General features: G+C 34.2%; 1 protein-coding gene across 1 annotated transcript; it reads left to right on the forward strand.

Annotated features, from left to right (window-relative positions):
- Positions 1-19,895: 19,895 nt before the first annotated feature.
- On the forward strand, positions 19,896-99,597 carry KLHL4 (kelch like family member 4; the record flags this gene model as incomplete). Its single annotated transcript, XM_080719416.1, has 11 exons — positions 19,896-20,317; positions 68,303-68,470; positions 68,856-68,992; positions 69,562-69,758; positions 76,556-76,768; positions 80,185-80,371; positions 84,005-84,229; positions 87,995-88,157; positions 90,015-90,227; positions 97,232-97,403; positions 99,538-99,597. The coding sequence occupies 11 exons, from the start codon at positions 19,896-19,898 to the stop codon at positions 99,595-99,597; spliced, it is 2,157 nt and encodes a 718-aa protein (XP_080575542.1).
- Positions 99,598-144,179: the final 44,582 nt, after the last annotated feature.

The raw sequence follows: 144,179 nt of genomic DNA on the forward strand, positions 1-144,179 counted from the left end.
TACACAGTCCTTACTAATTTTATGTACCAAATGGTATGGGGATATAGAAACTTTATTTTTGGTTTTTATTGTTTTTTTTTATTTTTTCATTTTGTCATGTATGATACTTATTTTTGAATTGTTTATTGTGAACTTAGAATTTTGCAGGATTAAAGAAGCAAGGGAAGAAAATGTTATATTTATTAAGAATACTCTCACAGGCTTTAAAATACTCAAATCACAGTTATAAAAACCACTGAAACTCTTATAAAGTTCTGTTTAATTGGATATTTTTTTCTGCAGTAGACTGGAGAAATATGCCTTCTTCAGATGGAATATATACCTTCTTCAACCTTTTAAAGTGTGGGAGCAAGGCTGTTGTGTGTGTGTCTATATGTGTAAAAAGTGACTTGGGGAAAATAAGAAACGTGTATTTAGTTGTATTTCTTTCTTTGTTTGGACTCAGGAAGAAATGTGTCTGTGTTCCTGAAATGAGGTACAGAGGTGAGCTCATGTAAACTGGGATATATGGAGCACATATTTTTGGATTTCTTCAAAATTGAATGTTTGTATGCAGACATTATTTCATGTTTTCATTACAGTCCCTTGTCTATTTCACCCCATTATTGCCTTGATGTTTCTGGCCCCATTATGGTAACCTGACCTTAATAAGTACTCTTGTTTTATGTTTGGCTTGACATTTTACTCAGTTGTAGTAGTTAGAATTTAGAATGTATTCACAGCCCTCATGGAGACAAGGTAGCCATGTTAGAAGTAGAACTGGGTTGCTAAGGAGTTGACCTGTGGGGTGTGGCCTTGGAGGTTATATATCCTTCCTCCTCCTCCTGCTCATCCACTGCTTCCAGAGCTTATGATGTGAGAGCAGACCCTTGATCTGACCCCTTCTGCTTCCTGCTGCCATCTCCAAGAAACTGTGAGAAAATAAGTAAGCCTTCCTTTCTCTAAATTGGATTATGGCAGTGAGGATATTGAATAAGACACCTGGCCATTTCACCAGAGCAATTAAGGCTGGGATGTTGTTTGGATACAAAGACTAAGTCTCTCCTTTCACAGTACAGTGGTTACACTGTTCAGTGGAACTGTCTTTTTACATTAAACATTCAAATAATTAATAATTTTCACACATATTTCCACTCCCATGGAAAGTAGACTATTATTGTGAAATGAGCACGGGGCTAGGCATTCTAGATTTGCCAATGGTAGGTGAAGTCAAGGTTTTCTGAGAGGTATATGTTATAAGCAAGAGCTACTTACTCCATAGACTATCAGTAGTCATCATAATAAGAGTCCTTGGAGGCAGTGGGGCAGAGCAGTTACTACCATGAGCTCTAGAGTCAGATTTCTTCATTAAAATCCTGTTTTTTCCCTGGAAGACTAACTTTTTTTAACTTCTTTTTCAAGTAAGTTAAATGGAGAGAATATTAAAATGGAGACAATATTAATACCTCATAGAAAACAAGATCTGCTGTATACAAAGTCCTTGCTCTGCCAGGATGCCATGCTGAGTTACCTCACGTGAAAGCTCATAGAAATGGACAAAGTAATAAATATTAAAAAAGCTACAAAACTAAAAAACACTTTCAATATTCTGATTAATAAATTAGTAAAGAAAAGTTTTCAAAATCTGCCACCTCTCTGAGGTAAGGTAAGTGTTTCAAGTGAGATATTGTTTTAAACTTCTTTTTAAGGCAAAAAACAAAAGCGAGTATCCATCAAACTATTGCAGGCAGGAAATGCCAAAGATGTTGACCTTCCCCTGGAAACACGTGACTTCTATTGTTGGCAGTGTAAATCTGGGAACCAGTATAGGAAGGACATGAGTGTATCTTAGTTATCAGGAGGCTCCATAAGTATCCAGGTTTAAATCATGTGAAATTTTATAGTGTACAGTCAGTTGCAGTGCTTCCAAATTAAATTATAGAGAGATTGAAATTTTCGTTTTAAAATTCTACCCACCTACCGAGGCCTATGTCTAAGGAAGTCTAAGCTAAAATAAACATTAAAAATATGTTCTTCCTATAATGGTAGAGCCTCAAAACTTCTGATTAATTCAATCAAATAAGAAAAGAGAATGTTAATTTAAAATTTGGAAACAAAACAAAAAAGAAAGCAAATTACTGGCATTGCACTTGAGAAATTGAGTCCTTCTCCTTTGTAACATATGTGGACAGACTGTTGATTAAACATTTCAGTGGTAACCTTTGGTTAATGTAGCAAAAAGTTAACCTATATGATAGCATGATCACCAAAATGCTACAGGTGACAGTTATTCCAAGCACACTTCCACAAAGACTGCTATAATTCCTAACTCAATTTCTTGCATGAGCTATATGCTAGGCAATCACATCCATTCTCACTATTACACATCAATATGCTAAAGAGATACTAATCTCTAAATCCATCCCTAATTTATCTGAGTATGATTTGTATATTCAGATGCCTACTTTTTCTAGGTTGATAATTCTCTTTATCTAAAATTGTTCAGCCGGGCGTGGTGGCGCACGCTTGTAATCCCCGCGCTTGGGAGGCAGAGACAGGAGGATCGCGCAGGTTTGGAGCCAGCCACGTGCGCTGGCTTAGGAGACCGTTTCCAAATAAAAATGTAAAAATAGGTCTGGGAGTGTAGCCCGGAGGTAGAAGGGCTTCCAGGAACCCCAGTGCCACCAAAAAAATAAAAAATAAAAATAAAATAAAATAGTTCAAAATAATTCTTCATTTCCTTCCCATTTTTGTTCTTTCTTATTTTAGTAAATAGGACCTCTACTAGAACTGTTGACCAACAAAGAATCTCTGAAGACTTTCTTGAGTCCTTTGATTCCTTAATTCTTTTTTTTTTTTTTTTTTTGCGGGTCTGGGGATGGAACCCAGGGGCATTTGACCTCCGAGCTACACCCCCTGCCCTATTTTTTATTCTTTATTTTGAAGCCGGGTCTCACTGAGTTGCAGAGGGCCTCACTAAGTAGCTGAGGCTGTCCGCGAACCGCGATCCTCCAGTTTCAGCCTCCCGAATGCTGGGATTACAAGCGTGCGCCACCACGCCCGGCTCCTGATTCCTTAATTCTTGTTGTTCAATTATAATTAATTGTCAAGTTATGTGGGCTTTGCCGGTGAAACATAATTTTATTCTGCCTACTACGTTTTTTGTCTATAGCTATCAGCATAATCTGACCAACTATCATTTCTAGACTAGCCTATCCCTATAGTATTTTACATGATTTCTTTGCTATCACATGACATTCTCTGACTCATTTTTCCAAATAGAAGATATATATTTTGAAAATGTAAAATCAAATAAGTTCACTCCTCGGATTCCAAATGATTTTAAACTGAAACCCAACTTGTAACCATGTTCTGCAAAGGCCTGATTAATTTGGTTACTTCCTCCTCCCTTCATTTCAAATCATTCATCCTTTTACTTTCAATATGCTAGCTTTCTTTCAGTTCTTTGAACATGTCAATACTATTCCTACTTAGGGCCTTTGGCATTGATCTCTTTTTTTCTGCTGCACGTGCTTTACAACGCATAACTGACTCTTTAAATTATTGATTCAGCTTAAAATTTACCTCTTTAGTGAGGCCTTTGCTAACTATCCCATCTCATGTTACCTCTAAGCATTATTTCTATAATGACATACTGTTTGTTTTCTTCACAGACTTACTAAAACCCATAACTTTTAAAATATATATTCACTATGAAACTTCTCCATTACACAAGAATTTAAGCTTATGAGGGCAGGGGATATATCTGAATATCAGTGAGTTCCTAATGCTTAGTACAATATTTGATATGAGTAGATAATAACCTGGGCACGAATTCACTCTGACTTTTGTTCGTGTAAGAAGAAGAAGTTTGGTCTCATAGATGACAGGAATTCAGGCATACAGAGAAAAGACTATGTGAATGCACAGTAAGAACATAGCCACCTTCGGTTGTTATAATTGTTGTTTTGTTTTAATACATTTTTGCCAAAGAGTTTCCCTTTGCTTATTTTTGTGAAAATCTACTACTTGGCACACAGTAGGTGTTCACTCACAAGTTACTGTCATTAGTAATGATCATAAAAAGAAAGTATCTGTAGTTTTATTTATTTTGCTGATTCATCAGTTGTGACCCCAACTGATGTTGGATAATTTTACCCTTTATCTGCAGAACAAAATTGTATAAACTAAGATAAAAGCACAGTTTGAGTCACAAGACCCTTTGCCATGCATCACATTGAACAACTAACTTTTCCCATTTGTGTTCAAACATCATCAAAATATATTGTTTTCAACTATCTTAGCTTCAACAAACCATTCAAGCCAAGAAAGCAGAACTAAATTTAACTCCTGATACCTCATCCCATATATATCTGGCAGTAGGAAATCACTCTAGAGCATACCTGTAATCATGCTATTGAATTAACAAAGGAGGCAGTTTCCTTGATGTTGTGTACATAGGTGAAATTATCAATTCCAGTCTCAATATCATGTTTAGGGAAGGGGATGGAGTGGGGAGGATGTTGAACTCAGTGGCATTCTAATGTTGAGCTACACCATCAGATTTTTTTTTACATTTTTTCTTTGAAACAGTATCTCTCTAGGCTTCCAGAGTCTCTCTATGCTGCTGAGGCTGTTCTCAAATCATTTCTCCTCTCTCAGCCTCCCAAGCACTGGTATTACAGTCAAATGCCCCCAACAACTACAACTCATTTTGAGTAGTTTCTTAAGCTGACTCTACAAACTCTACAAAGAAGCTTTATTCTAGAATTCTATATTAATTTAAAATAATTCAAACATTTTTTATATATGCATCATGTTTTCTAAGTCAGTTTGTAATTTGTAATTTTGATGTCTAATTTAAAGACTAGGTATTGTAATTCTATTGGGATATGTGGAATAGGTCTGTTGATTTCCTTAAGGAAATGTTAGGAGGAAAAGTCTTTTAATGGTGTCAGTCAAAGAAAAGATTCATCAAATAAATTACCTGTTAATAATCGTAATAAAAATAGAACTCTCTAAAGAGTTCTGTTATTAGTTAGAAGAATGATTGCATTATTGAATCAAATCTAATGAGTTGACCCAGAATGTTTCAAAGGCCAAATTTTGCATTACTTTTAGGTATCTCATTACTATAAAGAATGATATAATTCTAATGATCATATTCTTTACAATGGGATTTACTGAGTACTTAAGCTTATAGGGTCTTTGCTGCCACTTAATGCAAATTAGTCTAGAGATCAATAAACTACATACTAATTAGTTATTATGTATATTTGACTTTATGTTGTTCAGAAAATGTCTTACCTGAGTTAATTATGTGCTAGTTTAAGTATTGAGAATAACATAATTGAATAGAAAATTTTCAGTGAAAGTTTCAACTTTCAACTGTGCTAAGCAGAACTCCTTAGATGTGATTCTTGACCATTTTAACTTGTTTACATCTTTGAAAATGCCACAAAAAATGATAGACTCTCTCCTAATAAGAATAAAGGCAATGTTTCAGTGTTAATACAATCTCCTGAAACTCATTTATGAATCTTATAGAGACTAAAAACTTTTAATATAAGTAGGGATCATTCAATATGTAGTAGATAAGACCTAAAATTACCCTTGGAAGATAAGTAATATTTGAATAACCAGAGAAGTGTTGATTATATAATTCAAAGAGAATGTTATACATAGAGGCAAAAAGAAATAATGAATAATAACATATTCTTAAACAGTTTGGTGATAATAAAGCAGATAATTTGAGAAACTTTAAGCAATATAGGTGGATAACTAAGGTTGGAGTATAGATGTACTAATCCAGTAGAAAGTGAGATGATCAAAACTAACCTCTTCACACAGAACTTGTTCACATTCTTCCTTCATATATTGTATTCATTCTATCTCTCCCCTTATCAAAAAATACCTCTTTAAAAGTATAACTAGCATCATAAGTTCTAGAAACTGGAAAAGAACAATCCCAACTGGCTGCTGTTTCTTCATTACAAAAGACATTTTCTGCACATTTTTATCCAACTTAGGTCTAGCCTTTTATGAACATGACCTGAGGCATTATTCTACCCAAAGTGTGCTGCAAAAGATATGTACAGTAATAGATATGGCATTCACAAGACTGACTCTTTCAGAAGCACAGAAAATTGCTCACAGCTTTTAAGCATATCAGAATTTATTTTTTTATTTACTGTGTTTTGAGTTGATATTAGCGAGTTACATTTTAGTGTGTGTGCAAATGGACAATTTGTTCTCTAAAAGAAATGAGAATTATAAATATGCTGTGTCACTAGCACCTGGAAATCATAATGATACTCATTATACTACATCAAATAATTATGTTAGAAATAAATCATAATTTCTGTATTAATGGAGAGGAGATGTAGGGGAACATCTACAATACATAATTCCAGAAATCACTTTGACTTTTTATTTGGCTACAGACAGACATGGTTTTAGGATGATTCAATTCCATAAAGTCTCTTTCTTTCTCCAGTCTAAAATGTACAGTGTGTTTTTGAGGGGATTTAAAGATTCATATGAGTTTATATTTTGAATTACTTCTATTTTTCTATCTGAAATATCTATGCTGCCTTGATTCTTTTCCCCCAAACCTAGCCTCAAGCTATTCAAAGCCTTCATGCAAAATCAAGACATATCTATGTTCATAGCTGCACAATTCACAACTGTCAAATTATGGAACCAGCCAATATACTAATCAACAGATAAATTGATTACACAAATATGGGATATATACACAATGGAATTTTACTTAGCCATAAAGAAAAAACAACGTTATGTCATTTACAGGGAAATTGATGGAACTGGAGAACATTATGCTAAGTAATATTAATCAGTCACAAAACGTAAGAAATTGGATGTTCTCCCTAGAAACTAGGGAGAAAATGGGTCATAGGAGAAACTCTAGCTGAAGAAAGAGAAATTATAGAAGGGCAAATAAGGCAACCTAACTGAGGTAGATGGGAGGAAAAAGAGGGAAATTCCCTATTACACATGATGTACATTCACAAACATATTAAAGTCAATCACTAAGCCAAACATGAGAAGGAGGAAGGGGGACGAGAATGGAGTAGGAATTAGGTAAGAACTCATTGGGTGATGTATGCATGTATGCCTCTACCATCTTGTACTCCGTTAAGCTGTATGACTACAGTACACCAAAAAAACTTAAAAAAAATTAAGACCATATTGCAGCACTCAATATGGTAGCTACCTCTATAATAGAATTTCGATACCACCTGTCCATTGGCTATCACCTATATATTCTATGGAAACCCCCAATTCAACTATTTTTCATTAACCTTTCTTTTCCTTTTGTGACCACATCTTGGTTGGTGAAATAGCCAAGTTAAATAAAATAGAATAGAATTTATCAAGTTGTATATCTCTTCCCTCACATCTCATGTAAATCAAAACTTAATGACATTTCCTCAGAATGTTTTATACATTTTCTTTACCTTTGTACTCAGAATGCCACTGTTGAGAGTGGTGGCTTCTGGGTTCCTTGGAATTTGTCTTTTAAAGATTTCATTCAGGAGGCACAGACAGAATACGCATAAAATATTTATTTTTCATCACCTCCAATAGAGGAAATGTCATTCCTCCACTGGACTACATTTAAAATTGTCAAAAATCAAGTGAGTATATTTGTATAGTTAAACTTCTGGGTTCTCTATTGTATTCCATTGCTCTATGTACCTTAGTCAATATGACAGTGTCTTCATTTTACTCTATGTAGACTTACTATTAAATATCAGGCAGTGTGATTTCTCCCACTTCATTATTATTATTTTCAAAATTGTTTTACATATTCTAAGATGGTGCACACTTGTAATCCCCGCGCTTGGGAGGCGGAAACAGGAGGGTCGCGCTGGTTCAAAGTCAGCTGCGCTGGCTTAAGAGACCCTGTTTCCAAATAAAAATATAAAATAGGTCTTGGAGTGTATCCTGGAGGTAGAAGGGTTTCCAGGAACCCTAGTACCACCAAAAATTTTAAAAAAATTAAATTAAAAATAAAACAAATTTGATAGAATGTGTTGGTAGATCAAATAATTTTCTTTAATAAAAATTATTATTTAACAATAAATGTTAATTATTAGCATAAATACAATAAAGGATGAAAACAAGTCAGGATTTTAATAAAGCAATTTTATATTTATCAAAGGAAATTTATGTGGACTTCCAGACAAATACAACCCTTCTTCCCAGGAATAAAGACAAATGGACTACAATGATCTTAACAATAGTCAGAAAGTCCTCCTTTCAAACAGGCCTCTGCAGCGGATATTCATTAAGAAGGCAGAATAGAATCAGATGGCTGGAAAGAAGCCATTTTGCACACTGTATATTTTAAGAGAAAGAACTGATTGTATTACAGCATAAAAAAGTGCATATGGTTTTCTTCATAATTCCAAATTTAGATATATAATAGATTTTATCTCTGTTTTCTTCTTATTCACAATTATTACTGCCTTATTACATTTATAATTATCTTTGTGAAAAAAGTAGATTTGAAATTTGGAGTGGTTTCCTTCTATTAAGAGCTGCAAATTAGTTAAGATTCCACATCACTAACATAAGATTTATTTCATTTTTATGACCTCTTATTTGATGTAATATTCAAAATGATGTTGTATTAATGGTAATATAACATTTGGCTATCACAGAAATATCAATCTATTTCCATTCTAATATTTGTACATTTCACTGTCTAAAAGATAGGCCTGAAAGTGTAACAATATAACAAACATTTTTATTTAAAATGTGCATATGGATACCAATATGGCAGCGTATACCTAAAATCCTAGTATGTGGGAGGTTTAGACAGGAGTATCATAGGTTTGAGGTGAGCGTCAGCAACTTGGGATACTTTTAGGAATTTAGCAAGATCCTCTTAAAAATTCAATCAAGCTGGAGGCATAGTTCAGAGGTAGAATGTCCCTGGGTTCAATTTCCAAGTACCAAAATTTTTTTTTAAATATGCACACAGGACTGACTCCTGTTTGTATTTCAGAAAGTTTTACAGTGCTTCCATTCTCAATCTTTGGGCCTAGTTTAAGAATTCTACAAATCTGAATGACAAAAAATACTTTTATCAGTTCAGAGACGGAGTGGTTGTCAAGTGAAGAAGCCATGCTGGAATAAATATTCTTTCTGATGTTAAAACTCCAATCACTGATCACAGTTTGAAAAAAACATGGTATGTTTCTTTTATTTCTGACTGAAGACTAGCATTTTTTTTCTTTGACAGTACAAATTGTGTACTTCACTACACTCCTTGTTACCTTGCTTTGATCAATCTAAACTGACAGCCACGCTTATGAACCTACTTAGAAGAGATAAGTGGCATTATTAGATGAACTGTTAGCTCTAGGAAGGATATTTTTTAACCTTTTCATAACAGCTGCAGCCAGTTTTAACTCTTAACTATCCTTCCAATCATCCCAATAGGTGTGTCCCTCCCATTAAATAGCAATTTACTGAGCATTGAAGACTTTGGATTTTCTTGATTTTTTTTTATAACAATGCATGAGGCAGGGAAGCCTCTAAAGAAATCTTTCTAACAATAAAGCTACTCTGAAGGTTAGTTTTGTAATGTGCAATTTTATTTTTATATTGACTATTTCTAAACACCTTATAGATTAAATTGCCTTTGTTCACAGATCACAAGCTAGAAAAAGGCATATTGTTCTTTACTTGTTTTTATAAAAGGAAAAGCTGAAGCAAAAGACACCTTTATAAATCTTCTAAAATAAGTCAGTAAGGGAACTGAGAATAAGATCAGTTCAGAGATTTCCCTTTAGATGTCTCTGATTGTTCCAATTGATGGCATTAATTTATCTTTGAAATGCCCCTGAAGCCACATGCCCTCTACAAAACTAGGCTATTCTTTTCAAATGTAATTTTACTCAGAAAATCTTGACTACAAGTTATCATTTTGTGAAACTTGTCATTTCTCCATGGCCAAGTAGACTAATCAGATTTGAAAAAAATAAAATTGTAAAAATGTAGTTATTAAATTACTGTTAGATTTAATGTATATTTGTTCACTCAGTCTTGTTAGTAATTGAGATTTCAAATAACCTGTAGCAATTTTGAGGTAAGCATTTTACATTTCTATGGACAGTTTGATTTGTTGTCACGACTCATATCTTCAAGACAGCTAGAGATACTGATTATGAGTGCTTAACTTTTAATTTATTTTAGCTTTCACCTCAATATTTTTACAGATAATTAGTAAATATTATTCAAAATATACTCTACCTATTACTATTTTGGTAAAACAATGTGATATATATAAACAGATATTAAATAGAATTATCTTCAGAGCCTCTGACTGGTACTATAATCTCAGGGCTCTGTTATATATAGCACTATAATTTTAAATTATATTAAAATTCCTTTGAGTTTTATGCATATTTCATCTAGATTATTGTATAGTAGCTTTTATCTGCTGTTTTCTAATTTAAGACCTAAATTAAGAATTATGGGTTCTACTTGACAGCATTCTCTTAACTATCTCTTCTATACCTCAATATTTTTCTCTTTTCTTCTTCAGTGATTGCCAACTCTGTATGAGGTGATCAGCTCATAAATGTTTTTAAAATATGTATTTAATTTTAGTTGGTAAATAATTATATATATTTAAAGGGTGTACTGTAGAATGATCAGATTAGGCAAATTAGAATATTTATAACTTTATATATCATTTCTTTGTGATAAGGACACTTTAAATCCTCTTCTTAGCCATGAAGTGACATTTTCATTACAATTTATACTTCTCTTTTGATTAGAGATGTTGAGCATTTTTCATATATTTGTTGACGACATCATATTAAAATTTTCCAAATCTTCATTTCACAATTTTTTTGGGTGGTACCGGGGTTCTTGGAAGCCCTTCTACCTTTGGGCTACATTCCCAGACCCATTTTTATATTTTTATTTGGAAACAGGGTCTCCTAAACCAGTGACTCCGAAGCACAGGCTTCGAACCTGCACGATCCTCCTGTCTCCGCCTCCCAAGCACGGAGATTACAAGCGTGCGCCACCACGCCCGGCTACATTTCACAATCTCAGTATTGAGCCCCAGATTCAAATAACATCAACTGAAGATATCCATGTAGTATTTTCCTAAGATATCAAACTCAAACTATTTTAAATTCATCATTTCACAACCTTTACTCTCTCAAGGTACCAGCCAATGTGTTATTTTTCTGTTTCCCACTGCCTCATCAATCTCTCTGTTATTAGGGCTGGAAACCAAACAATTACTTGTGACTCATGTCTTCATATCAGAATTTGTGTTTAATCAGTCATCGGATTTTGTCCATGCTATCTCATAATTTCTTTCATGTTTTTCCCAACTTCCTATTTCCGTTAATGTGGTCCAGAATCCTGTCATCTCTTATCTATGTTATTTCAGCAGCCTCCTGATTTTGAGTTTTCCTCTCTTTCCTCACTAACCCATCCTTTATACAATTGCTGTTCTTATCTTGATAAATTTATATCTGAATTTTCCTAAAATGTTATTCAAGTTTCTATTATAGTTCTTATTGCCTTTCATGGTAGTTATTTCATGGTAGCTATACATGTTTTCACCTACTGATCATAAGCCTTCAAAAATTTGATGTTTAATATCTCCCATTACCTAACAATACTTTGTTAATAATAGGTAGCTAATATTTCCTGACTTGAATTGTCTTTGTTTTTTAAGTTCTCAAAAATTATGGAATATAAATATCTATATAATGAATAGATTCATAAAAGTTTTGCATAAATTTACCTGCAAAACTTTTCTGAGGCTGTTTTTAGCAAATTATATGCTTAATTTACCTGCCAAGTCTAAACCAAGTCTTTATATCCAGCATAGATATATATTATATATATGTATATATATGTGATATATATATGTGCTATATATCATATATATGATATACAGAGAGAGAGAGAGAGAGAGAGAGAGAGAGAGAGAGAGAGAGAGAGAACTTAATAACAAAAGACAGGTTACCAAAGTAAAGTAGAATATTAATGCAGATTGATTATGTATGCAAATGACTATGTGAATTTAATTTATGTATGGAGTTATACATTTTGAATAAATTCCTGAATTAGAACCAAAATATGTTAGTAAACAGATTACTGTGATTTTATGAGCCTAATACTCATGTTCATGCAAATGAAATAGACTTTAGTAAAAACTGTAGTTTTTTAATTTTTAAATTTCTAACTACTTGAAATATGGGTATGCATTTGTATATATTTGTGTGCTTGTCTGCATAGGAATGTGTTCATGTGCTTGTTCCAGAATTTATATGCTTATTTGTGTACTTTTGTAGTGACAGGAAATGAACAAATCATGTTATTAACGATTTAATAGAGAATTAATTGTTTGAGTTATTTTTTAATGTATTAATTATGTTTTGGTTGATGTCATATGTACATATGTCTTCCTCTCTACCTTTTAACAAACACACACATGCACAATTCACATTGTAGCTTTATATTTATAAAGTACTATGCTTTGCTTTACTCAGTTTTGGGATTGCAATTTTTGTTATGATAAAATTTCTAGCCGGGCGTGGTGGCGCACGCTTGTAATCCCCGTGCTTGGGAGGCGGAGACAGGAGGATCGCGCAGGTTCGAAGCCAGCCGCGCGCGCTGGCTTAGGAGACCCTGTTTCCAAATAAAAAAGTATAAAAAAAAAATAGGTCTGGGAGGTAGAAGGGCTTCCAGGAACCCCAGTACCACCAAAAAAAAAAAAAAAAAAAAATCTAAATTCCCCCCTTTTTTGGTGGTACTGGGGTTCCTGGAAGCCCTTCTACCTCTTGGCTACACTCCCAGACCTATTTTATACTTTTTAATTTGGAAACAGGGTCTCTTAAGCCAGCGAGGCTGGCTTTGAACCTGCGCGATCCTCCTGTCCTCTGCCTCCCAAGCGTGGGGATTACAAGCGTGCGCCACCATGCCCGGTATCTAAATTCCCTTTTAATTTTCACTATTCTCTTCTTATTTTACAAATTTTTAGGAATTAAATTTAATTAAAATGCTAATGAGAATAAGACTTTGACCTATATGTAAATATTGACATATTAATCCAAATAATTACAAGGAATTCAAATCCAACCTTTTCCTGCTTCTGTTCAATCATATGGAGTTTCTTTACCATATATGAGCTATCTTATATTTGAAAGGAAGCTATTCAAAGGCCAAAGACCAGATTCCAAAAAAAGGGTTCTATTGAAAACACAGTATAACACACACACACACACACACACACACACACACACACACACACACTCAGTTCTACCATTGTGTGCTATATTCCTCTTTTCAAATTTCAATTGTGAAGTGAGGATATTTTTAAATGAGCTCAAAATAATGAAACTTATCTCAGTTTTATTATTTGTTATTAAGCATAACTTTCATAATTAACTAGTTTTAGTGAATTCAATCATGATGATAGCCACTATTGCATTATTTGTATATTTTTCCTCCATAGCACGTTTGAAAGGTCTGATATTTTTGTATTATGTACTTAGTTTTCAATGTCATTTGGTATTTGAACTGAATTTGGATGACATATTTTGAATTTTTATCTCATCAAATCAAGAATATTTTACTTTTTGGTGATACTGGGCATTGATTTCAGGGATGTTCTACTCTGTGCTACACCCCCAGCCCTTTATTCTTTTTTTGAAGTGGAGTCTTGCAAAGTTGCTGAGGGCCTAAATAAATTACTAAGTTGCTGAGGCTCTTTTCCAACCTGTGATCCTCCTGTCTCAGCCTACCAAATGTTGGGATTAGAGATGTGTGCCAACATGCCTACCTCTAATCAAGATTTTATGTCCCATTTCATCATGATTCAATAAAATTTTGAGAAAACACTAAAATTACTAATGTAAAATTAAACAAAAAACAGAGGCATATTTTGGGAATACATCATTTATTAAAATAAATGGGGAAATTTTTTCAACTACACTCAAATAATGTTAACTGCTCTGCAATCCTATGAGCTTACTAATTAAACTTACCAGTCAAGTTTATGCCCAGGGTATAAAAAGAGATCTCATAGCTTTTAAATTGCCCAGAATATTTAACTGGCTTGCACTCTTGTTTTTTTTACCTGTATAATTCGTAATTATTTAGACAGTATTTTAGCTCCATAGCTATTTTGAATTTTTATTAAAATATGTTAGCTTACATTGAGAAAGTAAATTTGTGTGATTAATGAATTCAATTAGAATGTCCTAAAATATATATGGAACCACAAAAACAAAAGACCCAGAATAGCCAAAATAGTTCTTAGCAATAAGAACTATGCAGGAAACATCACAATACCTGACTTCAAACTATACTGCAGAGCCATAGTAATAAAAACAGCATGGTATTGGCACAAAACTAGATACATAGATCAATGGAACAGAATAGAAGATACAGAAACAAATCCACACACAGCCAATTTATTTTTGACAAAAGGGTCAAAAACACACACTGGAAAAAATATAGCCTTTACAACAAATAGTGTTGGTAAAACTGGCTATCCACATGTAGAAAAATGAAAATAAATTCCACATTTTCATCCTTCATAAGAGTCAACTCATGATGGTTTGAAGATCTGGAAATTAGACTACAGACTTTTTAGTTACTTGAAGAGGGCATAGGACCAATACTTCAGCATATAGATACTGGAAAATCTTTGTCAATAAGACCCCAAAAGTACAAGAAATTAAAATGAGGATTAGCAAATGAGATGGATTAAAATGAAGAGCTTCTATGAGCAAAGAAAAATATCGAAACTCTCAAGAGAAGCCCTACAAAATGGGAGCTCATTGCCAGCTATTAATTTGATAGAGAACTAATATATAGACTATACAAAGAACTCAAGAAATTAACTGCCAAAAAACCTCTTAAATGAGCACATGAACTAATAGATACTTCACAAAAGAAATACAAATGGTTAGTAAATGTATGAAAAATGTTCAATATCATTAGAAATCCAAGACATGCCAATCAAAACAACCCTGAGATTTCACCTAACCCCTATTAGAATGGCAGCCATTACAAACACAAATAATAATAAATGCTGGAGAGGATTTTCACAAGTAGGAACTCTGATACATTATTGGTGAGATTTAAAATTAGAACAACCACCTTGGTAAACAGTATGGAAGATTTTCAGAAGGATAATAATTAACCTATCATATGACCTAGCTATACCACTCCTGGTATCTACTCAAAACAATTGTAACCAGACTACCATAGTAATTCATGCATATCTATATTTATAGCTGCATAATTCATAATCACCAAACTATGGAACCATTTGAGATGTCTATCTATAGATGAATGGATTACAAAGTTATGAGATATATATACAACAGAATTCTAATCATCCATAAAGAAGAACACATAACTCCAACTAGAATGGCAATCATTCAAAACACAACAACAAATGCTGGCAAGGATATGGAGAAGTGGAAACTCTAATATATTGTTGATGGGATTACAAATTAATGCAACTGCTCTGGAAAATAGTATGGAGGATCCTCATAAGAATGAGAATGAACCTACTATATGATGCAATGATACCATTTCTAGATATCTACTCAAAAGAATGAAAACCAAAGCACCAAAATAATTATTGTGTATCTATGTTCATAGCTGCACAATTCACTGTTGACTGAATTATGAAATTATGGTATATTTAATTTCCATCCCCAGACCCGCAAAAAAAAAAAAAAAGTCAGTCACAAAAAGTGAAAGGGTGGATGTTTTTCCTCATATGGGGAAGCTAGGGAGAAATTGGAAGAAAGGAATGACTTTAGCCAAAGGAGGAGAAACCTTAGGGGAGTGATGGAGTAGATCTAAATAAGTGAGGGAAGAAGGGAGAGGAAGACTTGAAGAGGGAAACACTTCAGTAGACATGATGTACATACACCAGTTTATGAATGTCATTCACAGTGGAGTTCACAGGAAGGTGGAGAGGGAGAGGAAATGGGGTGCGAGCTGGAGGCGGGTTCATTGAATGCTGTGCATGTATGCTTCTATCACTCTGAAAATCATTGTGATGTATGATTACAATGCATTAATAAAAAAGTAGACAATAAGCTAATTGGGATAAAGTGATGAACATTTTCTTACCCTCACATATATTTTATTCATTTTCTGGAATACTCTTAAATCTTTTATTACAAAATTCTTAAAATGAACTCTCATGTTTCATAAAATATTATTTTCTTTAATGTTTTTTCTAAAAGATCAATATATTTTCTTAGTCATTCTGTTTCCAATATCCAGGAAGTGGTAATAATTGTATACATTTACAGATCACATTTTCAGTAAATTCACATAGAATTTTGTGCCATCAAAGGTTAGATTTTGACAGGTATTATTATTCATCTTATTGTAAAGAATACACAGATGCATCATTATATCAAAATCATAACAAACACAAGGAACACGTTAATAAAATCTTCTTACTACCCAAGAAGGTTGTGTTAGCTCGTTTTCTTTTACTATAATGAGATACCTAAGACAAGACATGGATTTTATTTAGCTTTTGTTTTAGCAGACTCAAGGGCATGGCATCTGTAGTGGCTTGTCCCTGTTGAGAGCCTTATGGAGGATGGCATCACAATGGCAGAAGCACAGAGAGTGAAAGATCACATACTGAGACAGGAAGCCAGAGAGTGACTCAGAGGTCATGCTTAATCTTTTATAATGACTCATTTTCTTGAGGACTAACTTGGGTTCCTTGTATAAATACTTTAATTCCTCTAAAAGCAGGGCCACTGATGATTTAAATGACTCCCATTAGTCCCTAGCTCTTAAAAGTCCGACCATCACCCTTCAACATCACTACAAAGGACCAAGCATCCAAGATACAAACCGCTGAGGAACAAATCACATTTGCGGCACAGGCATTATTTATCATATTCAGAGCTGTTTTGATGGCAGATTCTATATTTCTTCCAAATCTTGCCAGGTATGAGTTACACATCTACTATGACATTCATTCATTTTGCCTTGCATTTACAATCTATTCACTCTATGTGAAGTACTGTGGTTCATATGTAGTGGATCTAAAACACGGATACTAACCCAAGGTGTACTTGAAATGCTACGTATCTAAAATAATAGGAGTTAATTCATGTGTATTTGAGACTTTTTTCAATTATTTGCATGCTGAATTCTGGCAACACATCACCAAAGAGACATGATTATAGATGTTAACGCTAGAGTTAAAGAATCTGCTGAAAAACGAATTGGGAATGTGGAGATGAGAATAATATGTTCATATCTCACAAAATAATTAACTATATATTATCAGTTTAATTTGTGTGTGTGGTACTGGTGATTAAACTCAAATCATCCTACCTCTGAGATACAAGCTCAGTCCTATTTTATTACTATTTGATTTTATTTTGAAAAAGTGTCTCCCTGAGTCGCAGAGGACCTCAATGAGTTCTTGAGGCTGGGTGTGAATCTGTCTCAAGTCTCCCAAGTACATGGATTACAAGCATATCTACACCTACTTTATCAACTTATATTTAGCAACTTCTAATTATGTAAAAACACTATAGTAGTAAAGGTTCTCTACAGGTTAGGACCAATAAGAGGGTGTGTGTGTGTGGGTGTGTGGAGAGAGAGAGAGAGAGAGAGAGAGAGAGAGAGAGAGAGAGAGAGAGAGAGAGAGAGAGAGACAATGATTTATTATAAGGAATTAACTCACTATGGAGGCCAACAAGTTCCAAGATCTGCAACTGGCAAGCTGGAAACTCAGGTAAGCCAATGGGATAGTTCCAGCTTGACTGCCATCAGAGATGAAACTCAAGAAAAGCCAAAGTTTCAGTTCAGGTCTGAAACAGTAAAAATTCATGTTCCAACTCAAAAGCATCAGGCAGGAGGGATGTTCTTTTATTCAATGGAAGGTCAGCATTCTGTTCTGTTCAAGTCTTTACTGACTGGATGAGTCCCCACATGAGAGAGGACATTCTGCTTTTCTCAGTGTGCTAATTTTTTTTAAATTTAAATGCTAAACTCACCCACAAACATTCTCATAGAAATAGCTCAATCAATGTTTAGTAAAATATATGTGCATCCAAGATAGACCAGAAAATATTGGCACATATACATTAACCATCAAATGTACAAAAACAAGAGGGGAAAGAGAAAGATTTAGGAGGATTTAAAGAAAACTAGAGATAAAATGCTTACCCAAACTTAGAGGAGTTCATTACATCCTCTGAATTCTTCATTTTATTTATTTATTTATTTATTTATTTATTTATTTATTTTTGTGGTACTAGGGGTGGAACCCAGAGGCTTTCTACCTCCGTGATACACTCCAAGACCTATTTTATACTTTATTTGGAAACAGTGTCTCACTACGTTGCTGAGAGCCTCACTAAGTAGCTGAGGCTGGCTTTGAACCTGTGTGATCCTACTGTCTCAGCCTCCCAAGCGGGGGGATTACAAGTGTGCACCACCACACCTGGCTTTCTGAGTTCTTTTTAAACCTGTTGCGTGGTGGTGCTCATACAAACATGGAAATCCACTCAGCCTCTCCATCTCATATATGAAGAAATATAAGTAAAGTGACTTGACAAGGCCCACACAGGTGGCTAAAAGCGAACTATAAGCGAAACCTTACAAATTCAATATTCTTAGGACATGCTAGTACAATTTCCCCCTTATCACCTTTATGCATGATATATAAGAGATAAATAAAGTTTAAATTTCATTAAGGCATTGTGATAGACACACTCCTGATACTTGATGGTCTGTTGCAGAAATATTTCCCTCTGCACAAAATAGCGATCCTAATTCAGATCTGAGTACTTATCTATATGTTATTAAACAGTGTGGTGATCTTCAATTAATTGAAAACATGCCCCTCACATCCTTTCAGAAGGACTTCTGAACAAAGAAAATAAACACTTAACATTGACTGTGAAAGTGAAGGACATGATAAGGAGGAGTTTATGTAGGCATGGAGCCAGAATAGTCTAAGCATTTTTAAACTTTGGTAACTGACAGAAGATATCTCTTTTAATCTAGTCAACTTAGAAAAGTATATGTAAGCTTAAAATATCAATTTTACATCCCCTAGTGGGGCATGTACGTGTGTTTGGGTGAGTATCTGTGCGTGTGTGTAGTCATGAGTAAAGAATACTTCCTTATGTTCTGTAATTATTCAGGTTTTCAAGTAAATGTTTATCTAGAGGCATTCACATTTTCAGATAAGCTTTGGATATAATTACTACAAATCTGCACGAAGAAGCTGATGACAAGTTGTTTCCCTTAATGAACTACTTTCAAATTTTCCATAAAAAGAAACTCAAAATAGATCATAATGAATCCCCTGTCACAGATTCTTCTGGGACAAAGTGGCACATTTTTAGAAGTGGGCTACCAAGAAATGAATCTGGTGGGGGAGGGCTGAGGAAATCCACAAGGAAGTGAGTTTAAGCACTTTGCTTTTTTACTCAATTGCTTAGGCTTCAGCCGCAGCTACTGCACTTGGCTTCGGTGGGGTAGAAGCTCAGTTAGATATCTGCAAGTCCGGGCTGGAGGGCTGTGAGCATGAAAATCTAGCAGCTGGAGTGTGTTGTGGTAGCTGCTTTCCTGTGCTAAGCTGATTTACTTGTTTAAGGTCTGACCTCATCATCCTGCCAGTATGGGTTCCCACCTACACTGTTAGCGGCAGCTTTCAGCTTCAGCTTGGAGGCTGAAGTATTCACAGTGTACCAAAGGCAGCGGGGGAGGGGAGCGAGAGCAAGAAAGACTGCTCTCTTGTGCTTTTGTTAGTTCTACAGAAGAGGCAGAGAAACAAGAGATAACAAAGGCTCCGTTTCCTTTCTGTTAGAGAAGGCTTTGTCTTTCCTTTTGCAACAATGTCAGTGTCCGGCAAGAAAGAGTTTGATGTGAAACAGATCTTAAGGCTACGCTGGAGGTGGTTTAGTCATCCTTCTCAAGGTTCGCCTAACGCTGGAAGCTGCCTTCAGCAGGAAGGATATGAGCATAGAGGGACCCCGGTTCAGGGCAGGTTGAAGAACCACTCTCGGGACAGAAACGGACTGAAGAAAGGCAGCAGTCCGGTCCACTACAACATACTGACACCAGTGCCCGGACCAGCCCCTGACCACCAGAGAGCCCTTCAGAACTGGCACCAACAAAACCTGATAGACCATCTTCAAGCAAATGAAGATACCCCTAAAGCAGTTCCACAGGGGAATTTGTTCAAAGAAGCTCGTGAAAAACACTCACAAGATTTGGAGATGATGGCAAATGACAACACAGAAGATTCTAGAGCACGGTAAGACTTTTTGGTTATATAAGTGAAAGCAAGAACCTAGGTTCATTTATTCTCTAAAACTTTCATTTAGAGTTAAATAAAAAGTGTTAAAAATAAGCTCCGAATTTATACGCAGCCAATCAGGGTCTCCAGGAAACCCTCCTCTAAGTTTTCTAAAAGAAAACTGATTATATATACATTTTGATGACTAGTGAAAACTTTTGAGAGTCCTGAGTTTACTTCTATTTCATGCCAACTCCGTTGAAAATTTGTTATCCTTTCTAAGCAATTTTTTATAATTTTTAATTTTCTGTAAATATCCATTGTGACTTAGATGTTCAAATACTTGTGATTCTCTGTACAAGTGTAATAAATGGCAGGGACACTTTCTGACTTTATGAGTTAAGCCAACTTTGGCAAAATCAAAGCTCTAACTGCTGAGCACACCCTGACCTATTGCTTACTCCATAATTATAATGGATACTCTTAAAATTATGCTATTTTTATGACAGAATGTGGAACTTCCTTTGCCGTTAATGATTCATTTCAAATGTCTTACTTTCTCAGCTAGTTTGCAATCATAAAAATTATTCTGCATAAAGCAACTAATACTGTTTATAGCAAAAAGAACTCAAAGAAGGAAAGAGAACATTTCTACTATTTCAAGCACTAAAATAGAATATTTAATCTACTGGATGTTTACTTCTTTATTTTTTCTTTTTTCATGAACAGAAATGATTATATTCTCAGCATGTTTTAGACACAGTTGATGATCTTTGAGATACAATTAAATTTTGGAATTGCTACAGAGAAATATTCCTCATGTACTTTAACTCATATAGCAGTTTGGAATAAAAATACATTAACTGATTTGGAAATCTGGATATTTGGCATATTGTGTCTTCACGAAGGACTGGCAAATTTACCTCTTGATTCAAATTTTTATTGATTTATGTCTTCCATAAATTCAAAAGTAAATGTCTAAAGATACAGCATAAGAAAAATTATTTGTGCAAAATGATACCTTTATAGGAACTCAATATGCAAAATATTTATTGAAATGACTTTTATTAGTTTGTCTGTGATACTGACTTCTTAAAAAATGAAGTGTGTGTGTGAGTGTGCCTGTGTGTGCCTGCCTGCGTGTCTGTAGTGTGTGTCTGTGTGTGTGTCTGATTTTCTATGCATTTCATGTTTACTCAAGTAAATGTAACTATTTTGATTAGAAGTTGAATTTGGTATAACTTGTAGAATTTTCAAAATAACAATGTCTTTTTTTAGATATAGCAGGTTTTCACATTATCTCTTCTTAGTATAAATGTTTTAAAACCTGATGAATTTGGAAGTTAATAAGTGAATTTAACTCTGCTGTAGACAAATTCATATTACTCACCATGCTCTTCTAAAAAATATTCTATGAGGATCTGTGAATAGATTTTCATACATGGAAATGTTTACAATAAATTAGAGAAGAAATGTGTGGCAAAATTATAAAATGCAAATTGTCACCAAGTGATATTTTTGAAAGTTACATTTCCCTTTTAGTTGCATTCTTGATATTTTGCGTGTTCTTAAGAAATTTTCTGTTACTATACTCTGGTTTCAGAGAAAAGTTAATATTTTCTTAAAACAGGAAGTAGTTTCAAACCTGTGCCAAGAGTATTTTAGACAGAAGAGAAGGACTAAATTGAGGACTTTATTAATTGAAATATAATTGTTTATTACTCTCTCACTACTCATTCCAAATCTATATGCCTTGGTTCAAGAGGGATCAAGAAGGAACTTTCTGATGTTCTGTTTCTCTAACGTCTCTCTTTTTCAGTGAGATTGCGGAACAGAAGGAAAATATTGTTGTAATTTGGCAGCAGCCTGCCATCCCTTCAATGTAACTGAATGCTTTCTCTTAAATGTGGAAGCTAGAGAGAAAATAGGAAACAAAAGAGACTTTAGATAATTGAGAAGAGTGGCCAGCAGAATAGTGGAAGAGGATGGGGAGGAGGTGGGGTGCAGAAAGGGAGGAACTGATGAAACAGTTCAAATTATGATGTGCCCATGTACTAACTACCAATTTATCTGTAATGAATGAGGAGGGGTAGGTAGCCAGATGGGACCCGAAAGGAATTACGGCAAGACTTGTGTGCATATCTGTTTGTATGAATTTGAACCTCACTAAGATATATAATCACAATGTACCAGCAAAATATAAAAAGACAGTAATCAGTGCGAGGAATTATCACATTAGTACAAGATGCACTCTAACACTTATGCAAAAGATGGATCTTTAAAGTTTCCCAACTTTTTAAAAATATTGTAGAAAATGAATCAAAAGTGGGATAAATTTTAAATATTCAATACAACAACCTGCGATTACTCCTCAAAAAATATTAAGGCCCACATACTAAGGCTCTATTAATATGCTGGTTTGGGTATTTAAAAGCCAAATTTATTTCTATATAGTTGAGTTATAAATATGTAGCATCATTAGAAAGAGCCCTAAATCATGATTAAACACTTTGCAAGTGTGTATACCAATGTTTGTCATCAGAGACCTGGGTTCAGTTATTATTTTATTTCTATCCTTGTTATCTATAAGTTCTGTATCTTTGTTCTCCACAATACCTTGCTTAAGTGTCATTTTTTTTATTTCGACCATGGCATTCCAGCATAAAACATATATTAGGCTGAGAAAGAGGATTAAATGTTTGAAGACAGACTCAGCAGCTTAGTGAGGCTCTCAGGAACTTAGTGAGACTTTGTTTCCAAATAAAATATAAAATAGGTCTGGGGGTATAGCCAAAGGTATATAGCCCCAGGTTCCATCCCCAGTTCCACAAAAAGAACAAATATATATGCATTATGATCATGTATCCTGTGACACAATACTTAGTTATGAAATCACACACGCACACACACACGCGCACACACACGCGCACACACACATCCATATCCTTATAAAGTTACATAGAAATTCACAGATGGACGTTATAACGTTAGCATTAGGCAACATTATACTAAGCTGCATTTATTAAAACAAATGGAATTTTCCTCTTATGGTGTCTGATAATATTGAATAAGACATACATACATGACTTGTTTATGGGCCTAGAATATGTCTAAGTACAGAAGTGGATATTTACAGAGATTCTTTTTCTTTAAAGAAATTGACAGGAATATGGAACATGCCCTCATTCTACCTGTTGGAGATTTTACATTTTACTCCACCTGTTTGCCAGACAGGACTCCAAATACCTTTCCAATTTTCATGTGAAATTTGCTTAGAAAAAAAACCCTAGAAAAAAAAGCAGCTATCATTCCCTATATTGATATCCCAAGGAAAGAATGATTGAATGACCAAGATATAGAATTCATTAATAATTCATACCACGAATATTTAGCACCCATTGTATTCCAGATACACTTCTAGGCACTAGGAATAAAGTAAAATAGAAAATGTTTTTAGGGAATATACATTCTGATATACAAAGGAAGACAATAAAATAAATTAAAAAGTAGAGTTTAAGTGGTTATACATAGCAAGAAGAAAAATTTATTAGTGGAAAGAGAAAAGAGCATGCTGGTACAGATAAGACAGGGTTTTTCTAATGAGGTGGCATTGAAACAGAGATTTTAATGAAGTGAAGGAAGAAGCCAAAATATTTGACTCAAGAATTTGAATGGTTGCCATTCTAATTGGAGTTAGGTAAAAATTCAGGGTGGTTTTGATTTGCATCTCTCTGATTGCTAAAGATGTTAAACTTTTTTTCATGCATTTATTGGCCATTTTAATTCCTTTTTTTGTGAAGTGTCTACTTAGTTCACTTGCCCATTTTTTGATTGGGTTATTTATTTTCTTAGTAATGAGTTTCTTGAGTTCTCTGTATATTGTAGATATTAGTCCTCTATCAGAGGAATAGTTGGCAAAAAATTTCTTCCATTCTGTACACTCACTGTTGAGATTCTTGCTAATTTCCCTTTTTGTACAGTTTAATGCAATCCAATATATTAATTCTCCTTTTAAATCCTTGCCTTTGGGGGTCTATGTTGTATCTATGTGTTCTTCAAGGAGCTTCAAGGTCTCTGGTTTGATTTACAAGTCTTTGATCCATCTTTAATTGACTCTTGTGCGGGGAGAGAAAGTGGGGTTTGTCTCCATTTTGCTGCATATGGTTAACCAGTTTTGCCAACAACATTTGTTTAAGAGGTTTTCTTTTCTAGTGTGTGTTTTAATTCCTTTATCAAAAAACGATTGGCTCTATGTGTGGGGATTTTTTTTTTTTTAGTCTTCTACCCTGCTCCATTGATTTATGTGGGTTTTTTTGGAGTGTGTCAGTACCATGCTGTTTTTATTACTATGGCTTTGTAGTATACTTTAAAGTCAGGTTTTGTGTTGCTTTCTGCATGGTTCTTTTTGCTGAGAACTACTTTGGCTATTCTGTTTCTTTGTCATTGTTGTTGTTCCCAATAAATTTAAGGATTGAATTTTCTATGTTCTTAAATGGGTATTGCACTGAATCTGTATATCACTTTTAGAAGAATGAAGAATGTCTTTTTAAAGGCCGATCTGGATTAATGAGGTTCTACACCTGAACATGTGTAAAATTATGAATAAGACATGGTTAACCTGGACAACCATTGGTGGGGGGGGAAGGGGGCGGGGGGAGAGGGCACCAAATATAGTATAAATGTATACTACTTATGTTCAATAAAAAATTGTTAAAATAAATAAATAAATAAATAAAGCTCGAAAAAAAATAAATGGGTATTGTATTGAATATGTATATAATTTTTAGAAGAATGGCTATTTGGATGATATTTATTCTGCCTATCCAAGGACAAGGTAAATCCATCTCCTAAGGTCTTCTTCGATTTTTTTTCAATGATTTATAATTTTATTTGTTGAGATCTTTCACCTCCTTGATTAGATTTATTTTTCACTATTCTAATTTTTTGTGGGATGTTCTGAGTGAAAGTTTTTTCTTAATTTCTTTTTCAGTAAATTTATGGTCAGTATAGAAGAAAGCTTCTGATTTTTAAAGATTGATTTTGTATCCAGACACTTTGCTGAATTTGTTGATCAGTTCTATAAACCTTTGGGTTGAGTTTGTTGGGTCTTCTTAGTATCATGTCTTCTGCAAATAGGGATAGTTTTAGCTCATTTTTTCCTATTTTTACTCCTTTGATTTTCTTCTCTTGCCTTATTATTTTGGCTAGAGTCTCAAGTACTATATTGAAAAGAAGTGATAAGGAACATCCTTGTTTTTGTTCCTCTTTTTAGGAGGAATACTTTAGGTTTTTCCCCTTTACTGTGGGCCTATCCATATTGCCTTTATGACGCTGAGTTACATTGCTTCTGTTCTGATTCTCTGCAGTGCTTTTAGCATAATTGGTTATTGGATTTTGTTGTATGCTTTTTTAGTATCTATTGAAATGATCCTGTGATTTTTATCTTTGGTTCTGTTTATGCGAAGGATTACATGGATTGTTTTTTGTATGTTGAACCAGCCTTGCATCCATCAGATGAACCCTACTTGGTCATGGTGTATGATTTTCTTGATGTGGTTTTGAATGAGTGTTGCTAGAATTTTGTTTAGCTTTTTTCTAAGTTCATTAAAGACACAGACCTATACTTTTTTTCTTAGCCTATAGTTTTCTTTTATTGTGCTGTTTCTATTTGGTTTTGGTATTAATGTATTGCTGGCTTTGCAGAATGTATTTAGGATACTCCAGTTTTTTTCTATTTTATAAATAGATTGAGGAGTATTGGGATTAGCTCCTCTATAAATGTTTTCTAAAATTCACTTGGGAAACCATTTGGTTCTGAGTTTTTGTATGATGGTAGGCTCTTTATTGCTGCTTCAGTATCTTTGATTGCTATTGCTATTGGTTTGTTTAAATCTTATTAACTCAATTTAAAAAGATTGCAGTATTGATTTAGAAATTTGTCAATTTCTTCTAGATTTTTCATTTTGTTGAAGCATAGCTATTCTAAGTAGTTTCTGATAATCCTGTACATTTTCATGCTGTCAGTAATAATATCTTCATTTTCAACTGTTATCTCAGTAATATGGGTTGATACTGTCTTTCTTTTGGTTAGGTTGGATAGTAGATTATGTATCTTTTTATGAGAAACCAGCTTTTGGTTTTGTTGATTTTATTGATTTATGCTTTGATTTTAAAAATATCCTGTTTTCTACTGGCTTTATGGTTAGACTGTTGTTATTTTTAATGGCTTTGAGGTGTGTCATTATTTATTTGATGACTTCTATTTTTCTTATGTGGGCACTGAGTACTATGAGTTTTCCTCTTGATACTGCCTTCAATGTGTCCCAGATATTCTGATATGGTGTGTCTCTATTTTCATTTGTTTCTAGGAATTTATTAATTTTACTCTTTACTACTTTTAGGACCCATTCCTTTTTCAGCAGTGTGGTGTTCATGTGGTTACTTTCGGTCTTCTTATAATTGATTTCTAGTTTCATTCCCTTTGGTCTTTAAAGATGCAAGGTAGTATGTCACACTTTATGAATTTGCTAGTGCTCACTTTGTGGCCCAGGATGTGGTCTGTTTTGAAGAAGGTTTCATGAGCAGCTGAGAAAAAGTTGAACTCTGCTGTAGTTGGGTTCGATATTCTTCATGTGTCTAATAGGGTCATTTGGTTTATGATGCTCTTTAGGTCTGAGACATCTTTACTGACATTTTGTCTAGAAGATCGGTCTAGCAGTGTGAGAGGAGTGTTGAAGTCTCCCAGTATTATTGTATCGAGATCTTTGTGTTAACCCACAAAGAGTTTTTTTCATGAAAGTGGCTGCACCTGAGTTTGGGGTATAAATGTTAGGTATTATTATTTCATCTTGCTGGATTGTTCCTTTTACTAGTAAAAAATGACTTGCTTTGATTACCTTGCTCTAGCCCTTACCCTTTAACTTGTGACTATCCTTACTTTTAAGAAGAGTTTTTTTGCAGGCAGCATAGAGATGGTCTCTGGCTTTTAATTCATTGTATTACATTCTATATATTACATATACTTTATATGTCATGTTATATATGCATATGTACATATATGTCTATATATGTATATATATATATATATATATATATATATATATGTAATGATGGAAAGACTTTTGATTAATTTATGGTTTAATTTCTGTGGAATCTTTTACTCTTGAGTCCTCTAATTATTTTGCTTCACCTTCTGCATTTCATGGAGGATATAAAACAATTTTACAAAATTGTGTGATGTGAAACATTTTTTCTGAATTCAATCTTCTTGTGATCATTTAAAAAATGCAATGTGAAATACACTCCAATTTCCCCCAGAGAATCCAGTTATTCTGATATTTCCTCTCTATTGAAAATGTAAGTTTATCTGTTATGCTAAAAAATTGCATACATTTTTTCTGCAATAATGGGGATTGAACCCAGGGGTATTCTATCTCTGAGCTACACCCTCTAGCCTTTTTCATTTATGTTTTTTAATTAATTAATTAACTTATTTATTTATTTATTGCGGGTCTTGGAATGGAACTCAGGGGCGTTTTACCTCTGAGCTACACCCCCTGCCCTATTTTTTATTCTTTATTTTGAAACCAAGTCTTACTGAGTTGTAGAGGGCCTCACTAAGTAGCTGAGGCTGTCCACGAACTGCGATACTCTGGTCTCAGCCTCCCGAATGCTGGGATTACAAGCGTGCGCCACCATACCCGGTTTCATTGATGTTTTTGAAATAGGATCTCATTAAGTTTCTGAGAGTCTTTCTATGTTGCCCAGGCCAACCTTAAACTGAGGATCCTCCTGTCTCAGCTTCCCAAATATTGGATTACCAGCATACAGTGTATTAATCATTTTTTTAATGTGTCTGAATCTTAGACTCACTTTTTCCTGATTTTCAACAATACTAAACAACCTATTTATATGATGTTTTTTTTTCAGAATTTGTTATTTCTCTGTGATTATTAAATACATGTAATTTTTTTACATTGTAAATTTATATTGTGACAGTATGTTCATCCAAATATTGTAATGACCATCACCTTGCTCATATCTAACATTGAAGATCTGGTAAAATTATTGTTTAGTCATAACCATCCATATTTCCATCAGTCAAGAGACATTTCCTTATTATTAATATTCAGTTTTGGTTTCCATGATGTGATTAGTAGCTATATATTGTTCATTAGAACAGAATGAATTTAGCAGAGAAGAAATTTGAAATGAATAACAAGAAAATGAATACATTCATTTTCTTAAATTTTACTAGTACAATTCATGAAACAGTTTTCATATTTTGACTCACTGTATCCAAATGTTATCAGGTAATGATATATTTTTTGTACTGGGAATTGAACCCTGGAAAATTCTACCACTGAGCTACACTCTCAGCCCTTTCTGTTCTTTTATTTGTTTTTAAGTAAGGTCTCAATAAGTTGCTAAGGATCTTGCTAAATTCTCAGGATGGCTGCAAACCTGTGATCCTCCTGTCTCAGCTTCCCAAATACTGGGGTTATAGGGATGCACCACCAGACTCAGGTAAGGCTCATGATTATTTAATGAACATTATAATAAGAATTCAACTGTGTATTAGTTTATACCATTCCAAGGTCCATGTCATAAATTGCAGTTAGCATGGTCTGCTAATTCTCTATTACCAACCTTAGTCAAGTATTACCAACTTCTTAAATTCTATATATTAGAAATTTTTCTTAAACAGCTAATCCTCAAGATTGCAATTTCTTAATCCTAACATCACTTTCTGATTAAAAATGAACATAGCAGCAGTGAAAAATAATTTCTCTTCTATGTTACACACCACCTGGGTAAAGACTGTTACTGTTTGGGGGGAACTGTCCCTGGGGACCTCTGTTAGGCTCCCGGAGATAGTCCTTGTCCAGACTAATGATAAATATGCAATACTCCGGAATCTTGCTGAAGACTTAAATGAATTTATTATTAAAAATGATAGAGATACAGAAGACAGTTACATTCCTATGCATGCAATCCCTGGATAGCATGGAGGAGGTGGCCTGAATGAAGTCACTCACCTAGAAAATATAAAACAGCCTTTTATAGATACGAAATTTTCCATCTTGTTCTACTATGTACTCCTACTGTTATAGTGAAATATGTTACAGTGTAATATGTTACGGTTTGGGAATGTTATGGTTGTGGGGAAACTGTTCCCAGGGACCCCTGTTAGGGTCCCAGACACAATTTCCCTCAAACCACAAAAAAAAAACCCAAAACAGAAAAACCACGGGTTCTTGTCCTGAGCTAATGGTAAAAACACATTAGCCCGGACTCTTGCTGAAGATTTAAAGAAGTTTATTAAAAAGATAGAAATACAGAAGATAGTTACAGCCCCATGCCAGAATGGCAAGGGGGGGTGGTTCAAATGAATGCCCCACCCAAGATTACAAGCCTGTGCCACCATGCCCGGCTGCTAATTACTTTTAACAAGAATACTTTGCATTATAATAGCTACCTGACTGCCTGGCAGTAACCTGGCCCTTCCCTCTTACAACTCTGCCCTCCATTTTCTATAACCTGATTTTTAAAAATATATATTAATAACCAATAATTCTTTTTTGAATCTTTTTAATCCATTCCTAATACTGGTACATTCTAAGAATCTGCTTGTCTACTCCTAAAACAGATGGATATACATGGATAATATATATATACATGGATAATATATATATATAAAAAATTTGGCATTCATATACTCTGAAATATAATCTTATAACTTTTTATTGGACTCATTTCAAAATAATTATAACTTTACTGAAATAGCAATGTAGTCAGAAATATGCCTTATTTAAGCCTATTTTCACATTGGATTTGAGATTCTGAAAAAGTGCTATTTATCATCACATATCACTGAGGAAATTATCTTTTGTCCCAGTCGATCTATTTTTAAATCAATGTTATATTTATTCATAGAGGATATTTTTGGTTTCTATTTTACTTTCTATTTGTTACCAAAAATATCCTGTATGAACAAATATAACATTGATAAATAAAATAGAAACTAATCCGGACGTGGTGGCGCACGCTTGTACTCCCCGCGCTTGGGAGGCAGAGACAGGAGGATCGCGCAGGTTCGAAGCCAGCCGCGCGGCGCTGGCTTAGGAGACCCTGTTTCCAAAACAAACAAACAAACAAACAAAAAGTAAAAATAAATAGGTTTGGGAGTGTAGCCCACAGGTAGAAGGGCTTCCAGGAACCCCAGTACCACCAAAAAAAAAAAAAAAGGCAGGGGGTGTGGCTCAGAGGTAAAATGCCCCTGGGTTCCATCCCTAGTACCGATACCGCAAAAAGAAATATATATATATATATATATATATATATATATATATATATATATATATATATATATTAATATATACCAGTTTACTAATATGGGAGTGGAAAAACAGATGAAATTTCATCCTTGCTCTTTATTTATTGATTGATTTTTATTTCATACTATAAAAGTTTCAGATGGAGCCCCACGTTTGGGTGCCAAAACTGTAACGGTGCCACACCAAAACTGTAATAGTACCTCCGTTGGGCACCAAAACTTTTAACAGTGTGATATGGAGCCACGGGTTCTTGTTCTTAGCTACCTTAGAAAAGAATAACTAGAACTATGCTGCAAGCTTAAGCAATTTTTATTATTACAAAGGTAGAAAGAAGAGACAGAAATTACTACAGCACTATGAGAGAGAAAGAGACAGACACAGAGAGAGAGAGAGAGAGAGAGAGAGAGAGAGAGAGAGAGAGAGAGAGAGACATAAGAGACATAGTGGAGTGCCTTGAAGGTAAGACACTGAAGTTTTGAATACCAATAGTCTTCCTGACCAGACTAGGTGTAGATCTGCCCATTAATTTCAGACAAGCCTTTTGATGTGATTTTGAGGATTTTCTATCTTAAATCCTATTTAGTCTTTCCATTTGCTCCTGAACTAACTCACGTGTAGGTGGGCCACCCCTGTCTCCTGTGGTTTAGCAAAGTCAGAGATACCCTCTTCCCAGTCCTTGGGGAGTTTTAGCTTATCTGCTAAAAGTTATTTATTATGTAACCTTGTCTTTAAAATATGAAGACCCTGGGCTACAACTCTTTTGTGTTCTTGCTAATCACTTTTGGTGCCGGAACTCTGCAGAAAAATAGTTGGCTCCACACCAAAGCTATTTTCCAATACATTTTCCAAAGCTATTTCCCAACGCCGGCACATTCCCTATTACATATCACATAAAACATAGTATAATGAAGTGCATATACTTTGGGAATGGCTAAATCTAGCTAATAGCTTTGATCACAACTGACAGTTTGGTTCACTAAATATTTCCCAGGCTATCTTCTAAAACTGTGAATTGGCAAGTGGATGTCCCATAAGGGAAGCTTAGATAATGAAAAGCATAATGGTGAAATAAAATTGACTAGAAAGCATTTAAAATAATGTACCTGTCTACTTGATTAAATTGTAGAATGATCTGTTATTGAAAAAGGAGCTATGGGAATTTGTCAAAATTAATTTCTTGCATCAATATCTATGAATTTCAAGAAGACATCAGTGAAAATTCAGCCCTGAGCTTGTATGTTAAAATGTTCACTTGCTGCTGGACAAATGCAAGCCAGTTTTCTTGCTGTCTTTTGATCTCCTTTATGCTACTGGCTACAAATGTGGAGATTAACTGATAATCATATGGGTAGCAGACAAAGTGTGACTTTGTTGTTTATGGTTTTTTCTCCTAGAAGGATCATTCATTTTTTAGTCTTTGTCTGTTTTTAATCTGTTTAAAATATTAGCCATTATTTTTATAAAGTCAATAGTTATGAAAAAGCACTTTAATGAGATGTCTAATGTGCTGAAGGAACAAATTAATTGATTAGAACAATGATATTTATCTTCAAATTCTGATAACCAATCTAAAATGTTCATGGTTTTAACATAAAACCTATTTAGGGTTCCAAGTCCACCCCTAAATTAAATGTGTTTGTGTCCTCAAATGTTTTCCTGCCACATCCTACATGAAAGACACAATAGAGCTTTTACCTTAATTCATCTGAGAAGATAGTACTCATTCTTTCCTGTAGCTTGAAGTCGAGTACAGTGTACATCAGATAAATTTAGTTTAGTTTGCAAAACTCTGCCATGTTAACAGGAAGAGCACGCTGAAGTTTAATATTTAAGAATTATTTTTTAAAGGAGTTCATTTTTTGTCTTTTTGAAACCGGGGATCGAACACAGAGTGCCACACGTGCAAAGCAGGCGCTTTGCCACTGAGCTACATCCCGGTCCCAAGAATTATCTTTTAGAACATCAGATACAAAATCTAAATAGTTGCAATCTGTGTCTAATATTAATTCAGAAAACAACAGCAATTTCTATAGTGATTTCTCTTAAGTTCTCTATTTTTTTCGTGTTCTTTTTTTCAAATGCAAAGTGTCAAATGAAAACTGTTTCCTACCACCAATAATAAAAAGCCATTTTAAGGCTTTTTTATTCATATTATCTACAACATTAACGAGAGGTATAGTACTTGCTTTTAAAGTCCTGTTATAATACTTTAGGTCTCCTTATGTTTTTGTCTTTTAAGTGGGCAGTGTGTAGTTTATGGAGAACTACAAAAATTCTGCATGGTCCAAATTACTCTATCCTTATCCTTTTCCCTGATTTCCACAATTATTTTTAGAGATTACATCCTCTTTTTCAAGGCTTTCATTGTCCTTTGTTTACTGTAAATAGCCATGGCCTCTCTGATACTGCTTTCAATAGGAATCTATTCATTTGCAGGCCTCTGATCCAATTTTGCTTATGTTGTTGGTTTATTTTTATATTTTATCCAATGGAAAATATTTAAAATAAAATCCACCCCATTAAGAATTACACTTAGCATAACTTTCTTGAGCCTCATCCCTTTTTTCACATGACAGACTTCTTTCTTTTGTTTCCCTTTATTATTTTTTTAAATAATTTGGTCATAGTAAGTTGCTGTCTTAACTCCCTAACACTAGCTGTACTTGATACTTGATCAGAAAGAAAACTTCATACATCAATAGATATTCATACAATAAGATGAACAGGAGTCTCTCTAACCCTTCCTATGGCTGTGCTTTCTCAGACATTGTGTGTAGATTTCAAACTAGATGGGATTTGGATATTTCTTTTCCTTTCAGGAACTCAAAATCTTTTGTTTACACTGATGTCTGGCTTTGGAAATGTGGGATGGAATGTTGGAGGCATGCTCTACTCCTCTCCTTCCTCTCTTCCTTCTAGATAAACCTCAAAATTTTTCACGTTCTTCCAATCTCACAGATCCATGTTGGAAACAGCAAGTCATCTGGACATTTTCCTTCTTTTCTAGCTAGTTCCACTAATTTATCAATGTCCTGTCAGTTCTAGGTCAGGGAAGACACAATCCAGAACCTTTTGCAATAACATAAGATGCTAGGAAGTTGACGCAAGTTCTTCTCCTTGTCCTTCCTCCTAGAAAAGAAGCCTACGGTTCCACACCTTATTGCAGTCTCACAAAGCTGTGCCATCCACAACAAGCCACTCATCCCTTTATTTTGCATTAGTAACCATCCTCAGTCATCAGAATTATTTCAGTTACACCCATACTCTATGTAAAGGAACCAGAAAGTAGCTTGGGTAGCACACCCAAAGACCAGGGTGTCGCAGACCCAGGCCCACATCATTCTTTGCCCCAGAGAAGGTGCACCTCATGGCATCAGCTCAGTCCTGAGCTGAGCTTGCCAGGGAAAGGGGCAGATGCAACTGTCAAATTGTTCTTACACATTTTAATATAGTTGTTCATTTTGTGATCCTTCCTTAAGAAGTATTATAACTTCTTAACTGGATTCAAATCAGCTCATGAAGGCACTTTGATCCATGTATTGTTAAATTAGTATATTTGTGGACAAATGGGACTGAAATTTCCTATACCATGATCTTGCTGATTTTGTTATTTTATAGTTTAATTTTATAATAACCCATATAAACCAAATATATCAAAGTAGATTTTTATATTTATAACATCTAATTAATTGCTTATATGCTAAAATATGTTACTTTGTAAATATTACCATTTCAGAAAACCACTTTTTTTAATTTATTTTTTTTGAGTTTGAATCTTTTTTTTTTAATTTTATTGGTGCACTGTATTCATACATCATAGTAGGATGCATACTTTTGTATACATACATGCACACTTTTCCCAGTCAGCCCCCACCCAATCCCCACCCCATTCTCTCCCTATCCCTCCCTCCCATGCTTGGCTTAGTAGTTGACATCTAGTATTATGGCAGTTTATCTAAAATTAAAAATGATAATCTCACATAACAGTTTCATTTGTCTGATACCAAGCTTTTGATGACTTAAAGATGACATTTCAATATTTCTTTTTGCTTTCTTTCTTACCAGAGAATATTTTTTTCTATTTTTTAGGTGAAACTATCATATATTTATATATTTATTTTTCAGAAAAAAATCTATCCTAATATGGAATATGGAGTCTAGGTACCCAAAACGATCTTGAAAAAGAACAAAGCTAGAAGATATATATTTTCTGATTTCAAACCATATAAAGCTACAATAATTGAAACAGTGTAGTACTATTCTAAAGGCAGATATATAAACCATTGGAGTTAAATAAAAGCCTAGAGCTAAATTCTTCCCTATATTGTCAAGTTATTTTTGACAAGGTTTCCACAAACATTTGGTGGTGGAAATGATAATCTTTTAACTAAATATTGTTAAAAAATAATAATTACATGGAAAAGAATAAAATTGGACCCTTACCTAATCCCATGTACAAATATTAACTCAAAATAGATAATAGACCTAAATACAAATCTTGAGACTATAAACTTTTAGGATAAAATCTGGGTCATAAAACCTCACAACATTGAAATTGGCAGTGATTTCTTGGTTATGATTTCAATGACACAGGCAACAGAGGAGTATACAGACTCCCTAAAAAATAAAAAAATAAAAAAATTGTATATCCAAAGACAATGTAAACAGAGTTAACAGTTACTAATAGAATGGGATAAAATATTTCCAATTGCTATATCTGAAGGTATATTAATATTCCAACTAGAAATCCTAAAAATTAACAACAATAAAGGCAAACAATACCATTTAGAGATAGGTAAAAGACTAACATAAATAATGAATCTCCACAGATAACCAATCTTAATTGTCTGTTGGATGGAAACTCTTGTTTCTCTGGTTCTGGTGTGTGTTACCTATTTCTTCTTTGTAGTTAATCTCTTTGAGTATTTTCTCTAGTGCTGGTTTTGAAGACATAAATTCCTTCAGTTTCTGTTTGTCATGGAAGCTTCTTATTTCTCCATCTAATTTGATAGAAAGTTTTGCTGGGTAGGAAATTTTTGGCTGGAAGTTGTTTTCTTTCAGAGTTTGGAATATGTTACTCCAAGCCCTTCTGGCTCTCATGACTTGGTTTGGGAAGTCTGGAGTGATTCTAATTGGTTTGCCTCTGAATGTCACTTGGCCCTTTGCTTTTGTTGCCTTTAAGATTCTCTGCTTGGCTTCCACATTGGTCATTTTGACAATTATGTGGTGTGGGGATTCTCTTCTCCGATCCTGTCTAAAGGGAGTTCTATAAGTTTCCTGGACCTTTGTATCAACCTCTTGCTCTATGTTTGGAAAATTTTCTGCTATTACTTCCTTGAAGAGATTGTTGATCCCTTTGATTTCACTTTCTTTTCCCTCCTCTATTCCAATTATTCTTAGGTTAGCTCTCTTAAAATGGGCCCATATTTCTTCAATATCAGATTCCTGCTGTCGGATATTTTTTTCTAGATTAGAAACTATGAGTTCATTTTTGGATTGCTCATCTTCTAAGAGCGAGATTCTGTTCTCCATGTGTTCTAATCGGTTGTTTGTGCTTTGAATTGAGGCCTTTACTTCATTAATTGCATCCTTTATCTCTTTTTGGCTCTCTCTGAGTTCTTTTTGAAGCACCTCTATTATTTCTACAGTTATTTTCCTGATTTGATCTTCTAGAAATCTCTGATTTTCAGTTTTATCGGGTTCTGATGTTGTGGGGTTGTGGGCATTAATTGCTCCAGTATTATTCTTCTTTCCCATGATTTCCGATGTTTGTGCCTTCTCTGGGTTCTTCCCTTGGGTCACTATGACTTCCCTTAAGGTGTTCTGGATCTCGAGTCAGTAGTATCTCGGACCCCACTACTCCTTTACTGGGTTTTATCACAGAGTCTCCGACCCAGAGAGTCGATAGAGGCTGCTTTAGACTGTGGGGGGTGCCAGGTTGCACGTTCTCCTATGGTGTGATATCTCTGCCACCGCCCCTCCCCCACTGGGTCAAGTCCCAGGGAGTACAGTACTGGGATTTCTCCTCTGTGGCCTGCAATCTGACTCACTGTTCTTGATTACGCAGATGTGGCTGTACTGGCCTCGCTGAATTCGCTGCTGCTGCCGCCGGTGGCAATATGGCGCCGCTGCTATGCCCTCGGCTATGGGGCTGGCGTTTTTCTTCTTGATTTTGATTTCCACTCTGAATCCCTGCAGCATGTGCTGAGCTCGGCCACTGGGAGCTTTAGATGCTCTCTGCGCGGAGAAATCCTGTCTGGCTGTTCCGCAGCGGCTCTCCTCGGCTTGCTGTAGCCGTCCCGTGAATTCGCCGGTGCCTCCGGCAGTATGGCGCTGCTGCCGCGTCTGCCGCGTCCTCGGGCGCAAGGCCGGTGTATCTCCTCTGTGGCTCTGTTCTCAGTCCGCTTTCTCTCTGGAGCCTGGTGATTTTTTGTTTCACTGGTGATGGTGTTTTCTGGCTATGAAAGGTGCTGATTTTGTGGTAATGGAGATTTGTTGTTAGCGGGGCTCTTAAGCCCCGCTTTTCTCGGTCGCCCAGAAAACCACTTTTTTAAGTGAGTAAAATTTAATTTAATCTTGGAATAGGGATATAGTTAGAAATGCAACCCAAATATAGTCTGCAAACTGGAAGCTTTATCATAAAGAATACATTTCAGAAATCATCATCACATTTTGAAAATAATAACACTCTACTAAAATAATCATTTAACATTTCAGTATCCTTCATTTACAGAATGGTGACTCTAGTTAAACCTCATATTGCAAATACAATCTTAGCAGCAGAGACTCCATATGTCTGTTATTACCCAAACCCTGTCCACACAGTTGTATCATAAAACAAATCAAGTTTCCAAAGATTGTTGTAGCCTATTTTTCAGCTCTATTATACAGTGAAGATATTAGGGTTATAAACTGACCCAATAATTCCTTTAAAATCTCAATTGCTGACGATCAGATAATTCTCCCTTTTTATATATATTTTAACCTAAAATAGCTTTCATTAAATTATCTATATCATGTCTTATTCATAATAATATCCTAGGTTATAAATTTTTATGATAGTTGCACCTTGATACATGACATTGTTTTAACTTATAGATCAGTGGCAATTTTTTTTCATTTTATCCTCAACACTAGGTTGCAATTATTACCTAGTTTTCTGTTCATGACTTAATAAATGACAGTTTTTATAGTCTAATACAGTTCTTCTCATTTTAAATCTAGTATCCTCATTCCAAACAATGTAACCTCTCCAGATGATTCCATTGTGCATACATATATTTATTATCCTACCTTAATCTTGCGCTTGTCAAAAATGAATTTATTTACTTATCAATTTATTTATATTTTATCTTGTTGCAAAAGAGGACTGAGACTATTTGAAGTTTGCAGACTTAAATGCCTAATTTAAATAGATGAATTTAATGTTCTGATAGTTATAACTCAATACATATATTTGGAAGAGGCTTATTGCCAGCTTTCTTCTTGGAAAATTTAATCTCTAAGTATAATGTCTATTTGAAAAATAACTACTAGTTTCAGTTTTACTATAGTTTTATTTACCTGAGAAAATTAAGACCAACACCTGATTTTTAAAGCATAATTTTAACTCTTGTTGGTCTTGGATTTTATAAATTAGAATTACTCATGGATAAATTATACTTTCAGTGTACATCAGTATTTGTAGTCCTTAAAATTATATAATAAAACAATATTCCAAGAATTATTATGACTAAGGATATTATTTGGTATAATCAAATTTCTGTTTGAAAGCCTACAGATTAGTACTTGTTTTTTTTATTTTTTTTATTCTTAAAGCTTTAAAATGTATTCACTTACCTCGAAAAGCATACCTACTATTAAAAATAAAAGGTGTTTTAATGTACTTATTATAATAATTTTTTAAAAATTGTAAATATGCTTACATTTAAAAATAGACTAATCTGTTAGCAATTTTTTGTCACAAAGAACAGCTTACACTACATTTTAAATTCTATTTTTGCATTTGTCATCCATTCTGCAGTACTTAAATAGAAATTACTATTTGTCCCCATCTAGTTGCTAATATGATTTGGCTCCTTGTGTTTGTTAATTTACTATGCTATATCAATTAAGCTGGAGATACATTGAAATTGCTTTAGGGATTTAAAAATTTTAGGCCAAAATATTTATATGGTTTAGAATTTTGAGGTTTTAGCCAAATTTACATTTGTATATAAATTATCTTTTATAAGGATGATTCATTCTGAACACAAATTTTTACAATGCCTGTGTTTCTGAAAGCCTTCTTAATATACACTTTAACTAGGACCAACTCAGGGTACATCAATTTTAATCTAAGAATTCACTTCTTTGTTTTGTTTTTGTTTTGTTTTTGTTTTTGTTTTTGTTTTGGCGGTACTAGGGGTGGAACCCAGAAGCTTTCTACCTCCGGGCTATACTCCCAGACCTTTTTTATATTTTATTTGGAAACAGGGTCTCACTAAGTTGCTGAAAGCCTCACTAAGTATCTGAGGCTGGCTTCGAACCCGTGCGATCCTCCTGTCTCAGCCTCCCAAGCACGGGGATTACAAGCGTGCGCCACCACACCCGGCTATAATTCACTTCCTTGAAAAATATTCTGCATTTTGTCATATTATACTCCTGTGAACTTTAGATGTTAGACTGTAATTTATGAACAAATTTGTAATGTTATTTATACATTTTATATTTTGACTATATTTAATATATTCTCTATGAATTCTGATAAATTTCTAAATTAAATAAATGTTTAAATAATATTTTTTCTCATTACAATAAAAAGTATCCCTGAAAATCCCTCTTTTGACAATTTATGTACCATAATCAATAATTTCCTACCACTTGATAAAAACTAAAAGTATAAAAGTCATAAAACAACCCAAATTTATTAAGCAGAAACTCATTGTTCTTCAAAGCCTGCTAAGGGTCAATAATTTAACTGTACAAACAAATATTTGTTATCAGTCTTTTAACTCTAGTATCTCAATAATTCTTTACCTGCCGTATATCTGGAAAAGCATATGCTGTTTTCTTTTTTATATATTTTTAATTTACTTAAGAATTTTACAAAAACAAAAGAACCCAAACAAAGCAATCAACAACAACAACAACAAAAAAGAAAACCTAAATATAGAATTTTATGCATTTGTAACTAGCTAATCTCACTTCATCCAATGTTTTCCAGGTCTATTCATTTTTTTGCAACTGACATAATTTTGTTCTTTTTTAATGCTATGTAGAATTCCATTGTGCAAAGACGGGCATGGTGGCGCATGCTTGTAATCCCAGCATTCAGGAGGCTGAGACTGGAGGATCACGGTTCACGGACAGCCTCAGCTACTTAGTGAGACCCTCTGCAACTCAGTGAGACCCAGTTTCAAAATAAAGTATAAAAAGAAAATAGTGCAGGGGGTGTAGCTTGGAGATCGAATACCCCTGGTTTCCATCCCTAGACCCACACACACAGAAAAGAATTTCATTGTGCATATGTCTGATAGTGATAGTTTTGTAAACCATTAATCAGTTGATGAAAAGCTAGATTTGTTTTATAATCAGGCTATTGTTCATTTTACTGATATAAATATGGATATGCATATAACACTGTAATACTCTGATTTCTTTGGAAAGATACTCAGGATTTCTTTGGCTGGATCTTAGAGTGGATCCATTGTTCAAGTGTCCATTTCTTAGCTGAGTTGTTTTAATTTTTAGTGCTACGTCTTCTATGTGCTTTGAATATTTTAGATAAATAACCTTCCACCAGAGGAATAACTGGAAATGATAGCTATTTAACTTCCTATTAAAGTTCTTGATGGAAAATGGGCATGGTGGTGCACACCTGTAATCTCAGTACTTGGAAGGCTGAGACCAGAGAATTCCAGCTTTCAAGACAGCCTCAGCAAGTAGTGAGACTCCCATCAACCTAGTGAGACCTTGTTTCTAAATAAGAAATAAAATTGGGCTGAGGTTTTAGCTCAAAGTTAGAATGCTTCTATATTCAATCTCCAGTAACACACACACACACACACACACACACACACACACACACACACATGCACGCACATGCACACGCACACACACTTACTTGATGTTTTCCTTTGCTAGACAGTTTTTTGCAATCCCAACTATTAATCCTCATTTTAGTTTCTTGTGCATTGAATATTTTATTAAGGAAGTCTAGTTTACCTGTACCTGTATATTGGAGGATTGTAACTATGACCTCCTCTAGAAATTTCAAAGTCTCTGGTCTCATTCCCAGATCTTTGATTCATTTTAAGCTCACCCTTGAGCAAGGGGAAATGAGGGATTTAATTCCATTTTTATTCAAATGGATAACCAGTTTTCCTAACATGATTTGTTGAAAAAGCTGTCCTATGTCCAGTGTATGTATTTGTTACCTTTATTGAATATCTACTGGCAATAAATAAGATATTTTGTTTTTGAATATTTTATTCTGTTCTTTAATAATGTGACTATTTTTTGCAAATACCATGCTGTTTTTATTACTATAGCTCTGTAGTACAATTTAAACTCAGGTATTGTGATGCTTCCTACATGGTTCTTATAGCTAAGAATTGTTAAAGAACAAATTCTTACTACTATGAGCAGCAAGAAATGACAGTTAAGCAAAAAAATAAAATTCTGTTTATACTTCTGTCTTCTCAAATAATAATTCTTTTCTAAAAAATTAATGTGCTTTTATTGATGCATTATAGTCTCACATCATAATGTAACTCACGTTGACAATGATATATATTCACACAGCACTTGGTGTGCCCTATCCCCACCTTCCCATTTTCTTCTCTCCCAAGACAAAGTACTAACACTGATGTTAGTATATTCACATGTATACACATAGTCAGTGGTAGTATTCCCATTAATGAACCCAAGTCTTCCTCCTTCCCTACCCTTAGATCTCCTTACTGACTCCAATGAAATTTCTCCTCTATTATCTGGAGTTTCTCTTTTATCCTAATTACTTCCTATCCTGCACATATTAGAGAACATGTATGATTCTTCACATTCTGTGATTTGTTAATCTCAATGTTCTTTAGGTCATTCCATCTTTATACAAGTTTTTTCCTTCTTTAATTCTGAGTAGAATTCCATTGGGTGTGTTTCCCATAATTTTGTAATCCATTCATCGTTGATGAACACCTGGGTCTGTTCCATATTTTGGCAGGAGGCATAACAATTCCTGACTTCAAATTATAATACAGAGCTATAGTAATTAAAGCAGTATGGCAATGACAAAAAAACAGGCACATAGATAGACAAATGGAACAGAATAGAAGATACAGAAACAAATTCACACACTTATAGTCAATTGATCTCCGACAAAGAGGCCAAATACATACCCGAGAGAAAAGACAGCCTTTTCAACAACTGGTGCTGGAAAAAACCAATTATTCAGTTGTAGGAAAATGGAACTAAATCCTTACTTCTCACCCTGCACAGGAATCAACTCGAGATGAATCAAAAAACTTAGATTAGAGACTATGAAATCATTAGAAAAGGGTATAGCCAGGCATGGTTGTGCACGCTTGTAATCCCAGCATTTGGGAGTCTGAGACAGAAAGATCTGGGTTGTGGCCAGTCTCAGCTACTTAGTGAGGCTCTTTGCAACTCAGTGACATCCTGTTTCAAAATAAAGAATAAAATTAGGGCTGGGGGTGTACCTCGGAGGCAGAATGCACCTGGGTTCCATACCTAGCACCACAAAAAAAGAGGGTATAAACACTCTAACATATAAGCAAGGTAGAAACAAGAAACCCAAAGCTCAGAAAGTAAAACAAGAATTAATAAGTAGGATAGCATCGAACTAAATGGCTTCTTTGCATCAAAGGAAATCATAGAGAGTCTAAAGAGAAGGCCTACAAAATGGGCGATCATTACCAGGTATCCCTCTGCGATAGGTCCAATATCTAGAATAAATAATGAACTTAAAAAATTTACACTAGAAAAGTAAATAACTCAATGAAGAAACGGGCAACTGAATAGAATAGACAATTCACAAAAGAAGACCTACAAATGGCCAGTGGATACATAAAAACTGTTCAACATCTTTAGGGAGATGCAAATCAAAACTACACTGAGATTTCATCTAACTCTAATCAGAATGGCAATCATAAAAAAGTCAAATAACAATAAATGTTGGCAAAGACCTTGGAAAACAGGAACTTTTTTACTCAGTTGGTAGGCTGCAAACTAGTTCAGGCACTATGCAGAGCAGTGTGGATATTCCTTAGAAAACTGGGAATGGATTGACCATATGATCCAGCTATACCAATACAGGGTATCTTTCCAAAGAGGTTGAAGCCAGAGAACTACAGTAATATATGCATATTCATGTTCACAGCAGCAAAACTCAATTAACAATTCTAATATAAAGAATTCAGTTCTTGATAAACAGTTATTTGAATAATTGTTTTTTTGCATTTCAGACCAGAGGACCAGATTCTCTCATAAGTTTTATGTACAAAAAATTCTTTAAAAAGTTCTAAATAAACTAGACAATATTACTTAAAATTATTGGAAATTATAGCATATACAGAAATAAATTTGACATATTTTACACTTGCTCTTCTACTTTTTAGGCATAAATTGTTATTTTATCATTAGTCTACAAATGGAATATACTATTTAAAAAATAAATACTTAAATATATACAGGAGTCTATAAAAAGAGTTCTCTCTCTCTCCCCTTTCCTCTCTTTCTTTCATAATACAGAATTGCTGCTTCTTGATGATCTAATAAATATACACATATAGATACCAAATAAATATGAAAAATAGTACTTAATGTTTTATGTCAAATGTCCTATATTATCATATGTATATGATGAAAATCAAATGCATATAATAAATATCACTTTTTATCATATTTATATATGATAAATATCACTTTTTACCAGACAAGGTGTACAGTAACAAGAAACATAAGAAGTATACACTAAAGAGGTAGTGCTAGCCTATAATTCCAGTACTTTTGAGGCAGAGGAGATCATTTCTGTATAAAACTTCTTCAAATATGCAATGACAATTCTAGATTTGAGATTTAATCTTATTCCCTTTGAATTTGTTTTTAGTATTCAAAATGTTATCTAACTGAAATTCAGTGAGGAAAATAAGTTATAGTGAGTTTTATGCATACATATTGCATATAGTGATCAATACAGTACTTACTTCTTTAAAGTAACTGTATTCCATTTTGGTTCATATATTAATATATATATATATATATATATATATATATATATATATATATCCTGAAGATAATACTAAGATAAAATATTGTTCCTTGAGAATATGACTAGAGAAAGTGGAAAGTTTTTCACAGTTGTTTGGTGTGTTATATGCCTGTACAGTGCTTTGTACATAATAGGCTCTCAAATAGTTGCTGAATTGAATAAATCAGCATTTTAGATATTATTTTTAATAGTCTGTAGAAGGTGACATATTCGGGTGTATTGATATTTAGTATGTATGCATCATCCTCAGGCAAGAACATTTACTTTAAAATGCTTTTTGACCATAGAGAAAGGTAATTTATTAATTCAAATTCTTCTATGTGGTCTTAGTTGATGAAACTAAGTGATGGAGTTTTATTCATTTACTGTTTTAAAAAGAAATAAAAATTATATTAAGTACATATTTATTATTAGGTATTCTAATGTCATACCTTGTCAGTGATTATTTGTAATGAGTATATAAAAATAAAAATGTTCTACTCTGTTTATATTAGGATTGTAGTTTTTATGTAAATTAATGTTTCTAACACCCATTTAAATGTTGTATTTTATTTATTTGGCATTTTTGTTTATTCTTGATTAATAGTCTGGTAAACTACTTAAACATTAATGATATATCACCTGTTTTAAGTGTTACAAAATCTGAATTAGTGCTCTTAAAATTTATACATTTTCCAGGACTATTATAGTATTTAATGTGAGTAAACAATCTAAGTATAGACTATATTTATATTTTGACATTATTTTATAGAAAATCAAATAAAGAGATACATATTTTATAGTTATTATAAATAGATTAAATAGATCAATCCAATAATTTAATGAGAAATATGATGCAGTTTTCTTGTTTACAAAAATCTTAGACTATTTAATTAGTGTAAAATATCTAGAAAGAGTACATACTACTAATATAGGGGAGAGAGAAAAGTGAACAAAATTACTACACATATTTATAAGATGAATGATTATCTTGAAGCTATTGAATTATTCAACTTAGTTTTTGACTCAATCAAATGATGAAACACTATATTAAAGTACCCACTCTTCTGAGAAATTTAAAATATATATTGGCAGTTTCTGATAGTTTAATTTTAATTTTTATCAAATCATAAGACTAGCAAAATGGTAGAAATAAATTCTTCTTTTCTTTCTTATGCACTAATAGTTTGTATTAGAATATTTTGTTCAGTGGAAAACTAAAATTTCTCAAGGTTTATATGTTTTATTTAATCTCAGCCATAAACACAGTTACACCATTTACAGGGAAATGGATGGAACTGGAGGACATTATGCTAAGTGAGATTAGTCAGTCACAAAAAATAAGAAATTGGATGCATTCCCTAATGTGTGAAAGCTAAGGAGAAATGGGTCATAGGAGGAACTCTAGATGAAAAAGGAGATCCTATAGAGGAGCAAATAAGGCAACCTAACTGAGGGGATGGGAGGGGGAAAGAAGGAAACTCTCTAAAGCACAAGATGTACTTAAACATATCAATATCAACTACTAAGCCAAGCATGGGAAGGAGGGATGGGGAGGGAATGGGGTGGGTTTGGGGTAGGGGCTAACTGGGCAATGTGTGCATGTATGTCTACACAAGTTTTTTTTTATCCCATTATGATGTATGAATACAATGCACTAATAAAACAAGTAAAAGTAAATAAATAAATAATATGTACAAGCTAGGGAGTAAATGGAATACAAGAGGGACTCAAGATAATGGAATAGAAACCTTAGTGGAGCAAAGAAGATGGTCTAAGAGAAAGGAAGGAGGAAGACTGAGGTTCATTAATGGAAATACTACCATTGACTATGTGTACATATAAGAATATACCAATGACAATCTCAGTACTCTGTATTAAGAGGGGAAAATGGGGAGACAGGCGGGGAACCTAGTGCTGTGTGATTATATATGTCACTGTCAACACGATTTATACTATCATGTGAGACTACAATGCACTAATGAAGGCTTATTAAAATTTTTCTCAACAAATACATTCAGAGGAAAGTATCTGACAACCTTACCTGAAATCTATAATTAATAGCCATCTTTCTGCTAATACATGGAGAAAAAGACTAACAAGTAGTCATTACATTTTATGTAACATGATTTTTCTATGGATTACCAAAATTAATGTATTATAATGCAATATGATATATAGTGGGATATATTACAAGATATTTTAATTGGTTCTTCTTTATTATATGGTCATATTTTTGACTATCTGACTATATGTCCAAAGTTTACATTTGCTTCATTTTTATCTATCTTCCTGGAGAGCTGGGTTTTTGATTTCTGAGATTTTCATTTTATTCATTCTCTTGAGGTTTCTACTGCCTTATACATTAAGATACATTGCTTTACCTATATTTCTAGAAATATTCAACTCACCCTAGAATATATATTTTGCTTTACTAGATTCATATTTAGTTCAGCATTGAGATTATAAATAATATAATGCTTTTGCAAAAGCATATGTACATGTATGAATTACATGTATCATTTGGTTCAATTCTGACATTTCTCAAAAAATATTATTTGTGCTTCTTCTCTACAGATACAGGCCCTGAATTTTTAACAAACCTGAAGTAAACATATAATAAAATTTACTTGATGCTATAGATGGTTTATAAGTCTGCAAAACATAAGTAAAAAAGAAAATAGTGATGTAATTCTCAGAGTGCCAAACACACGCTTGGAGGATTGTATCACCTGTGCTATTTTTGAATAGAGGCTTCTCACATCACTGAGAAGATGTGATTATCACTCCCTGAAAAAAGAAGCAAAGAAACTGTACCATGCTCCAGTGTTCAAACAAACCATACATGCAAATGTAATGAGTCCATCTCTTTTATATTGTAAAGAAATCCATTATTGTGAATTAGTTTACTCTTACAATTCTTATTTTTCAAGTACAGTACTAATCAAAGACGTAATAGAGGTGTCTGAAAGCTATAATTGAAAACTAAAAGACCTCTCTCTCAATATGAAGATATTATTTCAAAGAGAAATATAATTTCTGCTTTTCATGTTTCTTCTCTAAAGTATAATAGTGAAGAATATAGTATTTTTCTCTAAAGGGTAATGATGAAGAATACCGGATTTTTCTTTTACAATATCCACAGAAAAGGATATAAAATTTCTGTTAGACAAAAGAGTAAAGTCTGACAATATATTCTGTAGCGTGGTTGTTATACTTGAGAAGAAAAAATGAGTATTTCTGTGTGTGTGTGTGTGTGTGTGTGTGTGTGTGAGAGAGAGAGAGAGAGAGAGAGAGAGAGAGAGAGAGAGACAGAGAGAGACAGAGAGAGACAGAGACAGAGACAGAGACAGAGACAGAAACAGACAGACAGACAGACAGACAGACAGACAGACTTGTGATTTAAATGAGAGAATTCTATCCCTAGTCTATTTTTTATGTTTTTTTTTTAAAGTTCTTGCTCCAATCCTGAGCGTCTTGCTAAGTTGCTGAGGCTGGTCTTCAATCTGTGATACTCTTGTCTCAGTGTTTCAAGTACTGGGATTTCAGACATATGCGGCTACATCCAGCATATTGTCTATTTCAAAACAATTCAAAGAGAAGATTATACGTGTTATTATGACAATGAAAAGATATTTGAGTTTATTCATATGCAAATCAATCTGGTTTTATTTTTTACAGTACATACACATTTCAAAATACCACATCATGCCTCTAAATATCTACAAACACATCATTTGTCCATTATAATCACTGATGCATATTACAAAGGTAAATAGATAAAAAGTATTATCCATCCATCAATAGTTTTTTTTAGAGAACACTCAATGATATTGTTTCAATAGCCCTCCCTTTCTGAAGAAAGTTTTAAAAGACACTGAAATGCTAATGTTAGTCGGTCAGCCAAGAAAAAACATACAGTCTCAAATGACTTCTAAACTAAGGGATCCTAAAATCTCTTGTCTTCCTGTCTTAAAATATCTTGAGCTAAGTGAATGATGTGTGCATATATCCCTCTACCATTTTGTACCCCATTAAGATGTATGACTAAAATGCACCAAATTAAAAAAAAATAAAATGGTGATTTCCAGGTCATTATTTTATAATTCTTACATTTTTTAGTATAATAAACAATTTAAAAATTTTTCAGAAATTAATATAATCTGATTTTTAAATCTAAATCAGATTTTTTTTGTAACATTTCCTTTTGAATAAATATATACTTTATCTGTTCCAGCATAAATTAGACCTGTTTAGAAGATGGTAAAAAGGTTCTAACACCCTGTAAATTAAATGAGCAGAGAACTGTAAGTACGTAAATAGTAGTGTGAAATACTGGAAGAATTGCAGCCTTAGAGATTAGACAGTCTTTTGTTGAAATCCACTCTGAATTTACTAGTTGTGTAATATTGGGCCTTTAAAATAATTTTTTTGAAACTGAATTACCCTATCCGAGAAATTGGAATAAAATTGAACTCAGGACTTTCGTGAAGATTACATGTATTAATAGATAATTGAATATATATTTCCTGTCTTTTAACTGACGTTCAATATATTATTAATAGGAGGAGGAGGAGGAGGAGGAGGAGGAGGAGGAGGAGGAGGAGGAGGAGAAGTAGTAGGAATAGTAATATAGCATGATGTGCAATCCTTTTTTCTGGAAAATGTAGACAAATATATAAGATTCTGTTGATTTTTTATCAGAATTTGTAACATAGTTGAAGGAAAGTACAGCTTATTTTTAAATTAATTTGCATTACTCTAATATCCAAGTCATTTCTCATAAAACATACCAACTCTCATAAGAATGAAGTCATAATTTCGATACCATATAAAGGAAGTGACAGTTAAATCACACCCAGCCTTGTGATGGGTTTTCTTTTGTTACACTGGCAAACGTTCTTTCTGGAAATACATTTTTCTCTTTTTTAATATGTAAATACATATTTTACTTTAAGAATAAATTTCTAGGCAGGCGTGGTGGCTCACATTTGTAATGCCAGTACTTGGGAGGCTGAGAAAGGAGGATTGTAGGTTTGAGGCCAGCCTAGTAACCTAGGAAGGCCCTATTTCAAATTAAAACTAAAATAGAGCTGGGGATATAGCTCCAAAGTAGAATGCCCCTGGGCTAAATCCCTAGTACTACAAAAATATTAGAAAAGAATAAATGCCTAGAAAACATTTAAGTATAATAGTACCTGTGATAAATATATCAGGTTAACATCTTATCTTTAAGATTTAATAAATTATTTGTAGTTCACCTTAAGAATATAAAATGGGAAGTTTTTTTTTTTTTTTTTTTTTTTTGCCGTTGTGAGGATGGAACCCAGGGGCATTCTACCTCCAAGCTACAGCCCAAGCCCTATTTTTTCTTTTTTCTTTTAAAAAAGGGTCTCACTATGTTGCAAAGGGCCTCACTAAATAGCAGCTGAGGCTGTCCGCGAACTGTGATTCTCCTGTCTCGGCCTCCCAAATGCTGGGTTTACAAGCATGCACCACCGTGCCCAGCAGGAAATTTTATCTATACCAAAATGAAGAAAAAGGTCATTATTAATGTGTAAGAAAATGAATAAGCAATATTTTTCTATAACATCTTATCACTAAAATGCATTATCAATTGCTTTTGTTTGTCTTGTGATTATTTCTCTTTTACATTAAATATGAATTCGAAACTAGGACAATAGCAAAAGCAAACAGCCAGAGTGCAAGCCAAAGTAATGATTTACTTTGATTAGGTGTTAGGGCCAAAGCTTCTATGTTTACCTGAGAAAACTTTATTATATATTATTGTCTTTATTTGATAATTTGTGATTTTTTTGCGGATCTGAGAATGAAACCCAGGGGCATTCAACCTCTGAGCTACCACTCCTGCCCTATTTTTTATTCTTTATTTTGAAACAGGGTCTCACTGAGTTGCAAAGGGCCTCACTAAGTAGCTGAGGCTATCCGCAAACCGCGATCTTCCAGTCTCAGCCTCCCAAATGCTGGGATTACAAGCATGAGCCACCATGCCAGGCTTAATTTGTGAATTCTTTGTGTCATTTATGCCATATATGTCTGTATTATATGCTTTATCTAGTCTTCATTTGGCATATAAATAAGAATATATACTTATATTCACATATACGTATGGATCTAGGACTAGATATAGACTATAAATATTTGTCATTAAGCTTTCACCTAACATGGGATAAACCCATCAAAACTAAGTTCAGATAATGTTCATAGCACAACATTAATGTTATACTAAGAGAGCGCAGAAATGGGGGTGCTAATGAGCCTTTTTCTATACAGAATATGTGGTGATACCGACAAGGAAAAAGAAATGCTCACAGTCCTGGCAGGTCATAAACTTATTGAAAACAATTATAGCTCTTCACATTTGAACTTTTTTTATTTTTTAGTTTCAGCTCCAAACATTTTGTGGTTATGTTAAATGAAATGATAGACCTTATAGATTCACTTTATTATGATAAATGTGAAAAATATTCTCTAATTATGAAAACATTTCCAAAATGAATCTTGAATCATAATGTAACAATACTTAGTATCTGATCTCATCATTTGTAAATCATGATTCTGTAAATTATTAGTCAGTGCTTCATTATTATCATTTATCAGTAGTTTAAATTTATTCTTTGAGTAGAAATATATCCATACATGATATGAGCCTGGGTGGATTTATAGATGTAATTTCTATAAGAAAACTTAAGATATTAGATATGGTCAGTCAAAAAATGTATGTATTTGTCTTCCTTACTGAAGGATTCCTACCTTTTTTTCTTTTTGTGGTGCTGGAGATAAGAACCAAGTTGTCTTTTTTTTTCTTTTTAATTTTTATTGATGCATTGTGTGGAGTACGAGATGGTAGAGTCATACATGCACACATCACCCAGATAGCCCTTATCCAATTCCCACCTAAGTTCTCTTGCATGCTAGCCATACACTTAAATTCAACCACTCAACATAACCCAGGAATCCTACCTTTAATGTAAAAAATTCACTTCTATATTTAATAAAAATCCATCACAAATTTTTGAATCTTATAAAACAAATAAAAAATAACATTAAGACATTCTGAGTAATATTTATAAAATGAGTAAGTTTGTTGTATTTAAATGTTGCCTTATCAAGGCAATAAATAAAGATTGTAATATTATTTTAAAAACAGGTTGGATGACTGCCTGCCTTCCTTTACCTCTCCTAGTGATCCCATTGTAAGACCCTCTCTCTCATATATTCCATATATAAATATATATTTCAACTAATGATTTTGGTAATCTACAATAGCATACTACCTTAAATATAGTCTGGATGTTGACTTTATTTCTACCATTGAAATCTTAATATTACCCACATAACTGCTAGTTTCTCAGTATGCACCATAATCCTCAAAGCATAAACAAAGTTGAAGTGTGTGACTTGTTTTTGAAAATAACTACAACATTTCCAAGGAACCAAATGTAGTGAAGTTCAGATTGCACTAATATTAAGGTCTGTGCATAACTTAATACACTATCAGGCATCTACGGAGTGATTTCCATGTATCAGGAAAAGCATATGGATCAGACAGTAACAGTTCCACAAAAGAGCATCAGTACAAAAACTTCATTTAATAACTGAAGCTCTTCCACAGAATTTCAAGTTGTTTTACAAACAGTCAAGCCATAGGATGCAAAAAAGACTTTTCTGTGAAGTTTACATCTCTCTGTGATAAAATATGCTCTTATAATGAGTTTTGGCAACTTTTGCAATGGCATTAGAAGAAGACTAAATGTCTAATTTCCTTAATCCCTGTGGGAAATACCTGGGAAAATAACATAAATCTATTTGAATAAAGAGGTATGGTGAAATACATACTTCTTAATATATTTGAACACAGATTTTCTACTTCAACATTAAGTCATTTCTCTGAAGGTGCCCAAAAATGTTTTTAGAGAGTATGTGCTTATTTTGATTTTCTGAATTATATTAGAAAGTATCCATCCAAAAAGCCTGTCAAAATTAATGCTTCTAAAATTGTTAATTTTGTTCTCAAAGTTAAACTGATACAAAAATAGTTTTACTGCAAAAGCAATCTCAAAGCTTTATTTGCCTGATAATCTGTTTTACAGCTACCCAGAAAAATATGGGAACCTACAATATTCTCCTTAAAACACAATAAAATCAAACAACAGTACATCCTGTGATATAAGCAAGATGTTGAATTAAAATGCTCCAGGCACTTTGCTTCTACAGAGATACATCAAATAAATACCTAAAAAATGATTAAATTAGAATTGTGAGAGCTCTGAAAACATATGAAGGATATTCCACAAAAAGAAATATCTCATGGTGAAAAAGCCATGCTTTGAACACTAGAAAATTTTTGGCATTTACGCTTCCCCTTAAAATATCACATTGGGTTAACCCTATCATACCATAGCCATCTCCAAGACTGTATAATATCTTCAGAAGAGGGAGACTCATTTTTATTTCTCATTTTAAAGTGGAAGGGAAAGAATGGGTGTCGGGATCCAGCCCGACAGCGGCGGGGCTTGAGAAAATGATGAGTACCAACAGCCCGATCACCACACGGAGCCGGGAGATATGTCAAGCAAGATCTCATTTATTTCTCTCCAAGCAATCATATATATAGAACCAAACCACGAGGGGAACTTCCATGGGGAAATAGCCTAGCCTATCTGGATAAAGATCACTAGCACGTAGTTCACAGCCAATCCCAGGCCAGTACATGAGCCATTCATGTGTGCAGAAGCTCCTTTAAAGGTAAAAAAGGGAAAAACTGCTCAGTCTCCCCACCCATAATGAATGGGGGAATCCACGCCTTCGTAGCTTCCTCCAGGTGCCATCTTAGCCCCTTTTCTGCTGAATCATTTTACTGCAAAAGTTCTTAAACTTTACCTAAAGCTTTGCCTTAGGCTGCAGGCTGCTCAGGCCTAGGGAGGCTGCATCTCCTTAGGCGCTGTACGGACACACCCCATCAAGTGGGATTTACTTAAAATTTCCTGGCCTGTTCCTGGGATACCCCATGTAGTGGTTTTAGTATTATTTGAATAAGAGCTCAGAAGGACAGCAGTATAGTTTGGATCTCAGGGTGAAAGCCAAAGAAGGCCTTGATGAAAATGTCATTGTGAGAAAAAATTGCAGGGTGGCTACAGACCCATGGTGATTGAAGGCAAGAGATAAAGGACAAAGAAATACAATAAAACATCTGAACAAACACCCCCCAAAAAAGAGTGAAACATAGGAGGGAAATTAATAATTTGAAGGCAACCTGAATATTGGGCAATGGATAAAAAAACCCAGGGAAGGTGTATGCACAGAACAGACCTCAGTACATATAATGCCTTCATTTTATCAAGATAAGTGAAGGATTTCCTCCTTATGCAAAATCTGGAATAGATGGTTGTTTTTTCAAATGCCCACTTTTTTATGAAGGATCACAAGATATAAAATAAACATATAAAATTGTGTCTTATTCAAATGAACAAAATAAATATCTACAGAAACTTACCCTATAAACCACAAGTTTCAAACTTAGAAGACAAAGAATTAAAAAATGCTTTCATAAAAAGCCTCACAAAGAGACAAAGGAAAACAGAATAAGAACTAAAGGAAATCAGAAAAATAATGTATTCATAGCATTAAAACATCAACAAGGAGCCAAGAGTTGGCACATGACCCTATTTCCAGTACTTGGAAAGCTGAGACAGGAGGATCATAGGTCTGAGAGTAGCACACTTAGTGAGACTGTGTTTCAAAATTAACAATAAAATAGGGCTGAGGATGTAGCTCCTGAGGAAAGTACCATTGGGTTTAATTCCCAGTATCATAAAAATATTAACAAGAATACAAAATTACAAAAAAGAATCAAGTAAAGTTCAGGAGCTTAAAAATACAAGAACTGAACCAGACATAGTGGCACACACTTGTAATCCCAGTACTTGGGAGGATGTCACAGCAGGATTGCAGGTTTGAGGACAGCCTCACCAACTTAGTAAGGCTCAATATTGAAGGCTGAGGTTGATCAATGGAGGAGCTAGATTCCAATATGTCCATAAGTGTGAATGTAACATGGTCAATCTGGACACTCATTGCTGGGAGGGGGAAAGGGAAAGCGGGGAGGAGGGCCCAAAGCACTGTGTGAATGTATGCCTTTTCCAATATTTTCCACATAAAAAATAAGAAAAATAAATTGGGTTGTGTGCATAGCTCAGAGGTATACAATACCACTGGGCTTAATCCCAAGTTCCATGTAACATATGCACACACCCACCCATACAAATTTCAGTAAATGAATTGAAAAATCCACTTGAGAGGCTGAACAGTAAACATTAATACATAGAAGAATCTGTGAATTTAAGAGCATTTTATAAAAATTACCAATGCTGAGAAGCTAAAAGATAAAATAATAAAAAAAGAATGGAGTCTATGTTTTGCTTTGGGGATAATAAGCAAACCAACATTCAAGTAAGACTCTCCCAAGGGTAAAAGAGAGAGAAAGGTAGAGATCTTCTATAAGACAATAGCAACAAATTTCTCAAGGTCAAGGAAAGACTGACAAGTACACAAAGTTAATTGGACTCAATATAATTAAAAAAGGTTCAATTTCTTACCCATTTTAATGAAGTTGTTGAGAGTAAATAATGAAAGGAGCATCTTGAAAATAACAAGAAGTGACACAAAATGTATAAAGAATTCTAGGTAAAAGTACCTGTGATTTTCTTGGCAGAAATCTGCAAAATATAAGGCAATTGGATAATAAATTGAAAGTGCTGAAAGAAAAAAAGTATTACCTGTAAATTCCCTAAGAAAACTGTTCTTCAAACCTAAGGGATAAATTAAAGTATCCCAGACAAAAGAAATTTTAGAGAATTTATTACCATTCTAATTGCTTTTAAAAAAAATGGGTCTTAAATTAAAGTGGATGCATACACAAAGTGAAAAATCATCTCATGTATATTCATTGGAAATATCAATTTCATAAAAACAGACATACTGTTCAAAGAAATCTAAAGATTCAGTGCAATACATTTCAACATTACACTGACATTCTAAATACAACTTAAAAATTAGGCCTAAAATTTCTATGGAACTGTAGAAAACTGTGACTGGCTAAAGTTCTTGAGCAAAAGAAAAAAGCAGGAGAAATACACATTCTAAATTAAAATTTACAACAAGGCTATAGTAATTAAAATAGAATATTGTTATCACAAAATAGACACATACTGACAAAATAAAATACAGAGTTGGCAAATGAAACCATGAAAGCCAATTGCTCTTTAAGAAAGATGTTAATAATATGAATTGGGGAAAATATACCCTCTTTAGAAAAAAAATGGTCTGGGAAATCTGGAGTTAGAGTATTATGCTTCACTAGTTTAAAAATTAACTCAAAGTGGATTAGATTAAATGAAAGGCCTGAAATTATGACACTATCAGAAAAAGAGTAAATGCTTTAGAACATTGGAATGGACAGAAAATTTTTAAACAAAACCATTCCAAACCCAGGAAACAAAAGCAAACTAAAAGCTCAAAAACAAAGGAAACAAGAGAGTGTAGAGACAATGTAAAGAATGAAAGAAAATATTTGAAAATTATATATCATATAAAAGACATAATATATAATTTAAAAACTCCACAAACTTAATGGCAAAATTCTGAAGAACTAGCTAAATAAATGGTCTATAGGACAAAATGTACAGTTTTCAAAAGAAGATATAAAAATAATGGATGATGATATTGGTAGGAAAACAGTGTGAATGCCACTGAATTACACACTTAAAATGGTTAAAATGCTAAATTTTAGGTCTTCCATTTTTTACTATAAATTTTAAAAATCAGATATTAATTATAATGAACAATAATAGATATTCATTCTCAAAAATATCACTAAATAATCTATGCCAGGAAGCAAAATTAGGTTTCCTTCCTTTCTTTCTTTCTTTCTTTCTTTCTTTCTTTCTTTCTTTCTTTCTTTCTTTCTTTCCTTCTTTTCTTCTTTCCTTCTTTCCCTCCCTCCCTCCTTCCCTGTCTATTCTTTCTTCTTTCTTATCATGATTTCTTTTATTTTGTGATACTGGATATTAAAACTAAGGAGTTTACACCTCTAAAATACATTCCAGGGCCTATTTTTTCATTTGAAGCATAGTCTTAATAAGTGACCCAGGGTCTCATTAAGTTGCTGAGACTGAACTAGAAACTGCAGTTCTTTGTCTTAGCCTTCCAAGTACTGGGATTTCAGGCAAGCACCATCATGCCTGGTTGATTCTATATTTTATATGGTTGGTTTTGAGTTTGAAGATTTTTGACTGAGGTTCTTAGATCATGAAAGAAAGAAAAAGGCTTCTGTTCCATGTAGGAAAAAAAAACCAAACAAGTAACTGACTTTGTATAGTCCTAGAGTATTGAATTTTAACAGAGTGAAGAACACAAGTTTGCCATATTGGTTTTATAGTGTCTGATGCATAATTGTTAATATGTTTCATGAATAAATGGCTGTATAAATCCAACTTAATATTTATAATATTGTTCACCCAACTATTTCTTTAAGTCCTTCTACTGAAGAATTGAGGTTAGATATTGGGTTTCACTATACTGGTGATTTCTACAGAAGGTAAATATGAGAGTCAACAGGAATTTTCAAGAGGGGAAGATATCGGAGGCAGAAGAAAATAATAAACATGAGGTCAGTAGACAACGATGAAGTGAGGAAATTTCAGAGAGGCAAAATTGAATCAGCAAAGGTCATAAGATAAAGTACAAGGGATACTAAAAGTACAACCAGTAGAAAAGAGCACACACTGTTGGTATATGGGAAGATGTAGTAGAACGTGTATATTGAGATCAGGTTGCAGTGTCAAGATGAGAACTTTTCATTTAACTAGGTTGATAATTGGTAAGTATAAGGAGTTTGGAGAAAATGAAAGGTATTAAAGCAGACCTGCATTTTACTAACTGTAATCCAACAATTTTTCACAAGGTTGTTTGTGAGACTAGAAAGTTGCAAGTATGAATATTAATTGAAAAGCTGTGAAAAAGAATCAGAGCTTCAATCAGATTGACAGAAACTCACAGACATACTATACCAAAGAAAGAAAACTAACATCTTTGATTTCCATAAGCTTTTATATTTTATAAACTCATTTAACATCTCATTTCACAGTTCTGCAGAATGAATGCTATTATTGCAAGTTTTATAGATAAGGAAAAAATATTTGATGGTGTTAATTGTTGTAAGGTGAGAGATCTAGTAGTATCAGAGTTACAGTTTGAACCTAATGTTATGTTCTAAAACCCTTGCTCTTTTCACTATACCACTCTTCATGAACTATAGTATAGGGTAAAATTGCATGACTTAAAATAATAATTATGGATCAAATGGGAGAAGGAACAGTATCACACAACTTTTAAATTTGGAAGCACAAGAACGATTTAGTGTTTTTTTATACTGAGTTAAAAATGACCTAAATCTTGTTGAAGTATCAGGCTGGCCATTTCATAAGTCTGTTGCTCAAAAGAAAGAATAGTTACAAAGATTTAAACTCATAGGCATTTGAATGATAGTTGGTCATGATAGTGGGTAAAATTCCAAAAGTAAAGAGAGAACTAGAAGTAGAATTTTCAAGATCTAGACATTTAGGAATTTGGGAGGGGAAGAAAGGCTAGTGATGCAGCCAAAATATGTATAGAGGGGGAAAAATGTGCCATGGATACTTGAGTAGGGGCAGATTCAAATAGCAGGATATTGAAGCAACATTAAAACAATCTGTTTTAGAAAGAAGTACTCATATGTATGCCTATACACAATCCATATTATCACACTCAGATTTTATTCATATAGAATATTAAGAGGCATTTCAGTGTATGTACTCAGTTAGATTTAAATCAACATTTTACTAAAATTTCCATTACAAAACTATTGCATAAACACATTTAGTGTAAGCATTTGAAATATATCTTCCAAGTGTTTAAAGAAATATTTCTAGCAATATTCCTTAAACTCTCAATTACTTATATGTCCATTTTTAGTACCAAATAGATTCTTGGAAGAAATGATTTGGATTTTATATTGTAAAGCATTATGGCTCTTTTTTGATGTTTTGCAGTACTAGGGATGGAAACCAGGGGCATTCTATCTCTGAGCTATACTCCCAGCCCTATTTTTAATTCTTTATTTTGAAACAGGTTTTCTTAGAAGAAACTGACAAATATCTAGACACATACAACCTCCCTGAGTTGACTCATGATGATATAAAAAATTTAAAGCAAACAATAGCTGTCAAAGAGATTGAAAAACAATGAAGAGCCTACCATAAAAGAAAGGCCCAGGTTCAGATGGTTTCCCATGTGAATTTAATAAAACCTTTATAAAAAAGATAATTCCAATGTTTTATAATTTATCTCATAAAATAGAAAGATACAGGACTCTCCCAAATACATTCTATGAGGCCAGCATCACATTAATAACAAAGCCAAAGACAGTGCAAGAACAGAAGATGAAAGACTAATACCATTGATGAATTTAGACATAAAACACTGAAACAGAATACTAGCGATGCACAAGTGTTCTCCCTGAGCTACACTCCCAGCCCTTACTCGTTCATTTTGAGTACAATTCCAGTGAATGAAATTCACCAGTTTATTCTATTGATGAATATCTTGACTGTTCATAGCTTCTGGCTACTAGTACTACCATGACTATTGACTTGGATGGATATTTCCTTTAGATGAGTATCTTGGAGTTAAATTTATAAGTTAATAGTGTAGCTGATAGTTATGTCAAAATGGTTGTGCCATTTTATGCCCTCTTTAGCAATTTGAGAATCCTGCTTGCTCTACAACCTTGCCAACATTTGCTTTGATGCTGAACACTTACAAATACAGTATTTGGGGGGTAATTTTTTTAGTTTCAGGAAAGTTGTAAAGTTTCCTTACATGCTTCACCCATTTTCCCTTGATTTTAATGTTATGTGGCTGGTATATTTGTCAAAGCTAAAGAGATGAGCATTGGTTTATTACTGTGAATCCCATACTTCAGATTCCATGTTTTTTATTTTATTTCTGTTAAAGGATTTTTCTGAACCAGAATCCCATTGCATTTCATGTTGGCCAGTTTTTCAAGCTTATTAAGTCATTTATTTAAAATTTTGTCCATTTTAAAAGTTGAATTGCAGATTGTTCTGTTAAATGCAGAATTTCTTTATATATTCTGGATACAATTATTGGGTATATGCACTGCAAATTTCTTTTGGTCTGTTTTGCCTATTCTCATTTTTCTAGAGTAAATGAAACTTAATAAAAATTGTAATTTTTTTCTGTGTTAAAAAAAGAAAATTATACACTACGACAAAATTCATTACCATCCCAGGGATGCAAGACTAATTAAGCATAAAAAAGAACAGTCCATGTAATGGACTAAGGAAAAAAATCATGTGAGTAAATAGATGCTGAAAAAGTATTTGATAAAATCCCAAACCCATTCATACTAAAAATACAGAGATTGGAATAGAAAGAACTTAAGATCATAAGGCCAATATACAATAAGCCAATTGCCAAAATAATACTGAGTGGGGGAAAACTACAAGAATTTTCTTTAAAATATAAAACAAGACAAAAATTCCCCTATCACCACTAATTTTCAATAAAGTAGCTTATACTCTAGCCAGAGCAATAAGGCAAGAAATGGAAATAAAAGGAATACAAAAGGAAAAGAAAAACTGAAACTATTTCTATTTGCAGATGACATGATCTTATACTTAAGAGATCCAATAAACTCAATCAAAAGGCTTCTAGAACTGATCAATAAATTCAGCAAAGTCTCTGGATATAAAATCTATATAAAATCAGACACTTTTCCATATGACAACCATAAACCCACTAAAAAAGAAATCCATAAAATATTTCCACTCACAATAACCTCAATAACAAAAATACTTAAGACTAAAACCAAAACAAGGAGGTGAAAGTTCTCTACATTGAAAATTATAAAACACTGAAGAAAGAAATTTGAAGAAGATTTAAGACAATGGAAGGACATCCCATGCTCTTAGATAGGCAGAATAAATATCACTAAAATGATCATTCTTCCAAAAGGGATCTACAGATTTAATGAAATCCCCATTCAGTTACCATGGGCATTATTCACAGATATAGAAAAATCATTCTTAAGATCTGTTTAAAAAGAGGAGATTCAAAATGGCGACTGAGGGACACAGCACTTCTCAGTAGCTGAAATAAATAAAGTTCAACTACTTAGATAGCAGTGTCTTAATCAACAAAATAAATACATCCCAGGAACCATAACAGATTCAGGTACCTCGGCGGAAACTCTGAACATGAAGAAGAAGAAGAACAAAGATCAGGCACCAGACCTACTGCAGATACAATCGGGACTCCCAACAGCGGGCTGCCAGCCCGCCCAAACTGCACTCCCAAGACCTGACTGAAACCACCATGGCAAGATAATCCGAGACTGAAAACGGACATAGAGCCTCATCTTAAGCAGCGAGCAGCACCCACGTCAGAATTCTGTGGGCTTACCAGCGACTGGATCACAACGGCACAGAGACTCCCACGGACACCTTGACCAAGGAAGCCAAGTACCTGAGTGCTTCCAGGGTAAGTGCGGGTACTAGCGTGTGCCCCAGGCCCAGCACTGGCCTGGGGCATTTGTCCCACGCCTCAGAACCCAGCACTGTCCTCGCACACCCTGTCTGCGCCCCGGACCCCCACTAGTAGTCAGTGCCTGCGCCCCCTCCACCCCTAAATTGGAGCCTACCTTGTGGGCCTAGCTCCCGCCCCCGATTGGAGCCCAGACACCCACCTTCCTGGAGGCCTGCTTTCCAGGCAGCGAAAGCTCTGTGCACCCATGAGATCTCTTCGGGCATCTAGCTTCTACGGCCTGCGGGAGGCAGAGATCATTGCTGGACACCTTGCAGCACCTGTGCCCCCTGAATACCTGTGCACCTATTCCGCGCCCCTGACCCACTGCTGGGAGTTCCCGCCCACCTGGCAGCCTGATACTCAGTTCTAGTCTAAAACACAGCCCAATGCACCATGGAGGAGCATAGCAGCAGGCACTAGGCAGCTGCACCCACCCACACCTGGGTCCAGTAATAGCAGCGCACACAGCCTGCACTCTTGGAACTGGTAGAGCTCTGGCAGTAAGTGTGGGCATCCAGGAACCAGCAACCCTTTGCCTAGGGCACACCTTGGGACCAAACCGGCTAGCCCAGTTAGAATTTCCAGAGACACAGGAAAATCCAGCAAGACACAATATCTGCACAGGACCACAGTGGGAGGTTCCAAGTCTACTTTAGACACTCTCCACTCCTGCTGTAGGGAAGCACAGGCCGGAGTCTAGGGTGGTGAGTGCAGAGGTGCTGACTACAGGTTGGAATTACACAGAACCTGGGAATCCTACAGAATCTAATAACAGTGACACCTGACATCCTGACACATAAACTCAAAGCAGTTAAAGGAAAGAAAGTTGTCCAAACACTCAGAGTGACCTAAGAAGATAAAAATAGAGTACAAAGAAAACTAAGAGACATTGGATTATATTCTGAAAACTACCAAAGCAATCAGATATGCAAATATTATATGGATCTGACCCCATATTCGTAAATAAGTAGGACTGTTTTTTTTTTTTTACTGTTACTGTGGATGTTTTGTTTTGTTTTGCTTTTAGAGTGCTTTTGTTTTGTTATGGTTATTGCTGTTTTATTTTTCCCCCATCCTTCTTTTACTGTAACTTGTTTTTTATATATATTTGATAGTTTGCCTTGTTTTCTGATTTCACACAGCTGCTAGTTCCTTTTATTTTAATCTTGTCCTTTTTTTCTTTCTTCCTCTTTCCTTCCTTTTTTCATTCTCCTTTGATTGGTTTTTCCTTTCTTTTTCTTGGATTACATAATAGTCTTGGTATCTTGTGTGGATTTTTTTTTATGTTTGTCTGCTCCTTCCATTACCCCTCTTACAAACTTCCCCACACTAACCTATACACTCTTCTCCCCCAAACTTTTCCCCATAATATACCTCCTTAATTTAATACTCAAAGTATTTCATATCTCCTTACTTACTCTACTAACGACAAGAGTCCTACTAGTAAACTCTCTCTCATTCTCCGCAAGATATTACCTTATCATACTTAAAGTCTTTCTTAACCTAAACATATCCTCTACCTAATCCAACTCCTTTACCCACCATCCCTGCTCCTCCCACATCACCCACTCTCAACACAGGAAAAGCTCTGCTGACTTGCCGATACCCCTAAACTCCTAATATTAAGATTGGACTAAGCATAATACTCACGAATGATGGGTAGAAATCAGAAAAACAGGACAGAGAACGCTATAAATATGAGAACCAGGAATTATAAAGAGACAGCAGAAATCACGAATACTGACCTACTAGAAATGCAAGAAGGGGAGTTGAGAATCTTGATGTACAATATGATGAAATATTTTAAAACAAGTATAGAGGAAGTGAAAAGTGAGTTAGAAACACTAAAAAAGAATCAGAAAGAGGTCTGGAATGAAATGAAAGAGGCAATAAGTGAAATGAAGACAGCAATAGAAAGAAATTCTGGAAGATTAGATGAAATGGAAAACAGAATATCAATATTAGAAGACAGTAAATCCCAAACTGAAAACACAGTCAGTGATATACAGAAATCTTTACAGCAACAAAACCTAAACACCCAGCAAATATGGGATAATATGAAGCGTCCTAATTTATGGATAATAGGCATTGAAGAAGGGATGGAGGTACAGACCAAGGGCATCTGTAATATCTTCAAGGAAATAATCTCAGAGAATTTTCCAAAAATGGAAAGAGACTTAGACCTTCATGTCCAGAAGGCATACAGAACTCCACTGAGGCAGGACCAAAGAAAGACCACTCCACGCCACATAATAACCAAAATGACCAATATAAAGGCTAAGGAAGGAATCTTAAAAGCAGCGAGAACAAAAGGACGGGTGACATATAGAGGCAAAACAATAAGATTCACCCCAGACTATACAACCCAGGTCATGAATGCTAGGAGAGACTGATATGACATGATTCAGACCCTGGAAGAAAATAACTTCCAACCCAAACTAATCTATCCAGCAAAACTACTATTCAAGATCAATGGTGAAACCAAAGTCTTTCAGGATAAACAGAATCTCAAAAAATTCATGAATTCAAAGCCAACACTAGAGAAAATTCTTTAAAAAATAAACCATAAGGAAGAAAAAAGAAGCAGACTTCAGAACCAGAGAAGAGAGGAAGTTAATAAGTGGGCCATTTAAGTAAAGAAGAAAGATCAAACCACCCAAGAGTAGACAGAACACAAAATGGCAGAAAACAAAAATCATATTTCAATAATATATCTTAATATCAAAGGACTTAACTCACCAATCAAAAGACATAGACTGGCAATGTGGATTAGGAAACATAATCCAAATATATGCTGTCTGCAAGAAACTCACCTCACAGCCAAAGACATTCACAGGCTGAAAGTGAAAGGATGGAAAAAGATATACCACGCCAATTGTGACCAAAAAAGATGTGTTTTGATGTGACTAAAACACATCAAAAGAGACAAATCAGGGCACTTCCTTTTACTAAACAGAACAATACAACAAGAAGATATAATGATAGTAAATATTTATGCCCCAAATGTGGGTGCAACCACATTTGTAAAACAAACCCTTCTGGACATAAGATCACAAGTAGACCCAAATACAATAATTCTGGGAGACTTTAATATGCTTCTCACACCACTGGATCAATCTTCTAGGCAAAAGATGAGTAAAGACGCTTTAGAAATAAAGGAAACCATAAACCAAATGGACCTAATAGACATTTTCAGAATATTTAAACCAGGAACTACAGAATACACATTCTTCTTAGCAGCCCATGGAACCTTCTCCAAAATAGACCACATACTGGGACACAAAGAAAATACCAGCAAATTCAAAAGATGTAATATAATTCCTTGCATCTTTTCAGACAACAACGGAATAAAAGTAGAAATCAACAACAGGAAACTCGAAAGAAAGTATTCAAACTCATGGAGAATGAATGATACATTATTGAATGATGAATGGGTAAGAGTAGAAATTAAGGAAGAAATAAAGAAATTTATGGAAACAAACGAAAACAGTGACACAACCTACCAAAATCTATGGGACACCATGAAGGCAGTATTAAGAGGAAAGTTTACTGCATTGAGTGCCCACATAAGAAGGACAGATAACCACCAAGTAAAGAGCCTAATGACACAACTCAAGGACCTAGAAATTCTGCAACAGTCTATTCCCAAAGCCAGCAAAAGGCTAGACATTATTAAAATTAGAGCAGAAATAAATGAAATAGAGAACAAAAAAAATTCAAAGAATCAATAAAACAAAAAGTTGGTTCTTTGAAAAGATTAATAGAATCGATAAACCCCTGGCCAACCTAACCAAAAGAAAAAGAGAATCAACTCAAACTATCAAAATTAGAAATGAAAAAGGAGATATCACCACAGATAGTGAAGAAATTAAAAAGATTATCAGAAACTACTTTAAAAATTTATACTCCAATAGACTTGAAAATCTGGAAGAAATTAATAGATTTCTAAGCACAGTTAACCTTTCTACACTCAGCCAAGAGGACATAGCAAGCCTAAACCAACCAATAACAAGAAATAGAAACGGCAATAAAAATTCTTCCACCAAAGAAAAGCCCAGGCCCAGATGGGTTTCCAGCTGAATTCTACAAAATCTTCAATGAACAACTAATACCAATACTTCATAACATGTTCTGGGAAATTGAAAGAGATGGAACTCTCCCAAATTCCTTCTATGAGGCCAGTATCACATTAATCCCCAAACCAAATAAAGATACAAAGGGCCAATAGATACATGAAAAGATGTTCTTCATCACTGGCCATTAGGGAGATGCAAATCAAAACTACACTGACGCCGGGCGTGGTGGCGCACGCTTGTAATCCCCGCGCTTGGGAGGCAGAGACAGGAGGATCGCGCAGGTTCGAAGCCAGCCGCGCACGCTGGCTTAGGAGACCCTGTTTCCAAATAAAAAAGTATAAAAAATAGGTCTGGGAGTGTAGCCCGGAGGTAGAAGGGCTTCCAGGAACCCCAGTACCACCACAAAAAAAAAAAAACAAAAAAAAAACTACACTGAGATTCCATCTAACCCCAGTCAGAGTGCCAAGCATAAAGAAATCAAACAACAAATGCTGGCGAGGATGTGGGGAAAGAGGAACTCTTTTACACTGTTGGTGGGAGTGCAAACTAGTTCAACCACTATGGAGATCTGTGTGGAGATTCCTAAGAAAGGTGGGAATAGATCCACCATATAATCCAGCTATACCACTCCTGGGTATCTTTCCAAAGGGGTTGAATTCAGAGAAATATAGCAACATATGCATACTATGTTAATAGCAGCACAATTTGTAATAGCCAAAATATGGAACCAACCCAGATCACCATCAACAGATGAATGGATAGCAAAACTGTGGGAAATACACACAATGGAATTCTATTCAGCCATAAAGAAGAACAAAATTATATCATTTGCAAGAAGATGGAAAGCCCTGGAGAACATCATGTCAAGTGAGATCAGCCAAGCACAGAAGGAGAAGATACACATGTTTCCTCTAATATGCCCAAACTAGAAAACACAAAGGATACCAGTGGGACTCCAGATATTAGAGGGGAAATACTAGCTAAGTTTTAATGGAAAGATAGGAGAGGAGAAAGGCCGATCTTGATTAATGAGGGTCTACACCTGAACATGTGTAAAATTATGAATAAGACATGGTTAACCTGGACAACCATTGGTGGGAGGGACGAAGAGAAAATGGGGGCGGGGGGGGGGAGAGGGCACCAAATATAGTGTAAATGTATACTATTTATGTTCAATAAAAAAATTGTTAAAAAAAAGTCAAAGATCTTAGATGAAGGAAGAATCTGGATAGGCAGAATAAATACCCAAATGGCCATTTTTGCAAAAGTGATTTATAAATTCAATGCAATACCTATTAAATTACCAAAGTCATTCCTAATAGACATGGAAAATTATTCCTAGTTTAAGTGTAAACTATTTATGTTCAATAAAAAAATTGTTAAAAGAAAAAACAAAGATCTATTTGAAGAAACAAAACAAAACAAAAAAAAAAACAGAACATCCAAAGTAGTTCTCAGCAACAAGAATCATGCAGGCAGCAGCATCACAATCTCTGAATTCAGATTATACTATAGACCCATAGTAGCAAAACCAGCATGTGCATGGTATTGGTACAAAATCAGACACATAGATCAATGGAGCAGAATAGAAGATTCAGAAACAAATCCACACACTTACAGTGAATTAATTTTCACAAAGAGGCCACAAACATACATTGGAAAAATGATAGCCTCTTCAACAAATGTTGGGGAAACTGGTTATCCATGTGCAAAAAAATGAAAATAAAACCTACTTTTTCATTCTGCAGAAGAATCTATTCAAGGAAATTAAACTTCCAGCTACTTGAAGAGGGCATATGACCAACACTGTAAAAAGTAGACATAGGTAAAAAAAAATTCATCACCAAGGACCCAAAACAGAAGAAATTAAAATGGGGATTAGTATCTGGGATTGCATTAAACTAAAGAACTTCTGTACAACAAATATCCACAAGAGAGTCTGCAGAATGGGAAAAGATGTTTGTCATCTATTCCTCTAAGAGAGGACTAAAATCTAGAATAGCCAAATACTTAAAAGACAACGCTAAAAGCAAATAAAACAATGCCAGGCGTGGTAGCTCAGGCTTGTAATCCCAGCATTCAGGAGGCTGAGACAGGAAGATTGCAGTTTGCAGACAGCCTCGACTACTTAGTGAGGTCCTTTGCAACTCAGTGAAACCCTGTTTCAAAATAAAGAAAAAAATAGGGCTCAGAGGTGTAGCTTGGAGGTAGAATGCCCCTAGGATCTATCCCCAAACCCGCAAAAATAAAATAATAACATATGCCAGAGATGATGTGGAGAAGTAGGAACTCTAGTATACTGTTGGTAGAATCGCAAATTAGTGCAACCACTTTGGAAAACACTGGAGGATTCTTCAAGATGATTGAGCTATACTACTCCTGGGCACCTATGTAAAAGAATGGCATGGTGGCGCATGCTTGTAATCCCAGCATTCGGGAGGCTGAAACCAGAGGATCACGGTTCGCGGACAGTTTCAGCCACTTAGTGAGGCCCTCTGCAACTCAGTATGACCCGGTTTCAAAATAAAGAATAAAAAATAGGGCAAGGGGTGTAGCTCAGAGGTTGAATGCCCCGAGGTTTCATCCCCAGACCCGCAAAAAAAAAAAAAAAAAAAAAAAACAGAATGGAAGAATGGAAACCCAACTACCATATTAATTCATGCATATCTCTGTTTATTGTGCAGATTTCACAATTGCCAAACTATGACCAAGATATTCATCAAAAGATGAATGTATTAAAAATAATGTGATACATACACAATGGAATTCTACTCAGCCATAAAGACAACAAAATATATCATCTGTAAGGAAATGGATGAAACTGGAGAACATTATGCTAAGAGATATTAACCAGTCTCAAAAAGTAAAAAGGTCAAATGTTCTCCCTTATATGTGGAAGGTAGCCAGAAATTGGGACATATGAGAGACTCCAGCCAAAGGAGAAGAAACCTTAGTGGAGTAAAAGGAGGGAGATGGAAAGGGGGAGGAGACTTGAAGAGGGAAATACCTCCATAGACATGGTATACATACACAAACTTAACAAACCAATCACTATACTGAGCATGAGAAGGAGAGGCATAATAAGTTGGGAACAGGTGGAGGTTTCAATTAGTGAGGTGTGCATACATGCCTCTATTATCCTGAACTTCAACAAGATGCATAATTATAATGCAACAATAAAAAACATATAATAAACAGTTCCAAATGCTCACAAAATATATGGTCACACTTATATACACCAGCAACCACTCACTTCTGATACCAGTTTATCTCTCAGTCAAGATTTTCACTGTTGTAATCCAAAAATCCTGACCACATAGCTTAGAGGAAGGTAGGTGTAATTGCTCACAATTTTTGGAGAGTTAAGGGTTCAGTCCATGTGAGGATAGGTGTGCAGAGCTCAGAACATGGTGACAGGAATTGAAGAGAAGGAGTTCAAGGTTCTGTTCTGACAATATGGAGAGTAGAATAAAAAAATAAAGATATCTAGTCCAAAAGGACGCACCTGTAAGGACCAGTACTTAGAAACCAAGCCCTTCTTCAAACATTACTTGCCCACTTTCTTCAAGGACCAGGAGACCATTCAAAATTTGAACCATTACACTGTCTAAGAGAAAAAGTGTAAGTTTTGGAAAAAGATGTGATTATACTTTTATTATTACTTTACTTTCAGTTTATACACACAATATTCTGAGGAAATGAATACAACAAGGTCTGAGGAGCACTTCCATGCTATAAACCATGCAGAGAAAACACTTCGTAAAATGGAGAACTACTTGAAAGAGAAAAAACTTTGTGACGTGCTTCTGATTGCTGGACACCTCCGAATTCCAGCTCATCGGTAAGTACCTTCATGCAGAGAGAATATTAGGAGGATAAAAGAGGTATAAATGAGGGAGAATCCACATGTTGTTACAAACTGGAACATTGAGAAAATAGATTATTTATTCTCTTATTTAAAAATAGCATATATTATCCATTTCTTTAAAAAAAAAATTAGAAAACCTGAACTTTGCAAATACTGATGAAGTCAAACCTGCGTGTGTAAACTCTCTGAAAGAAAATCATTTTACTTATTTGTCCTGTAACTTCACTACAACTTACTAAACTGAAAGTTCCATGCAGAAAACAAATTGACTGGTTCTGCAGATTTATCAAATGCATTTCATGCTTTTCAATGAGACTATCAGTTGATGTAAGTTCCTATGAATCATTCCAATTTCTAGATTGGTTCTCAGTGCAGTATCTGATTATTTTGCTGCAATGTTCACTAATGATGTGCTTGAAGCCAAACAAGAAGAGGTCAGGATGGAAGGAGTGGATCCAAATGCACTTAATTCCTTGGTGCAGTATGCTTATACAGGTAAGTTCTTGTCATGCATTAACTTATAACAGCCTTGCGTTATATAACCTATTACTATTATTTCCATTGTCTAGGTGAAGAAAATGAAGGATAGCCCCGTTAAGTAACATTTCTATGGAAGGAAGAAAGCGATTGTCTCATCTTTTGGGGCCAAAACAGTATTTGGATTTTTTCACAATAATTATTTAGCCTATAAGATTGTTATGTACTTATATACACTATTTAATTGTATGCTCTTGAACTCTTCTAAAGTCAAAAAGAGGAAGATACATTTATTTCCTTAGAGTTTGTGGAGATTTCAGAGTTCAGTCCATGTGAGACCAGGTCTGCAGAGCTCAGTGCACGGCAGCCTGGAGCAGAGAAAAGGAGAGAGCGATCCTTTCCTTACATCATCTTTGGGTTTACATGCAGACTTCTTTGTGTTTATCAGCCTCAAAATATTTGACCATAATATATAATGTACACAAAAAGCACAGCCTTTTTAAAGAGGGAAATGGATATAACTAACTAGCATACGTATGTTAATTTATGGAACCTGTGGTAATTCTTTACTTTTTCAAACCATCTAGGTGTCCTACAACTGAAAGAAGATACCATTGAAAGTTTACTGGCTGCAGCCTGTCTTCTACAGTTGACTCAAGTCATTGAGGTCTGCTCCAATTTCCTTATTAAGCAGCTTGATCCTTCAAACTGCTTAGGCATTCGATCATTTGGAGATGCCCAGGGCTGTACAGAGCTCCTGAATGTGGCACATAAGTACACCATGGTAAAAATCAATTGTTTCTAAATATCTTGTATTAATAACATACAAGTATTGGCATGAAATTAAAAGTCAGTAGTGAGCTTATATGATTGTTAGAAGACTTGCACATAGTATGGGTTAGATAAAAATATTTGTGTAGTCACATCATATGCAAGTAAGGTTTTTGTTCTTTGGAGGGGCAACAACCAAAAACAATTTGACCAAATTTTGAAACTTGGAGAAATAAAAGGACTGCCAAAATTAAATTGTGATAGGGCATGTTTATATACATAAGAATAAGGAAAATATTAGTTTATAATATTTTGCATAATTAAAATACAGTTTATAAAATTATATAAATTATGATTTATAATGAAGTTTAATATTTCTCAATAAGAAAGCTGTTAATATTAATGGAGCTGTATACATTGGAAGAGCTTGAGAATTACCAAAATTAGTAACTGAGATGATATTATTGAGAAGATTTTATTAGTAAAATCTGTACTTTGGTTAAAAAATAATTGCATTTTAGTCCTTTAACTTAAGTAATTTTTCTGGTGGTACTGGGGTTCCTGGAAACCCTTCTACCTCTGGGCTACACTTCCAGACCTATTTTATACTTTTTTATTTGGAAACAGGGTCTCTTAAGCCAACGCAGCTGGCTTCGAACCAGCAGGATCATCCTGTCTCTGCCTCCCAAGCGCAGGGATTACAAGTGTGCACCACCACGCCTGGCTTAATTTAACTAATTTAAACCCATTTTGCTAGACATAGTGGTGTACATCTATAATCCCAGCTACTCATGAATATATGTCAGAAGGAGAGCAAATATAAGGCCAGAACAAATAACATAGTGAGATTTTGCATAAAAAAAAAAAATACTGGCGAGCATAGGACCAATTCTCCAACATATAGGCACCAGGAGAGACTTCCTCAATAAGACCCCTCAAATCTCAGGAAGTAAAAATAAATCAGTAAGTGGGATAACATCAGTTTAAAAAGCTTTTGTGTAGCAAAGGAAACTATTGAGAACCTAAGGATTGAGCCTATAGAATGAAAGAGATATTTGCCAACTGCTTCTCTGATAAAGGATTAATATCTAGAATATATAAAGAACTTAAAAAACTCAATACTAATAAAACCAAAGAACCCAATAAAAATCTGGACAATCTGAGTAAACACTTAACAAAAGAATAAATACAAGTGTACAGTAGATAATATGAAAAAATGTTCAAAATCATTAGAATTAGGGAAATGAAAATTGAAATGAAACTAAAATTTCACTTAACACTAGTTAAAATGGCAATCAAGAACACAGACAATAAAGAATACTGGTGAGGATGTGGGGAAATACAATCTCTTTTGCATTGTTGGTGAGATTGCAAATTAGTAAAGCTGCTATAAAAATAAGTATGGAGGTTCTTTAAAAGACTGGAAATGGAGCCACCAGGTAACCAGTCATGCTACTTTTGAGATCTATTCAAACAAACTGAAATAAAATTACTGGAGAGATACCTGTAATTCCATGTTTACAGTAGAACAATTTATGATAGACATACAATAGAACCAGCCTAGAAATCCATCAACAGATGAATAGACTACTAGAATATGATATATACACACAATAACATTCTACTCAGTGTTTTTTTTAATAAAAGAATGCAATGATGTCATTTGCAGAAAACTGGATTGAACTTGAGAATATTATGCTGAATGAAATGAGCCAGTCACAAAAAGTGAAGGGCCATATGTTTTCACTTATATGTGGAAGCTAGAGAGAAACTGGAAAACAAAGACTTCAGAAACATTAGGAGAGACGTTAGAGGAATGGGAGAGGGATTTGAGAAGCAAAGTGGGGAGGAGAAAGGGAAGATTTGATGATAGAAACTACTTAAATAATCCATTGTCCATACATATATAAAGTTATTTGTATCAATACAAATATTATCAATGGAAGGAGGAGATCAGGAAGGAAAAACCCAGAGTAAAACACAACAGATACTGTGTGCATGTAAGCATCTGTAACTGTACCTCACTACGATGTACCAATAAAAATAAATAATTGACCAATAAAATAAATTAATTAAGATAAAATTTAAATATAGCAAGCTGGGCATGGTGGTGCATGCTTGTAATCCTAATACTTGGGAGGCTGAGATAAGAGGATCAAGGTTTGTGGCCAGCCTTAGCTACTTAGTGAGGCCCTCCAAAACTTAGTGAGACCCTGTTTCCAAATAAAGAATAAAAATAGGGCTGGAGTGTAGCTTAGAGGTAGAATGCCCCTGGGTTCAATCTCAATCCCCAGTATACCAGTGTGTATATATATATATATTTGTGTGTGATACATGTGTGTGTAGGTAGTAGAGTGTTTACTTAGAATATGCTAGGCACTAGGTTTACTGCCCAGCACTGCAAAAACAAAGAAACAGTTCTACTAGCAATTATAGTGATAAATGAAGATAGATGGAATAATTATTTACAAAACTGGACAGAGGATATAAAGTAAAGCCTTACCATTAATAATAATGTTTTTATAATGCAAAGAAGAAAATGAACTCTTTTTTACTCTGAAACAAAGAATGACACAAGAGATGAATCCTTTTTGGAAACTTAATCAAAACATAAATATTTCAAGCAAAGAAAATTGCTCATTAAGTTTAAAAATCAAATGTAATTGCATACAAGGGAACAACAGTATTGCAGGTAAAATTGTTAATTAAAAGCAGCATTATTATAGGATAGTGATGCATACAAATGAAGGGTATTTTTGAGAGTTTCAATTCAAATTTCTAAAATTTGAATTCTCTAAAAAATTTTATAAATACATCTCTTTTTTCCTACCCCGTGTCATTACTCAAAATTCAAAATGTCAAACCTATTTCTGAAAAAATACTCTCATGTGAATAGTCACATTAGAGTACATTTGAATTTTAAAATATGCCATTTCATTGTGTTATTTGTATCCCTTTATGTTAAATCGAGATGCCATATAATCTAAATGAACAGTAGTTATATAGTTCAAAGGTCAATCCTACCATAAATGCCAAACATGAAAACTTCCTGTTAAATTACTTAAATTCTTGTACTAAATATTAACAGTTTACTGCCTGCTGTCTTACTCTTACAGACAAAATACATTCTGATAAACAACTTGAATTATTTTTGTTGCTCAAAATGAACTTGTCTTCCTTTTCCTATTATGTCTCCTAAACTGAGTGTTAAAGCCGGATGTGCCTGGCATAAAAATACAATAATGTTGTCTCTCTTAATCCTCCGGCTTTTGTTATGTTAGTATCTATTGTGAATACAGTAAAATAGGTAAAGGTCTTATTCTAACAGTGCATTGGGAATACTATACAGATAATCTAGTAACACAAATAATTTCAATAATGCTAAACAAGTTAGGTGTCTAATTGTAATCATACAAATTAATAAACTAAGCAAAGCAAATTTCTATCCCTAGTATGGGTAGGCTTAATCCACCAAAACCATCACAAACACACTCAACATATTTTAGTCAAATGTCTGGAGACTTCATGAGTTAATAAAGTTGACATGTAAAATTAACCATTTCTAACATGCACACAGTTATCTTCATTAATGAATCATTTAGCAAGAAAGACATATTCACCTAATAAATTTTATAAAAGTTTAAATGTAGATCCAAAATGAATTGAGTTGTGTACCTAATATACAAACTGAGATTTGAAGGAAGATACATTAAAGTGTTTATGTTGACATGCAGAGCAAAATAATTTTAAAATCAAACAATTGAAAATTAATGTTCAAACATAAATTCTCTACATTACTGGTACTGTCATTGTATATATAGAAATTTTTAAGCAATGCATTTTTTGTGATACTAGGGATGGAACCCAGGGGAATTCTACCTCTGAGCTGTACACTGAGCCCAATTTCTTATTTTTTATTTTGAAACAGGGTCTCACTAAGTCGTGAAGGGCCTTACTAAATAGCTGAGGTTGGTCGTGAACCTGCAATCCTACTGATTCAGCCTCCCAAATACTGGGATTACAAGCATGCACCACCATGCCTAGTTCAAACAATACATTTTTTATTTAGACTGATATATATTTTTGAGGAATGTTCAATAATCTCATAAGACATGATTGTGGAACTATACATTTTCCTTGTCCAATAGAAGAACATTCTATTCTGAAATCTATTATTCTGAAGTTAAAAAATATTCTATCAGAAAATATTTTTCTGGCTATATAAATATGACCAACATCTAAATAATTTATAATAATTACTCTCATAAATGTATAATCAAATTTAATGGGTTGCTCTATGATTTATATTGCCTTTTGTGTAGGTTGTACGCACTGAGATTTTCTATCTCTGACTTTCATTCCTTTCTTTTTAATTTTTCTTTCATTGAAAACTAAACAGAGAGTGAGATATGTTGTTTTCTACTGTATTAACACTGCCTCAGAGTTTACATACACACTTCCAGTAATAAAAAAACACAACTTAAAAAATTCAGGGGGTGCATTATAATTGTACATGATAGTGAGCTTCACAGTGATATATTCATATATCTACATCACAATATTTGGTTCGTTTCCTTGCCTGTACCTTCCCTTTTCTCCTTCTCTTTCATCCCCAAATACCCTCCTTTCACCAATCAACTAGTGTCTCTCCTAATTTTTATGAGGTCCTTTTGCTTTTGTTTTTGTCTTATTAGCTTCCACCTATGAAAGAAATCATGCAGCCTGTGATTTCCTGAGTTTGGCTGATTTCATTTAGCATTCTGTTCTCCAGTTTCATAAGTTTTATAGTTCTATATTTTATGTTTTTCTTATGCTTTTATAGAAATTATCACTTTGGAAAAGTTTTTTGCTGCATTGAACAAAATGAAATAGATGTGATGTCAGAGGTTTACATTACAGTCCAGACTTTGCCACTGTTTTGCATAGATCGAATATTCCATTACCTGTTTTATCATCAGAGAAAATTCTACCTCTTCCGAAGATTATATTTGGCGATGATTTGATGTTTGTAAAAGAATTTAGCAAAGTGTGGTGTGCAAGCAAAATATTTTATTAATAGCAGTATTATTGCAGTTGTTTGCTATGAGAATGTTTTCAAAACCAGTTCTCTCAAAATTGTTTGCCTTAATCACAAAATGATTATTCTTCTAAGTAGGTAAGTTAGTTTAGAGCTTTAGGGTATCAGAGTTTTCTTATGGAGCTATCAGTCTTGATGAATACTAAATGGATAATTTTGTTATTAGGATAACTTGTTCTTTAATAGGTAAACTAAAAGAAGTAAGGGACTGATCTGATTCATGCAAAGCCCCAGGTTATTCAGAGGCTGTCTTAAGCTATTCCTAGATTATGAGATTTTTATGAAATATAAATTTCTAGGTAATATTTTATCTCCATTTCAGAAGCATATTTTATTGAATTTAAAACTTGAGATCTTTATGAAAAAATGTTAGAAATGATATACTTTCAAAGAAAAATATATAATATTTATAAACTAGAAAAACATGGTGATATTTTGATGACAACACACTTACAGAAGGGAGAATTAAAATATAATATGTAAAAACTGAACTATAGCCCCACTCCCTCCTAAAGAAACACTACCTAGAGGGTTCACTTTTGGATTGTCTTTATATATATATATATATATATATATATATATATATATATATTTTTTTTTTTATTGGTGCACTGTATTCATACATCATAGTGGGATACAAACTTTTGTAGACATACATGCACACATCGCCCAGTCAGCCCCCATCCGATCCCCACCCCATTCTCTCCCCATCCCTCCCTCCCATGCTTGGCTTAGTGGTTGACATCTAGTATTATAGCAATTTATCCAAAATTAAAAATGATAATCTCACATAACAGTTTCATTTGTCTGATACCAAGCTTGATGACTTAAAGATAACATTTCAATATTTCTTTTTTACTTTCTTTCTTACCAGAGAATATTTTTTTTCTATTTTTTTAGGTGAAACTATCACATATTTATATATTTATTTTTCAGAAAAAAACTCTATCCTAATATGGAATATGGATTGTCTTGAATCTAGATTGTGAAGCACTATAAAAGGATACATTTTCCTTGGCCAATAAAAAATCATTCTTTTCCCTAAGAGGAAAAACTTTTCATTAACCTTTTTTTTCTTAGCTCAGAGGAGTTTAGCTGGTTGCCTCAAATGCATAGCCAGAATTAACTCTCTCAGGCCTTCAAGGTAGCTTTCATCTTTTTCTTTTGACTAAAGGCCAACCAGGCAGTCAGTTCTGGAGCCATAATCTAATTGTTTTCATGTACATGAGCTAGGGGAAAATGTACTGGCATCAGTCCTGGAACTATGCCTATGTTGGTTGAGAAGTAGTTAAGGGCTTTCCTTTGTTTCAATAAATAACTTCCAGTGGAAGCATTTGTTCCCTCACCTTCAGAATGCTACCATTCTCCTGTCACGGTCAACAATAATACATACTGGTTCTAAATGGCTATATCACCTGGCATAGTGGCACATGCCTGCAATTCCAGTGAGTTGTAGAACTACGGCAGGGGCATCAGAAGTTTGAGGATAGCATGGACATCTTGACAAGGTCTGTTTCGAAATAAAAATAGTACTTTTCTTACAAAAGGATTGGGATGTGGCTTACTGTTGCAGTTTTCCTGGGTGCACTTCTCAGTACTACAAAAAGCAAAGATGGCAATGTCCGTCTCTCTGACTTTTTCTGAATTTTAACAAAATAGAATGCTTTGAAATGTTTATTTTTATTATGGAATTTCAAAAGCAGAAAATTTTAGTAGATGGACTTTTTTTATAGGAACACTTCATTGAGGTAATAAAGAACCAGGAATTCCTCCTGCTTCCAGCTAATGAAATTTCAAAACTACTGTGCAGTGATGACATTAATGTGCCCGATGAAGAAACTATTTTCCATGCTCTAATGCAGTGGGTGGGTCATGATGCTCAGGCAAGGCAACAAGACCTAGCAATGCTGCTTTCTTATATCAGACTACCATTACTCCCACCACAGGTAAGGACATCTATTCATGTAACGTGCATTCGAGTTCTAAACTACTGCTATTCACTAATACATTCTTTTTTTCCTATTCAGATAATATCCAATTTGTTGTATAAAGGATGCATTTTTGAGAAGGATATATTTATCCCTCAATTAGAGATATTAATAATGAAAAGTGAAGCAGAACAGATTTAAAAACTCTACAAATTATCCCTAGACATCTGAATGCTTACTAGTTCCGGTTATATCTTTTGCCAAATAGAACTTGTAACAGTTAGAAAAATGAGTAGACTTTTTTTCTTTTTCTGCTCATTTTTAGGCAATGTGTTAATAATCAGTACAGTTGCCTCCCACAGGAAACTCTAAAAAGGAGTCAGATATGGGATGATATCTACTCTTGTGGTTAATTATTTGCTATGATTGAAAATATGCTCTCATACTTTCAGATGTACCAGAGCATCATTATAATGGCATCCTCATCATATATGCCAAATTGAAGGATTATAAAAATGATTCAAAAAATAAGAATTATTGTAAAAGACTTGAGATTGGCTCATCTCAGTGAATTTATTATTAGGCTACAGTGGAACCATACTATGTAATTCCACCACTTGTGATAATCACAATTATTTCCTCTGCAATAAATAATTAAGTATTTGAAATAGTTTATACTATGAAAGAGTATATTGATCATATGCCTTTAATATTTATTAAATCTTTGAAGTCCTGAAGCATCATTCACATTAGAATGAGAGTCTTTGAAGTTAGTGGAATGGTAGTTTCATAAATTTTAATGTTAATCTACTTTTCAGTAACATTGTTATTTAAATGTTAATATAAAAGACTTAATCTACTTATTTTTCTACACAAAAATACATATATATTTACTTTTTTATTTTATCTATTATTTAAATCCCTTGAAACTACATACATGTTCTTAAGATTCTCTATGTATACAATAAAAAGCATTCACTGCAAATTTATCCAGAGAGCAAAGCAATAATAAAACTTAAAAGAAAAACATTAGAATATATACTCAATTTTAGACCCAATGTTCTTAACCTGGAATTTATAGATGAGATTCATATATAGAAATAATATCTTTACACAAATATGTGTACATGTGTTATTCTTAAGAGTTATGTGATTTATCAGATTTTCTAAGACACTATGAATTAAAATGTTTCTGGATCAGAAGAAAAAAATGGCATTTCCTAGGTCCTTGTTAGACACATACCTTCTTATGTTCAATCCAGACATGCTAAATCAATTTTGGGGCTCTGGCTGAGGAATCAATGTTTTAACAAGTTTACCAGATGATTTTTGACATGAAAACATTGGATATTCAGGGATATAATTTATCAGAAGTTGTTAAATCTATACTTCCTTAAGTGTATTTGACATGTTATTTTTAAGCAAAGGACTAGGTTGAAGTTATTTCTACTTTATTGGCATGAAGAAAAAAATTTCAGCAGAAACAATGTAGTCTTTTTATGTCTGAGTAAGCCTTATGCCTAGAATATGGATTATGTAAACTTTTCCTGATGGTATTTTTATAGGCAATGTTATGCAAATATCATCTTTAAAAGGAAATGTAAAAGTTACCTTAAATAAATGATAAATGAGCAGTGTGAAGAGGATGATGAATATATAAAGAATAACTTTAGGAAAAAATTATATAACTTAGTTTTCAAACCTATTTACAACAGCATGTGCATTTAATAAAACACCTTTACTTACACCAGGCAAGTCAAAATAGCAATACTTCAGAGATTACAGGTGGAGTAAGAATAGAACTAGATTTAACTAGTGCAGAGCAGAAATTTCAAAGAAGATTTATGGGGTGAGATTAGCACTTCCCTTTCAACATGTCTTCTTGTTATTTCTTTTAATGTCCTATGATACCAAAAGGCCATGAAAACCAATTTAATATGACCCTTGACATTATAGAATTTAATTCTGACTCTTTTCCAACACATATCATGAAAAAAATTATCCAAACACTTTTCAGTGTCAATCAGGAATTTATTTTATGCCAGATAATAGGTTTCATCACTTACTTTTGCCAATGTCGTGGTGGATTACTAATGTCTGTACCTGAAGCCATTGTCTTACCCACAGCTTTCTTGTGCCAGGGCAGTGGGGTAGGTTGTGGCCAGGCTAAAGAAAATACCCAGAATTGGAACTGGAGGCTTGTGGTTTATTTTTTTTTTAAAAAAAAAAAAAAAGCTTATCCAGAAATCAATGACTATTCCAAGAAGAGTTCAGTGATGACAGGCTGGCAGCACTTGGGCCTTTTATCGCTCCCAGTATTTTGTCGGGGGGGGGGGAGGGGGGCGAATGTGTGGCCTGCATCCTTTTTACTGTTCCCTAAGTTCCACGCCTATCCCCACTCAGAGAAATGTTTTGTATGTAAGTTGCAGAAGTGGAGACATAATGAGTATTAGTTTCCTTGTATGACCAGCATCCTGAGAAGTAACTCTCCTGCAAGCAAGCAGCTTTCTACAGTTAACATGAGCCCGAGCTAGTTCCCAGTATGCATAAAAGAAAGCTAGCATCCTTCCCTACATGTAGCTGGCCATTCTGGTGCAGATTTGTTCTCATTGTTCCCTTTACTTGGCTAGATTTGGGGAATCATAAAGTGGCCATTCGGGGCTGTGGGATTTTACAGACACCCTTTTTTGTGGTACTGAGGATGGAACCCAGGGGCTTACTACCTCCTGGCTACACCCGCAGTCCTATTTTTTATATTTTATTTGGAAACAGAGTCTCATTAAGTTGCACATAGCCTCACTAAGTAGCTGAGGCTGGCTTCGAACCTATGTGATCCTCTTGTCTCAGCCTCCCAAGTACTGGGATTACAAATACGCGCCACCATGCCCGGCAACAGACATCCTTTTATTTAGAGATGATTCAGCCCATTTTTTTTTAAATGTTGCTTTCAAAATACTCTACAGAAGTGACTGGATAATAAAGATGCAGTCCTCTGTGTGTGGCACTATTTTGACAGAGCATGTTTACATGAACACCCCAACTTTTCTCACTCCAAACTCACCAAAAAGATGGCTGCATGCATTAACTAATTGCAGTAGACTAGGGTATGCTTACTCTCACAAACACAATTATCTTTGACTATTATCAATAAAGCTTTTTGAATTGCTTTGTAGACTCCTTCAGATGATATATGTATATGTTCTAAAGATAAAAAATCAATTAAATGAAGCTGAATAGATCATTATCTATGTCAACAAAGATTGTAGTCATTATCCTGATGAATGAAAACAAAAATATCTAAGTGACTTAAAATATTAGCTAATAAAATTGTACATTTCAATTACCTTCAGTTTTCTCTATAATTGTATGCAGTACAGTATTTCCTTTCTAATAGTGGATTCTTCATTCATATTTCATGCATCATTACATTTCAGTTACTGGCAGATTTAGAGAACAGTTCCATGTTTAATGGTGATCTGGAGTGTCAGAAGCTACTAATAGAAGCTATGAAATATCACCTCTTACCTGAAAGAAGACCCATGATGCAAAGCCCTCGCACAAAGCCTAGAAAATCAACAGTGGGGGCACTTTATGCTGTGGGAGGCATGGATGCTACAAAAGGTAAGGGACAAATTAATTAAGAAAGCTTCTTGAAAAATACATTTTAAGAATCTAAAATTATGAGGACAGTATTAAATCCATGCTAAATGAGTGTATGGAAAGGTAATTTTCACAAATAGAGTACTTTGAGTGACTTTGTAACCTCACTGTTTTTTCTTATCTTATGAGACATAATCCTTTAATTAAGATTGGCTGTTTTTTGTTTGTTTGTTTTGTTTTCTTTTGTTTTTGGTGGTACTGGGGTTCCTGGAAGTCCTTCTACCTCCGGGCTACACTCCCAGACCTATTTTATATTTTAATTTGGAAACAGGGTCTCTTACGCCAGCACGGCTGGCTTCGAACCTGCGCGATCCTCCTGTCTCCGCCTCCCAAGCGCGGGGATTACAAGCGTGCGCCACCACGCCCGGCAAGATTGACTATGTTTTTTAATAGGAACTTTTATAGAAGCAAGACTAAATCTGAATATTCATTTTGTAATGTAAAATCTTTCCAAGGAAAACTAATATAATGTTGTCATAGGAGAAAGGAATGTGACCCTTAATATTTGTTTCTTGATGGAAAGAGAGTAACCTCTAGCTCATGTTCTCTACTTCCTATTAGACCTCAAAAAATAGATACAAATAATTTTTAAATGTTAATAATAAAATCAGCAATTCAAGCCTGGGATGAAATAATGGCTTTTTTTGTCATATTGGGAATTTAACTCAGGGGCGTTCTATTATGTAAGCATAATCACTTGTATTCAGTTTTTAATTTTTTATTGATGCTTTGTAGTTATACGTCTTAATGGAGTACAAAATAGTAGAGACATACATGCACATATCACTTATTTAGCTCTTCCCCATTCTCACACCATTCCCTCCCCCTCCCTCCTTCTCCTGTTTGGCTTACTGATTGACTTTGATATGCTTATGAATGTACCTTATGTACATTAGGGAATTTTCCTCTTCTCCCTCCCATCCCCCTCAGTTAGATGGCCTAATTTGCTCATCTATTATTTATCCTTCCTCATCTAGAGTTCCTCCTATGACCTTTTTTCTCCCTAGCTTCCCCATATTAGGGAGACTGTCTGATTTCTTACTCTTTGTGACTGACCTCACTTAGCATAATGTTCTCCAGTTTCATCCATTTCCCTGTAAATGATGTAATTTTGTTCTTTATGGCTGAATAAAATTCCATTGTGTACATAACCATAGCTTTGTAATCCATTCATCTGTTGATGGACATCATGGCTGGTTTCATACCTTGGCAATTGTGAATTGTGCAGCTGTGAACATAGATATGCATGCATTAGGTAGTTTCGTTTCCATTCTTTTGGGTAGTTATTCAGAAGTGATATTGCTGGATTATATGTTAGGTTTATTCCCATTCTTTTGAGAATCCTCCATGCTGTTTTACAAAATTGTACTAATTTTCAACCCCACCAACAATGTATTAGAGTTCCTACTTCGTCACAACCTTGCCAGCATTTGTTGTTTGTGTCTTGAATGCCATTCTAATTGGAGTTGGGTAAAATCTCAGGGTAGTTTTGATTTGCATCTCTCTGATTGCTAATGATATGAACATAATCACTTTTAGATCATTTTGAAGATAAAGGAAATCAAGTCTTATATATTCATAACTTCATAGTGTTACTAGCAATATCACAAAGTTTAGTGGCATCTGTTCCTTCTTACAAAGGTCATGAATGAGGACATAAATGAGGGCCCAAAAATAAATAGCAAAAGCATACTTGAAATATTCTAAGCATTGCTGGGCATGGTGGCACATGCTTCTAATCTCCATGTTTGGAAGGCAGAGACAGGAGTATCGCACAGGTTCAAAGCCAGCCGCACTGGCTTAAGAGACCCTGTTTTCAAATAAAATATAAAATAGGTCTGGGAGTGTAGCCCGGAGGTAGAAAGGGTTCCATCCCCAGTACCACCAAAAAATAAATAAATAAAATTCTAAGCATTATGTTGACTTACACAGAAAAATTCTATTGAAATAGATTGATAAAATTTATAACTTTTGTTTTACTATTAAATGTAGATATGTCATAACAAGATAGGTAGAGAATTTACATTTTGGTTAGTTGGAACATTGGTGAGGATGAGCAAAAGGGCTAAGGAAGTCTTCAAAATTTAAGACATTGAACTACTTGTCCTAAACATTCATGTGGGCAATAAAGAAGTAAAGAATTATTTTACCTTCCATATTTAACCTAATGCTTAGAACAGTTAAACTGACAGAAGGCAAACTTCTGCATCTTTTCAATGAAAATTTTTTGTTTATAGCTAATTTATGTATCTTTGTACAATTTTTTACTAATTACCTGACCATGATTGTCTCCATCTCAGTAATAATTTGCATTGCTTAGCTTTCACATCTTAATGTAAATTGGCTTTTTGGTCATTTCCACATATTAAAAGAGAAGTTAAAATAAAAAAGGCAGGGAGAAAAATTTGAGACAATTAATTGGATTGAGAAAATGGAAAGAGATGAAAGCACTGAGAGAAAATTGGTTGAAAGAAAACTGAGGGTAGTAAATGTGAACTTGCAGATGTTCCAGTTTTATCAGTATTATCACCACACATTTAATACAGAAAAGATAAGCGAATCCAAGACAAATAAATCTAAGACAAACATTCAGACTTAGCTATAGATTTCATATATATTATAGTTAATGTTTGACTTGATATAATCTTCTACCATTGTTTTATAACTGCCAGTATATACATATTAACTTTATTTTCATTAGGACAGAAGGATTACATTTTCTCCTCAAATCTCATAGTAAAGGTAACTCAAGTATTTTTGTTTATCCTTGAGTTACCTTTGTGATATTGGTACGAAGTTTCCTAACTCTATTACAAATTGTTGAAAGAACATGTGAATAATAATTCTATCCTTTTCCAAAATAGTTATTAGTATGAAGCCACACTGTTTTGCAAAATCACCTAAAACATAGCAGCAGCTATTATAAATGAATGGTAATAACCATTTCCTATTGAAGTGGTAGTTTTTATAACAGCAGTGATAATTTACTTTAGCAATAGTGACAGTATGTAAGCTGGGAGTGATGGTGCACTCTTGTAATCCCGGCATTTGGGAGGCTGAGACCAGAGGATCGTGGTTCGCGGATCAGGACTTTTCATTTCTAGTTCTTTATTGATTTGTCTTTTAAATACACACACACACACACACACACACACACACACGCACGCACGCACGCTGCAAACTAAGCAAAATAAAAGGGCATACAGTATCATATTTAATATTTAACATAGTTAAACTGTAAAATATGTGTAAACATTCAGTATCATTATCCAAGGCATTTTTGTAATGCCTGATACTTGACACCTGTGCTATTCCTACCAATCTATAATATTTCCAAAGGATGCATTATGATAGTATGAAATATGTTTATTAAACTATTTTAATCTTATTTCCATTTTAATACAAAATGGTCAAATAATATTACCATTTGTCTCACCTGTAAGGTTGTATTAGCATCTGGGCTATATAATGTTACTTGAGACACAATGATTGATACCATGCTGTAAGTAATGGGTATAAAAATATAATGTACATGATGCCAATTTAATTTTTTAGTAGAAGTGCTTTAATCATTGTTAAATATTCCTTTAACAGGTACCACTACGATCGAAAAATATGATCTCAGGACCAACAATTGGCTCCACATTGGCACCATGAGTGGCCGCAGGCTTCAGTTTGGTGTTGCAGTTATTGATAATAAGCTTTATGTTGTGGGAGGAAGAGATGGTTTAAAAACACTGAATACTGTGGAATGTTTCAATCCAGTTGCCAAAGTCTGGATGGTGATGCCCCCCATGTCAACACATAGGCATGGCTTAGGTAAGACCTGAATGTTATATAGTTTCTCAAGAATGTATAGTAAAGCTTTTTAAAAATTAAACTTAGCTGCACATTATTGAATTTAGTCAAATTCTTCATCAAAATGTTTCCAAAATGATGGAAAACAAATTATAAAAATCTGTGACATTCTTTAATTATACATATATTGCAGTACTGGGGATAGAACCAAGGGGCATTTTACCTCCGAGCTATACCCCCAGAACTATTTTTATTTTTTTATTTTTTTATTTTAAATTTTTTTATTGGTGCATTATATTCATACAACATATTGGGTAAAAAACTTGTGTGTACAAACATGTACTCATCGCTGATTTAACCCCTACCCAATTCCCACCCCATTCCCTCCCCGTCCCTCGGCTTAGTGATTGACTTCGATATGTTTAAGTACATTGTGTGTTTTAGAGATTTTCCTCTTCCCTCCTCCTTTCTCCTCCTTTAGGTTGTCTTGTTTGCTCCTCTATAGGATTTCCTTTCAAGAGTTCCTCCTATGACTCATTTCTCCCTAACTCTCACATATTAGGAAAAGCATCTGATTTCTTATTTTTTGTGACTGACTAATCTCACTTAGCATAATGTCCTCCAGTTCCATCCATTTCCCTGAAAATGATGTAATTGAGTTTGTTTGTTTGTTTTTTTTTGATGGCTGAGTAAAATTCCATTGTGTACATATCCCACAGTTTTGTAATCCATTCATCTGTTGATGGGCATCTTGTCTGGTTCCATAGTTTGGCTATGGTGAATTGTGCAGCTATGAACATAGATACACATGCATTAGTTTGGTAGTTTGGCTTCCTATCTTTTGGGTAGATACCCAGAAGTGGTATTGCTGGATCAAATGGTAGATTTGTTCCCATTCTTCTGAGGATTCTCCATACTGTTTTCCAAAGTGGTTGCACTAATTTGCAATCCCACCAACAATGTCTTAGAGTTCCCACTTCTCCAAATCCTCGCCAGCATCTGTTGTTGTTTGTGTTTTGAATGATTGCCATTCTAGTTGGAGTTAGGTGAAATCTCAGGGTAGTTTTGATTTGCATCTCTCTGATTGCCAGTGATGTTGAGCATTTTTTCATGCATTTATTGGCTATTTGAATTTCTTCTTTTGTGAAGTGTCTATTTAGTTCATTTGCCCATTTTGTTATTGGATGCTTTGTTTTCTTAGTGTTGAGTTTCTTGAGTTCTCTGTATATTCTAGATATTAGTCCTCTATCGGTGGCGTAGGTGGCAAAAATCTTCTCCCATTCTGTTGGCTCTCGATTGAGGTTCTTGATAGTTTCCTTTGCTGAACAGAAGCTCTTCAGTTTCATGCAATCCCATGTATTGATTCTCCTTTTAATTTGTTGTGCCTTTGGGGTCTTGTTGAGGAAATGTTTATCTGTGCCTATGTGTTGGACCTATGCCCTCTTCAAGGAGCTTCAAGGTCTCTGGTCTAATTTCCAAGTCTTTGATCCATCGTGAGTTGACTTTTGTACAGGGTGAAAAAGTGGGATTAATATCCAATTTTCTGCCTATGGTTAACCAGTTTTGCCAACACCATTTGTTGAAGAGGCTATCTTTTTTCCAGTGTATGTTTTTGGCCCCTTTGTCAAAAATCAATTGGCTGAAAGTGTGTGGACTTGTTTCTGGGTCTTCTATTCTGCTCCATTGGTCTATATATCTGTTCTTTTGCCAGTACCATGCTGTTTTTATTACAATGGTTTTGTAGTATAGTTTAAAGTCAGGTATTGTGATTCCTCCTGCGTGGTTTTTGTTGCTGAGAAATAACTTGGCTATTCTGGGCTTTTTGTTATTCCAGATATATTTAAGGACTGATTTCAGAGCTATTTTTAATTATTTATTTTGAAACAAGATCTCACTGAGTTGCAAAGGGCCTCACTAAGTAGATGAGGCTATTCCCAAACTGCGATACTCCTGTCTCAGCCTCCCAAGTACTGGGATTACAAGGGAACACCACCACGCCTGGCATACACTCTTTAATTTTAATAGTTGACATAAATTGTTCTACCTCATTTATACTAGTGTTTAAAAAGTGGTCCATTTTAATAAAGACAGCATTAGAAGGGTTATTTTCCCTTAAACTCAATTTAGAAAAGATTATATATACATATATATATACATACATATATATATATATATATACATATGGATGTATATATATGGGAGGCATTGTGCTTATAGTTAAATGACTCACACTTCTTTCCTTAAGATTCAAATCTACATTTCATCAAAAGCATTAGATGCAGGTCCAAGGTAGAGTTATTTACAAAAACAACTTTGGTTAACAGCAAATTTAAGCTATGCTCAAACCAAAAGTTCCTAAGGATTTTAAGAAAAATACAGTAGAAATATCTGGAATTATGGAGAATATATATTCCTCTGAATATTTGGCAAAGTGTATTATTCTTTATACTAGGTTTGTTTTCAATATCACTGTTTTTTTGAAAAGCAGAGAAATTGACTCTTAGAATACAATGGACATGGCCAGGTGTGGTGGCACAGCCTTGTAATCTCAGCATTCAGGAGGCAGAGACCAGAGGATTGGGTTCAAGGACAGCCTCAGCTACTTAGCAAGGACCTTTGCAACTCAGTAAGACCTCACTTAAAAAAATAGGGCTGGGGGTGTAGTTTGGAGATAATATCCCCTGGGTTCCACCATTGTCCCAGGTAAGGCAAAAAATAATAATAATAATGGGTATTTATATAGCTAAAAAGTGTCAGATCCAGAACTGGTATTTTCCCCCAAATGATAAATTTATGATAAATTGTTTCTGCCAAATGATACACTAGAAAATTATTCAGCTCAGTTATGTCAGTGTAATTTTTAAACGTACCTAAGAAACCGTGTCCTGTAGAGAAATCAGAACAAGTTTTTCAATCTAATCAATGTTACTAAAGAATCTGGAGAGCCAGGCCTGGTGGCGCACACCTTTAGTCCTTGCGCTCGGGTGGCAGTGATAGGAGGATCGCACAGGTTTGAAGCCAGCCTCAGCTACTTAGTGAGGCTTTCAGCAACTTAGTGAGACCCTGTTTCCAAATAAAGTATAAAATAGGTCTGGGAGTATAGCCTGGAGGTAGAAAGCCTCCAGTTCCACTCCCAGTACCACACACACACACACACACACACACACAGAATTAGGAGAAGTGATGAAGATTTACCTCTATGCTGACGGAGATGGTAAAGAAGGTGGGGAAAAGCCAATCATGTGAAGTGACATGGAAGATTTGAAGCAGAGAGAAGCTGTTTATAGTATTTAATGGAACAAAATGCTAAGTCTCAAAAATAAATGTCTAGTTAGTTATCTCCCAGGAATATTTTTATCTCTATATTATAAAGTAGAAGTTAAAAAGACTTGCCCCATTTAGCTTACAATTCTAGGGTTAGCTAAGATTGAATATCATGTCTCACCTACCTATTGAATTAAAACACATTTAATTTATGCTAGAAAAAAATCAGCTTTTCATTTTATCATATACATAGAAATGGTAGATTTCAGGCAGGCCTCTTTTGATTTCAGTGTTACAACAGTGATATCCTTCCATGATACAGTAACTATGATTGAACATATTCTAGGGTTAGAAGATTGTCAGATTCAATGTCGGATTCAAGAAATTATTCATATGTATTCACAATAATTCTACTGAAGAAATAAAATATTAATTTTTGAGGAGTCAGTTGCTTATAAAAAGGAATGCTATACACTGTGCGACATATCTAGGGGAGACTGTCAAACTTTTTTAACCCTGTAGGTGTGGCAACACTTGAAGGACCAATGTATGCTGTTGGCGGTCATGATGGATGGAGTTATCTAAATACTGTAGAAAGATGGGATCCTGAGGGACGCCAGTGGAATTATGTGGCCAGTATGTCAACTCCTAGAAGCACTGTTGGTGTTGTTGCATTAAACAACAAGTAAGTCCAGGAACTAATGCTCTTTGATATCAGGTCATGTGGTATAAAACTTCAGTGACATGATTCATCAGTAAATAAGTATTCCAAATGATGATACAATCTTTATTTATTGTGAAAAGCTTTTGTTCAAACTCTTCACTCATTCTGATGGAAAATACTTTGCTAAAATGGACCCTTGATAAAGTATTCTGTAGCCTTGCTATTTGGAGTGTGATCCTGGGCCTTGCAGCTTCAGCATTTTTTGAGATTCATTTAGAAATGCCGAGTCTTAGCCTTAATACAAACCTCCTGAATCAGAATCTGCATTTTACCAAGATCCTCAGGAGATCCCCCCCCCCGCCCCCGCAGATCTGGGGATGGAACCCAGGGGCATTCAACTTCCAGCTACACCCTTTGCTCTATTTTTTATTCTTTGTTTTGAAACAGGGTCTCAATAAGTTGCGGAGGGCCTCACTAAATAGCTGAGGCTGGCTGCAAACCATGATCCTCTGGTCTCAGCCTCCCAAATGCTGGGATTATAAGCGTGCGCCACCACTCCTGGCTTTCAGGGTATGGTTTTGCACATTAAACTTGAAAAACATTTTTGTAGGCAACTAGGTCTGATGTTACCCTCATACTTATTTTTTATTCATAATAAATAAATTTATTTTTTTTATGCTTGTAACAAGGTAAGGTTTTCTCAACAATCCCTCTCCTGCTATTCAGGGTTTTTAGCTATGGAATCCTACCTAGTCTTTACTTTCCAGAATATTTATGTCTTCACGATCACTTCTCTATGTGAGCAAGCTAATATACTAAACCTGATGATGTTAAAGATTTACAAAAGCTTGAAATATTACCAGGAAATTATGTGCTTTTTGACATGGTATCTTTGGAGACAATGACCAGCATATCTGAGTGGCTTTCATAAGAATTCCAGACAATACATTGGGTCAGTGACAGGAGGCAGCATTGTGTGTGTGTGTGTGTGTGTGTGTGTGTGTGTGTCTGTGTGTGTGTCTGTGTGCTGACTATGCATAAAATCAGTATTTCATCACAAAAATGAGTACAGTACAAATTTTGACAAATATTGATTTTAAAACCTTGCATAGAAAGAACTAGACAGTATTTACAATGAAGATATCTATACAAGATTTTGGAACTTGATCACTGCTAAATCTATCTCTGATTTGACTTGAATGATATCAGGTGTGTCATCATAGCATCATCCTCAGATAACAGGCTGTGATCGTAAGCTTTGACTCATTAAATTGTGTTTTGCTGAGTTGCTATTGTTCACAGCTCAGCATGAACGGCAGTTACAGACATAAGGATTAATAAGTGCTTATTATTGTTACTGTTGAAAGATTAAATTTAGAATAAAAATTCTGCTAATCAAAAGAACTGACATTTTAAAGTTAATAGGAAAAATACTACAGTCAGTATCTCTTCCAACAAAGAAAATATGATTTCAGGGTTGTAATGAATATTTTACACTTAATTAAATGTTTCATAAAAGGGATTTGGATGCTAGGCTGTTGGGCTTAGTTAATGTTATAAGTTTATTTTTTGAATTGGTCTTTGCAAACATCCTTTGAACCATTTTGAGATTTCTTCTCGTGGAACCTTTACATTTGTCAAAGTTACTTTGAAGAAATTTATGAAGGAGGGACAATAGGGGTAGAACTTAACAGGTATCCCCAGATAACAATCCAATCACAAACTCCATTTGTCTGCTAGAAAATGAGGGAGTAAAATATATAATCATAAATGCCAGAAACTTGAAATTCTGTAAAAAAAAAAGGTTTAGTTTTATTTTTATCCATGCATTTTTGTATATATAAAGACACCCATGTATGTGCGATTTTATTTTTCTAGGTTATATGCTATTGGTGGGCGTGATGGAAGTTCCTGCCTCAGATCAATGGAATACTTTGACCCACACACTAACAAATGGAGCCTGTGTGCCCCAATGTCCAAAAGACGTGGAGGTGTAGGAGTTGCGACATACAATGGATTCTTATATGTTGTAGGGGGTCATGATGCCCCTGCTTCTAACCATTGCTCCAGGCTTTCTGACTGTGTGGAACGGTAAATTGTTTCCATTCATTTATACATATGATTTTTATTCAGAAATAAAATATTTTTAAAATGACAGAAATTATTTTTAAGTGAGTGTTAGTATTTTCAGTAGAATAATTCTTTATAAAATGATGTACTTACTCTTAAACTGAAAATATTGGGGGAAAAACTTTCTTATACATTTCTCTGTGGTACTGGGATTAAATCCAGGGGCATTCTAACTCTGAGCTAAACCCTAGCCTTATTATTATTATAATCATTATAGTAATAATTATTATTACTATTATTACTACTAGTAGTAGTATTTTGAAATGGAGTCTTGCTATGTTAGTAGGGGCTGGTCTTGAACCTGTGATCCTCCTGTCTCAGACTCCTACATACTGGGTCATAATGCATCTTAAATCCAGTAAAAAAAATTTATAGAATATGATGTATTATATTTGAATATCACACGAAGAAATAATGAGACAAAGGAGAAAAGAATAAGGAAGTTTTAAGCCAGTTATATTAATAATCCATTCACCAGACTTGAATAAAATTTAGTTTATTTGCAGAACATGGTGATCAACGCTTGCAATCCTAGCAGTTGAGAGGCTGAGACAGGAGGACTGCAGGTTCACTGCCAATGTATGGCAACTTAGGAAGGCCTTGTGTTGTCTCTGTCAAAATGCCCATAGCTCCAACCAAAAAAAAACTGAACACACAATTTTTAGGAAGGAAGATTTATTTGCTCACAGTTTTATTTGTGGGGTTTTTTTGCATATTCCATGTTAAGTTCATATTAATGTAAAATAAAAATGTGTCGAAACTTTTATTTGATTAATTGATTAATAAAATAACACTGAGAATATTAAGAACAGTTGAAAAGTATTTCAAGAAAAGACATTTAGATAATTAGAAATAATGAAAGCATTCATATTTATTTATTTATTTATTTATTTATTTATTTATGGTACTGGGAATGGAACCCAAGGGCATTCTACCTCTGAGCGACACTCCCAATCCTATTTTTTTATTTTTCATTTTGAAACAGGGTCTCACTGTGTCGAGAAGGGCCTCACTAAGTAGCTGAGGCTGGCCTCAGTCCCGGATCCTCCTGTCTCATTTTCCCAAATGCTGGGATTACAAGTGTGCACCACCATCCCCAGCTTAAAAGCATTATTAATATATGCAAAACTAGTTAATATTATATAGAGCAAATAAAATGTAGGTTTTGGTAGTAATTATTTCAACATTCTAGAAATAAATCTGTATTCCTATCAATCAAAATTCATTTTAAGGCAGGTTGGTGGCTCACGCTTGTAATCCCATCATTGAGAGGCAGAGACAGGAGGATCGTGGTTTGAGAACAGCCTCAATTACTTAGTGAGACCCTTTGCAACTCAATGAGATCCTGCTTAAAAAATAAAGAAAAAATATGGCTGGGGGTATAGGTTAGAGGTAGAATGTCTTTGGGTTATAGCCTCAGTACCGCAAAAAATATATATTTTGTTTAATTTTATTTTTATACATATTTTTTTTTATTTTTATGTGGATCATTTTGGAAAAAACATACATTCACACAGTGCTTGTTGCCCCCTCCCACTTTCCCATTCCTCCCCTCCCAACAATGAGTGTCCATTTTGACCATACTACATTCACATTTATGCACATATTCGGATGTAGCTCCTCCATTAATCGACCTCAGTCTTCTTCCTCTCCTATCCTTCCTTTCTAGCTTTGCTGAGGTTTCTGCTCCATTATCTGGAGTCCCTCTGGTATCCCTAATATTCCTTAGTTTGGGCATATTAGAGAAAACATATGTCCCTTCTCTTTCTGTGCTTGGCTTATCTCACTTAACATAATGTTCTCCAGGACTTTCCATTTTCTTTTTTTTTTAAATTAATTTACTTATTTTTATTGGTGCGCTGTATTCATACATCATAGTAGGATACAAATTTTTGTAGACATACATGCACACTTTTCCCAGTCAGCCCCTACCCAATCCCCACCCCATTCTCTCCCTATCCCTCCCTCCCATGCTTGGCTTAGTAGTTGACATCTAGTATTATGGCAATTTATCTAAAATTAAAAATGATAATCTCACATAAAAGTTTCATTTGTCTGATACCAAGCTTTTGATGACTTAAAGATAACATTTCAATATTTCTTTTTGCTTTCTTTCTTACCAGAGAATTTTTTTTCTATTTTTTAGGTGAAACTATCATATATTTATATATTTATTTTTCAGAAAAAAATCTATCCTAATATGGAATATGGACTCTAGGTACCCAAAACGATCTTGAAAAAGAACAAAGCTAGAAGATATATATTTTCTGATTTCAAACCATATAAAGCTACAATAATTGAAACAGTGTAGTACTATTCTAAAGGCAGATATATAAACCATTGGAGTTAAATAAAAGCCTAGAGCTAAATTCTTCCCTATATTGTCAAGTTATTTTTGACAAGGTTTCCACGAACATTTGGTGGTGGGAATAATAATCTTTTAACTAAATATTGTTGAAAAATAATAATTACATGGAAAAGAAAAAAATTGGACCCTTACCTAATCCCATATACAAATATTAACTCAAAATAGATAATAGAAATAAATATAAATCTTAAGACTATAAACTTTTAGGAGAAAATCTGGGTCATTAAACCTCACAACATTGAAATTGGCAGTGATTTCTTGGTTATGATTTCAATGGCACAGGCAACAGAGGAGTATACAAACTCCCTAAAAAATACAAAACATATTGTATATCCAAAGACAATGTAAACAGAGTTAACAGTTACTAATAGAATGGGATAAAATATTTCCAATTGCTATATCTGAAGGTATATTAATATTCCAACTAGAAATCCTAAAAATTAACAACAATAAAGGCAAACAATACCATTTAGAGATAGGTAAAAGACTAACATAAATAATGAATCTCCACAGATAACCAATCTTGGCTGTCTGTTGGATGGAAAATCTTGTTTCTCTAGTTCTGGAGTGTGTTACCTATTTCTTCTTTGTAGTTAATCTCTTTGAGTATTTTCTCTAGTGCTGGTTTTGAAGACATAAATTCCTTCAGTTTCTGTTTGTCATGGAAGCTTCTTATTTCTCCATCTAATTTGATAGAAAGTTTGGCTGGGTAGGAAATTTTTGGCTGGAAGTTGTTTTCTTCCAAAATTGGGAATATGTTACTCCAAGCCCTTCTGGCTCTCATGACTTGGTTTGGGAAGTCTGGAGTGATTCTAATTGGTTTGCCTCTGAATGTCACTTGGCCCTTTGCTTTTGTTGCCTTTAAGATTCTCTGCTTGGCTTCCACATTGGTCATTTTGACAATTATGTGGCGTGGGGATCCTCTTCTCCGATCCTGTCTGAAGGGAGTTCTATAAGTTTCCTGGACCTGTGTATCGACCTCTTGCTCTATGTCTGGAAAATTTTCTGCTATTACTTCCTTGAAGAGATTGTTGATCCCTTTGGTTTCACTTTCTTTTCCCTCCTCTATTCCAATTATTCTTAGGTTAGCTCTCTTAAAATGGGCACATATTTCTTCAATATCAGATTCCTGCTGTCGGATATTTTTTTCTAGATTAGAAACTATGCGTTCATTTTTGGATTGCTCATCTTCTAAGAGCGAGATTCTGTTCTCCATGTGTTCTAATCGGTTGTTTGTGCTTTGAATTGAGGCCTTTACTTCATTAATTGCATCCTTTATCTCTTTTTGGCTCTCTCTGAGTTCTTTTCGAAGCACCTCTATTATTTCTAGTTATTTTCCTGATTTGATCTTCTAGAAATCTCTGATTTTCAGTTTTATCGGGTTCTGATGTTGTGGGGTTGTGGGCATTTATTGCTCCAGTATTATTCCTCTTTCCCATGATTTCGGAAGTTTGTGCCTTCTCTGGGTTCTTCCCTTGGGTCACTATGACTTCACTTAAGGTGTTCTGGATCTCGAGTCAGTAGTATCTCAGACCCCACTACTCCTTTACTGGGTTTTATCACAGAGTCTCCGACCCAGAGAGTCGATAGAGGCTGCTTTAGACTGTGGGGAGTGCCAGGTTGCACGTTCTCCTATGGTGTGATATCTCTGCCACCGCCCCTCCCCCACTGGGTCAAGTCCCAGGGAGTACAGTACTGGGATTTCTCCTCTGCGGCCCGCAATTTGACTCACTGTTCTTGAGTACGCAGATGTAGCTGTACTGGCCTCGCTGAATTCGGTGCTGCTGCCGCCGGTGGCAATATGGCCCCGCTGCTACGCCCTCGGCTGTGGGGCTGGTGTTTTTCTTCTTGGTTTTGATTTCCACTCTGAATCCCTGCAGCGTGTGCTGAGCTCGGCCACTGGGAGCTTTAGATGCTCTCTGCGTGGAGAAATCCCGCCTGGCTGTTCCACAGTGGCTCACCTCGGCTTGCTGTAGCCGTCCCGTGAATTTGCCGCTGCCGCCGGCAGTATGGCGTTGCTGCCGCGTCTGCCGCGTCCTCGGGCATGAGGCCGGTTATCTCCTCTGTGGCTCTGTTCTCATTCCGCTTTCTCTCTGGAGCCTGGTGATTTTTTGTTTCACTGGTGATGGTGTTTTCTGGCTATGAAAGGCGCTGATTTTGTGGTAATGGAGATTGGTTGTTAGCGGGGCTCTTAAGCCCCGCTTTTCTCGGTCGCCATCTTCCCGGAAGTCCAGGACTTTCCATTTTCTTGTGAATGACTTGATTTTGTTCCTCCTTATTGCTGAGTAGAATTCCATTGTGTGTGTTTCTCATAATTTTGCAGTCCATTCATCTGTTGATATAGGCCTGAGTTAGTTCCATATTTTGGCTATTGTGAATTGTGCTACTATGAACATGGTTATGCACATGTTTCCAAAAGGGTTGAAATCAAAATTCATTTTAATTGTTAAGGAAAATAATCACAAGGAACTCCAGTATTCTACTGGAGTCATTAACGTTATCTTAACTGTTTCACATGGATTTGTAAAACAGCCTTGTTTATAGAAAGTAAAGATGAAAACTATGGAATAAGATATTCTCATTTCCATGTTTCCAATGATTTTCCTGATACTACTCTTTGCAAAACACAGTTGCCCTACCTATTACCATACTAGTCCCTTATCCAATTATTTAAGATAATCAGCTGAAAATTTTCTAAAAATCTCACACTATTTGGGTCAGGGTTTAATATTTTTATAAGGTTAATGATAAAATTAAGTCAAAGACATCAAGCAAATTATATCCCTAACCACTTGAAGTAAGAACAAATTCATGATTCTCTTAAATTCAATCTCAATTTTATTTCCACTTATATCTATATCTTTTTTCCATTCAAAGTAAAGAGAGATAGAAACTCAAATGAGAAACAAAAATGGAGAGAAATGATGCTACTTTAATTTGAATATTAGGGGTTAGGTAAGGGTTAGTTTTTATCTATTTTTTTCTTTCTTTGTTTGTTTGTTTGGTGGTCCTGGGGTTCCTGGAAACCCTTCTACGTCTGTACGACACTCCCAGACCTATTTTATACATTCATTTGGAAACAGATCTCTTAAGCCAGTGCAGCTGGCTTCGAACCTGCACGATCCTCCTGTCTCCGCCTCCCAAGCACAGGGAATTACAAGCGTGCACCACCACGGCCAGCTTACTTTTTATCTTTGATCAAAACTCCATGTGTCTTTTCAAAAGGGGATGTCTTTTCATGAGGAATCCCAATATTGACAATACTTTTTCTTCAAAAGATTCAACATTATCCCAAATCCTCTTATTAATGAATCAATATACAGATAATGTTAACATTATCTACATCTTGTGCACTGATTATCATATGCATGCAGAAAAGTCTTGAATCATTAGATACAAATCTGGAAGGAAATACTTCTGTGAGTTCTGGTTCACCGTTCGTATATGTTTGTACTCTCCTTACTGAGTGTAGCTTCAATTAACAATAGCTATTGTTTTGAAGATTGAGCTTAGCCAGCACAAACAGAAAATACAAAGTTATGTACTTTATGGTTGTAGTTGTAATATCAGAAATCAGGTTGATATTCTTCATGACACTCAATAATAATAATGGATATTGAAGTCTTACTGTTTTCAAATAGGATTAAAAATAATTTTGTGTGTAAAGATAATTTCAGATGAAAGCTAGGATACTATGACTAAGACTGTGGTTAGAGATGTTAAAATGATAATTACAGAAGTCAATACAAATATAAATAAATAAGTAAAAGGTGATAAATGAAAATTTAATATATACAGTAAATAAATTTTTATTGACTTATGCAGTAAGTCAATATATAAGATAGAACTCCCATAATGTCATGAATTGTCTTCAGTTCCACCTTTTGTATTTTAGCATTAAATATTTTTAAATAGTATTCAAATTTTAATAATTTCTAGAAATGATTTTAATTAATTTTACTTACTGAATTCTCTTTCGCTCTATATACTGAAATACTCCAGAAGCCAGAATTAACTTCCAAAAAATATGGAAAATATTGTAGGCTCCTAAAGGAGGAAAAAAATTAAATACTAAGGAGAGGAAAGATACAGGCAGGATGAGGCTGTCTAACTGCAAATAATATTAAAGCCAATGTACAAACTTTCTTTAACGAAATTTAAGCAAACAGTATATTTAGGTTTACTTTAAAATGTGAGCTCTCATATTAACAGGATCAGGAATCTTAGGTACAACTTTAATGAACAAAGAATAAAAAATAAATTCCTTGATCAGAATAGTAAATGAGGGAAGACACAGTTTTCATATACTGTCAGGATCCAACTATGTGAAATTTTCTCAAGGAGAATGGAGTTCTGACTAAAAGAAATCCATGGTATTTAGCAAAGGAACTGCTTCAATAAGCTTTGAGTGACCTCTGGTGGCTGACGAGAATTTTGTCATGTACGTCTCTGCAACATCATTAGCCAGTCTACATTTGATATTTATAATGTTTTTAATTTCTGTGTTTTAGGTAATTATACATTTTATTTGTGCCTATTATTTTCCATTTAATATTATTGTATATTCCCTCTCAACTGTTCCCCTGAATCTTTTAAGGTATGACCCAAGAAATGATTCATGGTCAACTGTGGCACCTTTAAGTGTACCCCGAGATGCTGTTGCTGTGTGTCCCCTTGGAGACAAACTCTATGTGGTTGGAGGATATGATGGACATACTTATTTGAATACTGTTGAGTCATATGATGCTCAGAAAAATGAATGGAAAGAGGTAATCTTATAAAATATTCAAATTAATATGTTTCAAGTTTTAATAGAAGTTTTATAATATATTTTGGAATTAATTTCATTTTCTTCCTCTCTAGGTCCTAATGATGTCTTATATTGAAATTGATAGTATGAGCCATATTTGTACCTAAGAGAATTACTAGTACTTACTTGAAATAGAGCAGACTATTCCCTTTATTCAATGGAAGCATTGATTTCACAGAAAAGAAGTGATTTCTATTCAATAATTCAAGAACTTCGTTCTGTCTTACTTTCTATGTATATACCATTACTTGAGAAACAATGATAATATCTTTTTACACAAAAGCCGGCTCTTACTGGTTAGTCCCCAGGAGAAAAGCCTTCCATCTTCTCTGTATAAAGACAGTGTTGCTAGCTTCTAAATATTAGGGACACCCCTAACTTCTTCAGTCATTCAAGGAATTTAGTGTGCAAGAAATAACTAGAATTAAAACATCTCACATGAGCATTTAATAGAACTAATTCCAAGGATGGTATAAAAAAGAGCACTGAAATTCTATCCTAAAGACAAATAACACTTTTTGGCAGTTATGCCAGTGATAGCCCTAGATTTATTCCAAAATATGTGCTGATATTTTTTCAATAGAATTTTAGGTTAATAATAAACGAGATATGGTTAACTCTATCACCTATACAAACATAGAAAGCCTTGTATTTAGGGCCCAACTTCACCCTCTATTATAATGACTTCATGAAACATTGTATTTACTCTGTTCTAAATAAATAGGTGTTAATATAATAATAGGGTTCTATCTCTGACTTCCAAAACTTCTGATTAAGACTTTCAGAAATCTCAAAATCCTACCATGTATTTAGCTCCTTAGTTTAGCAATGCTGAGGACCAACCAAAAATGAAAGAAAAATTAGAAAAATTTTAGATCAAATGTAATTATTAATATGTGTGACTATGCTAGTAAATTTACTTTTCCTAAGATAGTAGACCAGTAACAGAGAGGCCTAGATTCTGTTATAGGCTATTTTACTGTTTCATTATGTGATTTTAGAAAGAATGAGAGAACTAAGGCAGTAGTGAAATGGAATGTTTCCTCTTTTAGGGTTCTTGTCTAGTGGATTTCAATGAATGAAGTCCAAGGACTAGAGTATAGAGATAGGAAAGCTTATTTTACGTCAGGAAAAGATAGAAGATAAATCAGCTCCTCCTCTCTGCAAGGGAAGGGGTCCTAGAAAGAGAGTGACCTTGAAGCTCTTGAGAAGTGGGTTTTTAAACGTTACTGAGGGCTCTAAATTGCCCTTTTTGGATTGGCCAGCACTGGGTTTTGGGGAACCCATAACTTTTGCACAGTTTTGATTCTTAATTTGAATAATTATCGATAGGACTAGTCAGAGCTCTGATTTCCTGACACCCACCCATCTCTCACTTTCCTGTTTACCACCCCAGCCTCACAGTAGGTATGCAGATGGCCTTTTTCCTTCCTATCTCCAGGTCCTCTGCCCTGCCTTAGTAAGACTATAGATTTATATGCCAAATTCTTGTCAATTTTTGTATTATTTAATCCTCACAAAAATCTTTAAACATGAATATGATTATCTGTAATTTTTCAAGTGAGAAAATTATGAGAAAGGTAAAATTTTCCCAAGGTCACCGGATCCTCAAACTTGGGTTTAAATCATTCTAAAAGGTATAATTTTTCCCCTACAATAGGCTGTATCTGGTCTGTAATTCTCTTTATCTTTATGCAAGATGAACAGTAGACAAAAGTAAGAATTAAGCCAGGCATAGTGGTGCACTCTTGTAGTCCCAGTACTTGGGAGGCTGAGACAGGAGGATCACAATTTCCTCACCAGCCTCAGCTACATAGTGAGGCCCTTTGCAACTTAGTAAAATACTGTTTCAGTATATGTGCTGCTGAAGGGAGCTTGTGAGATCCTATTTCAAAATAATGAATAAAAAATAGGGCTGGGAGTGTAGCTCAGAGGTAGAATTGCCCCTGGTTTCCACTCTCACTACTACCACAAAAAAAAAAAAAAGAAAAAGAAAAAAAAGAAAAGAAAAAGAACATTTTAAATTTCAACATTCTACATTTTGCTAAGGACAAAGTTCAAACCTTCTTTCTTCTCATTTTTCTTTGTCTTAGGAAGTTCCTGTCAACATTGGAAGAGCTGGTGCATGTGTTGTTGTGGTGAAAATTCCCTAAAACTATTTTTATCAAATGAAATAAAACAATGAAACTGGATAATTGCAAGAAACAGAGTAGAAAGAAGGAATATGTTCTTTTCTTCAATTAATAACTAAACTCAAATATTGTCATGTCATTTTAATGTGCTTAGAATTAATATTATTTGTGAAGCCAAAATGTTTTAAACGTGAATCGTATATTAATTTTAAGAGTGTGTGTTTTTAGAGTTGATAATATAAAGGAAAATACAGTAAGCTAGGTTTTGTCTCATTACTATAAAATTTTAAAGTACTTAATGAAAATTGATAGAGGTCAATATATGGAGGTTATAAAAAAACATTACCATTTTTCAAGTTAAGAGCCTGAAAAAAAAAAAAACAAAAGAAAAAGCTTTCCTACATTTTAAAAGGTACTCTATTATCTGGAATATAATTTAATATAAAAGAGAATGTCTGAAGCTTAAAATATTAAGTCTGATTCTCAGTAAGACATTGTCTTATTAAAACAATATTCTAAACAGTGAAATAATATTCCACATTTATCAGGATGAAAGGATTTTCTGTGTGGAGGCTAATTGTTTTGTTTTATTTACACAATTTGTCATGCTCACAATGTCAAACTTTATAGTAACTATTAACCAGACCACAAATATAGATTTGATATTTCTTAATAATGTGCATTGTTAGATGAATTACCAGTAAAATGCTATTGTAATTTCACATATGCAATCTAGTAAATCAGTGAATATTTATCATATTGATACAAACTGTGACCTCAGCTTCAGAATGTCAGGGCCTCAGGCTTATAAAAAGTAATATTCTCCTCATTTATGTGAATAATGTAAAATCTGTGAACACCTACTATTAAGTTAAACAACTTTAAGAAAATATCAATTTTAAAAATGCATTAAATTAAATGATGCTACACAACATTAATACTGGAACCACCAAGATATTTCATATGCATGACCAATTTTGTAGTTATCTTTTATCTACCCACACATTTTTTTCTGTTAATGTTATATTATCCAGTATAAAATATTAAGGATGTGTGTAAAAAATACTTTTGAAATTGACAAATAGCAAAACATAGCCATTTGAGTAGCATTTTAGTTTTAAATTTTGATTTTCAGTTATTCCACTTAATTATAAAACTATAAGGTAAGATATTGGAAAAAGTCTCTTTATGAAAGTAACTTTAAAAGTAAATGTTCAATTTTAGAATTTCTATGATATGTTCTTTTAAGCAGTCTTTGTATTGTTGATTGTGAAACCAACAAATAAAAATCCAGAGAGATGCTTATAAACTGGACTACTATTTCTTAAAGTTTTTAAAAGAACAACATAAATCGAATATTTGTATTTGGACAATTTGAATTTAAATAAAATCTATTTCCTCTGGTTATTAAAAGTGTGCCTTTAGAATATAAAATACAACCTAAATGGTCTTTCTGATGTTGCATTGCCACAATAGATAAAATATTCAAATATAAAACAAAATTCCCCTCCTTTGTTTCTTATACATTTTATTGTCTATTTTTCTCAATAAAGGGCTATAATTTTTTTTCAGTTTTAGAGGGAAGGTAGAGACACAAAGAGGCTGCAAAACCTACATGTAAGCCAGGCATGGTGGCACACACTTGTAATCCCAGCATTCGGGAGGCTGAGACATGAGGATTGCGGTTCGCGGACAGCCTCAGCTACTTAGTGAGGCCCTCTGCAACTCAGTGAGACCCGGTTTCAAAATAAAGAATAAAAAAATAGGGCAGGGGGTGTAGCTCGGAGGTCGAATGTCCCTGGGTTCCATCCCCAGACCCGCAAAAAAAAAAAAAGAAAAAGAAAAAAAAGTATCCCTGTTGGAATTTTTGAATTAACATTTTATTCAAATCAATGCAGAAGTTGTCTGATCATTTTATTCTTAGCACATAGCTTGATCTAGCAACATAAATGGAGACAGGAGTCAATGAGTAAGGGACAAATCAAAAGACCTATCACAGTGCCACTTGATTATGCTCCACTAAGAGCTACATGGCCCTGATAGGCAGACTGTGTGCAGAGTCATGTCTGATCGAGCAAGAGGAGATTGAATAGCATCCTCTTTATGGTCCAGCTGGGCATGCTTCAGTTTAAGTCTTTATTGATTTGTAGCAAACATACACATGTTGCCCAGGGCTGCCACAGAACAGCCACATTTGAATGTCATGTTTGGACCACTATGGCCTAGAGTGAGATTCCAAACTCTGAGAAGATGTGAGCAACAGTAATGGAGAGATATAGAGGCCCAGGACACGGAAACACAACTATGTTTGTTTTAGTCAAACTTATCTAGATAAATAAAGGAGAGATGGGGCAGGGCCCTTTCTTCTATGCTTTAATGGAGATGAATTATCAGGGCTAGTTTAAGCAAACAAAGGTAGAAAAGGGAATTGTTAATATATCTATGTTTCCAACAAGTATAAAGGCTCACACATTTTGAAATATACTCTGATTTGGAAAAAAATGTTACTTATTATTTTTTCTATAATTACTATAACAATGTTCAGGATCCCCTACACTGCAGCCCTCATGATGCATTTGGTGATTCTCTGGACAGCACTATCACATGTATTTCTACAGGGCATGTGGGTACTTCTAAATACCTTCTATGCCACATAGTAGGTGAAGGAGACTCTGGGGCGCTGAACTTTGGCCATCCCTCTGCCTAATTATCCCATCCATCAACTTGACACATATATGACTCTTACTCCATTTTGATGTGAAGGATATACTGAAAGGTAATTTCTTACTATATTCCCAAATGCAATTTGAGGAAATGTATGTTTTCTCTTGGTCTTGATTTTTCTCAACTCCAAAAATCCTTAAAATCTCCAAAGTAATGAATGATGATTGCCTTCTTACTTGCTACTGAGTTGGCTGATGGCAGAAAGCCCCCCAGGTAACTTCAGGATGAGACTTTTCAGCCCCATTCAGTAAGTATGAAGGAGTAAAGGGCTGAAGTATAAGTTGATCTCCCAGAGCCCCCAAATGATTGGTTTGGGGGAGCTTCTGGGCTGCTAAACATGTGGGAATTCCTGGGGAATCGTTTGCACAGAGAGCACATAGAAGCTTTATACCCTGTCTTCCATAATTTCCTTGACCAATCTCTTCATCTGGTGTTCATCAGTATCATTTGTCGTATTCTTTGTAATAAGCTAGCAAGTGGAAAGAACAGTTTTCCTGAGTTTTCTGAACCACGGTAGAAACTTAATGAAATTTGAAATAACTCATGGTAACTTCAATTGATAGCCACTGGATCAGAAGCACAAAGTGAAACAACCTAGGTAGGGCTTGCAAATGATATTTGAAGGAGGAAGCGCAGTAAAGGGAACAGAGCCCTCCACCTGTGAGGTCTGATGCTATCTTCAGGTCGATAGTGTCAAAATATAATTAAATTAGAGGACATACTTGGTGTCTACTGCAAAATTGATTTCTGGCTTACTCTTTTTTTCAGAGAGGAGGTACTTATCACATTTGATCACAAAAGCATTTTGTAATGTGAGAGAGAACAGTAAGAAGAGTACAGAATGATATATTAGAGAAAGCAAAAGAGAATCTTAGAAATTACTCTTTTTTTTCTAAAGGAGGGTACTTGAAATTGAATCAAAGGGCATTCTACCTCCTAGCTACACATCCAACCCTATTTCATTTTGAAATAGGGTCTCACTACATTGTTTAGAGTCTTGCTACATTTCTGAAGCTGTCCTTAAATCTGTATCCTACTGTCTCAGTCTTCCTCTGGGACCAGCTATATTCAATTTGTATAATATTCTCAATTTCATCTTTTTTTCTGAAAATGATGTGATTTTGTTCTTTATGGCTGAGTATAAACCTAATTTGTGATCCATGTATCTAGTGATGAGCTCTCAGGATGGTTTTATAATTTCACTATTATAAAGCTGATATGAAGATGATATGCAAATATAATTATAGTATTCTGACTTCATTTCAGATGTCCAGGGATGCTATCACTTGGAAATGTTGTAGTTCCATTCAAAGAAACCTCAACATTTCCAAAGTGGCTTAACAAGTGTGTAGTCAAACCAACAATGTAATAGGGTTCCTATTTCCCCACATCCTTGCCTGTATTTATTATTATTTGTATTTTTTTGAAACAGGGTCTCACTTAGTTGCAGAGGTTCTCACTAAATAGCTGAGACTGTCCCTCAACTGTGATCCTCTAGTCTCAGCCTCCCAAACACTGGAATTCAAAGCATGCACCACCATGCCCGGCTTAATATTTGTATTCTTAATGATCTCCATCTTACCAGAAGTGAGATGGAATTCCAGTGAAGCTGTTTATTGTTTTCTTCTTCTTATTTTGCAGAACTGGGAATTGAGCCCAGGGGCATTCTTTCTCTGACCTCTACTCTTAGCCCTATTTTTTATTCTTTATTATGCAACAGAGTTTTGCCAAGTTGTGGAGGGCCTAAGTACCTGAGGCTGGATGCAAACCTGCGATCTATCTCAGCCTCTCAAGTAACGAAATTACATGCATGGAACTAGTTCAGCCGCTATGGAGATTGGTGTGGATATTTCTTAGAAAGCTGGGAATAGATCCACCATATGATCTAACTCTACCACTCCTGGGTATTTTTTCCAAAGGGTTGGAAATCAGAGAACTACAGTAATACATGCATACCTATGTTCGTAGCAGCACAATTCATAATAACCAAAATATGGAACCAACCCAGGTCTCCATTAACAGATGAATGGATTGCAAAATTATGGGAAATACATACAATGGAATTCTATTCAGCCATAAAGAATAAAATCATGGCATTCACAAGAAGATGGAAGGAACTGGAAAACATTATGTTAAGTGAGATCAGCCAAGCACAGAAAGAGAAGGGACATATGTTTCCTCTAATATGCCCAAACTAGGAAGCATTGGGGATGCCAGAGGGACTCCAGATAATGGAGGGGAAATCTCAGCAAAGCTAGAATGAAGGATAGGAGAGGAAGAAGGCTGAGGTTGATTAATGAAGGAGCTACATCCGAATATGTGTCCAAGTATGAATACAGCATGGTTAACCTGGACATTCAGTGTTGAGAGGGGGGAAGGGGAACTGGAAAGGGAAGAGGGCACCAAGTATAGCCTAAATGTATACCATTTTCAATATGTTCCATTTATAAATAAACGTTAAAAAAAAAGAAATTATATGCATGGACTTCCATGCCTGGCTTCTCAGTGTAATTTTAATTTGCATCTCCATTTATAATTCTTCTCTTGAAAAAATATCTACTCAGGTTGGATTGTCCATTATTTTAGGTGTGTGTGTGTGTGTGTGTGTGTGTGTGTGTGTGTGTGTGTGTGAAATTTTTTAAGCTCTTTATATATTCTGTTCCTTTGGTCTGTGTGTCTGTTTTTGTGCCAATACCATGCTGGGTTTTTTTTTTACTACTATTACTTTTTAATATGTAATATGATGCCATTGTCTTATATTTTGAAGCTTCCAGCATGGTTCTTATTGCTAATTGCTTTTGTTATTCTGGGTGATTTGATTTTCTATATGAAATTTGTAACTGACTTTTCTAGATCTGTGAAAACTTACTATAATATTTTTATAGGGATTGTCTTGAATTTGTAAATTGCTTTTGGTAGGATGGCAGTTTGGATTATATTTATTCTTCCTATCCAAGATCATGGGAAATCTTTGCAGAGTCTTCATTTAGTAATGTAGCATTCCATCTCCATGTATTTGTGTGGTTTCTCTGGATCTTCTTGTTGATATCCACTGTGAGCCCATTATAATCCGTGAGGATACAAGAAATTATATATGATTTTCTTTAGATTTCTGGTGTTCTGGCTTAGGGTCTGTTTTGGAATAGCTTTCATGGACAGCTGGGAAAAATGTGTACTCCAGCTGGGCGTGGTGGCGCACGCTTGTAATCCCCGCGCTTGGGAGGCGGAGACAGGAGGATCGCGCTGGTTCGAAGCCAGCCGTGCTGGCTTAAGAGACCCTGTTTCCAAATAAAAATATAAAATAGGTCTGAGAGTGTAGCCTGGAGGTAGAAGGGCTTCCAGGAACCCCAGTACCACCAAAATAATAATAATAATAATAATAATAATAATAATAATAATAATAAATACTAATAATAATAATTAAAACTTACTTTTTTATTTTATTTTTCTTTATAGCAAATATTTTTAATTGTTATTGGTTGTATTTTGAGGGAATCTCCTATGGTTACACTATGTTGTTAGTTTGATCTGTTTCTTCTCCTCCCCAAGACGATCAGTCTTACTGATAAAAGAAACTATCCAAAATGAAGACATAGCCATATTATGTCCCTAATATTAGAGCACAACCTATGTAAAGCAAACTCTTCTTGACTTGAAGGCCTAGAGTCTGATAATTAATGCTATGAGAATTCAACACACATCTTACATCATTATATCGGTTGTCTGACAAAAAAAAGTAGTAAAAAATAGCCAGGTGTGGTGGCGCATGCTTGTAATCCCAGGATTTGGGAGGCTGAGACAGGAGGATCACGATTTGTGGACAGTCTCAGCTACTTATGAGGCCTTTTGCAACTCAGTGAGACCCTGTTTCAAAATAAAGAATAAAAAATAGGGCAAGGAGTGTAGCTCGGAGGTAGAATGCCCCTGGGTTCCATCCACAGTACAAACCCCAATTGGACCTAAATAGCATTTTCAGAATATTTCTGCCAATAACATCTTCTCACAACTCCTTTTTGGTTTAGTTTAAGGCTTGTAAATTCTTCCTTGCACTAGGTAGCTTCAATGTAATGTGAGGTCAGTCACAGAGAAGAACTTCTTCCTGACAGTAGATCCTGTGATCTTGTTTGTGTGACCTAAGAGCACCTTGGGTTCTGTGCGTATGATGGGTTCCACTCCTTCTTTGTTATATTCAGGAGGAGTGTGCTGGATAAATAGCCTGGAGACATTGCTCAAACTGCACAGACCCCCCCAGTGCAATAATCATAATTAAGTGGGCTTTGTTGGTTCAGTTGTCCTCAGTCTCTTCTAACCTGAGTTGGCATTCTTGTAGCTTGGGTTTGTGCTGCTGTTACTGAGTCTATATCAGAATCTGAACCTTTTTGCAAGGAGAGTCTTCTAGCAGTTCCTGGTCGAAGGAGCCCTTGGATCTGGGGTCCTTCTGCTACTTCTCCCTGTAGTACCTCTTGAGGGGAGGGGCGACTCTGCCCTAAATCATTGACACTGACTTGGTGGCTGTGGCTAGGCTGTGCCAGTGGTCATGTTTGTATCAGCTCCCTGCACAATTTAAGATCTAGAGTATATGGGCTGTACTCCAGTACCTTGATGCAAGGAATTATATGGTTGTTTTTAGCATATTCAAGGTGGATAAACACTGCTTCTGCATCATGAAGGAAGGGGTCTCTGGTTTGGCCACAAGAGCACACCCAGAGGTAAGAAGCTCTTCAATGCTCCTTTCAGCCCTGCTTTTGCTGGGATTTGGTCAGTGGGAAGGGCAAGGCTTCATATTGCAAGTCTTTCAATGGGTGCCTGGTTGCAAGAGGGGGAAGGACCACCTGGGGTGCTGGCACTAGTGTGCCTGCTTCTGTGGAACCAACTGAGCAGGTTAAAGAAGGTGTAGCCCTTACTGTGTCACCCAGAGATAGCACTAGGTGTGCACTGCCTTTGCTGGCTGGAATGATTCCGACCTATGGAGTACATGGACACTGGCACAGAGATGAAGTTCCCTCTGCAGAAACCATGAGTGAGGGTGGTCTCACTCCATGCCAGTTTGCTCAGGAGTGGAGCTGGCAGGCCCACAGCTTCTAGGGAATACTGGCCCAGGATGAAACCACTTCTGCTGAAGCTGCTTTTGTGGGATGTCAGGGGTGGGGTGGGGGCTGCACCATTCTGGCTTGCAATCCTGGACAGTAGTATGTGCACTCCTGTGGCACTGGGTTGGAGTGAGCTGAGTCCTGTGTGTGGGCTTTGTCTGCCTCATTGGCTTTGAGGCTGTCTGGACAACACACTTGTGATTGCAGAGCTCAGGGATCCAGAAAATGTTTGGAAAAAAAGTTCTGTAACAGCCCCCAGTTACAGAGCTGAGCCCTGCCGGCCCACCCTGTTCCTATGAGCTACTATCTATATCCAAAGACACTTTTTCTATGTATCAGAGACTCTTAGCTCTGCTATAGATGATAAGTTTTTACTTTTCTTGCCTTACTTATCTCAGAAAGACTAAAGGAAAATTCTTTCAGTTGATTTTTTATAGATCTCCAGACTTTGTGTCCATCCCATCTGTCATCTTCTCAAGAAAATTATACTAAATATATTGTCTATCTAAAATTCTAATTTGACTTATTTGGCAACTGTTATTCTATCCCCAAAGGACAGATACATCTTCATATTTATATTTATGCTGCCTTAGTCTCTTCCTCACAAGTTACCAGCCTCACTCAAGAGGGCATTGTACTTCCATTCATTTTTCATGGTACCTTATTATAGTTTTTGACTATATAGCATTGAGGATGAACTTAATATGAAAATGCAACTCATAACTAGTCTCAGGCACATTGTTCTATTCACAACCATTGTCTATTGGAAAATTAAAACAAGATTTCTATAGTGATCTAATTTGTGAAATTTTCTCTCTCTAAATCTGTAATTACAAGAAGCAAAAGTCTGGATCAAAAGCCACCCAACAAGCCACAATCCCAATTTCAGCAGAGAACAAGGAACAAGGCAGGACTGAGATCAGAACAGCTTTTCTGGGATCAGCTACAAAGGGGACTGTTAACATGAAAGAAAAATCACATAGTGCTATTGACCCTGGATCTATGACCCTTATTACATGTGCTTTTATGACTAGAAGAACTAACAATTTTCCTTCTCAAAGAAATGCATAAATTATAGGTAATGGCTTACACTAGATGGCTCTAGTTCTACATGTTTACACAGAGAAGTAAAGATTTTCTTTGAGTTTTGGAAAATTTCCATGCTTTTATTGTGCTCATTTCTGGGTCAGATGAATCACTCTTGTGTAAGTCTCATTAAATTTTATTGGCCATCATCCCAGTGATGGATGAAGCATAACATTTCATGATACACAGTTGTATAGTAATGGGGGTCGAAATGTACTCTCAGGACAAAAATCTATCCTTAATCAGGAGATTTTGAGAGATGCTTCTGTGATAAAATGAAGAAAGTTAAAAAGGAGAACACTGACCTTGGCACCTAATGAAAAATTGACAATCTAAATGCTATGTTTAATAGTATAAATTTGGCATTTGTACATATTTGAAACTCTGGACTTTTGGATGAATGTTTCACTGAAATGACTCCCTTTCAAAGTCACTTGCGTCACAAGAGATAGTGTTAGGCTAGTCAGTGTGAGGAAAGTAACACACTTGTGATCATATCATCTTCCCATCACCGGCTTCTTGCTTCTTGTTTCATAGGAACTCAACTATGCTCATCCATTTGCTCATTGCAATGGCAGAACGGTTACAACAGAGACTGTGGTCCATAAATAACATTTACTCTGTGACTGATATATTTATATTATATTTATTTTAGAAAAAATTCTAAATTATTCTACCCCACACTAAACAATATGATAATCTCAGAAAAATTCACTTTTATAATTTTCCTTTACTATGGCTACCACTGCCGTGCCCCTACCTCTCTTCTTGTCTTTAGCCAGTGCCCTGCCTGGTTCTGCAACTCTGCTTCTCTCCTTACCCTTGCTCTGCTTGTGCTAGTCTCTGCTTATCTCTTTGCTTTTTCTCAAGAGACTAGCTTATATATCCTGTCAACTTTTTTGATTGATCCTTAGATATGGGACCTGAGTGGCTACTTTTTAATCCCTCTTTGGAATACCTGATCAATTTTGACAGAGAAATCAGGGAGAGCTCCCGGCCTAGCCCTTACTCCAGCTCATCATCCTTTATCCTTTATCACTACCACTGAGCCACACTGCCTCAACCTAATCACTTGATTTTAGACCACTAAAAATAATAAGCCAGTAATTTATGTCAGTATTATTTTTATAAAGAGGATAACATAACTGCATAAAATAATGTACTCACATATCATTGTTGATATGTAACACATTATTCCAAAATTTAGCCTATCCAAACAAAACATTAATTATATAATACATTTTCTGAGGGTAACGAATACAGGACGAACTTAGGTGGTTCTAGCACAGAGTATTTTATGAAGTTGTATTAACACTGTAGGTTATGGTAGAAATTGCCTTAAGATTTGAAGCATACACTTGTTCAAAAATTCCACAAGATACCCAGGAAATGGATATTGTGTTCATGGTTGCTGGGAAGTAAATAGGCATCTAAATATTGAAATAGCTCAGAAATTATATGCACTCATTTGTTGCCTATATGCTTCATGATAAACATATATGATGCCTAGTATTTGTTGCTAATTATACTATCTGACTTGCCTCTGCATAAAGAAGGACTCCAAATACTGGATGACTCTTGGAAAATATGATGATGGTTTATGGATGTTATATCAACTTATAAATACTTGACATAGTAGAAAGATTTAGAGTCAAACTAACCTGTAATCAAATTTACAATCTGAACATAATACCTGAATAATCTTGAGAAAGTCACTTAAGTTCTTAAAACCTACTTTGTCATCAGTAAGCTGAAAATAATGATAAACTCATTTACAGAGCTATGGTGGTAATAATATTAAAGAATATACATGTACATACATATATAATGATTCATATATATTGTTATACCACAATATTTCCATATTTTAAGTGATATAGGTATATGATTTAGCCATGTATATTACTGAATGTATGGTAATAATTGATATTTTATGTACATGCCATATATACCTGCCCAGGAGCCTATCATTATGGGATAAACATGATATTTGAGATTAAAATTGATTTATGTCTTAGCTGTATTTATAATTTACTAGCTAGACAGCCTTTACAGTCTTTTATCCTCTCCTCTCCAATCTTCAGTTTATTCATCAATAATTGTAATTTTAATGGTGATTTTTTTTGGCAGTCCTAGGGATGGAAACTAGGGGCATTCTACCTCCAAGCAAAACCCCCAGCCCTATTTTTTATTCTTTAGTTTGAGACAGGGTCTCACTGAGCTGTGGAGGACCTCACTCTGTATCTGAGGCTGTCTGCGAACTGTGATCCTCCTGTCTCAGGCTCCCAAATGCTGGGATTACAAGCCTGTGCCACCACACCCAGCTTGGTGAAATCTATCTTGAAGATGTTATACATCCTAACCTCTAATACCTTAGAAAGAAAACTTCTCTAACTTCTCTAACTTTTCTAAAGAGAGACCCTTCTCCAGATTCCCTCCTCCACTCTTTGATGATTCTGCCTTAGAATTGCTATGTAAGGAACACAGGTGCACATAACACACACACACACACACACACACACACACACACACACACACACATACACACACACACACAAATACAAAATCTTATTGTAATAAACTCTAGCAGTTGGAGAGCAAGCTGTTGCACTTGATGATTTCTTTCAGAAATATTATGGTACATCTATGATGGTTTCAGATCACAATCCTGTAACCCTATGCTAATAAAATTTAACAAAATTAGTAATTAGCTGAAAATAATGATATCTATTAAGGAAACTCTTGAGGTTCTGTCCTTCCATCTATAGCACCAATCTTGCCCTTCTCACCTAAATTACTTGGCTGGCTCTATCCTGTTATCCTAGGCTCTGAACAACTAGAGTAATGACCTATTTTCATAAAAGATAATTATTGCATAATCCCATCTGTCACTAAATATAATATGCCTGGGATGAAGCCATGATGCCTCCCTGGTTCCCATCTGAAACATTACTAGACTATTTCTCCAGCAGTGCATTCTTTGCTCAAGACACAATCATATTGACCCATGGGAACTAAATGCATAAAATGTGAGTAAATCTAAACAGGCATGTGTCTTGGTTCCCTCAGGCATGAACTTTGCTTTATATAAAAAAATCTGTGAGAAATGTGATCCAGTAATCTATATTTCATACCAAGAATCCAGGTGATACTGATGCATTCAAAAGTTGAGTAAAACAGGTTTTGTCTTATCTTCTGTAATCTCAGATTTTCTCAGTAGATGGTGGTGTCCTACCAATTTTCTCTATATTTCTATTATATTAAAGTTTTCTGTCAGCATCAAATGAAATGGAAAATTTTGCCTTACCATAACATGTACTCTTCTCACTATTTTATAAGTTTACATTTTCCCAGCCTAATATGTTATTTTGTTAAGACACACATATACAATAATGACACATCTACATACATACACACAAACACACATAGATGGTAGATAGAATGTTTAAAGGAAATGAAGTGCAAGGTAAGATATTAGAGATAACAAACATTTTCTGTAAGTGACCATATAACCAACATTTGGAGATTTACCAGCCATACTATGTCTGTAGCAGTTATAAAACTCTGATATTTTATTAAAAAAAAGCAAACTAAGCGCTAATTAATGAATTAATGTATATCCATTCCCATAAAACTTTAGTTACAGGTATTATAATTTAATTTTTAAATAATGTTTAAATATGCTAATATACTATAAAATTATTTTTATTGTCTTTCAACCCCTAAAAATATGAAGAGAAAAAATCTTTTAAGCTGAGGCCCATACCAATAAAAAGAAGAAGGAATCCTGTATTATATAACAGAAGCCCACTGCTTATGGAATATAGTTTGCTGTTACCTGATCTAATGATTTGTGTTTATTGAAACAAAGATGTATTAAAAAGCTTGGGTTTTGATGTCTGGCAGTCTGAGAACAAAATGCTGACTTTGGAATTTAGTTCTCTAACATTGGTAAGCCTAATTGTCTTCAACTATAAAATGGTATTTGTGTGAATAGCTCAGAATAACACTGGACATATGTAAATAATCTAGTAAATAATAAAGAATGTTCTTTTCTGGATGTACTCAACACATCATCACATTGAATTGATTAATGACTCTTGGATAAAAGCTTGAATATTTCTCTTTAAAACATGGACATCATTGCACACATGGCACACACCTGTAAGCCTAGTTCTTGGGAGGTTGAAATAGGAGGATATATGTTTTGAGGTTTCAGAAACTTATCAAGACCCTCAGGAATGGAGCAAGATTCTGTTTCAAAGTAAAATAAATAAAGTAGGGCAAGGGTTATGGCATGGAGAGAGATTGCCCCTAAAATCAATCCCCAGTACCAAAAATAAATAAGTAAAAAATGAGAGAGAGAGAGAAAGAGAGAGAGAGAGAGAGAAGAGAGAAGAGAGAGAAAGGAGAGAGAGGGAGCGCAAAACCAGGAGAGGTAAGTGATAAGCACAAATTTACATAGAATGTAACTGGTAGGGCCAGCATTCACATCTGGAGACAGGCTGCAGCTTTTGTCATTGCGTTCACCTCTTCCTTGAGCTCATTTGTGTTGATGCTCTGGATGAACTCTAGACACCTGTAAGTTTGTACGTTTAGTAAGTAGTATAATTTATCAAAATTCTATTTTCTTTTTTTTTATTTTTTATTGGTGCACTGTAGTCATACATCTTAATGGAGTACAAGATGGTAGAGGCATCCATGCACACATCACTTGTTTAGCCCTTCCCAATTCCCACCCCATTCCCTCTCCCCTCCCTCCTTTTCATGTCTATTTATGAATGTACATCATTGGGAATTTCCCTCTTCTCCCTAGCCCTCTCAGCTAAGTCCCCTTATTTTCTCATTTATAGTTTCTCCTTCTTTGAGTGTCTCTCCTATGACCCATTTTCTCCCTAGCTTCCACATATTAGGGAGAGCATCTGATTTCCTTTTTTCAAAATAACTGTTTCACAGTCAAAATAGGCATATGAGTGCTTATAGAAAATAGTTTGAAAAATTAAAGAAAATGTTGATATATGATAGTTTTACATATCAGCTTGTACAAAATTATTCAAACATTAGTGCAGGTGTTACTATAGGGGTGTTTTACAGATTCCATTAACATTAGCATTATCTTAAATTGAGAAAAAAAAGGTTACATTGACATGTATCATTCAATCAGTTGAAAATGTTTAAGAACAAAACTGAGGTTTCTCCAAGGTAAAAATTACCTCAAAACTGCAAAATGAGGTCCTGCTTCAGATTTTCCAGCCTGCCAGCCTACCATAAAAAATTCAGACTTGCTAGCTCTTATAAATCACATAAGCCAATGTCTTAAAATAAATCTCTAGTTCTGTTTCTCTGGAGAGGACTGACTGATACAGATAAGTAATTTTAATACATAAAAAGCTAGATATACCTTTATTTATACGTTTAACTTTGAAATCTCTGTCTCTTCTCTTATAGTCATGATTGAACCCAGGGGCATTCTACTTTCCAGTTTCTCCTAGCCCTTTTAAATTTCATTTTGAGACAATATTGCTAAATTGATGAGTGATGGCTAGCTAAGCTGCTGAGACTGTCCTCAAACCTACAATCCTTTTATCTCATCTTCCCAAATACTGGAATAAAAGGGGAAATCTTGGATTACAGCAAGAGCCACAAGACCAGATTTCTCTGACTCTGCCTTCTTATTCTACAGCAGCATTCCTCAACTGGGGACACTTCTGCCTACCCAAGGGATATTTGGTTGTCACAACTGATGAGTACAACTTGCATTTATCAAGTGTAGATCAAGAAAGTTGCTAAATGTTTTACATTGCACAAGATAGTCCCACATAACAAAGAACTATCTATTCTCAAATGGCAAAATGCTAAAGTTAAGGAAAGCTGATCTGTACAGATATGCTGTAATTCATTCAATATATTCTCAAGTAATTATCGAAGTCCCAAAGGAGAAGCAGATAGTGAATGTTTTCTATACTAAATCCTCTTTCTTCCCCATCTTAGACTTTCATGTTATTGCTGATGACCAAATTATCAGTTCTACCATCATTATATAAGAAATCTTCCTAATATGCAAAAGCTAAGGAGAAAATGGGTCATAGCAGGAACTCTAGATGAAGAAGGAGATACTATAGATGAGCAAATAAGGCGACCTAACTGAGGGGATGGGAGAGGAAAGGAGGGAAATTCTCTAATGTTCATGGTGTACATTAACAAACATCTCAAAGTCAATCCCTAAGCCAAACATGAAAAGGAGGGAGAGGGAGTGAATGGGCTGGAATTGGATAAGGGCTAATCGGGTGATGTGTGCATGTGTGACCCCACCATCTTGTACCCCATTAAGATGTATGAATTTTTGAGGAAAAAAGTGATAGCTGTGGTGAGGTGGTAAAAAGAACTAAGCAGATAGGGCCAGGGGGTCCATGGTAGAAAAACTTCATTTCCTGAGAGGCAGCAGATGCTAACTTACTTCTAAAACTCCTGAAAAGACCAGATCTCCCAAATGTCTGAATTAGATATTAGAAAAATTTTAAGTGGAGACTATTATATTTAATAGAGAAATCTTCTGTGTATATCTATTTGCATTTGTTTTCTATTTTTGGTTTTTGTTTATTAATTTTAACAAACTGCTTGCATTGTTCAATTTTATCCCCATCTTTTTACTCTTCTATTATTTGACTAATCAAGTTCTTTTTTTAGCCGGGCGTGGTGGCGCACGCTTGTAATCCCCGCACTTGGGAGGCGGAGACAGGAGGATCGCACAGGTTCGAAGCCAGCCGCGCTGGTGTAAGAGACCCTGTTTCAAAAATATAAAATAGGTCTGGGAGTGTAGCCCGGAGGAAGAAGGGCTTCCAGGAACCCCAGTACCACCAAAAAAAAAAAAAAGTTCTTTTTTTAATTGGTGCATTGTTTACATACACCTTTACGGGGTACAAGATGGTAGAAACATATATGCGCCCATCACTCGTTTAGCCCTTCCCCAATTCTCACCCCATTCCGTCCTAATCAACTTGTGATAAAATCTGCCATCTGTGGAATTAAAGGATAACTTCCTAAATGCTCCTTCTCCCTCTCAAAATTATTCCCACTCAACTCTTCACAAAAATACAATTTTTAAGATTATTTCAAAATATGTTTTTACATGAAGTATGATGTTTAATAACTCATGGTTTCTTATACAACTTTTTCAGTGCTATTATACTATATATGATACACTCTCAAGATAGGCTATAAGTTTCCTATGGAGAGTTATCACTTAGTAATTTATTCATCAAGTACAGTATTTATTGATTACCTACTACTTTCATCAAGGAAATGCAGTAGTGAATAAAATAAGTTCTGTCTCTTATAAGTATCCAAGAACACATAAGAAAGTCTTATAATCCTGGGTTTGAATCTCACTAACCATCTGCATGATTATGGCATAACAATGACATTTATCTCATAATTGACAAATATGACACCCAATAGAGAGAGTTCTCAACATATGCTAGCTGGCTTTGTAATATGTATTTTTATTACTCTTATTATTACAGTTTTGTATGTTGTTTGTCTTTGATTGTATACATGTGTAAATTTACTAAGCACACAAGTGAAAATTAGTTGTGCACCTTAACAATAATAAAAATATGCACAAACTAATCAAGAACTGGATTTATTCATCTTTTCTAGGTTGTAATTTCAATTGGAAAGCATTCTCGTAAAATGAGTGACAAAACTGAAAGGAAATGAAAGATAAATTATTATAAATTGTTTAAATAAAAAAGCATTTTAGAATGTATTATCTCCTTCCTTTATATTAAAGTGAAATGGAGGATTCAATGTCACTTTAAAAGCATGTTCTCTAGATATATATTTTAGGTATATATTTAGGTAATAACTTAAAAGTACTCATGAGACTATTAGACTTTTAAAAAATTAAAGTGCAAAATATATTCTGTTTTAGATGCAGGTGACAGTTTAAATAACAGAAAATGGAAATTATATATGACATGAAAAGAAATGTGAATATAAATAAAAATGATGATTTTTCAATTTTTTAAACTTTCAGGACAAAAAATTAGAATGTTTCAAAAGATCCTAAAGAAGAGAATTTGAGACTACTTGGATTGTTTCAAAAAGGAAATCTTTTAACTCTGAGAATAATTTTAAATATTTGCCATTCTGCTTGAAACTTTTTTCCTGAGTATCTTGACATGTGTTTTTGTGAATTTCATGGTCTATATTATTTTTTCAGGAGAATCTCAGACTTTTTTAATAACCTAATTTCATCAATTCAACAAAAATAAAATGGAAATCCATAACAATGGAAGCAAAAGTGCTAAGATTTCTACAGATTATGTAAGCCCTTAATAGGTAAATCTGGTTGCAGTGGAATGGAATGGCTCTAGTACAGTTTTGTATTGATTTAACGAGAATACTGACAATAAAGAAAGAAATTTCTTTCCATGTGGAAAACTCCAAATCTGCCTGAGTATACTGCATCAGGTCACAAGGGCCTTCTTAGAAGATTCTAAAAAAATTATCAATAGCCAGAGGTTTCCTTCAATGTCATTCAATAGATCCTCCAAAGGATATACAAAAGAGAGATTAAAGCCAAAAAAGTTGCCTTCTTCTTTAAAACTGAATGACTACAGCCATGGTGAACTTGTTTGTTACCTGACTACGATTTTCAAAGAAGATTTTGTCCACTGTCAATACCTATTCAGAGTTATTACTGCCTATTCCACTTTAAGAAAGACGCAGTTTCTATAAAGCAATATCATTGTATCTCATGAAAGAATAAAACTTCAAAATGTCAATGATATTTTTCTTCCTCTAATAGCATCAGCCTATCTTTTCTTATAGATTGAGTGTTTTTGTCATGAGAGAAGGGTGTACACAGAGTCACAGAAGATATTAAGTTATATTGAATCTTTAAAGGATGTCTGAATCCAAAAGTCCCAGTCAATTAGCCTTGGGTATGACCCAAGAAAAAGCAAAACTTTCTAAAGAATCCAAGAAATTGGTTCTGACTCCAGATGATAGTCTAAGTAAGTTAAAAGTTTTAAGCTGAATTATTAAAGGATTAGAGAAATTTCAATTGCACATCAAAAAGTACATGCAGCTCACAAGGCATTCAATAGGAATTTTATAATTCACTTTAGCCATTCTTACATACTTTGACCTTTACCACCAGTTTAATAGTTTGTGTCTATAGTGTTTCAAAGTTTTCCAAGTCACCAAATTAAAAGTGATGAACATAAAATGAAAACACATGTATTACATGAGACCAATAATTTTATCATAAAGTTATAGAATATATCATATAATAAAGGATATAATAAATTTAAGAAAATTTAAAAATCCATTAAATGGAGATTAAGAGTTTTCTCAACTTCTGATAGCCATATATTTTTCTCCTCAATTAACTTTAATTAGTAAAATTTGTGTTTTAAACATATATAAATACATTCTCTCTCTCTCTCTCTCTCTCTCTCTCTCTCTCTCTCTCTCTCACTTGTAATCCCAGCATTTGGGAGGTTGAGACAGGAGAATCGCAGACAGCCTCAGTTACTTAGTGAGGCCCTTTTCAACTCAGTGAGACCCTGTTTTCAACAGAGAGAATAAAATGTAGGGCTGAGGTATAGCTCAGAGGTAGAAGCCTCCTGGATTTCATACCTAGTACCACAAAAAATAAAAATTAAAAATTAAAAATAAATCTTCATCAATTATCCCTGAAGAAATGCAATGGTCAGAATTACTAGACAAATTACTTGAAACAGCTATCTTAAATATGAACAAAATCTTAAATTAAAACACAAATAACTAAATCAAATCAGGTAAATTATATATAAACAAAAATAATTTTATAAAGGCCTAAATATTACCAAAGAAATAATATGCTTTCCCTTTGAAAAATACAATAACTTAATAAAATGAATTATCAAGAACCTCAACCAAGAGCCAACAGAGTGGGAGAAGATTTTTGCCAACCATTCCTCCAATAGTGGACTAATATCTAGAATATACAGAGAACTCAAGAAACTCAGCACTAAAAAAATAGTCCAATCAAAAATTAGAGAAGTGAATTAAATAGACACTTGGCAAAGGAAGAAATTCAAATAGCTAATAAATTCATGAAAAAATGTTCAACATCATTAGCAATCAGAGAGATGCAAATCAAAACTACCCTGAGATTTCACCTAACTCCAACCAGAATAGAAATCATTCAAAACACCAACAACAATAAATGCTGGTGAGGATGTAGAGAAGTGAGAACTCTAATACATTATTGGTGGAACTGCAAATTTGTAGGGAGTTATTCAATACACTTCTATGTCACTGCTCTATTTTAAACAAGGGCATCTCACAACACTTGGATATTTACTATATGATGCATATTCACTCATAAACAGTAATTCTATCTCTTAAACTGTGTTTCAGTCTTTAATAGAAATTTGTCATTTCTTTTGGCTTTCCCAAGTCACCAGGAAAACTTTCTAATCTATCATCAAAATCCAGCTTGTTTCAAAAGTTCCTAGAAATCAGTTGAATGATGCACATCTGTCCTTATTTTTATATCAGTCAATTAACTATATTAATCCCCAAAGACCTCTTGGGCAGAAAGACTTCAGTTTATTTTGGAGTGTATTTTACTGCTCATTAAAGAAGACATTAAAATTTAGTAGTCTCATTACCAAGGTATAATTAGATTTATTCAAATTAAATTCTGCAGAATGTAATACTAATGAACCCTTCTTGTCATTGAAATTCTTATATTCAGAATTGTATTGTGACAAGGGGAGTGGCATAATATAGTACCAGACAGAAACACAACAGTGGTGAGGGGCAGGCTGTTGTTATTGATGATGTAAGTAGACAATTGCCAACATTCACTTACCCCTTGGTGAGCCCTAAACTTCCTCTTTCTCTCATGAAAAAATAAATATATAGCTGTTTTTTTCCCCTCTACTGGGAAGATCATAGTGCTTTGCTAGTGAAGCAGAGCCGAAAACCTGGGAACAGGAAGGAAAAAGGCCATCTGCCTGCCTTCTGCAAGGTTGGGGGAGGTAAACAGGAAAGTGAGAGAATGGTGGGCGGCAGAGAACTGGGACTCTGACCAGTCCATCAATAATCATTTAAGTGAAGGATCGAAAGTGTGCTAAAGTCATTGGTTCTTCAAGGCCCAATTCTTGCCAGTCCAAAAAGGGTAACTAGAACCCTCAGTAATGTTTAAAACCCCAGTTCCCAAGAGCTTCAAAGTCACTCTCTTTCTGGGACCCTCCTTGTGGGGGGAAGGTGATTTGCCTTCTATCTTTCCTTGACTTAAAAATGTTGTATCCCCTTCACCACATTTTGAACTTCATTTGTCAAAATCCACTAGACAAGAGCCCTAAACGACACATCTGAGTGACTGGTTACTATCTTCTAACTTCTTAGAACAGAGCTAGAATGAAGTGCGGTACTTTTCAGGCCTATTTTCAATTGCTGGTAATGTTTTGATATGCATGATTTAAACATTGGAATAAGAATAATAGACCATGCAAATATAAAGTAACAAAATAATTTGAATCCAAGTAATTAAGATCTTGAAATACTTAGATCATTTTCTCTTATGCTCTTGTTGGAGAAGAAAGTTGAATATTTTTTAAAAGCAGGAGAAAGAAAATTATAATATTGCAATAGGGCTCCTTGAGTACAGGCATGACATAACAAAAATAATGTTTTGGGAAGAACAACATTTTAGGAATGGAAGGTAGAAAGTGGGTGACATACAGCAGGAAGAAAATAAGGGGAGAAATACAATTCAAGTAAAGTCTAAAGAGAGCCTACAGAATGGAAGAAAATCTTTGCCAGCTACTCTTTTAATTGCAAACTAATATGGAAAATATATAAAGAACTTAAAAAAGTTAACACTAAATAAATCAATGCAACCAAAAATGGACACTTTAAATGAATAAACATTTCTCAAGGGAAGAAATACAAATGCCCTAAAATATATAAAAATGTTCAACATCATTAGCCATCAAGGAAATGAAAATCAAAAGTACATAGACATTCCATCTAACTTCAGTGAGAATGGCAAGAATGTGGAAAAATACAATATTGGTGGGATCATATACTGTTGGTGGGATCATATACGATCTTTATAGAGGAAAGTATGGAGATTCTTCAAAATACTAGAAATAAAATTATCCTATGAAAAAGTTTTACCACTCCTTGATATATGTCCAAAAGAATTAAAGTCAGAATACTATAGTGATATATTTGCATGTCCATGTCTAAGCAGCACAATTCACAATAGCCAAATTATAGAACCAGCCTAGGTGTCCATCAACAGATGAATGTATAACAAAAATGTGATATATACACATAATTAAATTCTATTCAGCCATAAAATTTACATCATTTGCAGAATGTGAATATAGAGAATAGTATACTGAGATTAACCAGTTACAGAAAGCCAAGGGTCACATTTTTTCTCTCATATGTGTAAGCTACAGAGAAAAGAGAAAACAAAAGGGACTTTAGATAAAATGAGAAAAGAGATCATTAGAATAATGTAAGGGGACAGAGGAAGGATGGCGGGGAGAAGAAAAGGAGAGCAGATGAACAAAACAGGTAAAATAATGCTATGTCCATATATGAAGGTATCACTTCCAGTCTCACTAATGTATATGGGGAAGGGTGGGTAACAGAGTGGGATCTGGAAGGAATCACATCAAGCGATGTGTGCATGTACATCCATATCACCTTGAAACACCCTATGATGTATAACCATAATGCACCAATAAAAGTAGAAAAGGTGTTTGTTTTTAAAAAAAATGCCTAAAGTAGGGTGGATAGAAAAAAATGAAAGAAAAATAACCTGAAAGATATTAATTTTTACATATTTTATTGGTGCATTATAGTGCTCACATCATAATATAGACCATGTTGACAAGAGTAATGGCATATATTCTCAAAGTACTTGGTACCCTTCCCCCACCTCTCCATTTCTATTTCTCCCAAGGCTACACCCCAGGGAACAATTCCTCCTGCCACATCCTACTAGCCTTTCAGGTACCACCAAGGTAAATCCATCTCAATGGATTTATCAACTTCTGGGACTGCAACTATGATTTAATTACATGAGCTCCAAACATTAATGAATGAGCTCTTTAGGGGACATTTTATACTAACTATATTGCTGAGTTGGTATATTTCTTTTTTAGACCGCCATATCCCTGTACAAGGCAACTAGTTAATGATTTACTTTCTTTAAGTTTCTTTCCAGTAGTTAAAAAGTCTTATGTGCACTCCTGTATAAGTAAAACCACAAATGAAAAACAAAAAAGAAAAGAAAACCTCAACATTTTCTTTGAAATAAATTCTTTAAGGAGGATGGCTTTACATGTTAAGAGGACACCTTGGAAAGTATTGAGTGAACAATCAAGGGGGAAAAAATACAAGTGTATAGAAGAAATATGTAATAAATTTACAAGGAAATTGTTACAGTTTGATAGATATATAGAATGGACCCTTGAAGAGCTCATAAACTGATGTTTGCAGCTGATGTGATTGAGTCCTGAGGGTTATAATCCTAAGAGCGAATAAATCAATTGTAATGGATTTTTCAGGGTGGTAGCCTGGTCCTGTAGGGTATGGCTGTAGAAGGTTGGTCACTGGGGATGTAGCAATTGAGATTCTATACTGTTCCTTTTCTCCCTGATCTCACTCTGGCTTCCAGCCCCCATGGTGTGAAGAGTGAAACCTTCTACTCACCCTCTCTCAGCTTGCTGCCACCATGTCCTGAGATCCATGGTTCTTGACCTCACATGGACTGAACCCTGAAACCATGAGCTAATAAATCTTTGTTCCTCTAAGTTATGTTGCCAAGCTTTTAGATTATATCTGTGAGAATGCTGATGAATATAAAGATGTTAACATACACATACATATGAATGAATCAAACCTGATGAGTTGATTTCTTATAGATCAGTATATCATTGTATGCTATCAGTATGTAATTTTTCTTTGATTAAAATAATTTTAAATGAATAAAAATCATTTCCCCAAAATAAAATTGTATTGAAAGGCTGACAGTCAAGTTTAGAGCTAAAATTATTTATATATACTTGTGAAACACTTGAAATTCTGCATTTTTGTCTTCTTATCTACTAATGAGAAAACTGAGACATTTGTTTCAGCTTGTATGTATGTATGTATGTATGTATGTATGTATGTGTGTATGTATTTGCAGTCCTAGGGACTGAATACAGGGGCATTCTACCTTTGAGCTACATCCCCAGCTCTATTTTTTATTCTTTATTTTGAAATAGGGTCTCACTAAGTTGTGGAGTGCCTCACCAAGTAGTTGATGCTGGCCACAAACTTGTGACCCTCCTGTCTTAGCCGCCCAAGTTTAAAAGCATGCACCACCACACCAAGGTATTGTAGCTTTTTTAGAGTGTCACAGTGAGTCAGAAAATAATAATGGCTTTAACCCAAGTTATGCATCTTCTAGTGCCATTAACTCATGTAGTCCCTTTGATAATTTTTAACATAATCTTATTTTCATCTGATTCATTCAAATAATCATCAAATACTGTAGAGAATTTTATATCTGGGGTCCTAATTATGAATTGTGGCTAATATTAATCTTCAGAAATGTTATTAGTGTGTCCCATTTGTAGCTATGCTTTTTTAAAATAAGAATTAATTAACACATTATAAACAAAGAACTTATCTCTAAATTTAATGTGACATTTCAACAGATGGGGACCTTAAATTTAATTTACACCCCAAACATAAGCTCAAGGTGCTGTTCAAAATAAGATTTCAAAGAATCATTTGTTTGTATATAAAATATCCATTACTTTAAATTGAATTACCTAACATAATTATAAGAAGTTAAATTTAATTAATGAATAAATATTTTTATTTTTATTTCACTGTAAATTTTACTGTGTTTTTATTGGTATATTGTAATTATATACCTTAGTGAGACTCAGAGTGATGAACACATATGTGTATATAGTATGTATTGTGTGCCTTTACTTGGGTCCCACCCCACTCCTCCTCCTCAAAGATAGACTTTGCATCCATACAGATAACTTTATGTGTAAACAATGGGTAGTATTTGAATATTTACCATTGTCATATCTTCCCTTTATCTTACCCCCTCATCCCTCTATCTTTGGCTACCTCTCCCCAAATGCACTAGTGTCTTCCCTCTTTTTTTTTGTTTTTGGTGGTACTGGGGATGGAACCCAGAGGCCTTCTACCTCTGGGCTACACTCTTAGACCTATTTTATATTTTGTTTAGAAACAGGGTCTCTTAAGCCAGCTGAGGCTGGCTTTGAACCTGCGTGATCCTCCTTTCTTAACCTCCCATGCCCGGCCTTCCCTCATTTTTATAAGAAATTCTTTATTTCTGGTTTCCCTCTAGTTTCTGCATATGAATGAAACATATGACCTTTCCCTTTCTGTGACTGGCTAATCTCATTAAGCATACTATTCTTGAGTTCCATTCATTTTCTAGCAAATGGCATAATTGTGTTATCCTTTTATGGCTGAATAGAATTCATTGTGTGTATACAGCATAATTTTGTAATCTATTTTTTGTTGATAGACACTAAGGCTTGTCCCAATGGATAGGCTATCATAAATTGGGCTGCTATAAATATGTATACATGTGTCCCTAGAGTAATCTGATTTCATTTATTTTGGGACATACCCAAAAGTGATATTGCATAATCATAGGGTATCTCCATTTCCAGTCTTTTAAAAAACCTAAATACTTATCTCCATAGTGACTATACAAATTTGAAATAGAAACTAGTGTAATAGATACTATTTCACCACATCCTCCTATAGTTCTTATATTTTTTATTATTGCCATTCTAACTAGGATTAAGTGAAATCTCAGGGTAGTTATAATTTCTATTTCCTTGACTCCTAGTAATGTTGAATATTTTCTTCATATATTTATTGTACATTAGTATTTCTTCCTTTGAGAAGTATCTGTTTAGACCCAATGATCATTTTGTGTTCTTTTATTTAATACTTAGGCTTTGAACTTTATATATTCTAGATTTTAATTTTCTATCAGAGGATATCTGGCAAGGACTTTTTTCGCATTCCATAGGCTCTATATTTAGGTTCCTAATAGTATCCTTTGCTGCACAGAAGCTTTTAATCTGATAGTCTCATTTATTGAATGTTTTTATTCCCTGGGCTTTAGGGATCGTACTAAAAAAGACTTTATTGGTGCCTATGTATTGGAGAGATTGTCTTATGCCCTATTCTAGGGATTGAAAATCTCTGGAAAAATTTCTAGATACTTTATCCATCCTGAGTTGACTCTTGTGCAAGGTAAAAAAAAAAGGCGTTTAGTCCAATTTTCTGCATATGATTAGTTAGTTTTCCAAGCATTGTTTGTTGAAAAGGCTATCATTTCTCCAGCATCTGCTTTTGGTATATTTTCAAAGATAAACTTGCTATAGATATGAGGGTTTGTTTCTGTATCTTCTAGAGAAGATAATATCTTCTAGTTAATCTTCTATTAATTCTGTCCCATTAATCTATGTGTTTTTGTGCTAGTACCATGCTGTTTCAAAGTGAATGAACAAATGGAGGCAAGACTAATTCTTCGTAGGGAATAGAATCCAAAAGAATCCATGTGAGTCATAATTTACATGTGTGAAGACAAGTACTGTTTTAATTTTATCAATTATCTATATTATCAAAGTTGTAATATAGCTCCAATTCACCAAATACAGTAGTACAGTATTGTAACCTGAGCTGTTCAGGAAGCTGGGGCAGAAAGACTGCAATTTCAAGGCAAGCCTGTGCAACTTAGTGAGACACTATCTCAAAATAAAATTTAAAAAGTGGAGATTATTAGTAGAGTGTTTTCTTCCATTTACATGTTTAAAGCCCTAGATTTAACCCTAGTACAACAGACATGCATGTGAATACACACACACGTACATACACACGCACACACACACACACACACACACACACATCTCCAACTAAATCCCATTCAGAAGAGTCAGAAATGTGCATTCAAAACAATACATAATTTCCATTGAAGCATAAGTCCCACGCATTATTTAGAGTTTGGACATTTTTTTAAAATACTATGATTGGGTGTATTCATTTCCAGTCACCCCCCTCCCATACCATTTTGGCATGGGGCTGTATTTCCATTTTCTGTATTTCTTTCTTTCTAATAAACTTCTTAAAAATAAATAAATAAATGCTATGATTATTCAAAACATTTCCATAATCTCTTTCAGATTCCTTAAAATTTCAAATAATTTTTTGAGTTTTATTCGTGATGACATATTTTGAACATTTCAGGGTTTACATGGTTATCAAAAAAGCAAAATTTTATAATGCTATGTCTTCTGACAAATGCATGTCCATGCCCAAAATGCCACTGTGTCTGGTTATAATAAAGTAATGAATTAGTTGGTTTCAGGTGACTCATGTAGTAATTTGAAAGGAAGTTCCAAATAATATAAAAACATATTATAGCATGTATAAAAGTTTCATTATTTCCATCCAAGTAAAACAAAAAATATACTGGCCTCATAACAGGTGCTCAATAAATATGTTTAGGATGAAAGCAAGAATTCATACTTAGGTCTTGGGAAATAAAACCAAGACTTTATTGGTGATATTACTCATCCCTCTGTTTCTTTGCTACTTAGAGTACATTTTGGAACTAAAAGACTTGCTAATAGATAAAAATATTCAATTAAAATTGTATGATTCTTCATAGGATAAAAAATTATGAAATAATTTACCTAACTTACCACTGTTATCTACCTGTTCTGATTTTGATATTATTATGTTTATCGCCCAGGGGATCATATTTTGCACACTTGGACCTCAGGGTTGTAATGCTTGGAGGTGGTAGAAAGGACCAATGGGAGGTAGTTAGATCATTGGAGGCCCTGCTCTCAGAAAAGATTAATGTTGATCTCACAGACTGAGATAATTCCTGTGAGAATGGGTTGTAACATAAAATGGAGAATGGGTCCTTATTGTTCCTTGGCTTCTTGTCTTGCCATATGATCTCTTCTGTACACACTCCCACTATTGAAATAAATATGCCATGAAATCCTTGCCAGAGACTGAAGACATCTTGTCACTGGATTTTGGTCTTTTAGCATTCAAAAATTTATGAGCTAAATTAATCTATTATCTTTATTAATTAGCCTGCTTCAGGTACTCTATTATAACAATGTACAAAGAGATAATATACCTCTTTTTGTTAAACATACTGTGGTTGTTTGAAAATAACTCAGATTTTATACAAGTAATAGGAAACTGGTTTTTGATTTCCATTCATTGTAATATTCTCTAATTGAGTTAAAAGTATTTTGTGAGCAATATCTATAACTGTTTCTTGCTTCTTGAATTTATAAAAAATTTGGATCATGAGGCTGTGTACCTTAAATTTATCGGTCCATTATTTACTAAGCATTTATTGTTTTTCTGTAATTTATATTTTAATGAGCTTGATGACACTTCAAACAAACAAGCAAGCAAATGAACAAATAAACTTCAAATTCAAAGTCCCCAAACTCAACATGCAACAAATTCACAATCTGAGGCTAAGATAAACAAACAGAAAAAAATTAGGTAAATACAACTATAATACAGTTAAGTAGGGTGGTACATATAAAAGTTAAATTAATTTTAAAATATCTGGAGTAAGTTGGAGTCAGAAAGCAATAATTAAAATTGGAGAAGATCCTCAAGAACAAAAATAAATATTGTACAAAATATTGCTTAATTATCTAAAGTTACTACAGTGATTTCTAAAATAAAACATTTCTTTATATTTTGCCTTGAGAAAACCAGCTATTTCCATGGATGAACTCTATTTAAATCCCTTATATTAAAGATAAATTTGAAAGTCCACTAAACCAATAAGAGTCATATTATTTGAGAGATTCCTACTATATTTCACAAAGGCATCATCATTTGAGAGAGGGTTATCACTATTACTCTATGGAGACACCTTTTCAAGGACTTAAAAATACATTCACAGGCTATAACTATTCTTCTTCAATCTAGAAGTTGTCATATAAAAATGCTTGAGTGAAATTTGGCTTGAAATAGTATCTTAGTTTGAGAAAAATAATGGCACGTAAAATATACCCTGATGAAATATTCTAAAATATAATGTGTTTTATTCTGACCTAATTGCCACCAAATGCAAAATTGTCTAAAATTTAAAATTATTTCAACAATGATTTTTTAAAAAATGAAAGTAAAATGAAAGAAATATTTTAAATAGATTTGCATCAGTCTGAATTCTAGTGATGCATCAAATAAAAACCCTATCAGAGATAGAGATACATATATACATGGGTAAAAATATAACCTATCATTGTTTTATGAATTCATAGTTCTTCCAAATATTTCACAATTACAGATCAAAATAATCCATTGGTTTCTAATTTGAGTTTCATGAGCCAAATCTGGTAAATTTAAGTTCATGTATATTTCCTGAATTGTAGATGTAGTTCACTGTCTGCAAAGAAGGAAAGATAGATGTACTAGCTACCCTAGCTAAGCTCTGAATCTCATAATGTTAAAGATCCTCTCTTATGATGCAAATTCACTACACAGGTAACATTTAGTTTTCATGAAGTTATTACATGGAAATTGGGATCAAGAAATCAATGTTTCTCAGTGATACTCTGAATACTGTTATTAAGGCCATGGCTGTGTTTTCTTAACCAAGATATTTTTGTGATAACCTATCATCTATCTATCTATCTATCTATCATACAGCTTTGAATTATGGATTTGTAATTAAATTTGAAGTGATTGGAATTTCTGTTCCAAAGTTTTGTTTCATGTACTGATGTCTCCATCTTGAAAGCATGCCTTAAAATAATTCTCTCAACAAAGATACTTGTCTAACACATGACTACAAACTTTCTTTTTAGAGAAATCATTTATCTATATTTCCTATATTCTTGGAATAATATTTTGAAAATGAATATTTACAGTAGCATTTTGCATACATTTCTTGATTTGAATGTAATTCTTTAGTTTGTCTAGGACTGACCTTAATATATTTTAATTAAGACTCCCTCCCCATTGGGTCCGTCTTTCCTCCTTCTCCCTACTGACACATATCTTTGATATATGAATTGGTAGTTTTCTTACATGTAGAAGCTAAAGAGATATTCAGAAATCAGGCCAACATCAGACAAACAGATTCCAGGAGACTGACTGAAGGAAATAGGAAAGGGAGAGGAAGTCATAAAGAGAGTACTTGTTGAAATAATGCTATAATGATGTATAAAATAAATGTTTTAAAGACTATATAATGTCAATGTTTATGATACAAAGATGAGTAGAGCCATTAAGACTTGAAACTACATACACAGTATAATCTTACCTCTATATATCTGTGCACCAAAATGACTAGATGAAAACATGAACTATTAATGGTTATCTTTCTTTCGAGTTCAAAGACAGGTAATAACTTTCTTCTTATATACTTTTCAAAAATAAGGATGCCTTAATTTTCAATAATACATGAAATTTTTAACTTCATAAAATGAGGATAAGGGTGGACTGATTCAGCATACAGTGACTAAGAAAAAAGGAGAAAAAAGAACAAAGCATGCCTATGGCTTCAAGATTAGGGTGAATAATAAAGAGAAGCATCATTTAAGTGGAATTAAATGGACTGAAGCAGACTTTCTTGAGTGATAAATTACAAGTAAAGTAGTATCTCATTTCATGCATGCCAAATTTTACTCTTTATAGTGAGTGCTAGCAAGGATTCAATTTTCCAATTACTGTCCCAGCACTTTTTATATCGACTATCAAATTCTCTTTCATAACTTTATTCAATCTTACTTCCTCCACTGAGCCATAAAAGTGCCTTCTTTAACAAACATATTACCCCCAGAGTATGCAATCTTAAAATCCCTACATCTGAAATTTTATATTTGTTAATTAGATTTCATAATATAGATTTTTAAAGGAAAATATTTTTCCTTTATCATTCTTGTTAGATGAAATAAATTTTATTAAATTGATTCATTGAAGAGTATGCCTATGGATTTATTGAAGCTTTGAATGAGTAAATTCATATGTTAGAATGTACTCACAAGTACATAAGCCTATAGTGTAATTGGCCTATAATAATCTTGTAAACAACCTATGGATGAATGAAAAATAGCAGACGGAGTGAAATGTAAGTGTATCATTTTAGAATCAAAGAATGCTTTACAGTGAAATAAATCTCTTTTTTTGTAAAAAAACAAACAGACTTTTATGCTTCTTCAGTTATTTTAATTTAGCATAATACCTAGGGAACTTAAGAAATTACTGAATATAGTATATATTTTTCTCAGTACCTATCAAGATCGATTTAATAAGAAGAAATAAATTTATATATATATATATATATATATATATATATATATATATATATATACATACCCAAATAAACATATGTACATATGCATGTACATGTATATCCAAACCCATGAAAAGGTTCAGAATGAACTTCTCATTTTATAGAAAAAGACAATTCATATAAATATTTGATATCAATAAAAGCAATATTTTGAAATAGCATTTCGAAATGTTGTAGAAACTTTTCTCTAAATTTCCAATGTACTTCCAAGTACAATGATTTATTATGCTCTTTGGAAGGAATTCATTAATAATATATATCTATGCAATTGAAGAGTACATAAATTACAGACCTTAATAACATCATTATGGATATTAAAATGTGTTCAAAATTTATATGACTGGGACTGAGGTTTAAAACATTGAATTCAGCCAGGTGTGGTGGCATACATTTTTAATCTCAGTAATTGGGAGGCTGAGACAGGAGGATGGCAGGTTCTCAGCTAGCCTCAGCTGCTTAATGAGGCCTTCCACAACTTAGAACCTGTTTCAAAAACAACAAATAAAAACTAGGCTGGAGATGTTGCTTGGAGGTAGAATGCTTCTGGTTTCAATTCCCGGTGCCTAAAAAAATTAAATTATCTTATCTCTTCAAATTAAAATTCACAGAAATTAATTTAAAATAGCTATGATGATAACCATATGATAAAGTTTTTAGATTAAAAATTAGAAGTTATTAAACTTGTAGAAAATAAAGCACTGAAGTGAAAATGGTGTAAAGTTACTGTGTTCAATTAAAATAAAATATATTTTTAGAATATAAAAGGAATGTTTTCTTACATTGAATTTATTTTTATTGTAGTTTTTACATACTTTCATCGGTGTGTTGTAAGTCAGAGGGTCAAAATGATACAAACATACATGCACACAGTACTGGGTATGCTCAGATTTAATTTAAACTGAAATAATTATCTGATTTTATCAATGCATTTTCATGGTTCACCTTTGCAGATGATTTATCACCTCCAATTATTCTTTTCTTAGTTTTTCTTATAATATATTTGAAATCATTTCTAACCCATTATTTCATAGGAAATGGGATAATTTCTCACAACATTTTGGATCATAACACAATCAGCTATTACCCATCAAGTGAGCATATCAGATAACGTACCTCTGACTGACAAAACCAACAAATGAACGAGTAAAGCAAATGCCGTGTGTGTGCACAGTAGAGTTTTAATCACCAATAAAGAACAAAATTATGTCAGGTTCAAGAAAATGGATGGAACTAGAGAATATCATGTTAAGTAAAAAAAAAAAAAAAAAAAAAAAAAAAAAAAGCCAAACTCAGAAAGTATTACATTTCTCTCCTATGTAGAATCTGGAAAGAAAAGCAAAGAAAAAAAGGATTTCGTGTTAATAGAAAGGTAGTAAGACAGTAGATAAAGGTGACCAGGGGGAGGACTGACAGAGGAAAAATGGAGATAGAGTAAAATTAAATTGACCAAATTATGACATTTGCATGTACAAATTTGTTATAATGAATCCCACTATTATGTATGACTGTAGTGTGCCAATAAAAATAAAATAAAGTATCTAATTGGGTGGCCTAAACAACAGCCATTTATTACCATAGTAACTCTCTGGCTTCCTCTTATATTGCCACTAATTCCATTCATGGGGGATCCACCCTTATGGCCTAATTAATGTACACCACAAAATTCATTGCAACAAGTAAAGACTACTGTTCCAGTTGGAAAGAGTAGCACTGTATAAACACAATATCATATCTGGTTAGTATAACAACAACAACTTCTAGTTTTTATTTATGAACCCATACTTAATAAAATTTTTTATTTTCTTCTCTTAAAGAAAATAGTTTTATTTTCTTTTTAAATCTCTTTATTTCATATGAGCAAGACAAATTAAATTGTAACAAATTAATATTTAAGATCAAATATCTGAATTTTATATTCTCTTTAACCTATTATAATTAGAAATTAAACATGATGATTCTTTCCAAACTCAATGAATTTTTTCTCTTGGCTTAATTTTTGATTAGGAAATAGCAGGCATAATATGATAAATAATGTCCTTTTGCAGTAGTGGTAAAGAATTCATTTAGGTAACATTAGTCATATTCTATGAATGCTCAGGGATAATTCTTATGCTATCTACTGATAAGAAAATAATTATAAAATGAGACATTACTATTTATTTATTATTATTAGACACTATTTGCTACTCTAGTATGAATTATTTATATTACAGGCAATATTAAATTAAACATTTGCATAAAATATATTACATAATCAATGGAATGGTAAGAGAAAAGAAGAATAAAAAAAGGTCAGTAGTTCATGCCTTGAATTTGATTTCAGAAATGCTAGGTTCTAGTGTTTGTTCTAGATTGGATCAGGGCATGTTAACTCCAGGTCAGAAGATAAATAAATATTGGTGTTTTTTTTCCCCAGATAAATGAGGAGAGAGACCAGTCTAATAGGGGAAGGAAATTGGAGAAGGAAGGTGCAGAGGGAAAAGGAGGCTATTGGAAGGAAAAATTTCAAATAATATATCCCTCCATGAATTTATCACTATCAATCTCACTAACATCTTCTGGGACGGAGGACAAAGGAGCAGCTGGAATGTGAGGGAAAATATACAAAGTAATGCAGGCATATATGTTTGTATCACTTCAAAGATTATTATGATGTATAATTACAGCTCATCAATAAAAGTCAGAAAAAATAAAATAAAAGAATATCTTTGTTTGAGTCAATACAGGCTAATTTTACTCTTAATAACCAAGATATTAAGTCCTTTATGATGGTTATATAAATTTCAAATTTATTCTGAAACTATCTATTAATATGAATAGATAACAAGATCAGGGCTCCACAGCCAGATTAGCATGATTGTTAGAAGGTATGAGTAAAAAGAGTCAGTCAAACAACTTATTAGGCTATTCTTCATTCAGTGTTGAGTTTCTCCAAAATAATATACTAGCACAGAGTAATGCTAAGAAGCTTCTTCTAGAATCTTCTTAATTGACATTTTATTTTTCCTTTGTATCTGTGTATTAGAAGAGATTGTTTCCTGAAAGATCATCAATAAATTAAGGTAAAATCCTTTCAAATTTAAATGCAAAGTACAAGAAGCCAAGACTATTAAAAAAGAAGTATGTGTCTAGACAACTTAATTTCTACCAGTTATATAGGAACTTAGGAATACAGTAAAGACATTTGCCAATATTATTAAATGACTTTAATATTAATTTAAAGAACATGGAAGTAAATTTTCACTAGCTGAATATAAACTATTTGAGCATAGCTGATGCCAAAGTCCTTCAATTTTCCTCTTTCTTTCCTTGACAAGCATGCTTATCTTGCATTTTAAATAAAATTACAATGATAATTGCATTTTCTCACTTTCATATCAGTTTAATATCAGCTAATCAGAACTTTTAGAGGTGAGATGTCATTTCTAAAATATACTGTATGAAAGGATTTATTCCTCTGCATGTAATTACATGGATGATCTGCAATCAAGAGTTTTGAGCAATTTAAAAAAAAAATAACAAAGAAGAGTAAAAGCTCATCTGACCTATACATTGGGTATCATACTTCTATTTTCTTAGAAATATACAGTCAGCATACCCTGAAAAGTATTTACAAAGGAACAATTAGCATTATTGTCCTTATCACAGAATTTGTGTAGTTATTTTTACCTGGTCTTCAGAAGATTCTCAAGGTAATATTTCAATTTAACTCTTTCAAGGCTGAAAGATACTCAGTGCCATAACCAGGTATATTTTAATATAGACAGCTAGTTTACAATGAAGTCATAAACTTTCCATCAAATTTAATGTCTTTAGTTCAAATTATTCATTGCCATGATGAATATTTCTTCAGAAAATTTAAAAAATGCAGTAATGTTGCCATAAACACCTGCATTTGCAAAATGAGAAGTAAGTTTTATAAAAATTTTCTAAAACAAAAATGCACACATATACAAACTCCATTTTTAATAAGAAATGCTTTAGCCAAGCACTTCTCAAAAATTAAGTGCATATAAATCCTTTAGGAAGCTAAAAAAAAGCAGTAGTTCCAGAACAGAGCCAGAAACACTTCATTTCTAATAAACTCCCAAAGGAATAAAGTTAGTGTGTGGATCACACTTTCAGTAGCAAGGGTTTCATGCACAATTACAGTGATAATGAAAACATCTCATGAGTTATTACCACCATCACCACCACCACCACCATCATCATCATCATCATCATCATCATCATCATCATTTATAATGTGACTGTTTTATGCCAACTACAATACCAGGCATTTTGCATGCATTATCTAAAATGATTTCTTTAAAATTATTATTAGTTCTTATCTTAATTTTACAGATGAGAAAACTGAGGCTAAAATAATAATTTCCAAATGTGCTACAAATAGTAATTGGCATAGATGAGATTCAAGTAAGATCTGTGTCAATTCAGAGGACAGATTTTTTTCTTACAATTATAGTTTCAGCCTCCCTGGAAAGTTCTCTTCCCTGGGAAAAAACAAAGACACAATTGCCATTTATATCCTTACCAAAAATTATCTGTAGCTATTTATACATGGTCCTGAGAAGCTTCCCTAGGCAGTGTTCCAGTTTTAACTGTTGTGATAATATGTAGGTATGTATCTAAGACTATACTAAAAACTGAAGTTAAGTTGCAAACTAGTACAGCCACTATGGAGATCAGTGTGGAGATTCCTTAGAAAACTGGGAATGGATCCACCATATGATCCGGCTATACCATTCCTGAGTATCTTTCTAAAGGGGTTGAAATCAGAGTACTATAGTAAAATATGCATACCCATGTTCATAGCAGCACAATTTGTAATAGCCAAAATATGGAATCAACCTAGGGCTCCATCAACAGATGAATGGATTGCAAAATTATGGGAAATACACACAGTGGAATTCTACTCAATAAGAAAGAACGAAATCATATCATTCGCAAGAAGATGGAACACTATGTTAAGTGAGATCAGCCAAGCACAGATAGAGAAGGGACATATGTTTTCTCTAATATGCCCAAACTAGGGAGTATTAGGGATACCAGAGGGACTCCAGATAATGGAGGGGAAAGCTCAGCAAGGCTAGAATGGAAGGAGAGGAGAGGAAGAAGGCTGAGGTTAATTAATGGAGGAGCTACATCCAAATATGTGTGAAAGTATGAATATAGCATGGTCAACCTGGACACTCATTGCTATGAGGTGGGAAGGGAACCAGGGTGAGGGAGAGGGCACCAAGCACAGTCTGAATGTATGCCATTTTCAATATCATCTACATAAAAATAAAACAAAAATTAAAAAGAATAAAAATTGGGACTAGGGGTACAGCTCAGTGGCAAAGCTCCTGGGTTCAATCACCAGTGCTGCAAAAAATAATAAAATAAAATAAAATAAAATCACCTCTCAAAGCCTCCTGTATGGGCACTGACAAGATGTAATGAATCCCTGGGAGAGGTATAGCTTTGGGGATTATTCTCTCTCTCTCTCTCTCTCTCTCTCTCTCTCTCTCTCTCTCTCTCTCTCCCTCTCTCTTTCTCTGTGTGTATGTGTGTGTGTGTGTGTGTGTGTGTGTGCTCACGTGCGTGCATGTGTGTGTCTTTTCCCTGGCCTCCATAAGGTGAAAGTGACTTTTCTTTCTCCATACCCTGAGGTTCTGCCAAGCCACTCTGCCCTAGAGAAGGCAAACCACTCACTGAACTCTCTAAATCCTTGAGCCCCCAAATAAAACTTCCTTCCTTTATATTGTGCTTTTCAGCCACTTTTGTCACATCAATAGAAAAGCTGACTAAAATATAGATTTTAAAGGATGATAGATAAAAATGGCTGTATGTTAAAGGAGGCTATCTAAAGAAGAATAAATTAAAGATTCAGAATAAAGAGAGGAGAACTTTAGGAGCAATGTCTAAGAAGAAAACTGGGAATACAGTACAGAAGACATATAAAGATGTGATTATTAGGTGCCTTGAAACTTTTATATTACACAAGAGAAAAGAGAGTGTAAGAGAGTGTAAGCCAGTTGATTTTACATTCATGGTGTTGGGGAAAAAACTTCTACCTGTTTCTTTTTTATTTTCTCAGCAAAATATAATATGGCCTCATAGTAGACAATTTGGGAAATACCAGATATATACTTGAGGAAGTTTTTAACTGAAACTGACCAACAGAAATTTATAGAAAAAACAAGTTTGCTTTGATGTGTGAAAGATGTGACATGTTGTAGCCAGGATCAAAATGTGTTTATCTTATCTAACTTTATGAAAATTCAAATGGTAAGTAAAAAGGTGAAGAAAATATATTGAGATAAACATTACCTTTTATGTTTTTTTATCTAATTTGTTAATTCAATATTAAAATTATGCAACACACAAGGGGAAACTTCCAGAAATCTTCTTCAAATTGTAAGTGTCGTTTGAATGATAGAAAATAATCATTAATAATATTCAATATGTATCTTCATAAAGTGTATTAGTTGATAGAAAAGTAGAAAAGGCCTTTCAATAATTACCATTACTTGCTTTTGATGTTGTGTCTTACAATGGCCATAGACAGAAATTGCATTTACAAAAGAGCTCATTGTTTACTATCAGAATATTTCCCTTGTTGTGTCCAGCATCTTCAAAAATATTTTCAAAAATAGTTATAGAATCTTTCCTTCATCCCAAACCTTTCATCATTGGACTTCAAATGTTTCAAGCATTTTACTAATGCTTAGATATGAATTTCTTACTTACAAAACATTCTTAAAATTCAAAGCCATGATGGACTTTAAAATGTCAAGTCTACAGATAAAAGGGATGTTCCTTTTATTGTTAAAATTGCTTTAACATTTTTTCAGAGTATGTTATTTTACAGAGGAATTTCATTTTTATATACTAGAGATGAAGTATTGAATTTATAATCAAAGTATAATTGGGAAATCTATATGTATAGAAGCCTATACAATTGTTTTCTCAATGTTTAGAGCAGAAATCTTTGTTTGAATACGTGTATTACTGCAATGGAACCATATTTATCATTCTACACTAGTGCACAAGCTAATAGGAAATAGACCCCAGAAATATGCTATGAGTTTGGTTATTATGATGCTAATATTTTTCCTCTTTATTGTCAATTTTTAGAATGTGTTGCTGGAAAGTACATATCCATGTCATTAATATACATTAATAACAATAACATGGTTATATACCATATGACATTTGCATCACGCATAGAAATAAAAAAGAACAACTTTACACTTAAACCATTCATTTAAATATGATTACGTATTCTTACCTATGTGTATAGAAAACACTAAAGAGCTTCTTTATAAAAACAACAAAAACAGGTGTGAAGACTTTACCCTTGAAAATTGTGAGTCAGAAGGTCTGAATGGGATCCTAAGCAACTATCTCTCTAAGGAAGCTCCACAACTGATGCTAAGATGTACCTGCGATTATAAAGCACTGTCTGGAGGAATAACTTCTATCTATAATGCAAAGAGTATAGTTTGTTTTCTAAAGCCTTACTACTCAATGCGAGGTCCTCAAACCAAAAGTGTGAGTGTATTGCCTGGAAGGTCGTTAGAAATACAGAAGCTGGGTCCCACTTCAGATATGCTCAATAAGAGTCTTCACTTTAACAAGACCCTAGGTGACTTACAAGTGCAGTGAATTTGAGAAACATTGGGCCAGTGAATAAACTTAAGTATCTGAATGGAAGAAATTACATCAATTTTTCATCCCAGAAAATGATGATAAAGCAAATATCTCACAATCAAGTTAGTAGATTTCTGAGTAATTGCTGTTGCCTATTTGTCTTTCTGTTAAATAAACTGGAATAGTTTTCCCTGTTTGGAAAGAGATGGAAAGAGCTCCTTAACATGTATTATAATATCTTTTAATCAAATAAGGCTTGCATTTACAGTTAAACAACTTTGAGTTCTGTTCAAGTAGAAGTGCATTCTAGTGTTATTGTGTTGGAATACAAATGGTACAGAAAACTGTTTATCGAGTCTTAGTCTGCCTTTTAAGGCTCCATAGGGAAAGCCATTGGGTTTTGAAAAACTAAGATGGGGTCCATCAATTCTGGCATTTTCAGATAACATGGTGTAACAGAATTATCCCCTACATTTTTTGCCATTCCATAGTTTGCATGACAGACATGTCATTTCCTGCAAAGAGTCATATTTTAAAATGAAATAATTAGTTTGACAGTTCTACAATCTGTAAATGATCTGTTCATAATGATTAGATTGATTGGCAGTATCAAATAGAGTGTTTCTCTTTTTTGTAGTATATTCTTCTTGGGCTTTATATCAATGAATGCATTTCTAAAAAAATGACTTTTCAAATGTTAACCTTTCTTTTCTTGTAGTGTCATACATCAAAATGCATGATTGTATGTGAGGAAAAAAGATTGATAGAGTCATCAAATAGGCTATTGGTATAAATTCTAACTTTTTAATACATGTATTATATAAATATAATTGCACCCTAAAAATTTTTGTGTGAATACAGATGCATGGTTTTTAAAATTGGAGTGACATTACTTGAAATGAGTAAATTAAGCACTTAAGTTTGAAGTGTAAGCAAAGAAAAATGAAATTCAAATATGGAGAAGAATTATGCTACTTGTAGGAAATTGAAGAGTTCTAATTTGCATTTTAGTGATCAGTAATAGGGGTTATGAGGTGTCGATTATGTTCCGTATATGACCTTTTTAAGTTTCTAGGTAATGTACCTCAATTAATTGTCTGTGGCATCATAAAGAACCCTTTTCACTGCAGCATGACTATGAAGAGCAATAAAGTTCTTTCTATGGAGCTGAAGTATGAAATGCACAACTGACCTTAGCACTTAGCAGTAGTTCACTGTGTTAATGCAGATTTTCTATTGTCATAAATTACAATGCGGTCAAAAATCTGACTAGCTCAACTAATGATTTCTTACAAGACAAACTGAATTTTCTGAAATCACAGAAATGGTCATGCTTTTATATTCATATTTCATTACCAGTTGTCCATATACTGAAAAGTAATTAAGAATTTTAGTACTAACAGAATGAGCTAAATTGGAAGGTATAGTATTGGATAGACAACTTCAGCTGTAACTCAAGATTTTTCTATTTGTCTCTGAGTTGGTGAAAAACCATGAAGAACACCCTCAATTTATCATCATTCATTTACCATCTCTTTACTATCTGCAATTCAATGACTGTGTTTGTAAAGATTAAGTAATAATGATAAGGGGTACATAAGACAGTTCTTTTTCTTAAGGAATTTACAGAATAAGAGTAATTTTACAGTTGCTATAGGAATGTAATTATCTATCCTCCAAAAATAAATATCAATTCAGAAAACAAATCAAGAGTGAAGTGTGAGCTTATTTCATTGTTGGTATTTAGAGTGGGAAAGAGAATAACTTCTTGAGAGAGAGCAAAGATGCAGGACATGAATGAAAACTGATAATCTAGATAGATCACAGACAATCACACAGAACTCTATCATACTCCAATTACAAATGCATGAAGAAAATTTCTGCAGTAGCAATTTACACAATCAATTTCAAAATTCACTTTAATTAAAAGTGTACAAGATTTTGCTGAATGTGGTGACTCACACTTGTAATCCCAGCATTTGGGAGGCTGAGACAGGAGGATCAAGGTTCACGGACAGCCTCAGCAACTTAGTGAGGCCCTTTGCAACTCAGTGAGACCCTGTTTCAAAATAAAGAATAAAAAATAGGACTAAGGGTGTCGCTCAAATGCCCCTGGGTTCCATCCCCAGTACCGTAAAAAAAAAAAGTATACAAGATTTTAGCATGTATCAAAAACAGTATCATTTAAATTTAATACATATTGCGTTATATGTATATATATATTTTTTGCATGTGTGTGCACACACATGCACTGTTAATTAATGCAATACAACAGTAACAAAAGAATGTTTGACCCAGCCTATTTTCTTTATAGTGAAAATAAGTTATAATGTAAGAATAATGTGAAAAAGATGATCCTGTCATTATTAGAGCCTCTGAATTTTAGGGCTATTCCCTTCAGCTCATTTGTAATTCAGGATTCTATTTTGATTTTCCCAAGAAGGTACCTGTGCATGTGTGCATGTGCATGCACACATAGACACAGGAAAAGATTGCTAAGTTCTCATTCATACATCTCTATTTGAGATTACTTTGGAAAACTGTTGTATTTTGAGTTATAAAGAGTATTATTATAATCATGTTATCAAGAAATGCCTTTACCTAATATTAGAAAAGTTAAAAAAAACATATGTGCTAAAATAAGATCATTTTAGCTATACCCATGGTAACCATTATTTTCTTTTCAGTATTGGGAATTGAACACGGGGTTCTCTACCACTGAGACACATCCACAGCTCTTTTTGTTATTTTTACTATTTTTGTTTTAAGACAAGGTCTCACTTTATGTGTTCATAGTAACTTCAATGAGGCAATTTATATGGGTCAAAATGCCTTTGTGAGAATTCTGGAGTCTGATAAAGAAGTCTCAACAATTTAGAAAAATATAAAATTGAGAGCTGTATTACAATGGGTAAGAGGAGAAGCTGTGTTTTACTACTTTACTTCCTCTTCCAAGCTATCATGGTTCCATGCCAAAAGAGAGATCCCCTCAGCTTTTTTTTACTCCCAGGTCACTTTATTTTTTTAATTTCTGTATTGGTGCATTGTGTAGATATACATGGTTAGGTCGCCTTATTTGATCATCTATAGGATCTCCTTCTTCATCTAGAGTTCCTCCTATGGCACGTTTTCTCCCTAGCTTCTGAATATTAGGGAGAACATCTGATTTCTTATTTTTTGTGCCTGACTAATCTCACTTAGCATAATGTCCTCCACTTCCATCCATTTCTCTGTAAATGATGTAATCGTGTTTTTCTTTATGGCTGAGTCAAATTCCATTGTGTACATATCCCAGTTTTGTAATGCATTCATCTGTTGATGGACATCTTGGCTGGTTCCATAGTTTGGCTATGGTGAATTGTGCAGCTATGAACATAGATATGCATGCATTAGTTGGGTACTTTGGTTTCCTTTCTTTTGAGTAGCTACACAGAAGTGGTATTGCTGGAGCTTTTCCTCCATTATCTAAAGTCTCTCTTGATCCTGATTACTTTCTAGCTTCCACATATGAGAGAAAGCATATGACTCTTCATTTTCTGTTACTGGTTAATCTCACTTTTCATAATATTCCCCAGTTCCATCTATTTTCCTGAAAATGACATTTTTTGTTTTTCTTTATTGCTGAGTAAATGTGCATTGTTTGTATATTTCATAATTTTATGATCCAATCACCTTTAAAGGACACCTATGCTGGTTTCATAACTTGGTTATAATGAATTTGAATTTTGTTGCTATAAACATGGATATGTATGTATCACTATAAAATTCTTATTTCAGTCCTTTGGGAAAGACACCCAAGAGAAGTGTAGCTAGATCATATGGTGGAGTGCTTATCCATTTTTACCCATTTGTAGAAAAATGGAATTAAATCCCTACCTCCTGCACTGCACAAGGGTCAACTTGAGATGGATCGAAGAACTGTAAATTAGACCAGAGACTAAAATTACTAGAAGAAAGCATAGGTTGAACACTCTAATATATAGGTCCAGTTATAAACTTTCTCAATAAGACCCCCAAGGTTCAGGAAATTAGAAATAAGAATTAATAAATGGGGTTGCATTAAACCGAAAAGATTCTCCCAAGGAAACCATTAGGCTTCTAAAGAAAGAGCCTACAGAATTGGAGATCTTGGCCAGCTACTCCTCCTATAAAGGACTAATATCCAAAACATACAAAGAATTTTGTATATATACATAGTGTTGATTGAATTGCTTCCTTCTTCAAGCCTCCCTTCCCTCATCTGCCTTCCTCCTGCTGTGGTCCCCCTCCATTGCTCCACTGGGATTTCTCCTACTTTTTCTGGAGTCCCTTTGTATCAAAATTTTCCCCAATTCCACATATGAGGCAAACACATGGCCCTTCATTTGCGATGACTGGCTGATCTCACTTAGCATAATAAATTTAGTTTAATTCACTTTCCTGGAATTGACATAATTTCATTTTTCTTTATGATTGAATAGAATTCTATTGTACATATATATCCCATAATTTTATACAAATGTTTTTGTGGTACTGGGAATTGAACTCAGGGACATTCTACCTCTCAGTTGTACCCCAGCCTTATTTTATTTTTGTTTTGAAATGGGGTCTCACTAGGTTAATGAGAATCTAAAAGCTTAATGAAACTGTCCTCAAACCTGGGATCCTCCTGTCTCAGCCTCCCAAGTACTGAAATTACAAGTGTGAGGCACCATGCCTGGCTAAAAAATACTTTTTATATTTGGATGATTTTGCTTAGCACAAAGTCTTCTAGGTTCATCCATATTGTCACCAATGGTAACCTTTTCTTATTTTCCTTAGTCAAATAATATTCTATTGTATGTATGTACAATAATTTCTTTATATATACATATGTTGATGGACACCTATGTTGGAACTTCATCTGGCTCTTCTGAATAATGGTGCAAAGGAAATAAAAGTGTAAGTAACTTGTTGAAATACTTATTTCATTTTTTTCAGCTATATTCCCAGATGAGTGATGCTAGGCATAGTAGCTTCTAATATTAAACACTTAAATGATTTCAAACCACTAATAGCTTTCACAAATTTTCCTATCTTTGGTGTATGAAAGGTATGAATGTGAAGTTTCTTTGGGAAAAGAAAATAGTCATCTAGACAATGTGTCACAACATATGTGTAAAAGTGTCTGCCTTTATGGTTTTTAATATTGCTTATTTGTATGCATAAAATAACTCTTTTTGGTGAATTTATCTTTCAGTCATTGGTTCTTTCCTACTTATGATACACTTTAAAATCCATTATTATCCTAGCGAAGCCATACATATATGTCTATAATCTTTAAGTTTTATGCTATAAATGTCTGTTCTGACATTATGAATTGGTGTAGTGACATAAAACTATAGAATAAGGCTATTTGTGTGTGTGTGTGTGTGTGTGTGTGTATGTGTGTGTGTGTGTGTGTGTGTGTGTGTGTGGTACTGGGAATAGAACTTAGAAGCATTCTACCTCTAAGCTACACCCCCAGACCTATTTTTTATTCTTTATTTTTAAACAGGCTATTTATTTTGAAGTAGTTTTCAAAAGTTAAGAGTACAATGTTTTACAGGTTTGTAACAATCCATTTACTGATATTTTAGTTTTAAAAGTTTTCTTCCATTTTTATTTTCCATTCCTCAATAGAACTAAAAAACTGATTGCAAAATAATTTTAATACATACAAGCTTGTTCTATATCTAATTTAAAAAGAGCCAGAATACAGACAATTTTTATACTGTTGAGATAAATAAAAGAAAAATATAAACTCAGAAAACCTCCTTAAGTATCGGCGCATCTCACTTCATATCATTTGAATAATCTCAGTTCTATTCTGCTCTTGATTTGGAGATTCATATCTCAGTGTTAAAAACATTTTGCTCATGACACAGGCCAATATAGGGAGAAAAGTTTTCCATTGCTATCTCATATCATTAATGGCATTCTTATTTGCAGAATAGTAGTAAAGTCTTCTGGAATTTATATCAATAATAATCACTAAGTGATGTACTAGGAAAAATGTAATGTTTTAATATTCTTTTAATGTTTCTTGCAAATTTAAACCAATCTCCAAGACCACTAGTGTAAAGATGGTAAAATAAAAATATTTAAAAAAGGAAAAGTTTGTTAATTTGAAATTTAGTTAATATTCATTGCTAGTTACAAGCCCTAAAGGACAATGTATTTATTAATAAAGTTCAATTTTACTAAAACTTCACTCATTATTATAAGCAAAATACATGTATGTATAAATCTGGAGGTCAGATTTATTATTCTAAAACTAATATAATCTGTGACAAATTTTGTTGAGTTTCATATTCTTTATTTTTATCAGAATGGACTTCAGCTGTGCACAATTTTCTGTTCTAGACACATCAGGAAATGCTCAAATATGCATTGTTTATAACAGTTTTGTTTCTCAAAATCTGAATTACAATGATTCAAATTGACTTTATGTTTCTGATATTGCATATAAGAAGCTTAGGAATCACAGCTGCATCCTACCAAGTAAAAAGCTGAGCAAACTAAACATCAATAAATCTTATAGACATCAGGGAACTCACATAAAAACACTTTACAAAAAAAACTAAAAAAAACCCAGGCAAATTCAGATAGTCATAATTTAGCATAATTTATTTAGTAGAAACCCATTA

Source organism: Muscardinus avellanarius (genome assembly GCF_963383645.1).
Source record: "Muscardinus avellanarius genome assembly, chromosome: X".
Lineage (NCBI taxonomy): Eukaryota > Metazoa > Chordata > Mammalia > Rodentia > Gliridae > Muscardinus > Muscardinus avellanarius.